Raw genomic sequence first — 144,179 nt, 5'->3', positions numbered from 1 at the left:
AATGGATACTTTAGCTCTCCCATTTTTTTTCTTAGCATTTTTTAATCTGGTGTCTCTGAACATTTGTACCCAAATACAAAAAGGAAATCCTTACGTTAAATTGTAAACGTATTCTAATGTATTCTGTACACTCAATTGTGTCTCAAAATCATCCAAGGAAAGGAAAACATTAGATTTCCATGATGAATCAGGAAACAAGAGCGTATTTAAATCTGAGAACCATGAAATTTTGATAGTTGATATGATTGTAATTTTTTCTGTAGTATTTTATGAATTGGGTGAAATTTTACTCTTTTTAGCTTAACCTATTAAAAACAGTATTCATGTAATGCTATTATATATTTCCCTTGTGCTTAGAAAATTTATCAATCCAAAATTTAAAATTTTATATTTAATCTATGGAATTCTATGATGAGTACAACAGAAAAAATCAAATGAGAGGTGTAATTTCTACATGTAGGATTTCTAAATTCTTTATTCTTCAGACTTCAATTAAGGGAGGTATATATATCTCCCATGTAAAATTGAAAGCAAAATGATTCATTATATGTATACAGAGGTTCACAGCTTAAAATACATGGCTAAATTTACTATATGACTTCCAGACTCACAGTAATCTTGTGAGGAATATAATGTAGTTATTTCTATTATCCCCCATTTTCTTGGTCGGGAAACTGAGACAGAAAAGAGCTAATTTGTTTAGGAAGCACGGTTTGGGGACCAATTTTGTATTTGACTCTCACATGTTTCACTAAGTTAAACAGCCTCCTGAAAATAAATTAAACAATAACAATTTTATTTGCACAGTATTTTAAAATTTATATAGAGCTTTCATATGTATTCCCCTTCTTGTTTTGGCAGAGTGTAGAGGAGAGAAGTAACTTCGTTCTATTGGAGCAAAACTGTTGTGTCAGTCTTTGGTCAGACACTGATTTGTCATATACAATAAGAAAGAACATGGAATAAGGTATATATCTCAGAGGAGAAATATGTTTAAGAGAATGAATGGATAGTTTTCTACAGTATTTTAATTTTCTCTTTCAAAGTAATGTTAAAATATATAGAGGAGGAGATAAACCACTGAGAATTTCTTGTGCTGCTGTTCAATGTGTTAAATATCAATTGCTGCTTCCATGTTTGGAAAATATAAAATAAAAAAAATGGAAGTATTTTTCGTTTTCACAAAGTTATCAATGGATAATTATGTTTTTGAGAGAGAGGAAGAGAAATAAGACACATGCATATAAAATTGTAAAGCACTTGGAAAACCATGAGAAAGTCTGCTTTTTGCAATATGGTTTTAAAATGTGCATAAGGAAACGTAAGAATCATAAAAACACTTCATGTGGCATATAGAAAAATCAAATTTAAAACATAGTGCTTTGTTTATTAGATTGCAATCATCTTAATAATATACTCAAAGATAAATGAAAACGTATTATTCAAGATAAGGTTTAGCAAGTTATGCACCTGACATAGTGATTATTGATAGTAATGGTAAAGTTCAAAACAGCAAAACGTTAAAATACTCTGCCGAAATACCAAAAATGGTGAGAGGAAGTGGAAAATTATGTGAAATGTTAAGGATGTTTCATTCCAGTACCTTGGCCTCATTATATTATCAGCTAAATATAAAATACATAGACCAGATAAATGTCTCATTAAGTATTTCACAGTTCTTTCTGGGAACTTGGTAGTGGTCTTGAAAATGAAAAGTAGAGAAGCATTTAATGTAAAAATGATGGTATGAGAAAGTATTTCACTGAAAGTTTTTATTAACTCACTGTGTGTAGTAAGGCATGGGGATAGTTATTTTATTAATTGCTTCTGTGTAAAGAACACAAAAGTATTTTCTTAATAGAATTTTTAAGACAAGCTATATCTATCCCAGATTTAAGTACATCTTCAACTTTCAGTTGTGGTTAAAATTAGGAGCTACCCACCTCCATTTTTAAGAAGAAAACTCTCTTCAGATAATATTGTTTTTAAGTTTAATTTGGCACTTCCTTCTACCTACATACACTGACATTAATAAACAGAATGCAGGAATGGATTTCATATTGAGATTTACTTATTTCTGTTTCTCATCAAAAAGTTTTATGTGAACACAACGCAAGAGTATTTTAGATAGAAAACACAAAATGGCTTTTCAAGAGAAAAATAAATTTTCTTTGACAATTAATACATGTAATTTTAATTACTCCCTGTGATGAGTATATACAGTCTCTTTCTATAATAAAATTGAAAAAGATTTGATGCGATGAATTGTTGCTGTATTTCTCATTCTGGCAAAGTTCCTGTTGCTTTCAGATATAGTTAAAAATGACAAGGTGAATATGATGACCACTTTTCTTTAAAAAATGTAGTCAAGCTGAAAATATGTATGTAGAAGACAAGTCACAAAGCATAGAAAACATAAAGGATGCTTGTTAACAATAGGAAAAATGAATGGAGAAGAGATAGAAGGGTGCCAGGTGAGAAATGCTCATAATACCTGCAATATATAAACACCAGGCTTCAGTTTCCAAGACAAGTGAGTCTCGAATTGACAGATGGTGGATGATCGCTTCTGGTGAAGCGAGTGATGGTTAGTTTGCAAGTAAAAGCAGATAAAGGAGCACTTGAATAACACTGAAATCTTTGGTATGTGGGTATGGCTTAAATTATAAATGGCTTAAATTATAAATGGTTCGTGATTGACTGGCCACAAGCAATTTATTAAGAATGCACATATGGAAAAGGAATGCAGTAGTGCTCTAACAGATGAATGCAGCTGATCATTAAAAAAATATATATCTATATTAAATGGAAAGGAGTACTTGGAAAACAATAAATTTTCAGGAGACCCAAAAGTAGAGGAAATGCAAATTAAGTATGCACCTGTAATTCATAAAGCAACAAAACATGTTTAAAATTTTGGCATGTTAGAGTTAAATTCTAGTTGATTCAAGGACTAGTCTTCAGTTCTAAATGCAATTGGTAAAATTCAATGACAAAATAATATGAAAGTGCTAAATTAGACTAATGAAACAACCACCTTAGGGCTTTGCCTGTGATAATAGACCAAAGTACTCTCCACAGAGAACGTGACTGTCATCCACAAAAATATCAATCTCAAAATATTAGATAAATGTCACCCAAAATATTTGTCTTCAGAATAACCTGGTCAGCTATGTCTGTAGAGATGTTTTACATATTACTTTTTTCTTCTGTCTCCTGAAGGGATTATGGGTATAGACCTTGTAACCACCTTGAATATGACCCAAAGATTGGTTCTCAACCTATTTCTTATTTTTAAACAATCTTGTGTGTGTTTCATCATCATTATTATTATTCAGGTACAATTGACAAGATTATAAGAATAGTTCGAATGATTATAAATCATAAAATACTCATTCCGAAATTGCCCTCAGAAGTCATTTGAAACTCTCCTTTCAGTTTCAAATTGAGAAAATAAGGTTCAAACTAGGTAGCTGAATTCCTTAACGCACAGCTATGACTAGAAATTAGGAATCTTGATTCCCCAGTGGTGTCAAAGGATTAATAATAACGGCTTGACCAATGGCAGTTTTCCAAAGAAAAGTTTTGTTTTCCCTTTCATTGAAGGAATGATGTCATCCTAAGAAAACTAAGATTTTTAACTGTAGGAAATTACATTCAACTTTGAATAAAAGCTTAATTTCCAGTTCTTTTCTCCTGTCTAAACATTCAATATGGATTATGAATTGGGGGAAAATCTCTGCCTTTATTTTAATTTCGAAATTCCACACAAAACCACTTTTAAATATCCAAGCTTATCATTTAATTCAAATGTTGATAGACATTACTGTATATGATTACATATTTGAATAATACTTTGAATGTGTGTGACATATTTTAACACCCAATTTAGTTTACAAATTCTCCCTTATTTTCTCTCTATGCTAGCAAAGAATGTATGGATAAGTAATCTTAATGTGATTCCTATCAAGACACAGAGAGGTTAAGTGAATGGCTTCAGGTCACACAGCAAGTCAGCAGCAATTTTTAAAATGTCTTATTTGAATATAAATGCATTTAGATAATAGAATAATTACTTAAGGTCATCAATAGTGGTAACACTTGTCATATTGAGATAAGAAAAATATATTCTAAATCTTACAGGACATTTCTGATAGAAGGAACTGGCATAGCAGAGTCTTCCCTAAACTTAATTTTTTGTTTTTGTATTATTTAACCTTGCATATGATAAAAAAGGAGATATTTAATTCTAGTTTGTAAAAATGTTGAATGCTTAATATTAGAATTTTATGACAGCATGTATACTTATTCAGATAAAATAAAATCAATTATTTTTTTTAATGTTTATAAAATAATAAAGTCAAAATACCAAAGCATTTTATTAATATTGAATTGGCATTGTTTAGGTAGTATATAAATTAGCAACGTTCCAAAACTTTCTTGTTTTGGTGATGAAAAAGAGAGGGAATATGTTAAATATTTTTGTTTGTTTTGATTATAAAATCCAAACAGCATATGGACAAAACAATTACTTACCTTAACTATTAAAATACACGTAGAGTTTCATTGCAGAAAAAAAGATCTTCAGCACTGCATTTGCTTAAAAGATTAAGGATTAGTGTTTAAGAAATAGAGCTTTATTATGAAACGTCCTCTGTAAGATATTTTTACCAGTGAAAATATGTTAAATCTTTCTAACACAGCAAGAAATATTCCTTACAAATATGTACTGTTAACTCATTCATTCATGTTATTCATTTTATTTATCAGTTGTTTCTATCACATGTAAGAGGATTCTACGTAAAATGTATTTCAAAAAGGTGGATAATTCCTTGAAAATTAAACACACTTTTCTCCTTGTTACTGATTGTGATATTAACTAAATGTGTTATTCCAATGATATTAACTCAACATCATTTTTTCTCTGTTATTTAAACACTGAATAATAATCGTGTTTACCTCACTTAGAGGGATAATCTTAGCTCATCTTCCATCAAGATGAGTTTTATGCTTTCTAATATGTCATATGAAAATCACCTATTTTGGTTCTACATAGACACGATACTTCCTAAGAAATTACAATAAAATTAAAAGATACATTTGTGGAGACAACAAAGAATATAATCAATTTTTCACTCTCATGTGGAATATAGGTCCTGAACTTCACAGAAAGAAAGGATCTATTTATTAATAAGATACCTTCTCAATTTGTTGGGAACTATTTGGATACCCATTATTCTTTCACCTTCCATACTAGAAAAAGAGAAACTTTGAGTTGAATAAAGCATTTTTAAAGCAAAATCAACCAACAAGGACACTTTGTTGAATTTGGAGAATTTTACTCTAATTATACATGGTTATTTAAATACATCCTTAAGCTATAGAATAACAGAGATGGACCATTTCACGACTATGTAAATGATGAATATAGATTAAAAACAGCTTATTTTTCCCAACATGTGAGTAAACACACACTCACACACACACACACACACACACACACACACACACAATTTAATATTATCACACAAAGAAATAGTATTTTTTAAAAAGTATTTTCCATTTGAAAGGAAATGTGTTTGTTATTTTAAATTTGGTAAATGCATAAATATAAAAGGAAAAAAATGACTTATTATCACAGCTGAAATACATTCACTGTCAACATTTTGTACCATTTACTTGCAGTTTTAAATTTGTATAGTGACAAATCATACCTAATAAGCATGGAATTTTGTTTATACTTTTCATTACTTGCTTTTAAAATCAGAAATTCTGTAACTATTATTCAATATCTGCACATTAGCTTATTTGGTTTATTATTTTATTATTTCTTATAATTTACACAATCATGTCCAGATAGCTAACCATTGTTTTCAATCTTGTTTTTCTGTGTTATAGAAAAAAATGCTGCAATAAACATATGCCAGAACATGACTGCTTTTAAGATTCTCAGTATATATTGCTAAACTGCTTTCTAAAACTTCTCATCAGTGTTTCTACTGTTGAAAGGCAATATAAAATGCTGCTTAACAGCAGAGAATCCAAAGCCAGCCTTTACTGACTCTGCCACTAACTTCCCAATTGGCACTGGGAAAATCACATAACCTCTTTGTGACTCAGTTTCTTCATCTCTAAAGTTTGAACAGTAATAGGATGTCCCATATAAAATTGCTGTAGGATTATAGGACTTAACATATGTAACTGTTTAGAAGAGTTCCCTCTCATAGCAGTATGAACATTGACTATAAGAAATGTATTCAAGTAGGTCACTTTAATAGAAATTTGCTTTTCCAAACGATTAATTATATTATATTTTCCAAGGTTGCTCCTTTTACAGGAAAGCAAAGCTTAGTAGATGAAATGTCAACGACAGCTAACTCCGATTTTCGGCCTTTGGGTAGATGTTCAATAGACCTTGTGGACAATCAGCTCTAATGTGTCTTTTGGAGCAAAAATTGATATAAGACCCGGTATTATATTATATTACATTATAGTATAGTATAGTATGGTATGGTATGGTATAGTATAATATTGTATTATATTACATTATAAAACCAAGTCTTATAGTAAAATAAGACCAGGTCTTATATTAATTTTTGCTCCAAAAACAGCATTAGAGCTGATTGTTTGGCTAGGTCTTATTTTTGGGGAAACACGATGGTATTCTTGTGAGCTATATATAGACCTTTACTTGGGAGATTTTTACTCACAGGTATTTTCAAACAATTCCTTTTTCTTTAAGGGTGGTGTAGTTTCTTATATTAGTGGATTCGTCAGGTGCCAGATGAGGATGCTATCTCAGCCCATTGGTGCATAGCCTTACCACCTGCCCCTCTTCACGACAATTGACAATTTCTGCCTTACATTCCAGTTGACATATGAACTGGCAACTAAAGTTTTTGTTTGCATGAAATATCTAAATTATTTCATCTGCATGAAATATTTAAATTATTCCTCTAAATCCCACAGAGATTACCATAAATGAAGGTTCCATATGAAAGTGTGTTTTTAATTTTTTATTAAATTTATTGGGATGACATTGGTTAGTAAAATTATATAGGTTTCAAGTGTACAGTTCTATAATACATCACCTATATATTGCATTGTGTGTTTACTACCCAAAGTCGATTCTTTGTTCATCACCATATATTTGACCTCCTTTACCCTCTCCTACCACTCTCCCTTCCCCCCATACCCTCTGGTAATGACTACACTTTATCAGCATCTATGAGTTTTTGTTTGTTTGTTGCTTTCAGTTTTGTGTCACACATAAGAGTGAAATGATATGGTTCTTGACTTTTTCTGTCTGACATTTCACTTAGCATGATAATCTCAAGATACATCCATGATGAATCTTCAAATCCAAATGGCAGTATTGGCAGTATTTCATCTTTTTTTGTGGTCAAGTAATATTCCATTGTGTACATATACCACATCTTCTTTATCCAATCATCTATTGAAGGACACTTCCATCCATTATTTCCATGTCTTGGCCACCATGAATCATGCTGCAATGAACATAGGGGTACATATATCTTTATGGATAAATGTTTTTGGATTTTTCGGTAGATATCCAGAAGAGGGATTGCTGTGTTATATGGTAGTATTATTCTTAAATATTTGAGAAAACTCCATACGGTTTTCCATAGTGGCTGTACCAATTTACATTCCCAGCAGCAGTATATGGGGTTTCCTTTTTCTCCACAACCTCTCTAACACATGTTATTCCTTGTTTTGTTGATAATAGCCATTCTAACAGATATGAGGGATATCTCATTGAGGTTGATTTTCATTTCCTTAATTGCTACTGATGAGGTGTATTTTTTCATTTATGTGTTGGCCATTTGTTTTGGGGAGAAGTGTCTGTTCAGATCCTATACCATTTTTTAGTTGGATTATTAATTTTTTGTTGTTGAGTTGTATGAGTTCTTTATATACTTTAAATATTAGCCCTTAGCGGAAGTGTTATTTGCAAATATCTCTATCTATTCAGTTGGTTGCCTCTGTTTTGTTGATGGTTTCTTTTAATTTGAAATAGGTTCATTAATTTATTTTTGCTTTTATTTCCCTTGACTTTGAGGTCAAATTCATAAAATCCTCTCTAACCCCAAGGTTCATAAGTTTACTATCTATGCTTCCTTCTATGCAATTTTTTGTTTCAGGTCTTATACTTAGGTCTTTGATCCATTCTGAGTTAATTTTGGTATATGATGGCAGATAACAGTCTAGTATCATTCTTTTGCATGTGGCTTTCCAGTTTTTCCAACACCATTTATTGAAGAGGCTTTCTTTTCTCCATTGTATGTTTTTGGCTCCTTTGTCAAAAATTGTCTGCCTATATATATGTGAATTTATTTCTAGATTCTCAATTCTGTTCCATTGGTCTGTCTGTGTTTCTGCCAACACCATGCTGTTTTGTCACTTGGTAGTATAAATTGAAGTCAGGGAGTGTGAAAACTCAGGGCTTATTCCTTTTTCTCAGGACTGCTTTGGCTATTTGAGGTCTTTTATGATTCCAAACAAATCTGATGATTCTTTTGTTCTATTTCTTTAAAAAATGTAATTGGGGTTTTAATAGGGATTGCATTAAATTTCTATATTGCTTTGGAATATATGGCCATTTTAACCTGTTCATTCTTCCAGTCCATGAACATGGAATATCTTTCTATTTCTTTGTCTCTTCTTCAATTTCTTTTAATAATGTCTTACAGTTTTCAGTGTAGAGGTCCTTCACATCCTTTGTTAAGTTTATTCCTAAGTATTTTTTTTTTGTTGCAGTTACAATTTTTGTTTTAATTTCTTTCTCTGAAATTTTATTGCTAGTATATAGGAACACAATTGATTTTTGTGCATTAATTTTGTATTCCACAACTTAACTGCATTTGTTTATTGTTTCTAATAGTTTTTTTTTTGTGTGTGTGTGTGGAGTCTTTAGGGTTTTCCATATAAAAAGTCATGTTGTCTGCAAAAGTGACAATTTGACTTTTTCATTCCTCATTTGGATGCCTTTTATTTCTTTCTCTTGCTTGACTGCTCTGGCTAGGAAAATGTGTTTTTTGAAAGACCCATTTGCCTGTACATACTACAAGGCTATTGACTATATATAGTTCAAGAACTTATCAAAGTCAGTTACTATTAGGAACTTACATAATAATTTAGACATGTTCTTATTTAGATCAGTAAGAATAAAAAGAAGCTGATTATCACTCCCATAATTATGTAGTTTGGTGGTCTTGGAAAACACTAAAGATAAAGTGGAGTAGAAAGTATAAGAATTGGAAGAGAAGAAATAAAAGTCTCATTGATAGTAGATAATGTCATTATTGTTGTAGGCAACCAAAAGAATTGATAGAAAAACTTACAGAATCAATAAATATATTTCAATAGCATTCCTCTCTAGTAGCAACATCAACTATAAATTATTAGAAATAAAATACCATGTTTCTCTAGCAATATATATTATGAAATATCTTATTAATGAATGTGTAGAAATGTTACACTGAGAAATTTTAAAATTCTATTACAGGAAATAAAAGTAGAAGTGAATAAATAAAGGTATATACCATGATTATAGACAGGAAAATATGATATACTAAAGATATATGTCTCTACAAATAAATTTATAAATTCATATAATCTCGGTCAAAGTTGTCTGTATTTACATGGATTTGTAGAAAAATAAAAACACACAGCAGCCATGTCAAGTTAGAAAATTTATCCTACCAGATATTAAGCCATACTATAAAATTTAAGTTATAAAAATAACGTGGGTACAGTTGGGAATTCAAGGAAAAAAAAGAGCTCAATAAGAAATCAAAGTATATATCTTGGCATTTAATATTGTATACTTGGTATCACAATGCAATGGGAATCACCAATTGTTTAACAAATGAACTTGAGAAAATTGATTCATTTTGGGGGAGGGGGAAAGAAATTGTTACTTCTTTACTTTGGATTAACACCTAAATGTGACAGTGAAGCTATAACATAAATGGAAAAAAACATGAGGGAGTATCTTAGTGACCAAGACTGGAGACCAAATTTTAAAATAAAAACCAAATAATTCAAACCATAAAATGAAAGGTGATACATTGACTACAATCACATTTTGGATTTGCGCTTACAGAAGACACCCAGTGTCAAAGTTAATAAAATAGATATAAATCAAGAGATGCTTTTATGTCAAAAAGCAATTTTTAAAAATGGGGCAAAGGATATAAATAACTAGTTCTTAGAATGAAAAATCTGTGTCAATTAAAACAACAACGTCAACAATAACATTATATGATTATCAAACTTACTGGTAATCATAAACTTTCAGATTAAAATAGCAATGAATATATCTGTAAACCATAAAAATGAAAAATAATAAAAATAATGACAATACAAAAATAAGTGAGGATGTACAATCTACCACTGAAGCAATGGGTACAGTTATTCTAGAACAAAATCTACTGCTTATTAATGAAATTGACGATATGTTGGTCATGCAGCCCCTGGTCCCCACCTCTGGGTATTTATCCCAGAGAGGTTCCAATGTGTGTCCATAAAGGAATATTAATGAAAACACACATCAAAGCAAAATGTGTGTTTGTGGAGATTTGAATGATTAAATCATTATCACTAAAAACCTGCATACCATATGTATAATACGAAAAACCTGCAACAATTAGATAAATGGACCAGATACATAAAGCAACATAACTAGATTCTCAAAACAGAGTGTATATGGATGAAGTTTGAAACAGAGTGAAATTTATGTAAATGTGAAAAACAAGAAAGCACTATATACTACACATGGATGGTTACATCTCTAAGGGACTTTTGTCAAAAAATTAGAGTAGATTCTTATGAGGTGGACGTAATGGGGGTAAAATTAATACATATACATACACACACATATATATACATGTATATGTATATGTATATGTATATGTATATGTATATGTATATGTATATGTATATATATGTACACATATATATGTATATGCATTAGAAGTGAGACAATAGGAATTTACCTGAGCACTATTAAAATTAACTAGTTTTCTAATTAGAACATAAAGCACCATTAAGCTATAGAGTGTTCTAAAGCAGATAATTACATAGAATGTGCAGACTATTACTTGGAAAATTCTAATGTCTACCTGGTAACTTCCATGGCTATTTATTGCATTCTTTCTAGTTTGCTTTTACTATTAAGACAGAAGAGATGTTTTTGGCTTGTTGTTTTTCATTATCACTTTTTTTTTTCCCACTTATTTGATTTTGTATGTAGTACAACTTTAAGGGTAGAACTTTTCCTTCATGAGGTAATTTTTACAGTGAGTCTTTGGATCATGAATTAATTTTCTCAGTACATGTATAACCTTATTTAGGAGGTGTGAACACTTAAAACATGTTCAAATCACTTCATCAGTGTTATAAACATTCAGTAAAGAGTCTATCAACTCTGTCTGCTTTACAACAACAGGATCTTGGGCAGAGTAGTCATGTAAAAAAATGGAATTTTATTTGATGTATTGATGTCATTTTTGTCAAGACACTGACCAATGACCATGACTAAGCATGTATTAAGGGTCATATTGTTATTTCTATTTTTTTTAAAGTATGGAAGAATTATACAAAAATATCTGTAATAATTTAATTTACATTTTAAGCTTTTCAGCCTCTTTTTTTTTTTAATTTCTCCTTCTGGACTTCTAGCAAGATTATAACCCAGTGCTATCGGTTTAATAATAGTAAAGTATGATGGCAGGACACTTAGGAAATGCCACTATATGTGAAACAGAATGTAATGTGATTTTAGATCTGGAAATTTCTGGTGGCGAGAAGAGTGTGAATAAATATCAAATGTCTTCTCTTTAGAACTAAATGTAAAATACTCCAAATCATCTTATCCAACTCTAGATGTTAATTTAAATGTAAATGCACATATTGAATGCAATAGTGAAAAAGCAAATGGAATTCATAACAGAACATGTATTGTGACTGGGGATATTGTTTTACTATATTTCTTTTTTTTTTAATTTGTTTCAGGCACACAAAACAATGTAATAGTTAAGAGATTTACCTACTACTGCAGTGTACACCCGAAGCTGAAGCTGAATATTACTATATTTCTTAATGCCAAGAAACGGCAAATAGATTTGGTCTTTAAAATTGCAAAGCATAGGTATTTAGGGTGCTAGAAAAGAAGAAGTGCACTATCCATAATCTGGTTTGCATCTATGTAAATTGCAATCTTGTAACAGAGGAAAGTAAGGTAAGAACGTTTTGTCTAGACAACTGTACTAAAACAGAATCGAACACATGAGTACCAAATGGTGAAAATATCTTCTTTAGAATGTACTTTCAAGTCTATCAGCTCACTTGCTAAGTCATCCACAATGAGAGAAGTTTACTTCCTTGATTTGGAGGCAATATTGATTAAAACCACAATGTGAATCCTGTCCTGTCTTATGAGATTCAAAATTGTGCATAATAACAATTACTATTTTATCGAAATCAAAGCCATTTGGTGAGTTTCTAGATTCACTAAAGACATACTTTCTATTAGAATTATTTAGAGACTTAAATTTTACTCACAAAATTATTTATCAGAATTTAAGGGAAAAGCACAGTAATGAGAAACTCAAGATTAAAGGCTGTGGAATACCCATTCTAAAAAAAATAAACTTATTCTCAAACAACTTATTATTTTTATTTTCTACCTGTCATTTACTGCCTTGTATTCTCCTTATTTTCTCAACTAGATTAAAGCTATTCTCAGTAGAATGTGGGGTATATCAGAATTCATCCCTGTATATCTCCTGATACAAATAAATAAATTACAGTGTATATATATATATACACTGTAATATATATATATATATATATATATACACACACATATATATATATACATAGATATATCTGACTAATAGGCATTATTAAAAAAATATGTAGATCTATAGTTCTATCTGTTCTCTAAACCTTAGCCGAGTGCACACTGTATGATTTATTCTGAGTTTTAAAAAATATGCATATCCACCCATAGATAAAATAGGACTAGAGATATTATTTTACATATATGCTCGTTTATGAATATTATTTTTCTGGAAACATGCAAAAGAAAAACTGATGATTAATAACTTTGAAAACAAAAAAAAAAATAGGAGCAGGGTACAGGAAAGAAGACATTTGCTTCTTATTTTATACCACTTTTTACTTTTTGACATTTTTTGGCCCAGGACTGTGTTTATTTTCCTTAAAATTAATCGTGGAAATTGGATAGTGAGATTGTGGGCCATTTTAATTTTCTTTTTTGTACATAAAACAAAATGTAAATTAAATTTTAGTTAAAAGAATAAATAACATAGGAGGCAGGCAGAAATAGAGGAAGGGAGGAAGAACAGAAGGAAAGAGAAAGAAAAAAGGAAATAACAAATAGAAGAGAGCTTTTAAAGCAATTCCAGATCTTTTCCCTTAGTCTGGAATACCCCAGCTGAGCAATGGACAGGAATTTGGAAGCAAATGTAGTTTGAAAAAATTTCCTAAGAAACTGATAACCTAGCCTATTATTAGAACAAAACTATTGAGTTAAATGTTTTGATCCGTTTTCACCACAATCTCATGTCAACTTGTTTCATCTTATAATGACCACTCCCTAAAATGCTAAATATCTGATGATTCCTTTTTTTTATATAAGCTACTGAAGGAAGTCTCACAATTTTTTTTTGTTTTGTTTTGTTTTTAATATAGAGCAGCAAAGATTTTGTAATTAAGTGTTTGGCATTGTTTATCTAGGAATAAACAATTTTCAATAGTGCAGATTTTTAAAGGACATTTTGCTTGTAAAAAATCACTGTTCAGTTTTCTAACCAGGTGTCCTCTGAGTGATGAACACAGAATGTGATATACAGATGATGTATTATAGAATTGTACACTTGAAACCTATGTAACCATTTTCACCCCAATAAACTTTAATTAAAAAAAAAGAATTGGTGAGTTAACCCTATTTCAATGAGGTTCAATAAATCTCTCAGTAGACACAAAAAACTGAATTTATAAATGACAAGATTTTCTTAAAAATTTTGCAAATTATTTTGAATAAGAAAACATATCAATAAGCTATGATGTGTATAATAAAACAGTCACCCTCTTCCCTAACTTCCAAATAATTTTATACTTATCTATAAATTGGGAAGATTTTCTTCAGGCAGGAAGTATAGAACACTGTATATATATGAATATGTATTTTTATCATTCCAGGCATTTATCCTAAATATATAGTTAATTATACACTTTAAAAAGAATATGAAAATTTATTGCAGTATTGCTCATAGTATTGAATATTTAGAAATGACCAATATCTAACATAATATGATTTGTTTTAGAAAGTATGCTGTGAAAAATCATGCAACCTAATTTAAGAAACATAGAGCTTATAAATATTTCCAGATGAATAAATTCATAATATATTTTACTTGAAAACAACCACAATATGAAATACATAATTTATTTTTCAGTTACAAAACATATTCCATTTTTTTGTATAAAACAAATTGATCTATGCATAAAATATCCAGAACGATATGTATTGAAATATTTCCAATTAGTAGGATTAATGAAGTTTTTTCCCCCCTTTTTTTCTTATGTGGATTATTTAGTTATTCTATAATAAGCATTTCCTATTTGGGTAATAAGCATTTACTAAATAAACTAAAAGTAAATAAACTATAAAATACCAAATGGAAATTGCATTACTGCCTATCTCTGAAATATGATTTCTTCTGCTCCACTCATTCCTTAAGTTTCGACTCAAGCATCACATCCTCTAAGAAGTTTGAATTGAATCTACTTGTCTTTATTTTTAAATATCATCCGTGAAAATGAGAACCACTATTTAGTAACAAGTCTAACTCTCCACTTATTCCTTGAAGGCTGAACCTCTGTATTTTCTTTGTCTTATTAAAATCTGTCAATTAGCATTTCTTCAGTGTGGCTTAACTTTAATCCAAAACATAAGAAAGAGAAATTTAAAAGTATCTGCACACCGGTCCATTTGTGCCAAACTTCAGACAATCTATATAGGTATTTAGACATATAATCTGTAAATAACTTCTACAAGAAAAAAATAATTTTTTAAAAGAAAGCCTTCAGTCATTGGGTACTTTCTGGGAATGTTATCATATTCAATGTGGCAGGATAAGAAGAATACATTGTTAACAGCTCTGAGCACAAGATGAAATTCATTATTGATGGAACTGAACAATAATCAGTCAATGTAACATTGAAGATATTTTTTACATATCTCTTTGCGAGTTTACAACTACTGGGCCAGCTATTTCCCTATTGGTCTCACACCTGTTCTCAAACCTTTATTTGCTCTGTTCTGTATCTCAAAGAACTACATTCATGCAGACTCTTTTGATGACTCACTTTGAGTTAGTTTTAGTCAATGAAAGGCACAGGTAGAATATTAGAGACAGGGAGGAGGAGAAAAACCAAAGTACGGACATCTCCTTTCATGCTCTGCCACTGATGCCACTGTGCCTGGGCCTCCACAGTGACTCTAGCTCCTGCCAGACAATTGCTCTCTCCATTTTCATGCCACCTACCTGGCAGTCTCTGCTATGGTTCTAGATCCTATAGAATGACCCTGGCTTCCGGATTCTAGTTACATGATTTCTACATGTTTTCCTTTGCTCTGGAAGTGGTATCTAATTTATGCTGTTTACTGTTCTTCAGGTTGTTTCACTGGTTCTTCAACTCTCATCACACATAGAATCAATTCCTTATATTGAATTCCTTACATTTGAAATACTAGGGTGTTTTCTCTTTTCTTGTCTGGATATCTTTCAATACAACACTCAAGGTTTCTTTTGTAACTCAAGTTACACTGAAAGCTGCTGCGCAAAATGCCTTTCCACCCCACTATTTAGTAAAAGGTCTAGTTTACCTGGTCTACCTGCTTGGAAGCCACATTTTTAAATATCTATATAATTGTATATACAATTGTTCAAAAACTTTTGCAAAACAACGCATGGCAAAACTAGTTTTACTCAGTGCACACTAAAAAAATTTGAGAATGATTTAGGTGATTCTATAGATCATGCTGCTTACAAAGATTATGGCCCAAAGAATGTACATTTTGTTGTATGGTGAGATATATCATACTTATTCACATAAATATCTTAAATAATGTATAAATGTAGATACAGTGAGATTGTTTATAATCCTTTCTCTTTCTCATATTGATGAAATCCTTTGTCTTAAGCAGTTAACAGAATTGTCTCTAACTTCACTTTGGCCTGAGTTTGGTTTTCATTACCTTAATACTGTGCAATTTGTTTATCCTCTTCTGGTTAGCATTGTCCCACACTTCAGGGTCTATTTAAATGTGCCAAGATTAAATTTAAAAAACAAACAAACAAAAAACCAACTGTTTGAGGTTCAAACAAGCATTTTAAAATTAGTGTATGAAACATATACTTTCATATCACTCAGAAAATATTACTTTTTTGATACTTCCTATGAACACTATTTTGTTAAGTTTTGTATTTAGGAAATGTTCCAACTGAAATAAATGCCTGGGGTTTTAATCATTTTAAGATACAAACTCTGAATGTCTAGTTGTGTTTTATGATTACTTTTTGGTAGTACTATAATGAGTTAGAAGTTATCATGTTGTACTTCTGAACTTTTTCTATAACCACATTCAGTACCAAATCTTTTCCAAGGATTACATCTTCTCTTGCAAGTTTTCTACAGCTCTGTAGTCTTGTTAAGTTATAAACTGGGCAGAGCAAAGCAAATGCCTTGGTCATCTATACGGATTCTAAGACCATATTATTCCACACCCCTGTAATGTTTGAAAGGTGAGAGAAACTTTTTGAATTCTCTGTAGTTCTCATGTTGCATGATTAGCTGTATGAGTTGCCAGTTTGACTCATCCCTTAACTGTTTCTTGAAGGGCAGTCCAAAAGGCAAATGCGGGAGGAATTTAAACCTTCACATGTTGTCAAAAGGAGTTTTAAATCCAAAAAAATACGTGTTTTAAGAACAGATTGTGATATGCAAGAAGACATTCATGCATGCAGTAATAATATTTGGTGCCACGGAAATTTGGGTCTAAATCTCAACTCTGCCACTACCTCAGTGACCTTAGACAGGCAGGTGTTCTATTCTGAGCCTGAATTTCCTTATTTGCCATTTTAGCAGAATTGACACTAGAGCCATGGCTTGACATTTAAAAGATGAGAAACCTGGAAAGTCCTTCCAGACTATCTTCAACCATCTGCTTCCATATACTTCAGTTTGAACTTTCTTCTTAAGTCCAAACAGTTACGTGATGATGATGATATTCAGCTATAACAGCTTTGACAGGCTTGGTTTTCATAATTTGCTTAAACTTAAAGGTAAATGTGGAACATGCTCACACACAGCAGTTTTAGAAATAACCTCAGCAGAACTGGAATTATTGCAGCAGGAGTTTTAGGGGGAATTAAGGCTCTATTCTGAGACATCTGACAGTAATTAAGAAATTCTGCCAACTGAAATAATCCTGCAAAATGACTGTGATCTCTTGACCCCCAGAAACCCCTTACAGACTGAGAAGTCTTGCCTGTAGTTGAGTCCTTTATAGTCTTTGTAGGATAAGGGTCAGTTTCAAGATACCAAATTTTGTCTCTAATTAATTCAAGAAAAATTTTTCTCAGGTATGAAGAAGGTACCATCATTTACTTGCATGTGGATTGAAGAACTGAGCCTATCTTCCTTCTAGTAAAATCTATTTTACAGTGGGATACATTTTGAGAATCGACATTAATTCCATGATTTTTATAGAATTATCTTTATGTATATATGTAAAGTTGAGTTTATGTGTATGTGCATATATATATATATATATATATATATATTTATATATTTATATTTAGTGCTATATCCATGTAGACAAAATTATGTGATTTGATTAAAAACAAATATATGTACACAAGTATATTCAAATATGTATTTTATATATCATATGTGTATAAATACATATTTGAATATTTATGTAAAGAATGTTTCTAGTAGACAAAGCAATGTAATTGAACATAAAAGATAAAACACACTAGTAAAATTTTCATATCAAAGGAATCTGTGAAAATTCATAAAAGAAACCTCAACTAAAATTGAAGTTAAATGAAAGCATGTAGAGGAAGCTCTCATGCCCTACCACGTTTCCTCAATTACCACCCAAAAGAAAGACACCTACCTTGTATGTCCAACAGGAAAGTATTTCTACTTTACTACCCAGAAGGAAGAAGATTTTCTTTTTGCCCAACAAGCCCAGGTAATAAAAAATGCCACCGTTTAGCCAATGAGAAACGATTATCACCCTGAACTCTTACTTTCCTACAATGAACTTTCATTTTTTCTAAAATTAAAGTTTATTGGGGTGACAATTGTTAGTGAAATTACATAGATTTCAGGTGTACAATTCTGTATTACATCATCTATAAATCCCATTGTGTGTTCACCACCCAGAGTCAGTTCTCCTTCCATCACCATATATTTGATCCCCTTTATCTTCATCTAACCTCCCCCGTTCCCCACTCTGGTAACCACTAAACTATTGTCTGTGTCTATGAGTTTTTGATTCTTAATTTGTCTTGTTCCTTTGTTGTTGTCAGTTTTATATCCCACATATCAGTGAAATCATATGGTTCTCCACTTTTTCTGTCTGATTTATTTTGCTTAGCGTTATAATCTCAAGATCCATCCGTTGTTTCATTTTGTTTTTTTCTTTTGCTAATGACTTCCTTGCCCCACCCTCCTTTTAATAAAAGCTTTCCAATTTGTGTAACTCCTCAAAGTATTTGTCTGCTTGCTAGATGAAGTGCTGCTCCAAACACGGGTAGTATAATAAAACCAGTCAAAGCTCCAAAATATTCTCAGTTGAATTTCGTTTTTTAACAAATCCAAATTAAAACCTTTCATATTTATATTTATGTGCCATACATTTAAGAATATAAATTTGATATTATTCCATTAGAAGCCCAGAATTTTCCAGAAAATGGAGATTTTTTTTTTCTTGGCAGAGTATTTTTTTCAATTGTAATAAGGAAGTCTTAACTGTATCATATTTCCTTGTTGAAAACAACTATGAGTATATTTCAACTCATATTTGTACACACCTTTTACTTAACATTCAAAAAGGATTAAATTTAATTCAATCATTTATTATTTTTTCCATAATTATTAAGTCAAAATTTGACTTTTTTTGAAATAAAAATTAATGTGCATGCTTTTTTACGTATAGTTAAATTTAGGTCACAATGTGTTCAACCCATTTAATAATTTGCAAACTATTTTTAGTTATTTCATTCACCATTTAACAGATTGTTGATGGAAATCAACAAAGAAAGAAAATTGTGTAATTAAATTTCTTAAAATAATGTCATTACTAGTGAAAGACAAGATTGATGACACAAAGAATTAATCCTAACCATGATGTATACATTTCCCAGATATAAGAAGGTTGCCAGGAAGTTAGAATTAGGAATTTCTTTTTTCTTTTTTTTTGGTATTTGAAATAAACTAGCAGTCAGAGTGAAATAATTAGAAAACTTTTAGGATCAAGCTATTTTGAAATAATTTGCTTGATTTTAGGACATAGAGATTGAATAACATAGGGAGACGTGTAAGTGATAACCTTGGATATACGAAACTCTGACAATTAAGTTCGCAAACTCATCCTAGAAAAAATGCTACATACTTCATTGCTGAATATCACTATGGTCACCTATGAAGTCTTCCCCTTGTGAAGCTATGCACCAACATCAGCAACTAGTCCACCCTTCAAAGCAATTTTGGAACTCTTTTTCTGAAATGGCCATCAGAGCTGTCATCATATTAAACTTGATGTCCTGAATGTCATAAAAATGTCTTCCTTTTAATGTCTCCTTTATCTTTGGTTAAAGAAAGAAGTCACTGGGGGCCAGGTCAGGTGAGTAGGGAGGTTGCTTCAATACATTTATTTGTTTACTGGCTAAAAACTCCCTCACAGACTGTGTGCCGTGTGAGCTGGTGCATTGTCGTGATGCAAGAGCCATGAATTGTTGGCGAAAAGTTCAGGTCGTCTAACTTTTTCATGCAGCCTTTTCAGCACTTCCAAATAGTAAACTTGGTTAACTGTTTGCCCAGTTGGTACAAATCCATAATGAATAATCCTTCTGATATCAAAAAAGGTCAGTGTCATCACTGCAACAAGTTTGCGAACTTAATTGTCAGAACTCATAAATGCCTAGCAATACAGGTAATTACATTTTTCATTTCTGTTGTTTATAGTTGTACAGTGTAAGATAAGAATACTGCCAAGAACTATAATTTAAAAGTCCAAAGAGAATTAAATTAAATATAAAATACTTTTCTCCAAACTTACCAAATTTTACATTTTGTATTTCCCCAGATGATTTTTCCATGCCAAAACATGTAACTTTGCTTTCTATCCTGCTATGATTATATTTACAACAATGTAATTTGTGACTTAACCAGTTTTACCAAATGTCCATTGTGTCTACTTATATTAAATATCAATACTTACGGATTCATTTGAAATTATATTGTCATATAAATTCTTATTAATAGTTGAATATGCTTCAGTATTTTCTAATTAATTGCTTGAGTTAGCTCATAAAACTGCTAGAATTGTTTTATTTTGCTTATGGTAGCATTGTAGTTTATGTTTCTCTGATAAGACCATCCTCCTCTAAAATTGCCTCTACTTACTAATCTATATTCTCTTAAAAAATATCCTGGTTGTATCCACAAATCAACAGATTTTAAAATCAGTTTGCAAATTTTAACAAAATGCCTAACATTTGCGTTAGAATCAACATTTTTATTGTCTAATTTATACGTGAAATGGTAGCTCTACAATATTGAGTCTTCCCATTCTAGAACAGCTGTGACTCTTCATATAGTTAGTTGTCCTTTTATCTTTCTGTAGACTTATTTTATTTTTACATTTAATATTTTTATTTTTCTCAATGTCAAGTGTTTTTTTCAAATTAAAATTTATTGAAGTGATAGTTGTTAGTAAAGTTACATAGATTTCAGGGGTACAATTCTGTAATACGTCATCAGTATATCACATTGTATTTTGTACCTTGTTTGTTCTTTAAGGTTTTCATGATTTTATTGGTAATTTTATTAATAAGTAGGTTTCTGTATTGATTTTAAGAATATCAATTTTTATATATACTTAACTGTTTATTATTGATATATAACAAAGTTACTGATTTCATATATCATTTATAAACTGGCTAATATGCTTAACTCTGGTTTGAGTTTTACGCCTTGTCAGATGATTTATTCTAGGAATACAGTTATATCAACTACAAATAATATTAATTTGTTTCCTTTTTTATGTGTTATCTCTTTGTTTACTTTTTATAAGTGGAGTTGACACCAGTTTGAAATGAAGTTTAAAAATGGTAAAAGTAGTGCCATGATGGAGCTTCTTTGATTTTTTTCTGACAATGAATATCTATTCAGAAGTTCACTGTCAAACATGAGACTGGCTATTAGTTTGAGATAAATATGTTTTATCATATTAAAAAAAGTAATACTACCTTAAATTTTTTATTAAGAATGAAGGTTGAAGTTTGCAATATGCTTTTCAGCAATTATTGAGGTGATATTACTATTTCTGTTTAATTATGAATTTTAGTAATTGCTTTCCTATTATGACATAAAAGCAATAGAGGTTTTCTCTTCTTTAACAGTAAATAATCTTAAATCTTCATTTCACATTTTCTGAGATGTTCAGTGGATTCCCTAACAGTTATATGATATATTAGGTCCTGGTGTTACCCAAAGTCAATGTTGTACTCATTTCCAGCTTTTGAAGAATTGTTTTTCGTCTCTTTACATCTCACTGTTTTATTATTTGTTTGTTTTTATATCCAATTCCATAGTGACCCAAACAGGAAACTTGTAATTTATTTTTCATAATTCAGTTCTTTCATTTGCATTTTCATTAATACCTCTTTTTGCTGCAACTTAAACTTTGCATTTAGTTTTGCTTTTCCAAGTTTTTTATCTTGATGTTTGTTGCATGACTAGAGATTCTACAACCATAAAAGCATTGTTAAAACCTTCCATCTAAATTTACCTCAGTCAGGGAACTTGGTTTTCCCTTCAAGGCACCACTGTCCTAATAATTGTCAAGGTCTGAGACAGGGCTAAAAGTGATTTTATTTTAACTTCAGTCTACACCGGAAGTTGAATTTCTGTTGAGCCCGGTACTACGTATGAGTACTCCAGTATCTCTATACTCTTTCTCTTAATAATTATTTTGTAGTCAAATTGCTCTTATTTTTATTTATACTTTGTTTTGTTCCAGGGATTTTTTATCTGTTCCTCTTCTGTCTATAATATTCTTCTACAAAATATTGGCATGGCTAACTTTTCATTATTCATGTGTCAGATCACCTCTTACCTCCTCTGAAAAGTCTTCCTTAACCACAATACCTAAAGTTTTTTTGTTTATTCTCATCACCACCTATTAATTCTTTTTAGTCTTCTATTATCTTCATAGCACTTTATCATTATTTAAATGATCTTATTTATATAATCAATTGTTTATATGTTTAGTAGTCACACACCTCAACCCCACCTGACGCTAGAATGCATGGGATAGAAGAGCAAGGACCTTGTCTCAGTTGTTCACCACCATATCCTCAGTTCCAAGAATACTGATGTCTTTTTCTAAGCAATGGAGAGTATTACTGGAATTTGTGTAATCCTGATTTTTTTTTAATTAAATTTATTGGGGTGATAATTGCTAGTAAATTTACATAGATTTCAGGTGTACAATTCTGTATTACATCGTCTATAAATCCCATTGTGTGTTCACCACCCAGAGTCAGTTCTCCTTCCATCACCATATATTTGATCCCCTTTACCCTCATCACCCACTCCCCCACCCCCTTACCCTCTGGTAACCACTAAATTATTGTCTGTGTCTATGAGTTTTTCTTTCTCATTTGTTTGTCTTGTTCTTTTTGGTTTATATACCACATATCAGTGAAATCATAGGGTTCTCTGCTTTGTCTGTCTGACTTATTTCACTTAGCATTATACTCTCAAGATCCATCCATGTTGTCACAAATGCTCCTATATCATCTTTCCTTAACGCGGAATAGTATTCCATTGTGTATATATACCACAACTTCTTTATCCATTCATCTATTGAAGGACATCTTGGTTGTTTCCATGTCTTGGCCACCATAAACAAAGCTGCAATGAACATTGGAGTACACGTGTCTCTATAGAGAAATGCTTTCAGATTTTTTGGGTAGATACCCAGGAGAGCGATTGCTGGGTTATATGGTAATTCTATTCGTAATTTCTTGAGAAACCTCCACACTGCCTTCCATAACGGCTGCACCAGTCTGCATTCCCACCAACAGTGTATGAGGGTTCCTTTTCCTCCACAGCCTCTCCAACACTTGTTACTATTTGTCTTATTGATGATAGCCATTCTGACTGGGGTGAGGTGATATCTCATTGTGGTTTTCATTTGCATTTCTCTGATGATTAGCGATGTTGAGCATTTTTTCATATGTCTATTTGCCATTTGTATATCCTCTTTGGAGAAATGTCTCTTCAGGTCCTCTGTCCATTTTTCAATTGGGTTGTTTGTTTTTTTGTTGTTGAGTTTCATGAGTTCCTTGTATATTTTGGATATTAGCCCCTTATCAGAGGCACTGTTTGCAAAAATCTTCTCCCATTCAGTTGGTTGCCTCATTATTTTGTCAATAGTTTCTTTTGCTGGGCAGATGCTTTTCAGTTTCATATAATCCCATTCGTTTATTTTAGTTTTTACTTCCATTGCCTTTGGAGTCAAATTCATAAAATGCTCTTTGAACCCAAGGTCCATAAGTTTAGTACCTATGTTTTCTTCAATGCAGTTTATTGTGTCAGGTCTTATGCTTAAGTCTTTGATCCATTTTGAATTAATTTTGGTACATGGTGACAGCTAGCAGTCCAGTTTCATTCTTTTGCACGTAGCTATCCAATTCTGCCAGCACCATTTATTGAAGAGGCTGTCTTTCCTCCATTGTATGTTTTTAGCTTCTTTGTCAAAAATTATCTGTCCATATTTATGTAGTTTTATTTCTGGGTTCTCAATTCTATTCCATTGGTCTATATGTCTGTTTTTCCGCCAATACCAAGCTGTTTTGATTATTGTAGCCCTGTAGTACAAGCAAAAATCAGGGAGTGTGATACCTCCAGTATTGTTCTTTTTTTTTTTAATATTGCTTTGGCTATTCTGGGTCTTTTGTGGTTCTAAACAAATCTGATGATTTTTTGTTCTATTTCTTTAAAAAATGCCATTGGGATTTTAATGGGGATTGCATTAAATCTGTATATGGCTTTGGGTAATATGGCCATTTTAACTATGTTGATTCTTCCAATCCATGAGCACGGAATGTCTTTCCATTTCTTTGTGTCTTCTTCAATTTCTTTCAAAAATGTCCTATAGTTTTCAGCATATAAATCCTTCACATCCTTGGTTAAGTTTATTCCTAGGTATTTTATTCTTTTTGCTGCAATTGCAAAAGGAATTGTTTTTTCTATCTCTTTTTCTGAGATTTCATTGTTGGTATATAGGAAAGCAATGGACTTTTGTACGTTGATTTTGTAGCCAGAAACTTTACTGTATTCATTGATTGTTTCTAATAGCTTTTTGGTGGAGTCTTTAGGGTTTTCTATATATAGCATCATGTCATCTGCAAAGAGTGACAATTTAACTTCTTCATTCCCAATTTGGATGCCTTTTATTTCTTTCTCTTGCCTGATAGCTCTGGCGAGGACTTCCAACACTATGTTGAAAAGCAGAGGTGATAGGGGACAACCTTGTCGTGTTCCTGAACGTAAAGCAAAGGGCTTCAGCTTTTCACCATTAATTATGAGATGAGCTGAGGGTTTGTCGTATATGGCCTTTATTATGTTGAGGTATTTTCCTTCTATTCCAATTTTAGTAAGTGTTTTAATCATAAATGGATGTTGCATCTTATCAAATGCTTTTTCTCCATCAATTGATAGAATCATGTGATTTTTGTCCTTTATTTTGTTTATGTGATGTATCACATTGATGGATTTGCGAATGTTGAACCATCCTTGTGGCCCGGGGATGAACCCCACTTGGTCGTGATGAATAATCTTTTTAATGCATTGTTGTATTCGATTTGCTAGAATTTTGTTTAGGATTTTAGTATCTGTATTCATCAGAGATATAGGTCTGTAGTTTTCTTTTTTTGTGTTGTCCTTACCAGGTTTTGGTATCAGGGTAATGTTGGCCTCATAAAATGAGTTAGGGAGTACTGACTCTTCTTCAATTTTTTGGAAGAGTTTGAGCAGGATTGGTATTAGATCCTCTTTGAAGGTTTGGTAGAATTCACTGGTGAAGCCATCTGGTCCAGGACTTTTGATTTTGGGAAGGTTTTGGATGACTGATTCAATTTCCTTACAGGTGATCGGACTGTTAAGATTTTCCAGTTCTTCATGATTCAGCCTTGGAAGGCTATATGTTTCTAAGAACTTGTCCATTTCTTCTAAGTTATTAAATTTGGTGGCATATAGTCCTTCATAGTATTCTTGGATAATCCTTTGTATTTCTGTGGTTTCCGTGATAACTCCCCTTTTTCATTTCTGATTTTGTTAATTAGTGTCTTCTCTCTTTTTATCTTAGTGAGTCTAGCCAAGGGTTTGTCAATTTTGTTAATCTTTCAAAGAACCAGGTCTGTGTCACATTAATTTTTTCTATTGTCTTTTTGTTCTCTATTTCATTTAGTTCTGCTCTGATTTTTGTTATTTCCTTTCTTCTGCTGACCTTGGGTTTCGCTTGTTCTTCTTTTCCTAGTTTTTTAAGGTGTAACATGAGGTTATTTATTTGGGATTTTTCTTGTTTCTTGAGATAGGCCTGTAATGATATAAATTTCCCTCTTAAAACTGCTTTCGCGGCATCCCAAAAATTTTGGTAGGATGTATTTTCACTGTCATTTGTTTCTATGTATCTTTTGAGCTCTCCTCTAATTTCTTCTTTGACCCAGTCGTTCTTTAAAAGTATGTTGTTTAATCTCCACGTATTTGTGTTTTTTCCTGCTTTCTTTTTGCAGTTGATATCCAATTTCAAAGCTTTGTGATCAGAGAATATGCTTGGTATGATTTCAATCTTCTTAAATTTGCTGAGGCTGATTTTGTGTCCCAATATATGGTCTATCCTTGAGAATGTTCCATGTACACTAGAAAAGAATGTATAGTCTGATGTTTTAGGATGAAGTGCTCTATATATGTCAATTATGTTTAATTCATCTAATGTGTCAATTAGGGCTGCGATTTGGTTATTTATCTTCTGTTTGGATGTCTATCCATAGCTGTCAATGATGTATTTAAGTCCCCTAGTATAATTGTGTTTTGGTCAATTTCTCCCTTTAGTTCTGCTAGTAGTTGCTTGGTATATTTCGGTGCTCCCTGATTGGGGGCATAAATATTGATGGCTGTTATGTCTTCTTGTTGTATAGTCCCCTTTACCATTATGAAATGTCCATCTTTGTCTCTTGTTATCTTTTTCACCCTGAAGTCTGTTTCATCGGAAATCATTATGGCTACACCTGATTTTCTCTGGGTACCATTTGCCTGGAGTGTCAATTTCCACCCTTTCACTTTGAGTCTATGCTTGTCCTTGTAGCTGAGATGTGTCTCTTGTAGACAGCATATGGTTGGATTTACTTTTTTGATCCAATCTGCTACTCTGTGTCTCTTTATTGGTGAGTTCAGTCCATTTACATTTAGGGTGATTATTGATATGTGAGGATTTCCTGTCATTCTGTCTTTAGTTTTCTGGTAAGGCTGTGTCTCCATTGTTTCTTTGCCTTTTTGTTGTTGTCTGTTATTTCTGTGTGGTGGTATTCTATGATGTTTCCCTCTGTTTCTTCTTTTATTACAGTATATATTTCAGATTTGGATGTTTTTTGAGTGGTTACCCTTGAGTTTATGTAAAAGAAAGTTTGATATTTAGAGTATTCCAGTTTCTTCAGTACGCTTACTTTCTCTATTCCCGTATTCCATTTCAGGCATTTACGCTCCCCCTTTTTATGTTTCGGTTGCCACAAGTTGTCCCTGTTGATGGTGGTGTAATAGCCTCCTTTAGTATTTCTTGTAGTGCAGGTCGTGTATTAGAAAATTCCCTCAGCTTCTGGATGTCTGGAGAGGTCTTTATTCCTCCTTCATATCTGAAGGAGATCTTTGCTGGATATATTATTCTTGGCTCATGATTTCTCTCTTTCAATAGTTTGAATATTTGGTTCCATTCCCTCCTAGCTTGTAGAGTTTCTGCTGAAAAATCTGATGATAATCTAATGGGCTTTCCTTTGTAAGTTACCGTCTTCTTTTCCCTGGCTGCCTTGAGGATTCTTTCTTTGTCATTGATTTTTGACAGCTTCAATACAATGTGCCTTGGTGAAGGCCTGTTGGGATTGAGGTAATTAGGTGTTCTATTTGCTTCTTGGATTCGAGGATCCAGTTCTGTCCACAAGTTTGGGAAGTTCTCATCGACGATTTGTTTAAATATATTCTCTGTTCCCTTCCCTCTTTCTTCTCCTTGTGGTATGCCCATTATTCTTATATTGCTCTTTCTGATGGAGTCAGAAAGTTCTTGTAGAGTTCTTTCATTTCTTTTAAGTCTCAAGTCTCTTTTTTCTTCCCTCTGTGTAAATTCCAGGTTCCTATCTTCGATGTCACTGATTCTTTCCTCCATCTGGTCAACTCTACTACCTAAGCTGGATATTTTATTGTTAATTTCTTCTATTGAGTTCTTAATCTCCAGAAATTCTATTTGGTTCTTTTTCAAAATTTCAATCTCTTTTGTAAAATGCTCATGATGTTCTTTGATTGTGTTTCTGAGTTCATTAAACTGCCTTTCTGTGTTTTCTTGCATCTCGTTCAGTTTTTTCAGAATTGCAATCTTGAATTCTCTGTCATTTAAATCACAAATGTCCATATCTCTAAGTTCCTTTTCTGGAGACTTTTCACTTTCTTTCTGAGCTATCTTGTTGCCTTGGTTATTCATGGCAATCACTGATTTACTATTTCTCTCCCTAGACATCTACAGGAGTGGCTTCTGCAACAGGTTGATAGGTATGCGAAGAGCTTTTGAAGTTCCAAAGCTCTTTCTGCACCAGATTCAGAGCCCGTTTGTTTCAGCAGTTCTGTTTACTCCTGCAGGGATCTGCCCAGATAGGTGGGGCCAGGGGCGGGGTGAGTTGTGAGAGGTGGCCCAGAGCAATGGTGGCAACCACCACCACAGCCAGTTCTGCTTCCACAGCTTCCTCCCCTTTGCCGGAACTAGTTGAGCTGCGAATCTGTGTCTGCGGTCCACAGTTCTCAGAGCAGAAAATATTCTGCCCTTTGATCAGACACTGCTACTTTATCACTTCTAGCACCGGACAGGTGGGGGCGGGGCGAGCTCTGGGAGGGTAGGGAGGGGGCGGCTAGTCTCCGTGCCTAAGTCTTCCGTTCTCCGCTTGGCAGTGAGGGCTTAAACCACCGATTTCAGCCCTCTTCCCTCAGTCTTTTCTGCTGGGAGCGTTGGGTTCAGCCGTGCTATATGCTGCCCCCTCAGCCCTGTGGGCCGTAAGCGGAGCCCTAGCAGTCCGAGTCCTTCCCTCTCCCGCAGCTGCGCAAGATCCGGGAGCAGCGGGCTCCCAGCACTGAGGTAGGTCTGCGTCCTGCGCCCGCGCGGCTCCGTCTCGGTCTCAGCACTTCTCCTCTCCCTCCTCCCCCGCTCCCGAGATTCACCCACCTGGAGGTGAATTCAGTAGTGGGCCTCTTCGTCTTGCCTGTCTGCTGTGCAAGGAGTCCTTTGTGGACTTATTGTTGTCTGATTCGTTGTAAATTCCAGGGGAGCGTTACAGAGGCTCACCTCACGCCGCCATTTTTTTCCCCAATCTCAATCCTGATTTGTTTTTGATATGCAAAAAGAAAAGCAATGTGGTGTTTGCATCTCATATGATCTCATGGCAAACTTTGGATACTGCAATGCAAAATATTAACTAAATATCTGGTTGTAATTTTGCTATTATATAGTCAGTGATAAATAAGAATATTCTGAAGGTTTCTGCTTTGCAAATTTATTAGGCATGTTTCCATTTCTCCTCTATGGTGTATTAGGTTGGTGCAAATGTAACTGCAGTTTAAAAGGTTAAAAATAATTGCAAAAACCGTGATGACTTTTGCACCAACCTAATACAATAAGGAAACGATAATTTAAGGATCTATAAAAGTGACTGTCAAAGAAACAGAGGGTATCTTCCCATAGTAGACATGGTCTATATGTAATACATCCGCTTGGAATATTTTTAAAATATATAGTTACTGAAATATTGTAGTAAAATTTACTATTAGTATGAAATGTTTGGACACCTTTGACATATCAAAAATTGGATTAAATTGAGAATGCATATTCATATATAGATATAAACACATTTAGCTTTCTTTAGCAAAATTGATGTTAATCTTTTAATAAAGGTATATTTAATTTGTTATATTAAGTACTTATGCGCACTAGGCTTAAAAACTACTAAAACACTTGTTTTATACCAAAACTTTTACTTTAAAATACGTGTATTATTGTTCGTTAGACTGAATTTTAAAACTGATGTGAAATTATTTGCCTTTGTAGACACAGGATTAATTTACTTGAATTATGTTCAGGAAGCAATGCCTTTGGGATAAGGCTGGAGCAAAATGCCAGCCATAGAGTGGTTGATAAGTCTAATTTATCTTCACCATTTGCCACTCCCCAACCTCCTTGGTAATCACAGTGGGAAGTATCCATAGATGCATAGGTTAAATAGAGTAGTAAAAGAGACAACCTAATAAATTTGCTGTTGGACTTTAAATAAAATAGAAGCACTTTTCAGAGAAGTAAAGTGGGTCAAATATATGGTGATGGAAGGAGAACTGATTCTGGGTAGTGAACACACAATGCAATGTATAGATGATGTATTACAGAATTATATACTTGAAACCTATGCAATTTTACTAATGATTGTTGCTCCCAATAGATTCAATTAAAATATATATAATTCTTGAAGGTTTTTGATAAATTCACAAATATTAGTGACCTTTTATCACATATTGTTATTTCTTGCCCCAATTTATTTTGTTTAATTAAAGTTTTAAATATTTCCATCAAATTTGCCAAACACTTTCAAGGTAAAATCTTAGGAGACTTTTTTTTTTATTTTCTTTTTCTACATCATGGTCAAACATAAATAGGAAAAAGGGATAAAGTCACATAATCTCCCATTAAAAACACTTCTTAATTGATACAGAAAGTTTCCCTTATAGCCTATTGGCCAGAACTTAGTCACAGGGCCACATCAAGTGGCAAAGAAAGCTAATGATGTATTCTTTATTCAGGGTAGCCATGTGCCTATTAAAAAAAATGACTTTCTGTTACTGTGGAAGAAGAAAAGACTGAATATTGGAAGAAAACTGCAAATCTTTGCCAAATGTGTTTCTCAGCTCTCAATGAGTCAATTTACTCATACAATTGGACATTGGACAGGCATGCTGGTTTTTCACATTTTATCTCTTAGAAAATTTTATATTTTCACAGAGATAATATTATATATTCATCAACCAGTTTTCTCTTTCTGGGCACACAGGATCACTACACTTCCCAGTTCTCCTTTAAGTTAGATTGTGTATATATGATTCAGGACTGGCCAATGGATACAGATAGAAGTGATGTAAGAATTTCAGGCCTGAACTTTATAAGGCATAATTCTCCAGTTTTCTCTATTGCTGATATAGCAATTTGGAAGCTATGTTTCCAGATTTCCTAGCTTCAAGTTAAAGAGGGTTACCTAATCCACATTGGACTTTATGTAAATGAGATATAAGCCTTCATTGTCTTAAGTTCACAGCTCGAGATATATTTGCTACCATAGCATAGCCTAACCTATCTGACTACTACAAAGATTATTTAAATAGAATAAGATCTTATATAAATGTCATTTATAACACCAAGAATCTCTTTATTGGGCTTCTTCAGTATACCAGGTATCTATCATAATGATGTGGATACAATGATAATGACCCAAAGTTCCTCCCCTGAAGGACTGTTCAGTCCAGAGAGAATTACATAAAATAGTAATGTGTTCCCAGTCTGCTGCAATGTACAAGCTTAGTGAGAGCACTAGCAATTTAAAAACAAACAAACAAACAAAAAAAAAACATTGTCCCTAATAAATGAGTAAATGAGGAGCTAAGTGTTAGGCAAGGCTAAGATAGTTGGAATGAGAACAATAACATACAGTGTTAAGCACACAAAGTCTAATTCAGATTGCCTCAGTTTAAACCTTCTTTACCACCTACTTTCTTTGTATCCTTGTACAAGTTACTTAACTTCTCTGTGCCTCACATTTCGCATCTATAAAATAAGGATAATACTTCATAGGGATATTAAAAAGATTAAATGGATATTATTTATAAGATTATTGGAAAAGTTTCTGATATAAATAGGTATTCTCTAAATACTTGTTGATAATATCTGATGCCTATACTTCCCTTCCCCATTTTTTTTCTTAATCAAAACTCTTCAAAGACAAAGACTAAGAGTAAAACTTAACATGTTTACCCAATTATATACTGATGTTATAATAATAGCAAGCTATTAAAATATATTTCCTGAAATTAAATAGAACAGCATTTTTCATCCTTTTTTTACTTCAAGATCTGTCAATATAAAATACAATAATGAAAAGGAAATAATAGATAAGTGGAAAACATTCTAAAATCAAATTGCTCTTACGTATTACTATACTCTGTGTTATAATGGAAGACATTAATGTAATATATCTGAGCAGCTATCACACAAGAAACCATTGTGAATAAGCTGTCAGGTTTAATTGGGCTCTACTATAAAAATGTCTTTGATAAATAGAACCATCTCATATTGAGTTAAACTCAAACAGAGGCAAATTTCATTTCATTCAAAGCACATTCCAATGAAATTAATAGGGGCATACATTTCTATTTTTATAATATTTCAGTAGGAGGGAATAGAGTGATTTACACAGTTATGTTCTCAGTAAATCTATTAATGTTTTCAATTGATGAAAAATACATAAGCACATCTAAGCTACCAGAAAACTATTGCTTTGGAAAAGGAGGTACAGAACATCACCTTCATGCAGAGGCTTCCTAGAAAAATTATTCTCAGTTTAGATGTTATGTCAATTTATAGACAAAAATAGATAACGACCCTTAAAGATACTCAGGTATATAATGTTAGGAGGTAATAAATGCTATAAAAGTAAGCAAGATAAGGAGGATGGGAAGTGTCAAGAATGTGGATGTTCTAATTTAAATAAGATGGACAGTGAGGTCCTCATTGAGAAGTGAAAAACATAGATTTAAGGGAGGCAAGGGATATAGCCATGCAGATATCTAAAAAACGAGCATTTCATAAAGAAAAAAAATCAATGCAAAGGGTCTGAATAGGGACTGTGCTTGTTGGCAAAAGAGCAAAGGTAGCCAGTGTGAAAGCAGGCAGTGAAGATTAAGTCAGAGATTATCAATAAACCGTATTATGTAGTATCTGCATGTCTTTGAAATGATTAACACTTTTATTTTGAGTAATGGGAATCTTGCTGGCTGCTTTTTGGAAAAGAGATTCTCCACTTTAGGGCGATAAGGAAAGAACATGGTTTACTATTTAGTAGACTCGTGGACTAATCCCCCCAAAAAAGAAATAGTTGGGGGCTTGGACTCAAGTGGCAGCAATAGACAGAGAGAGAAGTGGCTGGACTAAGAATATATTTTCAAGTTAGAGGCTACATAATTTTTGGTTGAATTTGATATAGGATGTTAAAATGAATCAAGGATATCTCCAAGGTATTTGGCTGGAACAACTGGACAAAAAGAGGCACAATAAACTAGGTTGGAGAAATTGTTATAGATAATTTGGTAGATGAAGAATTAGAATTCACTTTACACATATTAAGTTCACATACTCTTTGAGCATCCACATGAAGAAGTCAAATATGCAGTTCTGTAGACAGCTTTAGACTTAAAGGGTAAGGTACAGGCAGAAAGAAGTAATAATAATTTGGCTACTCTCAGACTAAATCAATGAGACTGCAGATGATCATCAGAAGGAAGAGTTTAGATAGAAAAGAGAGGTAACACAAGTATAAAACCCAGGGACATTCCAATGGTTTAACATTGGGAAAAAAGAGAGCCAAAAAATAGAAACTGATAAAAAACAGTTGATTATAGAGGAAGATGACAGTGGGAGTTTAAGGAGGTGGGAGAGTCATTAGCATGTCAAATGCTGCTGAGAGATAAAATGAAGAGTGAAAATTCAGCACTAAATTTAGCACTGTGATGTCATTGGCCATTTTGATAAGAAGGATTTTGATGAATTAATGAGCATGGAAAAGTTGTTGTAGTGTGTTTAAGAGAAAGGTAGGTAAAATGGTATCAGTGCTCCTCAACTGAGAATTTATTGCTGAGGGTGTGGGCAGAGAAATAGGGTGAAGCAAAAATAATACTGGACTGGAGTCAGTGAAGCTGTTTTATATGAAATACATTTGAATGATTTTAAATTTATAGACATGTTGCAAACACAGTACAGAATTCAGTTTCCACCACTCTTGACAGTTTACATAACCGTGACACATTTGCAAAAACAAAGCAACTAATATTTTATATCACTATTAACATTCAGACTTTATTTAGATTTTACCAGTTTTTCTATTAATGACCTCTTTCATTCCCAGATATCGGCCAAGGTATCAAATTGCGTTTAGTTGTCACATCTCCCAGTCTTTTACAGTCCATAATAGTTTCTCAATTTTTCTTGACAATTTTGTCAGGGGTACTGGACAGGAATCCCATAGAATGTCTCCCCAATATGGAATTGTCTGATGTTTCAAGAGTTTTTTTTTTTTCAATAGAAAAAATAAAATAGTATGAATGTAAGGATTTATCTGTCTTTAACATAAGAAAGAAAAGCATGTTTGAAAGCTGAGGAAAATAATCCAGTAACACCTATAGTCTTTATTGGGATCTAGGTCTTTTAGGGACTGAGAGGCAATGAGTTTGGCCCCTGGTAAGTATAGAGCAAATACCAGTAAACACAGTCATGATGATTTACCACCTTGTGTAAGGTAAAACAAAAAGAAGAGAGGGCTCCATCACATAGTAAATCTTCTAACTACAAATATGATGACATTTCTATTCAACAAAGCATAACTTTCTTATCTTTTTTATTTACTGGGGTAACAAATGTTAGGAACATTACATAGATTTCAGGTGTACAATTCTGTATTACATCATCTATAAATCCTATTGTGTGTTCACCACCCAGAGTCAGTTCTCCTTCCATCACCATATATTTGATCCCCCTTACCCTCATCTCCCGCCCTTCACCCTCCTTACCCTCTGGTAACCACTAAACTATTGTCTGTGTCTATGAGTTTTTGTTTCTCATTTGTCTTTTTCTTTTGTTGTTTTTGGTTTATATACCACATATCAGTGAAATGATATGATTCTCTGCTTTTTCTGTCTGACTTATTTCGCTTAGCATTATACTCTCAAGATCCACCCATGGTGTCACAAATGCTCCTATATCATCTTTTCTTACTGTCAAATAGTATTCCATTGTGTGTATATACCACAACTTCTTTATCCATTCATCTATCGAAGGACATTTTGGTTGTTTCCATGTCTTGGCCACCATAAACAAAGCAATGAATATTGGAGCACACATGTCTTTATGTATCAATGGTTTCAGATTTTGGGGGAAAATACCCAGGAGAGGGATTGCTGGGTCATATGGTAATTCTATTTGTAATTTTTTTGAGAGACCACCACACTGCCTTCCATAGCTGCTGCACTAATATATGTCCCCACCAACAGTGTATGAGGGTTCCTTTTTCTCCACAGCCTCTCCAACACTTGTTAATATTTGTCTTGTTGATGGTAGCCATTCTGACTGGGGTGAGGTGATTTCTCATTGTGGTTTTCATTGCATTTCTCTGATGTTTGTGATGTTGAGCATTTTTTCATATGTCTATTTGCCATTTCTATGTCCTCTTTGGAGAAATGTCTCTTCGGGTCCTCTGCCCATTTTTCAACTGGGTTGTTTGTTTTGTTGTTGTTGAGTTTCATGAGTTCCTTACATATATTGGATATCAGTCCCGTATTGGAGATATCGTTTGCAAAAATCATCTCCCATTCACTTGGTTGCCTCTATTTTGTCCAACTGTTTGTCCAGTTGGTACAAATTCATAATGGATAATCCCTCTGATATAAAAAAAGTTTAGCAACATCATTGCAACAAATTCACAAACGTAGTTGTCAGACCTTCTATATGTTTAATCTGCAATCCAGGATTTAAATTTTAGATGTTTCCTCAAGAGAAATGAAACATATTCTCACAAAGAGATACTATTATTCAAATGTTCTTCATGGCTTTATTCATTATAGCTAAAAAAGTAGAAAAATCCCAAATCTGAATTAATTATATAAACAAATTGTGGTACATCCATACAATAAAAAATTCTTAGCAATTGAAATGAATGGAATACTGATGTATGCAAAAACATGAATGGATCTTAAAAGAATTACGCTAAATGAAAGAATCTAGACACAAAATCCCACAAACTGCGAGTTCTTTGAAGGGTAACAGAACATGCTATCTCAAAATATGACTGTAAGAGTTCAGGACTTGCCACTCCAAAATATGCCACTTTGTTATATTGATTATTTTGAGCTGTAGGCACTTGAAAAAGCAAAACAAAAACAAATCAAATGCGGGAGGGGGATTTCTCTGAACTTCTCTTATCTGCCTACAGACAAATCTTTCAAAATAACTTAATTGTCAATAAATTCCCTCCCTGGGAATTTCATCAAAACACCGAATATTGACTCATGGAGAGGAAAGTCAAATTGATACCACACTTAATCAAAGTTTGTCATAAACTATCATATCTCTGATCTATTCTTCAAAAGGCCCATTCATCTATCCTTAAAATCATTTGTTCTCCCCTGAGAGGTCTATTTTGCTCTTCCCCTTTCTCAATTAAAATAGTTTTTAAGCCTGAATTCTAAAGCCACCTCTTTGATTTAATCATTTCCCCCTGAGTATCTCCCATGTCCACATGCTAATAAACTTCTAAACTTCTTTTTGTTTTTCTCTTATTAAACTTGTTTTTTTTTATTTTATTTTTTATAGGAGTCTAAGTTAAGAACTCTTAGGAATAGAGGGAAAATGTTTTCCTCTCTTATACATTTTACATGCACTTCTGGGAAACACAAAGCTGCAATGGTAGTATGCAGATCGGTGTTTTCTAAGGGCCTAGAAGTAGTGGGAGTTTAATGACTTCAATGGTCCAAGAGGAAAGTTTTGGAATTATAAAAATGTTCTGATCTTGATTATAATGTTAGTGGTTACACACTGTATGAATATATAGAATACATAACCATCAAAATGGAAAAAGAAAGAACAAAAAAGGAAGAAAGGGGAAAAGGAAAGAAGAGAGGGACAGAGAGAGGGAGAAAAGGAGGGAGAGAGAGGAAAGAAGGAAAGAAGGAAGAAAGGATTTGCAGAGCCTGATTACTTATAATTTTTCCTACTGCCTGTTTGGTGACCATGTGATACTGCGAGGTTCGTAACATCTTTTCAATAATATCTGCTTTTTGTTTTAAACTGTTAATTATTTTTATTATTGCAAAATCATGCTGTTTCAGTAAAGAGGCACCAGGGTTTGGGTGTAGGAAATAGAACTGCAGGGAAATGTGCAGTTTTAAATGTTGGTTTAAAAGATGAGATAGCTAAAAGGAATTGAGATATGGAAAATGTAAAAGTCTTTGTTATGTACTGTCAAAGAGATAATAACAGACCTTCATGATTCTTTACTTAAACCAAGTAGCCACTAGGAAAGAAATTTTAGGTGATCAGGGAGTTGCTACCATAAAATAATTTGAAGTAGATAAGAAACGCTGGCACTATGCCTTCGGAGAGTTACTTGGGATGACACTGCGTAGCTCAAAGAGAGCGAAAATAAGCTCAAATCAAAAGATCCTTATTTCAAAGCACAGAAAAAAAATGTAGAGGCTTTTTTCTGATTGTGCTAAAAGAACTTCTCTTTGAACAGTTTTAGGATTATTGCTACAAACCAAAATCAGAGATTGCTCCCACTACATACAATAATCTATGTAGTGGATATAAAAATTGGGTGAATATAAAATTCATACACAATATCAATAGGATGAGAGCAAGAAGTATGGAGGTGAAAAGAGGGAGGTGACAAGACTGTACAGCAGCTCCTCTCCCCAGTTTTCTACCTCTGAATTCTTTGTCAGCCAATCTCATGTCTGAGTACAGGCCTATCCAACAGCCAAGCATTAAGGAGAGAGAGAGTACATATGGGGGGAATTTTCTCTGAAGAAACTTAATTTCTCAATGTCCAAGAATTGATGTGAGTGAGCTTTCCCAAGAATAAAGCATTTTGTCTCAACATTCCTGGGTTTTCTCACTGCACTGAGGCAAGAATAGCTGGTTGATACTCAACTTCAATTTTAAAAACTTATTAAAAACCCTTCTTTGTTTTAATTTTCAAATGTGAACTTTCTAGGTGTAAATTTCTAAATATTAGTGAAAGCTGTTACTAGAAAAAGAAAAAATCAAATTAAAAAACAATAATAATAAAAGGCAGATACTCTAGTGTAAGAAATACTGAGGGAGTGAATATGTTCTATGTTGACTCCAACATGTCCTTAGCTTTTGTGTGTTCATATAGTGGCAGCTTTTTCCCTCTATCCTGCTTTGAACATGATCCTATCCTCTCCAACTTCTCTTCAGAAAACCAAATTGTCCAGTTAATGCTGCTAATATGAAGGAAATAACCTTTCTTCTTTCAAAGATTTGTTTTGACACCAACTATTTCTGATATTAGCTCAACTTTGGTGAAGCTCTATTGCTAAAGGTTTATAAAAATTTTGTTCTATTTCCCACTAGCAGATGTCTTCTTCAGCAACTTCTCATGACGTGGCATTCAGAATAAAGGCTTGGGTTTAACGGTGCTACAATTAATTGTATTCATAGTGGAGAACAGAGATGATTCAAGAAACAGGAGGAAAGAAAACGCTGATCTTCTTTGGATACAAACATACCTGGTTCAAGTATGGGGTTAGTCATTCATTTGGGAGTTTATAAAACTCACAAAACTTTCCTAAGTAATTTACATGCTGTTTGGGGAATCCATCATTGAATCGCAGGCAATGATGCTTCCACAGATTCCTAAAGGACAAAAATGCTTATTTGACCCTGTTCCTGATTTTCATTTCTCTAGATAATGACTCTGCCTCAATATGTGGACAATATTCCTGTTACTTCACCCTGCTTCCAGAAAGTAAATCTGCAAGCTCAACTCATAGTTTGTAGGCCTTTTAGCTCATTTCACATCTTTACATTGTGGCTTGAATAAGAAAAAATGGGACATATCCTCTGCCTTTGTCCCAAACTCAGGAGAGTGAAAAAAAAATCTCTAAATTTGAAAAGATCCTGTATCTTTCACATCCTGTAATTTGTGTAACTACTTGTTTCTCCTCACCATTCAAATATTTCATATTTCTGCCAATTTCAAAAAATTGTAATTCCAATTATTGTGAAATTTAAACTCCTGTAGACAAGATTCAATCTAGTAAGAAACTGGTTATAAGTGACTCTGGCTTGGTAAAATGCCTTTTTAAAAATTCATTATAATTAAAGACTTATAATTAATAATTGGCAAAAATATTTTATTGGGTAAAATTCCTATAAGGAAAGAAATAAGAAGGGGGGAATTGTGATGGGTTTTGTTCATATGTTAGGACTAGTGAAATACTGTGTAGTACCTAAATAATCTAATCTTCATGCCCTAAATAGCCTAATATTCAATATAACCTTTCTAAGAGTCATATTACCAGTTACTTTTCAACTAAGGAAAGCAAAATTCAGGAAAGTTTTATGAGTTTCCGTAAATTCTAAATGAGTGACAGACATACTGGAACTCAAGTATGTTTGGATCCAAATAACAAACTGCATTTTATCAGTTTTACTATTTGAATACTCCTGCCATTCCAAGCAAAATTCACCATGCATGCTCCTATACACTATCTCCACTATCTCACACATAAGATAACAACAGACTTTCACAGGATGTCACTTATTTAATCTTCAAATGAAAGGGTGTAGGATGATTACGCAGGAGACTTAGAAAAAACTGATTCAAGATCATCAATTTAATTATCAGATCTGGGAACCAAATTCAGATTTTTTGACTCCAGGTACAGTGATATTATTCCATTAAATAAATAAATAAATAAATAAATAAATAAATAAATAAATAAATAAATAAATTGACAAACATTATTGACTGAAAAGAAATCTTGCATCTGTATTTTTATTCTTGTTAATAATGAATCTTAGGGTTTTGGTTCAATGTTTGAGCTATATTCATCTACCAATTTTCATTTAATATTTTTTTATTTTGACATTGATATTTATAAGTTTTGCAGACACCAGGATTTTTAATGATATAAAGATGTCTCTAGGAAGTCTTTTAATAGTTGATTATTGTATAAATTAATATAACAATGAATAAAATACCATTTTTAATGGTTGGGTTAAAATTAAAAGATGGTTGAACCATGAAGAAAAAGCAAAACACACAACAATAATCAACCAAGTTGACTCTAACTCTATTTTGACTATATACTTTCAAAATAAGAAAAACTGAACCCATAAGGGAACATATTTTTATAAGCTAATGACACTTATTTTCAAATAATGAAATTAGAAAGTTTTTTAAAGCGTAGAGGTGTTTTAAGTATCAGACCAACTTTAAAATTTTTATCTCTGTATAGTTTGCCATCCTGAGCTTTTGTGACCCTTTATATTCATTTTCCTATCTTCCACATGGCCTACCCTGGCATTTTACTCAGTCTCACTTACATGATCAGGATTTTTTACAATAGGAATGGTTAGCATCAGAAGAAAAATCTATTCACCAAAGATAATTGAAAATCCCTCAGTGCTGCTCCATCTTGTTACTCTTTAGCTTTTCTTCTCTATATCCATTATTTGGAAAGTAAGTTCTGTCCAAAGCAGAGCTTCTTAAGTTTGATTCTCCCTTGAACAAATTATCCTCCTCTATTATGAACTACAATAGAGGTCAAATTACAGGTAAATATCCTCTACTTCACACATACAGTGTTCTCCATAAGGAGAAGTATTATTCGGATATATAGGAAATGGGGGAAGGAGTGGACGTATCCAACCCTATGTTCTGTTGCCATAGCCACAGATGTGCAGTGTGTGTATACATATAGGTACATATACTATTTATAAACTTTTATATAAACTTATAACTCACTTTGTTATTTTAGGGATCAGATGAACAATCCCTCATATTCAATAGTATATGTGATTTCACTTATAAGATAATTTGGGGGTATTATGGATTTGAATAAAAGTATTTCAAGGACACTTATTCAAAAAAAAGAGAAGAATGCATCTCCAGTTACTCTTTTTGACGTGGAAGAAAATTAGGAAATAATATTCTTCCTGGGAGTAATTATGTAAGTTACCTTTCTGGTACAAGCAGTAATAACACTAACTTGCCTTCCATATAAACAGAAGGTTTTAAAGTGGTTTTCTATATTCTTTTTTGCTGTTGTTGTTAAATTTTATTGGAGTTTCCTATATTCTTAGGATAGTTAGTGTTAGGAAAAATATGTTGGTATGATTAATGCATTAGCAAATATACATTACTTATATATGTCTTGTACTATCCTCATTCCTGGTGGATTCATAATAGGGCAACAAAAGTTTATTGTCCTTACACAGTTATGATATAGATAAGGAGCAAACATTAACTTTCAAACAATAATTACAAAACAGTTGATTGCAAATTAAATTCAGAGAAGAAAAAATAGTCATAAGTGAAGAAGTAGACAACATTTTATTGGCAATAGGAAAGAAAGAAGGAATAAGAAATGAGAGTACAGGAGGACAAGAAGGAAAAATAACAGTTGAGAAATACTCACTATGTACAGTATACTTATTCTTGGCATAATTACAGTGCTGAACTGGGCCAAGAAGCATGAAATGAAAGAGAAAGAGCATTCAAGGAAAAAGGAATAGCAACAGCCGAGATACAGGATTTGGCCTAAAGAGGATAGATAGATTCAAGGGACAAGAAGAATAGTTGCCTTCCAGAAATAAGACTATGTTGAGAAAGAATGAAATTACAAATTTAAATGTAGATAAACTGGGGGAGAGAACAAGCTACATGATTACCAAGATCCACAACAAAAGGAAATCCTGGGCTTTCATTCAAAAATTATTAAAAATTTCTAGACAGTGACAGCAGAACATTAAATGACACTTTATAAGTCCACATACACATAAAGCCAGCCCTGCTGGGGGAAATGATAAAGGGACTCCAATATTAAGGTACAACATTTTCATATCTGATAAACAATAGGGGAAAACAGGCTCTTAAGCCAAGGAATAACTTGAAACTTGTTATTTACGAAGAGTTTACAGTAGGCTAAATTGAGATGACTTTACATTAGAGACATAGAGAAAAGTTCAGAGTCTGGAATTTAGAGACTATTGCAGTAACCGTGGCCTGAGGAAAAGACTTGTAGCAGCATGCTGTTGGAAATGAAGAGGAAAGGAAAACTTGACATATATAACATGACAACAGATTTTTACAAAGAAAGAGTAACAAACATGACAGTAAGTTTTTGTTTCATTTTGGTTTTAATTGGAAGACTGAGAAAATGCTGGTAACATACAAAATGGCAGCACTGTGAAATGGTGCAAGCCGTGGATGTGAAGATGGTAAGATGAAGTAGAGAGCTGCCATCAGAGGTAACAGGTGAATACCTATCAGAATTCAGCTCAAGTTAAAGAATTTCTTAACATAGACTTGCAACAATGGAACAGGCCATTTTAGAAAATGAAAATATTCCTGTTTCTATAAATGTTGTAATTTTTTTGACCACTCTATCAGTTTCCTATTGCTGCACTAACAAATTACCCCAAACTTACTGGTATGTATTATGTATATTACATTGCCAGGAAAATGGGCAAAGTAGGAAAAAAAAGTACTTTTAGTGGAGCACTTGGAATTATCTAGTGAGTTCTCTAGGGAGTATATGATTGGTGAGTTCTCTACAGGGACTATAGAGGCGTGCACATTTGATCATGTTTCTATAAAGTAGGTTAGCTTATAACTCCATGGGACTATCTCTATAAATTAAGTTGTAGAAAACTGATAGTAATTCAAGTGATTTTTTTCCCATAAAAATTAATTTTATTCAGTAGAGATACAATTGATTTCTACTTTGTAGAAATTATGACCCCAAATATTATATTTAATAGAATCTTAAAATATTAATTAGCTTTAACTTTTGGTAAATTAATTCAAGTATGTCTAATTATATATAGTTTCTAATTGTATGTAATTTCTAATTAAAACATTTTGAAAGATTTTATATATATAAACATACATAATTAGAAATTATGTTTTGTATATATAAAATCATTCAAAATGTTTCAATTGCTTATAGCAACTTAGGAATTCCTTCATTAATTGTAGTTGCCCTTAGTTTTAAGTTTATTTGTGATAATTTTATATTCATATGAGAGTTATGGCCTTACCTTTTTGATCATTTATATTTTAAACAACTCTTGCCTAATAAAATATTCTGATGCTAGGTATGCATGAATTGTTACAATACAGATGTATAAAAATATCATTTTAGGGAATTCTGTTTTTAAAAATCTGAATTTAGCAAATACATGAGGACAAACTAGAGCTTGCATTTTTAAAGAATAATGTCTTCAACCACTGAAGGTATAAGCATCCCAAATTATAAGCTGCTGTACAAGGTACTTTATTCATCATGATAATGATTCCAGGATTCTCTCTGATAAATCACTTGGTAGGATTATTGTACATCATCCTAGTTTTCAGAAAGTCAATATTTCATAAAGATATTTCAGATTTGTGGAATCTATCTTAAAGAAGGAGAAGCACACTCTGAAAATAAATGTAGTATTTTTCCTTCCTTTCTTCCTTCCTTCCTTCCTTCCTTCCTTCCTTCCTTCCTTCCTTCCTTCCTTCATTCCTTTTTTCCTTCCTTCCTTCCTTCCTTCCTTCCTTCCTTCCTTCCTTCCTTCCTTCCTTCCTTCCTTCCTTCCTTCCTTCCTTCCTTCCTTTCTATCTTTCTATCTTTCTTTCTTATTCTTTCTTTTCACAGAGAAGTTGTTAAAATGAAACTGGGTGTCAATCATAACTCCATCTCCCCTATTGACTTTAATCAGAACATTATGTTTTGGTCAAAGTACATTCTTGGTCTGAAACTTTATTCACAGATTGTGAAATCAAAATAAATGAAAAAAGTGTAATTGTAAACATTTAAGTTTTTATCATTCTCTAATTTAGCTATATAATCAACGAAAATGTTGATCTCATCATATTTCCATGACACTTTTGTGTTGCACAATATACACATGAAATTCCTTTAGAAAAACCGTACATTCTTGCATCTCCCCTCTCAATCATGTGATTTATATAATTTTGAGAATGCAGCAGCCCTACAGCAAAATGCTCAATGAATTATTAAAAAGTGCTGAGAATTGCTTTATGGGTGTAAAGAGCTAAATAAGGTTCGTCTAATTCTACCAGTTATTAACATATAAATTCAAAAAAAGGAAAAAAGTCCACATATAAGTATTTTGTTCAAATTAATGTTTCCTACTTTTAGAAGGTCATAAGACCAAAAAGGATATAAACTTTGGATTCACTTCACTTCACACATTTATTTATTCATCAGTATTTTCATAAGTAAATTTGTTAACCTAAGTGTAAATGTTTCAAACAGGGAGAAAATTAGAATAAATCAAGGGAAAATACAGGAAATTATAAGGAATAACAAATATGTGAATACATAAAATCACATTCACTAGAACGAAAGCTCAGATAAAAACTACATACCTTAGGGCATCATTCATTATTGTGCACATGCACATAAATATATACAGTAGTGATGTATTTGGGAAAGTACATGAACAAATTGAAAAGTTCACAAGAAATATTTGATGAAAGGTTTGGAAAATGAGGAAAGGCTAAAGAACAAGGTATTTTCAGTTAAATGAACATGCTAAAGGGAAATACGTATCTACAAATACGTAAAGGAATGATAGAAAGAAGAGAGGAACAGACAATATAAAATAGAAGATATAAAAATAGAAAAGACATGCAAGAATCAGAAAAAAATCTCTAATCAATAAAGAATGTAAACCAAAAGAACATACAACTCGTATTGCAATAGTATCTGTCATTACCAAAAAGCCAAGATTGATGTTAGATGCCTGTTAAGAAAGGCTCATAAATAATTAAGTTAACCCTGCCTTACTACAAAGGAGAGTGATATAAACAAAGATCTTCCTTCCAAAGTTGAAATCCAATTTGACCTCCTCGTTCTTCTCTTATTGAGATTTGCCTGCCTTTAGCCTTCTAACTCATATTTGAAAAGTATTTTAATTCTTCATTTAAAATAGAATGAATTGCAAAAGAAAATGAAAAGAATAAAGAGCAGGATTAGTTTGTGATAGCATGATGAAAAACGAATTGTGTTTCTTCCTGCACCAGAAGCTAAAAATGAATATATATATAAATTCACACACACACACACACACACACACACACACACACACACACACATATATATATATATATATATATATATATATATATATATATATATCTCCGGGCACTGTACTAGACACTAATATAAATCCATTGTAATAGCAGATTACAATTATGGTTTTCTTTTCTTCAAGATTATGGGTGCCATATATGTATCTCAGTCTCATACAACTACTAACCATTTCTCAAATGATGTGCTGTTGGTTGCAAGAAAACAACAGGAAGCCTCTATATATAGTTGGAAAAGAATATGGTATCAGGATATATCTTCCTTCCAATCAGTAGAATAATTTTTACAGATAAAGAAAAATACATCAAAATTTAGCAAAACTGAAATTATAATGAGGGTATAAATAATAGAGAAAAGCTTTAATAATTGTGTTTCACTAATTCAGAATTCATTATTTGACCAGAGGCTGACAGGAATGTTATTTTTGCCTTCATGAATTTATTTCTTTTCATAGAGAGTAAATTAATAATGTAAATAAGATTGCAAGAGGATCCTTGAAAATACTTAGTAGAACAAACTTTCTAAGCACCCTCAAGCACTTTAGAAGGATCCATTTCCACACAATTGATATGCTAATTACAAACCATTAAATCAAGTCAAGGATGTGTATTGGATAACACTTAGTTCAATGTAAGTTAATGTAGGTACTTGAAATAATAGAAACTCTATTCATTTTTGAAATAATATATTTCAGGCTTTTTTCCTTTAATTGAAATTAAGCTTCCTCCAATTAGTACAGATTAATGGCATTTTGTAGTAGTCAATATTTAGGAAGCAAGAGGTATTGCTGAATCTTCAATAACCAACCTGGTTATGGTCAGAGAAGAGGATTAGCTTGGGAAAAGTAAACCTAGAGTTGATATTTAATATCTATCTTCCAATTGAAATAGTATTTCCACACACAACAAAATAACAGATACGATAAATTTGGATAAGACACAAATCCAAATTATTTACAATTTAAAGATTATATGTGTGTGTGTCTATCTATCATCTATCTGTCTGTCTGTGTCTGTCTGTCTGTCTGTCTGTCTTTCTATCTATCTACCGTGTTTCCCCGGAATTAAGACCTAACTGAAAACTAAGCCCTAGTGTGATTTTTCAGGGTGACATCCTCTAAACATAAGCCTAATGCGTCTTTTGGAGCAAACCTTAATACAAGACCCCGTCTTATTTTCAGGGAAACACTGTATCTATCTAGTAAAGAGGAAATAATATATTTGCCAGCCAACATTGAGAGAAAGAAACTTTTAATATATAGATTTGTTGAAGGAAAACTGAGTCTCATATATGTATATGTATGTGAAAACGCCTTCTTCCTCTCTTTCCTACAATACATTGATAGAGCAGTATTAAAATAAGATAAGAAACTCTAATTTACATTAGAGCCCATTTTTACAGGGGCTGGAGGTGGGGACCGGAGGGACAGGATAGTGTTGATTGGGTGAGAAACTCCATAGTGCTTTACATCAGCATTACTAGTTTATTGACCATCATAAAAATATGTGGCATACTAAAGGTTATGGACTTTACTACTAGAGAGATGTTTATGGGAGAGGAATAAACAATATTTCCCTTTAAAATAACCAAAGAATATGCTCCACTTCAGTATATTTGGCAGATGAATGAATACAACCTTGAACACACTATTTTAGTATGTGAAAGTTTCAAACAGCATAGTAGAGAGAAGGATAAATGAATATTCCTTTACCCATCACCAGATTCAGCTTGTATCAAGATTTTGCTGACATTATGGTCGAACCCCTTCTCTAGCTCTGGCCTTAACACTCTTGATTTTTTCTCTCTTGAGTTATATAAAGCAAATCCCAGAGATTGTCTTTCACCCTGACATCTTTCGGTATGCTTTTCTAAAAAAATTATATGGACAGTTTGTCTCAAAGGATAGTATCATTTTCCCCCCATTTCCTGTTCTAATTTGCTCCCAATGTGTCTTTGCTCTGTCACCCAAGTGGATTCTAAATTGCTCTGGGACAAGGAGCTCTTTTCCTTTATAACACTGTCAATGCTAAAATATTGGCAATGTTTATTTCTCTTTTGGAGAAATGGGTACGAGCTAAATGTTGTGTTCAAAACTATGTCATTTTCATACTACCTGATGTTTGTAAACACTATTTAAAAATTGTTAGCTACTAGACAAAGGGGGAAATAATTTAAAATAAAAAAAATGTTTACCACAATCTTGATACCATTTTTACCTCAATGGAGTGGGAACAAAATTAAAATATGGCCATATTCACAATTGTTTTAACTCAGTCAAGCTATGATAGGTTTACCATGTTTAACATGTAAAACCTTTAAGAAAAATCGTTTTTTCTCCTCTTTCATCATTTAAAATGGTTCAAGAAGGGAGGGATTTTAAAATCATATTTTCAGCTCATCACCAAATTTAATTTTGTAAATCTTCTTTATTGGCTCTTCAAATAAATAAACCTAAAATAGCAAATGTACCTTTAAATGATTTCCCCTGCAAATTGTTCTCCCTACATATTTTATTTATTTAAAAACAATATAACCACATTAATATTTATTTAGACATTTTTAGTAATCATTTTCCTTTTCATGTAATGAGAGATTACCATAGGCTAATTCAGTGAATGAAGCATTTCACATACAAATTTTTGCATTATCTGATAGGTTTTCATATGTAAATCACATACATCTGTTTATCTCCGGTGAATGATGTCAAATATTCTCAGTGCAAAATAAACCTTAAGTAACATTATCTTCCTAATGACTTTTCTTTTCCCAAGGAAAAATTGTTTTTTTGTGGCAGGTATTTAGATACTGTCATTCAAAAAGATATTTTTGTTTGTTTGTTTTACTGGACTGCATCAGTGTAAAAAGGAAAATGAAATCTTGAGGATGAATTACCATTGTATTGTACTTAGGAAAACCTTCGGTGTTTTATATTTAAGATTATGAAATCTCAGCCATAAACATTTTTAAAACGCAGACGTTTAAAATGGTTCAATTAAACAAAAATTCCACTACATCAAGGATTTTTCATTACACGTCAGGCACTTAAATCACTTTTACAAACGTGGAAACACAAATGCTCCAACAACATCTGAAATAGTCTCTCTCCACTCTCAAGTAGACCTGTCTTTGAATTCACCATGCGGGTGAAATCAAAGCACAGAACAAACGCTGTTTTGATATGGCTTTGAAGATGATAACAGCTTCTAACAGAGAAAAAGGCAGCTTTGGGTTTGCAAGAAAACGATGATTGACATGACTCCTAGCCCAGGGAAGTTTACCTTTTAATGAGCGCTTGGTGTGAAGCTCTCATCCACTGTTTTATTTTTGAGGGAAGCTCCCTAACTGGAATAGATCTCAGACGTCTAGGGCTGCTATTCAGGATGTAACACACATTCTTATAAGCAGCAACATCTTTTGATCCAAATGAGCACACACACACACGGGAGCCAGATGTACACAGGAAAGTTAGCAGTGGCATAAGGATTCCATACATTCCATGGTATGTAAGTTTTTCTAACAATTTATGCAATGTGGTCCAAGGTGAATGACTTAATCAATACTCTTAAGTAGTAAAATAATGGTCACAACAAGGGAGACATTGAACTTCTAGTTATTTTTATTTTTTATTTTTGTAAAGTTTGGAAATTTTGGTCTTGATAATGAAAGTGCTACGTAGTCAGCAGCCTCTTTTCCCTTCTTCCCCTAAAATACCTTAGTCATCAAGCATCTTCCTATATTTTATGAATCTAATTTTAGATCTTCAGATTTCTTATTGTTTTGTTTTGTTTTGTTTTTATTACATATTATTTGGTCCTGAATTCAAATTACACTATCTAGATTGAAATCAAACTTGCTTTAAATTTACACTTGTGTCTTAGGGTTAAATTAGTTTTAACCTATTAAGCTAATAAGTAAAGTACAAAAACACCAGCAATATTAAACATTTCAAATAAATATTAGTATCCCAAATTATCTTTAAAAATAATGACATTGTAGTAGAGCTAAACAGTTTGGCTACGTTAAATATTTTTGTCAGTATTTTTGGCTGGCTAGATGCTCTCTAATCCTGTGTTCTGCTCTTGGGCACATGGAGGGAGTACATTTCTCAAACTATCCTACAATCAGATTGGGGCCATGTGAGTGATTTCTGGCCAGTAGATTATCAGTGAAAGTATACTCCTTCCAGGCTTAGAAGAAAAATTTCCTAGCAATATCCTAAGTCCCACAAACAAATCTAACCTACTTTTTTGCAATTGAAGTTTTCTTAGAACACAGTTGTGCTTAGTTGTTTGCAAATATCTATGGTCGTGTATATGATACTATGATATGCAGGCTGACTATTGCAACAGATACTCTGATAGTAGGAAAGCATACAATATTTACTATACTATTCTTTACGTAAATTTGCTGACTTAAAGATTAGAAAGAGCCTCAAAGATTGATTACTGTGATTAGAAGAAAGAAGCAAGTTAGTGGTATTATGAGAGACATTTCAAAAATGTATAGCTTTGAATCGGAATGATATCCATGGTGTGGCTATACATCTGAGTTGCTAAAGCGGTACAGAATAATAATGTAGGAGCATGAGGTTGTACGGATATGTGTCTCCATGTATATAACTAGTAGATCTACCTTACTAATTTGGATTGCATATACAGTCACATCTTTTTGATTTTTCTTTTTTTCTACAATTACCTTCTACATCCCACAATGCCCTATTAGCAGTTAGTCCAGGATCTCTTTCCCTAGACGTCTTCATCACCTCAAATTGGGTAAAATCTTGTTAGCTTATTCATAGTGAGAGCAACAAGTCTTTGATGGCCAAACTGAGGGAGAAGTTGGATCTTAATTTGGTTTGTCACTGTTGTTATTTCTTGCAGTCATAGAAAGGAGCTTTTGGAGACTCATCCTGTGTGGATCAGTGAGTGGCATCTGTTAACACTGCTGTCATAATATGTTCGTGCAACCCCAAATTGTGACTCCAAGCTGAACACCGAGGTTGTAGTCTAGCTTAGCATGCATGTGATTCAGATTAAGTCCAGCCATGTTCCTCTTGGACAAGTTGTCTAGAAGACCTTCTAGCATGAGACATAAACTGGGCTAAAATCAGTTCCAATCATTAAACTCGTATGTTGTTTTTCTGTATGTTGTGTTTTTGTATTGAGAGTAAATAACCTGTCTAGATTCTTCCACTCTTCAACAAAATTTTTACTTTAGATACTCATTGCAATTTCATTCTTACTACCTTAGCCAGAATACCCCCAGAGTTATTATGCAAATAAGTTCATTCTGTAATGCTGAGCTCTGCAGAGAGGTGGATTTTGCTAAATCACATGGAAAAAAAAATCTTGTTACTGATCCCAGGACTATGAGTTTCTACTTGCCCTATTATTTGCATAACTGAAAAGGGTCACACAAATAACCCAAGGCAGGACAAAGAAGATCTGCACAAGATGACCTTCCACTTCTGCAAATTCCACGAGCAGCTGGCAGCCTCTCTGACTAATATAGAAACCATAACAATTACAACAAAGAAAAACATACCTTTTGGCATTTATATATGTATGTATGCACATGCATGTGCATATGTGTATATATGTATATCACATGTCCATATGTATTATATACATACATGCAAGTAGGTATATTTGGGTACAGATATGTATATGTTCACTGATAAAAAATAACTTGAAATATAAGTTTTAAATATTTCATCAAGTAACTCAAATAGTACTTAAAAGTTTATGTTAAAAAAAAAAGCAGTACCATGTCCTATATCTAATTCCCAACTCTGCTTGTTCAGCCCTTAATTCTAATCTTTGCTTCTATATTATTAAATAATAAGCTTATAACTCAGTTACTGATTTATCAATTTTAAAAGGAATCTACTAACTTTATCTTTTGGCAGTTCCACCATTTTATCCTATTTTACCTTCATTGTTATCCCAAGAGATTAAAACTTTAGGTTCAATGAAGTCAATGATTACATGTTTATGGCAATGTAAATGTTGTACTTCCTAAATGGAGAATTATTTTCTTTTCAAAATTACTCTTTATTTTTATTTGATGAATAATGGTATTGTTTTTCATTTTACTTAGTTTTCTATGTAATAATCTTAATAAATGTTCCAACAGATACTTCAAGTGACGAGCACTAATTTTTGAAAGCTCAAGCATATTAGCTAACCTATGAATTATATTTTTTCCTACTAACAGCTTCTCAACTACTGCCTTATCTAATCTGGCCTGGTTGATTTCTAAATCCAGATCCCAGCTGTCATCTTGACACCTCACTTTTATTTCTTCTGCATTGGTTTTTCTGTTTATTGACTTTGGTGTCTTTCTCTTTGTTTACTTCTCATTTTCTTAAAGCAGTTTCCCTGGTACTTGCCAAGAAAAAGAGCTCACCTTGCTCTGTTAAAAATGTCTTAATTCTAACCTTAAACTTGATAATATAACTAAATATAAAATTCTGAATTTAAATATTTTTCTTTTGTAATTTTAAAGTATTTCTTAATAGAAAATAAATGATAAGGTTACTTTTTAGAAGTTTGATGACAATTTTTATTCCATTTTTTATTTCCACTTCTATGCATGTGACTTCTTGTTCTCTCTCTCTCTCTCTCTCTCTCTCTCTCTCTCTCTCTCTCATTCTCTCTCTCTCTCTCAGCTTGTCTGTCTTTTTATCGCCCTTTTTTTGTCTTCCACATCGCTCACCTTTAGATACTTTAAGTATAGCTTCACATTTTTATTACAGAAACTATAAAATATATACTACAGTAGACAGAATAATGTAGTGAAACTTCACATACTTTACATATCCATCTCCCAGTTTCAAAAATTATCAACACTACACAAATTTTATTTTATCTGTCCATAAGTCCTTTATTGCTACATATTCACCATTTATACCAATTTATTTTTGAGCAAATTTTTGCCTTATGTCATTTCATTCATTAGTGTGTATCTCTAAAGTACAAAAACTCTTTCTTTCTTTTTTGTTTTTCTAGAAATAAGATAGAAAAAGAAGTCTGAGGACCCAACAATTTAGCATTTAAACCTTCAGTTAATCAAATCTGAAGGTAGATAGCCAAGGCACATTTGGTTCCTTCACAATTCATCAGGGACCCAGAACTTCGTGTCATGTTCTGTTCCTTAATCTAGCCTGGAGATTCAATTTCTGTAAAAGCCGACTGCTTCCTGTGTCTCTTTGCCTCAGTGTGTTCTCAGGGAATTTTCTCTAAAGCATGAAACTTATGCCATGGTCAAGAGTGACTGGCACATGTCCTACATTCATGCTGTGTTCCAAACAGGATGACCAAGAAAGGGGGAAGGAGAGTCTAAGACCTCCCCTTAAGGAGACATCTCAGAACTACAACAAACATTTATGTTACATTTCACTGGCTTCCCATCGTTAGCTGACCAGAACTAACTGCAGGAAAAGCTGGGGATTAAATAGGAAATAGATGATACAAAAGTAGATAGATAGATAGATAGATAGATAGATAGATAGATAGATAGATGATAGATAGATGGATACATAAGATAATTATATAAATATATATATATATATATACGCATATATAGATAGCTATACCCATATATATGTAATATTTATAGGTTTAATATGTATAAACCTCAGCAGTCAAATTTCCATTAATTAGAAGTACCATAAGTGAATTTTTTATATATTTAAAAAAATTGTATTTTCAAAATTTTTAATAAACATCTAAATGTTAAGATTGTAAACTCAAGTGATTTCCTATGTGTTCTTTTTTGTTCAAAAATGTATTATGACACCAGATATGTAATAGTGAAAGGCCTCAAGTCTGGAAATTGTCAATCAAATCAACTTCCTGCTTTGCCTACATTCTCACTCACTATTTATGCTAACTGGTGCCAACTATCTATTGAGATGACAAAGTTAGTTAAATGTTTATATTAATATTTTGAGCATACAAAATTATATACTTATTTTTTCATAAGATATTTGGGGATTGTCTTCAATAAGTAAAAATGTCAATCAGCATTGATAAACTCTCAGGGTCTTTGCTCAACTTTTATGGATCCTGACTCAAACATTTCAGAATTCTCAATTTTAAGGTACTTATTGAAGACACAAGGGAAGATGCTCAGCCCACATTTCTCTTTCTAATTTGACATTTTAGTCCCAGAGCCTCAATACACTAAAACATAACTTAAAATTATTCATGACCACTCAGGAATGCTTAGTAACAAAGGCAGTGTACAGTAATTGGAAATAGGGTAAGTTCTTTAAAGCTAACATCTGCCTTTTGAAATAAAAAAGAGAGAGAGAGCTGCATTTCAATTTCAGAAGAACACAAACAAAAATCAATGACTAGTTGTCGAAGCCCACACAAAGATAAAAATTTCCACCAAAAATTCATGTTGATTTTAAGACATTTGAAACATTTATTTTTTTCTTACGCTTTACTGGATAGACGTTACAAATAAGGCCCCGCCCAAAATGAAACAAATTCTTTGTATGTTTATTTTTTCTTTTCATTTTATCAGTGTCAAGTTTTGGGTTCTTATACTTAATGGATTATGATGCTAGAAAAAACTAATATAAACTGAAGTGATAGAAATCGTGTTAATCATGTTGCAAGTAAATACCATCAGGAGTCCAGTTTCAACTTTTTAGACTTAACAAAGCCTCATGTTTATCAGCTATAAATTGCATGGCAATTTTACATAAAGCAGCTTTCTAAATTTAATTTCTTTCATGAAAGTACTTAAAACTTAAATAAGGCAATAAATAAAATACTATACATTTACTTTTTTTCACTTTTTCTTAAAATTAACAAATGTCCCATATATCCCCTTGCCCCACACATACATAGCCTCCCTGATTATAAACATCCTCCAGGAGAGTGGTACATTCCTTACAGTTGATAAACCTACATTGATATATCATAATCATCTGAGGTCTATAGTTTACATTAAAGTTCACTTTTGGTGTTATACATTCTATGTGTTTGAACAAATGTATAATGCATGTATTCATCAATAAGAGTATCATACAGAGTGTTTTCACTGCTCTAAAAATCCTGTGCTTTCCTTAACGCCGAATAGTATTCCATTGTTTATATATACCACAACTTCTTTATCCATTCATCTATCGAAGGACATTTTGGTTGTTTCCATGTCTTGGCCACCGTAAACAAAGCTGCAATGAACATTGGAGCACACGTGTCTCTATAAAGAAATGCTTTCTGATTTTGGGGTAGATACCCAGGAGAGCGATTGCTAGGTCATATGGTAATTCTATTTGTAATTTCTTGAGGAACCTCCACACTGCCTTCCATAGCGGCTGCACCAGTCTGCATTCCCACCAACAGTGTATGAGTGTTCCTTTTTCTCCACAGCCTCTCCAATACTTGTTACTATTTGTCTTGTTGATGATAGCCAATCTGACTGGGGTGAGGTGATATCTCATTGTGGTTTTCATTTGCATTTCTCTGATGATTAGCAATGTTGAGCATGATATAGGACATTTGTGACAATATGGATGGATCTTGAAAGTATAATGCTAAGTGAAATAAGTCAGACAGAAAAAGCAGAGAACCCTATGATTTCACTGATATGTGGTATATAAACCAAAAACAACAAAGGAACAAGACAAACAAATGAGAAAGAAAAACTCATAGACACAGACAATAATTTAGTGGTTATCAGAGGGTAAGGGGGTGGGGGGTGGGTGATGAGGGTAAGGGGGATCAAATATATGGTGTTGGAAGGAGAATTGACTCTGGGTGGTGAACACACAATGGGATTTATAGATGATGTAATACAGAATTGTACACCTGAAATCTAGGTAAATTTCCTAACAATTGTCACCCCAATAAATTTAATTAAAAAAATAAAATAAAAAAAATAAAAATCCCGTGCTACTCCTATTCATTCCTTCTCCCTTCCCTCCACCAATATTCTAGAAACCACTGATCTTTTTATTGTTTCCACATGTTTGACTTTTCCAGAATATTATATAGTTTGTCATACAGTATGTAGCCTTGGAAGAATGGATTCTTTCACTTGGTAATATGCATTTGAAGTTCCCTCATGCCTTTTAATGGCTTGATAGCTTGTTGTTGTTGTTTTGTTTGTTGTTTGTTTTTAAGCACTGAATAATATTCCATCTCTGGATGTACCACAGTTTATTGATCCATTCACCTATGAAGGACATCTTGGTTGCTTCGAGTTTTGGCAATTATAAATAAAACTGCTATAAACATCTATGTGCAGATTTTTCTGTGGACATATGTTTTCAACAACTTTGTGTAAATACCAAGGAATGCAATGGCTGGATCATTGGACAAAAATATGTTTAGTTTTGTAAGAAACTGCCAACTGTCTTCCAAAGTGGCTGTACCATTTTGCATTCCCACCAGCAATGAATGAAAGTTCCTGTTTTTCCACATCTTCACCAGCATTTGGTGTCATTATTCTGCATTTGAGTGATCCTAATAGCAATATAATGGTATTTCATTGTTTTTATTAAATTTGTATTTCCTTAGTGACTTATAAAATGGAACATCTTTCATATGCTTTCTTGCCATCTATAAATTTTCTTTGGTGAGGTGTCAGATAAAGTCTTTGGCCCATTCCTTAATTGAGGTGAATGTTTTCTTACTGTTGAGTTTTAAGGGTTCTTGTATTTTGGATAACTGTCCTTTATCAGCTGTGACATTTGCAAGTATTTTCTTTAGTCCGTGGGTTATCTTCTCATTCTCTTGACACTGTCTTTCACAGAGAAGTTTTAATTGTAATGAAGTCCAACTTATCAATTAGTTCTTTCATGGATCCTACCTTTGGTGTTATATCTAAACTGTCATTGCTATATCCAAGGTCATCTAGATTTTCTCCTATGTTATATTTTAGGAGTTTGATAGTTTTGCATTTTACATCAGGTCTGTAATCCATTTTTAGTTAATTTTTTAAAAGGATGAAAGGTCTGCATCTAGATTCATTTTTTGGCATGTGAAGGTCCAGTTGTTCCAGTAACATTTGTGAAAAGACTATCTTTGCTCCATTGTGGTGCCTTTGCTCCCTTTTCAAAGATCAGTTGAATATATTCATATGGGTCTATTTCTTGGCTGTCTATTCTGCTCTATTGACCTGTTTGTCTATTCATTCACCAATACCACATTGTGTTGATTATTGTAGATTTATATCTTTAGAAAATAATAGAAATAATAATTATTGAAGCCAGGTAATGTCAGTACTCCAACTTTGTTCTTCTCCTTAAATATCTTGTTGCCCATTTTGGGTCTCTTGTATCTCCATATAAACTTTAGAATCAATTCGTCGCTATCCACAAGTAACTTTCTGGGATTTTGATTGAGATTGTATTGAATCTGTAGATCAAGTTGGGAAGAACTGACATCTTGACAATGTTGTGTCTTTCTATCCATGACCATAAAATAGCTCTCCATTTATTTAGTTCTGTGATTTCATTCATCAGACTTTTATCATTTCCTTCACATAGATCTTGTACATATTTGATTAGATGCTACTGAGAGTGATACTTTTGTATATTAATCTATGTCCTTCAAACTTGTAATAAACCTGTATTAGTTCCAGAGGGCTTTTTGTTATTATTGTTGTTGATTTATTTCAATTTATTACAGAGAAAATCATGCCATCTGTGAACAAAGACAGTTATTTCTTCCTCCCAAATTTGTATAAATTTTATTTCCTTTTTTACCTTATTTTATTAGTTGGGACTTCCAGAATAATGTTGAAATGGAGTGGTGAAAGAGGAAGTTTTTGCCATGTTCTTGACCTTAGTATAAAAGCGCCACGTTTCCCACTATGGAGTATGATACCCATTTGCTTTTAAAATCACATGATGCCATAGTTTATCGTCACATTTATTATGTTCTTTATAATTCTTGCCTTATCTTCATTATATTTATTAACTTGAGAAAGGTTAATTGCTGGAGATCTTCTTGTACTTTGAGTAGAATTAGAATGTGATATAAAGCTATTTACTAATCTTCTGAAAAGCGGTCCTAGTCGGTCTATGTTGTAGTTCCTTTTTGGCCACCACCAGTTTCACTTTAACAATTTCATAGACATTAGTACCTGCATTTTGTTTATTCTTTTGACTTTTAAAGAGAAAATATTTCCTCTTTTATGAGCTCAACAAATTAGAACCGTATCTTCAATTGGTATCACTGATAGAACATACATGAAATATCTACCATCTCACCATTGACATGTAAGTCAATGATAATTGATCTACTGTAATATTTACACTTTCTTCACTACTATACAATTGTTTTTTGTATTTACTAAGGTATTTATCATTCCAAAAGGCAGTTCCTAAAATATTTTTGCATGCCTGATGGAATGATAAAATACTTTGTAGGTCATTAGAAGTTTTTAAAAAAAGATAAATTACTTGGTAGATCAATGACAAGTGCCTTAGTAGGCTAACAAAGTAATTTTTGATGCCGCAGGACCATAGGTTTCATAGTAAAAAAAAGGTTTGAAATATTTAAAAAAAGAAAAAAAAAAGTTAGAAAAGTAATTTATCCTAAATACCAGAACGATCTAACCATTTATCATAAAGTACATTAGTATAATATAATTAAAAACTCTGAAAAATATGGCAGTATTCTTTTAATCTCCCCCACCCCCTTCACTTTTATTAACTATCTCTATGATCCCCATGCTGGGAAGGTGTAAAATGCAAAACTATAGTACAGATATTCTGGAACATACCTGACTTTTTTTTTTATAAAGTTCTGATACAAATCAATACTCTATAATGCTGTTTCAGTTTTTAATGCTATTTTTTAAACTAATAACTAATATATTGATGCCTGAACTCCTTGACAATATAAGATAACAATTCCAATAAATAATACAAATTTAAGTTGTAATTTAAGTACAATTTCATATCTTTGCTGATGGCATCTTTGTAACTTTATTTGCATTAGTCAACCCAGGGCACATGAAATTCTTTCCTCCTTGCTTTCAACAACAACGACAACAAAAGAGATCTGAGCAAACTTTAGAAATAACTTTTACAACCAAGATGAAAACAAAATGTGCTATAATCTACTTGAAATACATAGAGCATTAAGAGAAATAAAAATTGGTAAAACAGGGTTAATGGTGACTAACAGTAGCAAGACACATGCCTCTTTCTACATTAAACAACTTCAGGACATACAAGTGACTCATTTTTATTTTACAAAAATAAAAAGAGAGAGAGAGAGAGACAGAGACATACAAGGAAATAGAGAGACAGGGAGACTGACTCTAGCATTCCACATTGCTTTAAAAAGCAAGGTACTTCATTTCTGGCCAGTTATCTGTTTCTGTCAGCTGCTTAGCATAATAAAGAATTCTCTGTATTTATCCTGCTTAATAACATAAAAACCTGAAAAATCATTTATTTTCCGAAAATTCAATTAGACATTCAAAGGTTACCTGTTACCTGGGTGATAAGACTGATAACAATGTATGTCCCTATTTCTTTGAATTATACTCAAGCACCAGAGAAATAGATCTTAGAAATAGCATTAGTAGTTCTCAGGAAAAACATTATTTTAATTAAGATAGATAAAATGATTCTACTGATTTTTCTTACTTATATGACCAGTTCCTTAGCTTATATTAAGAAGCTCAGTGTTTTAAGGATATATAAATTGTATTCCCTTACTTGGTTCTATATTCTAAACTGTAACTAGATGTGCACATAGCCATATTTTCTCATTTTGATGTCCTCTACATCATGATATTGGACTATTTTAAGAAATGCACATATGAATGTTTAACAATGTGAATTATAGCCAATATTTTTCACAGTGCAGTTGTGTTTCCTTTAAACATATGTTCAAGTTAAAGTTGTTTATTGGGTGCTTATTAGTAAATCTCAAGGATTTTAGTTTTTTAAAAGTTATTAATTAAAGGGTAGATAGTCTCAATGAATTGATTTTCAGGCTAAATCTGTAACTTATATTTCTTTGCATAGTTATTATTTGATAATATCAGTATGTATAAATTTTACTCTGTTTAAAGAAAACAAAAATAAAGGTGTTTTTTTTTTTTTTTTTTTTTTTTACCATTGAATTCATGTAGCTTTACCCAATGACTTGTTTGGAAGTTTTATTTGACTTCAAGGGGCTTCCATAATCTTACTGAGTTACTGGCAAATATTTTATATTAACTAGGCAAACACATACACACATACACACACACAGGGGCAGCTTAAGAAAGAATTACTGTCAATTTGCTGGTTACAGTTGCAATAGTCACAATTTAGTTTTAGAAATACACTTATAATTAATATCATATAGAAAAAAATAATCAGTATTTTTAACATGAAAGAGAACTTAAGAATGGGTTAAGTATTTTTAGAAATATCTTGGAGGAAACAACTCTCTACAATGAAAAATCTATAAATACAACGCAAAAACAATCAAATAGCACATAATTGTCCTTCAAAGATTTGCCACTCTCTCAAGTGACATTTCAGAATAATAAACTGTGTATATGTGTAATAAAGAATTTACCTTACCCAAAGTGAGGTCTGACCTTTGCCCGTAGCTCCTGATTGGTTATCTCTTTTTGCCTGAATATCTTGAGGTAGCCAGATAACATCAATATGATTTATAGTGGAGGCTTTGGACTACATGGTCCATGGCTTTGGACCATTTGGCTTGGAGAATGAGGTCAATCATGTGAGCAATCATGCCTATGTAATGGAGCCCCAATAAAAAGCCTATACACCGAAGCTTGGGTGAGCTTCCACGGTTGACGGTACTCCATATTTACTGTAAATAACTGATGTTGGAAAAGAAATGTATTCTGACTCCATGGGGAGAAGACAATGAAAGTTCCACACTAGTATTTTTAATATCCTGCCTTATGTATCTCTCTTCCCTTGGCTGATTTTAATCTGTATTGTTTCTCTGTAATAAACCATACCTATGAGTGTAATAGGTATAGCTTTCAATGACTTCTGTGAGTCCTTCTAGCAATTTCCAAAACTGAGGGTGGTTTGGGGAACTTCTCAAATTTGTGGTTTTTGTAAGAAGGGAGTGTGATCTTCCCTCTAACTGTATGTACATTGACCCCAAATCTCACAGTTAGTGTTAGAGTGTGAAAACTTAAATCAGTAGATATTATTACTTGCAAGACTTCCCTGTAAAAATTGGTAGTAGAAGAGTTTTAAGCTAATTGCTAAAATTATGTTGGAGGTATATGTGTTTCATTTACATTTGTTTATCTATCCTCCATATCAGAAATAGTTAAAAGTTAGATGTAAGTCTTATAAAGGGTAGACAATTATTTTTGATGGAGATTTTCTAGGAAATTATTTTAGTTGGAGAGTCTGTAAAAAAATCTTATATAAAATAGATAGAGAGTGAGAGTGTGCAGTTTTGTGTGAATACTGCTCCTTTTATCCTTGTAGTTGGCCTACTAGAAAGAAATGGGTATGTGCTGTTATGAAAAATATGTTATCAACATGATTTAAGAGAACCAATCTGTTGACTAACAACAAAATAAATCTTCATCCTGTGTCTGTCTTATAATGTTTAAACTCTACTTTAGAAGTAAGTGACATACCTGAGAAAAAGTTGCATTTAAAAAAATGTAATAGTAGGACAGGCTAGATTATGTTGCATTAATAAACTTCAGTGTAAATTCCAAACAGTTTACCACATGCAATGTTACTTCTCATTCAGATTACAAGTCCAAAGAAGGTCAATGCAAAGATAAGGTTGGATGCTCAATATGACAAAGTCTCTGCCATCTTGAATGACACCATCTGGGTCTCTGGCCACTCATAATAATAGGCAATGTTAAAAAAAAAAAAATTTCCTGTCATCAACCATCAATTGTTGCTATAAGATATAACAGAAAGGAAATCACTGTTCTTTACCTCTTTTTATTACAGAAGTCTAAGATAAGTTTTTCTTAGTGTCACTACAGAAAGGCTGTTCAGTGCAAGATATGGAGACGAAGAACAATAAACCACTCCCATAGTATAATGACTTGCACATTGAAGCCAAATTTAGGTATTGCAAGAAAAACTATTTTGTGACCATCCAGGGGAAGTAAAGAATCCTGACAGTGACAAGAAAACTATTGCAAGAAAAACTATTTTGTGACCATCCAGGGGAAGTAAAGAATCCTGACAGTGACACTGATTGGGAATATCAGCAGAGGCAAAAGAGAAACTAAAAAGGAGGTTGGGTTACAAATAAGTATACAATATCAAGCACTTATATTGGTGGTTTGGGAGTTATTGATCTATTGGTTTTTCACTGTTTCTGAAATGTATGCTTATAAATCATGTTATTGTACTGCCCATTGTCTCATGTGTTATAATCAGCTACATGGCAGCAATGATGGGCTCTAGGAAAGGTGGAAAATCCCATTCTTTCTGCTCTGTGAGAAATGTAGTGCTTTGAGGGCTTTGATTATTCCTTCTGCCCTTTACATTATTCTGTAGGGCTCATGCTGGTGTGTAAAAGAGACTGTGGGATTATTTGACTAATATTTGCTTTTGCTATTGGACTGTGAGTATTGTGAGGGCAAAACAATATTTAAATTACATACTACTTTATCTCCGATGTCTGCTGTATGTTGCACAGGAAGTTAATGCTCAATAAATATTTTATGACTGACTAATTTAAAAATAAATATTTACATGAAGTTTTAGAATTTAGGAAAAGTGAGCAAATGGAACATGGTTCAAATCTTTTTGAAGTGAATTTCATATTTTTTAAAAATAGATATAGAAAAATGCTTTCAAATACATGTATATTTACTGAAAGGAGAAATATAAAACTTTTAAATAAAATAAATTACCACATTTAAGCTTGTATGTTATATACTGTGATGCCTGCAAACTATACATAAATGAAATACAAAATTTTAGATTCAATTTTTCCCAATTATGAATTTAATCAGGTGTATTTTGTGGATGTTTAATTATGTGTTTAAACAGTTTGTTGGGGAGCACATCATGTTTTTTCATATAATTTTCTGAAGTAAAACATTTGAAATATTATATTGGCTATTTTATATAAGATTTTTTTACAGACTCTCCAACTAAAATAATTTCCTAGAAATTCTCCATCAAAAATAATTGTCTACCCTTTATAAGACTTACATCTAACTTTTAACTATTTCTGATATGGAGGATAGATAAACAAATGTAAATGAAACACATATACCTCCAACATAATTTTAGCAATTAGCTTCAAACTCTTCTACTACCATTTTTTACAGGGAAGTCTTGCAAGTAATAATATCTACTGATGTAAGTTTTCACACCTTTTCCCTTTCCCTGCCAATCTCACTAATAAGCAGAGAGTAGAAATACTAACAAGGCGATAACTGTCCAAAAGGTGGAGAGCAGGAAGAAGAAGAAGGAGAGGCAAAAGCCTTGAATAATTGACAACCTGGATTAATCAGCCCTTACATAATTGCAGTCTCACTGTATTCCACATGTAATTTATAAATGAGTCCCATTATTATAGATAGAGTTGGTTTAGGTATAAAAATGAATATTGGCATGTAGCAATCACAATATATCTGTGCTTACAAGAGTAATTTTTCTATGTAATTTGAATATTATTTAGTTTTTTTTCAAGAGGTTTAATGTCCATTGCGATATTGTGTAAAAATTAAGCTAAGATAATCTGTAATGCTTTCCTTATATTTAACAAGAAGTGCATGAAAGATATTTAACAATCTTGCTATTTTGGCAGAAACTCAAAACAAACATATGTAACAGTTTTCAAGAGAAATATCAAGCAGGCAGTGCCAAATCAAGGCATTATATTTAGTTTGCTGTAAATAATATGTTGTTTGCACATACTCTATTCTGAGACTGGTCCTGTGTACTTTCTAAAATTAGTGGACTATAGAACAACACCTTTCTTCGAATCTAATCGTAACTTATTTTCTGATTGAAAATCATGACCAAGGCAAATGTAGATGACCCTATCCTCAGGATAGAGTTAACCAAAGGTAGTGATACATAAACAAAAGTACTTAAATTATTGAGTAAAATTTGTCTGTGATATAAATATGTGAAAATTACACTGCCTTAAAAATAGTCTGTTTCCATGCTTATCCAAGATACCATCTAAGGTATATTTGTTGAAAGCAGCAATTCATATATAAAATGAAAAACCCCTTTTGTTTTTCAGCAGGAGAATCAGCTACAAAAAAAAACAAAACAGAATTTTCAGAATTACTTTATTCCACCGACGAAAATCAAATATGCCCAATGTTTTAGTATTTATTTCACACATGAAAAGTGGTGAACTTTAGAGCTTGGAGGAGTCCATTTATGTGGAATTATTAAAATGATTTTGTATTTACTTTCAAGAGTTTTTCAAATTAATTCAGTGATTAAAGATTTGAAGTACACTGAGGACAAGCTAAGAGAAGACAATTAAAGAGAGGACTTAAAGTTTCATTTTCAGGAGCTATGTTACAGACTGCCTGGATGGTTAAACAACATGTTTAATTCAATTGGAGTGAAAACACAAAACTGATGGAAGAGAAGATATGGTACCAACAAAATTGAAAATTTTTTGATGATGGGAGATGTCCTCACTCTGCTAATGACCTCTCTCACTGAATTAAGGCTATTTTTAAATGTCCCTAATAATAGTGCATCACCCTCTGCCCCCACACCACACACTCTTTTTTTTTTTTTTTTTCAGTCAACCACTCATCTTATGGGAAGGCACTGAGCAAATACCTTTCAAAGTATTTTTTTTTTATTTATTGGGGTGACAATTGTTAGTGAAATTACATAGATTTCAGGTGTACAATTCTGTATTACATCATCTATAAACCCCATTGTGTGTTCACCACCCAGAGTCAGTTCTTTCATATGGCACTCTTAGTAAATTCTAGTGGCTTTCTTTTTATTTGCTGTTCTCAAAACACAACGCACATGTTGGAAAGATGGAGAGATACGAGAGACAAGATAGCCCTTATTGCACTGATGCTGTTTCAAATTTCATTGCTTTAAAACCATCTGAAAAATTGTTAAATTATCAAGGGCTGCACATCATTGTACAGTTTAAAAAATTAAAGGCAAGCCCAAATATCAAAATTTTCAGATTAAGGCACATATTGAAAACTAGGAATTGTCTGTGTCTATGAGTTACCAGACGGTAAGGGGTGTGGGGGGAGGGAGATGAAGATAAGGGGGATCAAATATATGGTGATGAAGGAGAACTGACTCTGGGTGGTGAATACACAGTGGAATTTATAGATGATGTAATACAGAATTGTACACCTGAAATCTATGTAATTTCACTACCAATTGTCACCCCAATAAATTAAAAAAAAAAAGAAAACTAGGGATTCACTATGACTGTGTTAATAAATAAATAGATAGATAAATAAATAAATACAATTTGTATATTTTGTGTATTTTAACAGTAGGGATAGATAGACATGAGTTTTGAGAAAAATAATTATAATGCTCTGTTTAGGTGAGAAAAGGCATCCTGTCTTCAGTAGGGATATCAGTACACTGAGTAGAGACTTATCAATTCCAAGAAGCGAGTCAAATCAAATGGCAAGAATATCTTAAATGAACGAAGGGGTGGCTATTTCTTGACAAAGGATCCTGAAATAATAATCTAATAAGTCCTGCAAATTTTTCTTAATCTTCCTATAAAATTATCTATGGCTTAGGTTACTGAACATGGGAAATACTCAGACTTCTGTCTTTGAGCTCCCTCTAATTTCTTGGGAGCCGGATGTTAACTGCGGGATACCAAGATTTTAGTGGTTAGGTGACAAGATTTGCTTACGGTAAACTGATTGGTACCACAAACAAATTCATGTTAATTTTTTTGAATTGAAGTTTTTTGTGGTGCCAATTGTTAGTAAATTTACACAGATTTCAGGTGTACAATTCTGTAATACATCATCTATATACCACATTGTGTGTTCACCACCCAGAGTCAGTTAGTTCTCTTTCCATCACCATATATTGGATCCCCTTTACCCTCACCTACCACCCTCCTCACCGCTTACACTCTGGTAACCACTAAACTATTGTCTGTGTCTATGAGTTTTTGTTTCTTCATTTGTTTGTCTTGTTCTTTTGTTGTTTTCAGTTTTATATCCCATATATCAGTGAAATCATATGGTTCTTGACTTTTTCTGTCTGACATATTTTGCTCAGCATAATAATTTCAAGGTTCATCCATGTTGTCACAAATGGTACTATTTCATCTTTTCTTATGGCAGAATAGTATTCCATTGTGTATATATACCACAACTTTTTTATCCAATCATCTGTGGAAGAAGGTTGTTTTCATGTCTTGGTCACCGTAAATAAAGCTGTAATGAATATTGGAACACATATATCTTTTTTTTTTTTTTTTTGACTTTTTTCTGTTGGGATTTAATAGCCCTTTATGACAGTATCTGTAGAAAAAGCATGAAGTTTTTAAATTAAGTCATATTTACCTAATTTTACTTTTTTTTAATTAATTAATTTATTTATTAGTTTCAGGTGTACAAAACAAGGTAATACTTAGACGTTCATCATTTATATCCCTCATACTGTGAACCCCCTTCCCCCCATCCACTATCCCTCCGACCTCACACTGAACCATCACATTATATATATAAAATTATAGTTGGCATTCATTAATGTTTAGCTTCTGGTGTACAATGCCATGATCAGGTATCCACAGTATCCCTGAGGTGGTCTCCCAAATAGAACGTATGTCCATCGGATACCCAACAAAATCTTTACAACATTATAGAATACCTTCCCCAAATTAATTTTCAAAAAAACCCTGAGGCCATCTTGTGGTTACCAGCTGCTTCCAAATCCCTTCACCTTTCCCCTTATCCCCAACCCCCTCCCACACACCCATCTAACCACTCTCGGTTTTTTCTCTGCGTCCCTAAAACTGTCTCTGATTAGTTCATTCACATAGTCTTTTCTTTAGATTCCATATATAAGTGAGATCATATGGTACTTGTCTTTCTCTTTCTGACTTATTTCACTTAACATAATGTTCTCTAGATCCATCCATGTTGCTGCAAATGATAAGATTTCTTTCTTCTTTATGGCTGCGTAATACTCCATTGTATAAATGTACCACAGCTTCTTAATCCAGTCATCTACCGATGGGCATTTCGGTTGTTTCCATATCTTGGCTATTGTGTAAAGTGCTGCAATAAACATAGGAGTGCATACAGATTTTTGAATTGGAGTTTTGGATTTCTCCGGGTAGATGCCTAGGAGTGGAATTACTGGATCATAGGGTAGTTCCATTTTCAGATTCCTGAGATACCTCCATACTGTTTTCCATAGTGGCTGCACTAATCTGCAGTCCCACCAACAGTGCACTAGCGTTCCCTTTTCTCCACATCCACGCCAGCATTTGTTGTTTGTTGATTTATTGATGATAGCCATTTTGACTGGAGTGAGGTGGTATCTCATTGTGGTTTTTATTTGCATTTCTCTAATGGTTAGTGAGGTTGAGCATTTCTTCATATGTCTTCTTGCCTTCTGTATGTCCTTTTTAGAGAAATGTCTCCCCAAGTCCTCTGCCCATTTTTTAATTGGGTTGTTTGTTTTTTTGGAGTTGAGTTGAGTAAGTTTTTTATAGATTTGTGATATTAATCCCTTATCAGATATATCATTGGCAAATATCTTTTCCCATTCAGTAGGATCCCTTTTTTTTTTTTTTGATGGTTTCCTTTGCTGTGAAAAAACTTTTTAGTTTGATGTAATCCCACATGTTTATTTTTTCTCTTACTTCCTCGCGCGAGGGGATATATCAGTGAAAATCTTACTCCGGGTAATGTCCATGAAGTTTCTTCCTATATTTTCTTCTAGATATTTTATGGTTTCAGATCTTACATTTAAGTCTTTAAGCCATTTTGAATTTGTTTTTGTATATGGTGTAAGGAGGTGGTCCAGCTTCATTTTCTTGCAACACATATATCTTTTTGGATAAATATTTCAGGAGTTTTTGGGTAAACACCCAGGAGAGGGATTGTCTATTCTTAATTTTTTGAGGAACCTCCACACTGCTTTCCGTAGCGGCTGCACCAGTCTGCATTCCCACCAACAGTGTATCAGGGTTCCTTTTTCTCCACAGCCTCTCCAACCCTTGTTATTATTTGTCTTCTTGACGTTAGCCATTCTAACTTGTGTGAGGTGATATCTCATTGTGGTTTTAATTTGCATTTCTCTGATGATTAGTGATGTTGGGCATTTGTTCATGTCTATGGCCATTTGTATGTCTTCTTTGGAGAAATGTCTCTTCAGGTCCTCTGCTCATTTTTAAATTGGATTGCTTGTTTTTTTGTTGTTGTTGAGTTGTATGAGTTCCTTATATATTTGGATATGAGCCCCTTATTGGAGGCGTTGTTTGCAAAAATCTTCTCCCATTCAGTTGGTTGCCTCTTTATTTTGTCGATGGTTTCTTTTGCTGTGCAGAAGCTTTTTAGTTTGATGTAGTCCCATTAATTATTTTAGCTTTTACTTCCCTTGCCTTTGGGGACAAATCCATAAAATGTTCTTTGAATCCAAGGTCCATTATTTTAGTACCTATGTTTTATTCCATGCATTTTATTTTTTCAGGTCTTATGTTTAGGTCTTTGATCCATTTTGAGTGAATTTTGGTACACGATGACAGATAGCAGTCTAGTTTCATTCTTTTGCACGTGGCTTTCCAATTCTCCCAGCACTGTTTATTGAAGAGGCTGTCTTTTCTCCATTGTATGTTTTCGGCTTCTTTTTCGAAAATTATCTGCCCATGTTTATGTGGGTTTATTTCTGGGTTCTCAATTCTATTTCGTTGGTCTGTGTGTCTGTTTTTCTTCCAATACCATGTAGTTTCGATATCGTTGCCCTGTAGTACAAGCTGAAGTCAGGGAGTGTGATACCTCCAGCATTGTTCTTTTGTCTTAGGATTGCTTTTGCTATTTGGGGTCTTTTGTGGTTCCATACAAATCTGATATTTTTTTTGGTCCAATTTCTTTAAAAAATGCCATTGGGATTTTGATGGGGATTGCATTAAATCTATATATTGCTTTGGGTCATAGGGCCATTTTAACTATGTTGATTCTTTTAATCCATAAACACGGAATGTCTTTGCATATCTGTGTCTTCTTCAATTTCTTTGAAAAATGTCTTATCGTTTTCAGTATATAAGTCTTTCACGTGCTTGGTTAAGTTTATGCCTAGGTATTTTATTCTTTTTGTTGCAATTGCAAAAGGAATTGTTTTGTTTTTTTAAATTTCTTTTTCTGAGATTTCATTGTTAGTATATATGAATGCAATGGGCTTTTGTACATTGATTTTGTAGCCTGCAACTTTATTGTATTTGCTTATTGTTTCTAATAGCTATTTGGTGGAATCCTCAGGGTTTTCTATATATAGCATCTTGCCACCTACAAAGAGTGACAGTTTAACTTCTTCATTCCCAGTGTGAATGTCTTTTATTTCTTTCTCTTGCCTGATTGCTCTGACTAGGATTTCCAATACTATGTTGAAAAGCAGAGGTGATGGGGACAGCCCTGTCATGTTCCTAAATGTAGAGCAAAGGGCTTCAGTTTTTCACCATTAATTATGATATTAACTGAGGGTTTGTCACATATGGCCTTTATTATATTGAGGTATTTCCCTTCTATACAGATTTTACTAGGTGCTTTAATTATAAATTGATGTTGTATCTTGTCAAATGCTTTTTCTGCATCTACTGATAAATCAATAGATATGATTTTTGTCCTTTATTTTGTTTATGTAGTGTATCACATTGATTGATTTATATATGTTGAACTATCCTTGTGCCCCTTGGATAGACTCTACTTGGTCGTGATGTATAATCTTTTTAATGCATCATTGCATTCAATTTGCTAGAATTTTGTTTAGGATTTTTGCGTCTGTGTTCATCAGAGATATTGGTCTGTAAATTTGTGTGTGTGTGTGTGTGTGTGTGTGTGTGTGTGTGTGTGTGTGTGTTATTCTTACTAGGTTTTGGTATCAGGGTAATGTTGGTCTCATAAGACGAGTATTGTCTCTTCTTCAATTTTGTTGGAAGAGTTTGAGTAGGACAGGTATTAGATCCTCTTTCACTGTTTGGTAGAATTCACTAGTGAAGCCATCTGGTCCCGGACTTTTGCTTTTGGAAAGGTTTTGGGTGACTGGTTGATCAGTCCACTTAGATTTTTCAGTTATTCCTGGTTCAGCCTAAGAAGGCTATATGTTTCTAAGAAATTGTCAATTTCTTCTAGATTATTGAATTTGGTGGCATATAGTCCTTCATAGTATCCTTGGATGATCCTTTGTATTTCTGTGGCATCTGATGTAACTTCCCCTCTTTCATTCCTGATTTTGCTTAATTGTGTCTTTTCTCTTTTTAATCATAGTGAGTCTAGCCAAGCGTTTGTCAATTTTATTAATCTTCTCAAAGAACCAGCTCCTTGTTGCACTATTTCTTTCTGTTGTCTCTTTGTTCTCTATTTCATTTAGTTCTGCTCTGATAATTATTATGTCCTTCCTTCTGCTGTCTTTGGGTTTCATTTGTTCTTATTTTCCTAATTCTTTAAGGTGTAACGTGAGGTTATTTATCTGGGATTTTTCTTCTTTCTTGAGACAGGCCTATAATAATGTAAATTTCCTTCTTAAGACTGCTTACACTGCATCCCAAAAATTTTGGTAGGATGTATTTTCATTGGCATTTGTTTCTATGTATCTCCTCTTATTTCTTTGACCCAGTTGTTTTTTAAAAGTATGTTGTTTAATCTCCATATATTTGCATTTTTCCCTGCTTTCTCTTTGCAGTTGATATCCAATTTCAAAGCCTTGAGATTAGAGAATATGCTTGGTATGATTTCAATCTTCTTAAATATGCTGAGGCTAGTTTTATGTCCCAATATAGGGTCTATCCTCGAGAAAGTTCCACATACCTTAGAAAAGAATGTATAGTTTGAAGTTTTTGGAATGAAGTGCTCCGTAAATGTCAATTATGGTAATTTCATCTAATGTGTCATTTAGGGCTGCTATTTCATTACTTATTTTCTGTTTGGATGATCTATCCATACGTGTCAATCATGTATTTAGGTCCCCCACTATAATTGTGTTTTGGTCAATGTCTCCCTTTAGTTCTGTTAGTGGTTACTTAGTATATTTTGGTGCTCCCTGTTTGGAGACATAAATATTGATGGCTGTAATGTCTTCTTGTTTTATAGTCCTCTTTAACATATGAAATGTCCATCTTTGTCTCTTGTCACCTTTTTTTATCCTAAAGTGTGTTTCATCTGATATCAGTATGAATATACCTGCTTTTCTCTGGATACCATTTTTTTGGAGTATCAGTGTCCACCCTTTTACTTTGAGGCTATATTTGTCCTTATAGCTGAGATGTCTCTTGGAGGCAGCATATGGTTGTGTTTAGTTTTTTGATCCAATCTGCTACTCTGTGCCTTTTTATTGGTGAGTACAGTCCATTTACATTTAGCGTGATTATTGATATGTGAGGATTTCCTATCATTCTATCTCTGGTTTTCTGGTAGGATGGTGTCTCCATTGTTTTTTGCCTTTTTGTTGCTGTCTATTGTTTCAGTGTGGTGGTTTTATATGGTTTTCTCCTTTAATTCTTCTTTTTTATGCTATATATTTCAGTTCTGGATTTTTTTTTTTTACCCTTAAGTTTATGGAAAAGAAAGTTTCATATTTAGAGCATTCCATTTTCTTCAGCATGCTTACCTTCTTCATTCCCTTGTGCCAGTTCAGACTTTTACTCTCTCCCTTTTTATGTTTTTGTTATCACAAATTATCCCTATTTATGCTGTGAGTTGGTTTCTGCACTTCAGTAGCAAGTTGACTTTTTCTGTTTTTCAAGTGTGTTTTCTTTTCTTCCTTCTTTACCCTGTAAGTTACGTTTAAGTGTATATTGTCCTGTTTGGTGTAGGGGTTCTCATTTCCTGCCTTTTTTTTTTTTTTTTTTTTTGGTTTCAAGTAGACTATCTTCCTTCATTATTTCTTGTAGTACAGGTCATTTGTTAGAAAATTCCCTCAGCTTCTGTATGTCTGGAAGTTTTTATTCCTCCTTCATATTTAAAGGATATCTTTGCTGTATATATTATTCTTGGCTCATAATTTCTCTCTTTCAATAGTTTGAATATTTGAATCCACTCCCTCCTAGCTTTAGGGATTTTGTTGAAAAATCTGATAATAATCTAATGGCTTTCTTTTGTAGGTTACCATCTATTTTTTTCTGGCTACCTTGAAGATTCTTTCTTTATCTTTAATTTTGGACAGCTTCAATATAGTGTGCTTCAGAGAAAACCTGTTGGGATTGAGGTAATTAGGTGTTCTACTAGCTTCTTATATTCGAGGATCCAGTTCTTTCCACAAGTTTGGGATGTTCTTGTCCCAAACTATTTGTTTGAATATACTCTCTTTCCCTTTGTCCCTTTCTTCTCCTTCTGGTATGCCTATTATTGTTCTTTCTGATGGAGTCAGTAGGTTCATATAGAGTACTTTCATTTCTTTTAACTCTCAGGTCTCTCTCTTCTTTGATCTGTGTCATTTCCAGATTTCTATCTTTGATATCACTGATTCTTTCCTCCATCTAGTCAACTCTATTACCTAAGCTGGCTATTTCATTCTTCATTTCTTTTATTGAGCTTTTAATCTCCAGAAATTCTGTATGGTTCTTTTTTTTTTTCAAATTTCAATCTCTTTGATAAAATGTTTATTTTGTTATTTGATTATGTTTCTGAGTTCATTAAACTGCCTGTCTGTGTTTTCTTGCATCCCATTGAGTTTTTCAAGAACTGCAATCTTGAATTCTCAGACATTTAAGTTACATATTTCCATGTCTTTATTTTCCGGAGACTTTTCATTTTCTTACTGAGCTTTCTTGTTACGTTTGTTATTCGTGGCAATTAATGAATTATTATTCCTCTTCCTAGACATCTACAGGAGTGGCTTCTACAACAGGTTGATAGGAAGAGGTCTTTTTGTTGTTTTCCAGTAGGTGTTGGTAGAATGTTTTATTTTTTCTCTGACTGCAGCCTTTTATTCTCTCTCATGCTGTAATGTTGTGTTTTGTCTGCACTGTTCCAGCTTCTCACACAATGGTTGCATTCCCTGGAAAGTGGGCTTCTGGTCTGTGAACACAAGGCACCACCTGGATCACAGGGCACCACCTCTGTGGGGGGATGTGGAGAGCTTCTGAAGTTCCAAAGCTTTTCCTGCTCCAATTTCAGAGCCTGTGTGTTTCAGTGACTCTGTTTCCACCTTCAGGGGTCTGCCAGATAGGTGGGGACAGGGGTGGGGTGGATTGTGAGAGGTGGCCCAGAGCAATGGCAGTGACCACCAGCACAGCCATTCCTGCACCCAAGACTCCCTCCCTTTCACCAGACATAGTTGGGCAATGAGTCTGTGGCTGTGGACCGCAGTTCTCAGAATTGCCAATATTCTGTTCTTTTCATCTGACACTGCTATGTTCCGCTCCTAGCACTGGGAGGGTGAGGATGGGCGAGCTCTTGGAGGGTGGGGGGGTGCAGCTAGACTCACTGGTCTGCAGTGAGGGCTTAAACCACTATTTTTAGCCTTCTTCCCTCAATCTTTGCTCTGAGGTCTCTTCCATGAGTGTTGGATTCAGTTGAGTTATATACTGATCCCACAGGTGGGACTATGAGCCATCAGGGGAGTGCTAGCAGTCCAAATTCTTCTCTCTCCCATGACTTCAGTTTCTCCAGAATGCAGGGAGCTCCAAACTCCATTTTGCTCTTGCGGCCACTTATGCCCACGTTCTCCCTGCCCTCCTCCCCTGCTTGCCCAATTTGCCCAGCTTTAGATGATTTCAATTGCGCACCTCTTAGTCTTGCCTGTCTGCTGTGCAGAGTCCTTTGTGGAATTACCGTTGTTAAATTTGTTGTAAATTCCGGGGGAGATTTCAAGAGGCTCACTTCATGCCGCCATTTTTAGGATTTCATGTTAAAATATTTTTAACTTTTTAAAAATAAGTTTAGGTGTACAAAACAATATAATAGTTAGACATTTACACCCCTCACAAAGTGATAACCCTTCTCCGAGTCTTCTATCCCTGTGATATCATATAAACCGTTTTTCCCTGAAAATAAGACCTAGCCGGACAATGAGCTCTAATACGTCTTTTGGAGCAAAAATTAATATAAGACCCAGTCTTATTTTACTATAAGACCAGTTATGATATAATATAATATAATACCAGGTCTTATCTTATTTTTTTCTCCAAAAGACGCATTAGAGCTGACTGTCCAGCTAGGTCTTAATTTTGGGGAAACATGAAACATGGTAGCTGTTACAATTCCATTGACTATATTTCCTATGATATTGTGTTTCCCCTAAAATTAGAAAACAGCTACCATGATTCCCCGGAAATAAAATACATGTGTGTGTGTGTGTGTGTGTGTGTGTGTGTATTAGGTTGGTGCAAAAGTACCTGCAGATTAAAAGGTTAAAAAATTTAAAAAAAAAAAAAAATTGCAAAAACTGCAATTACTTTTGCACCAACCTATTTCATTATAGTTGACATTCAATATTATTCAGCTTCAGCTTCAGGTGTACAGCGCAGTGGTCGGGCATATACATAGTCCATGAAATAGTCTCCCTAATAAGACGAGTGTCCATCTGACACCCTACAACATTTTTACAACATTACTGATTATATTTCCCAAACTGTCTTTCATGTCCTCATAACAAATCATGTCCCCGTGACAAATCATGATCACTAATTTGTACTTTCTAATCCCTTTTGCATCCCCCTCCCATCTAGGCAGCCATCCATTTTGTATGTTTAGCAAAAACAAAAACCAAAACAAACAAACAAAAAAGAATAAAAAAAACTACTAGAACTGGTAAATAAATTTAGTAAAGTAGCAGGATACAAAATTAATATTCAGAAATAAGTTGCATTTATATACACTAATAACAAACTATCAAAAGAGGGAATTAAGAAAACAATCTCATTTACAATTGCTTCAAAAACAATAAAATACTTAGGAATAAATTTAATCAAAGAAGTGAAAGACTTTTACCCAGAAAGTTATAAGACACTGAAGAGTGAACTTAAAGAAGACACAAATAAATGGAAACACATACCATGCTCAAGGATAAAAAGAATTAATATAGTTAAAATGCCCATACCTAAGGCAATATATAGATTCAATACAATCCCTATCAAATTACCAATGCTGTTTTTCAGAGAACTACAACATATAATTCTAATTTTTTCTGAACTATTTGTATAGTTGGAATATATTGCCTTAGCAAATATCAGAATGTTCCCTTATCTATGATATGAAGGCTCTTATAAGTCGAAGTAACAATCTGAAGTTCCCAGGCATTGGCTTCCTTACCAACAACATAAAAAAAAAAAAAAAAAAGTAGAATCACAATGAATAATAATATTATATCCTAGGAGGAATTGTAAAATTGCAGAGGTGATTGTCACCATCGAAATTCTGGAAGATTTAGGTTTAGTGAATTCTATCATATGCATATATTGATTTGCTCAGTAAAGAAGATGAATAGATCTTGGACAGTGCATAGTTGCACCTTAATTGGGTTACTGCTACTCTGCTTATGGGAGCTAAACAATGAATGCATTCCCGTCCTGATATACAGATATTAACTTGGGGAAAAATATTTGTTTGTTTGTGTGTGTGTTTGTTTGTTTGTTTGTTTGTTTGTTTGTTTTTCGTCCCATTACCTGAAGAACATGAAAAAAAGTTTATATGGCAGTAAAAGAAGTTATACCATTATCAACTTTTCTCAGTTACATGAAGTCTCAGTTTCTATGTATTTAATATAGTTCTCAGTGACCATGATCATGTCCATATTCCATAGAATATAACACTGTCCACCACATTTCTATCATCATGCTTATAGGACCTAGAGAGAAAGAAATAACAGATACCCTTAGATGTCTTAAACAATGCCAGCAAACAGGAGAGAAATTCAGTAAAAATACAGTGTTCTATGATTTGACATAACAAAAAGAAATTTGCTACAGATTGTATCTTCGTATTCTAGGAATTAGGTAGTATACTTCCTGGGGTTTTGGAGACAAAAAAATATTTAAGAAAAAGAAAAGAAACCTATGGTTGTGGTGTCTTGCCAATTATCAGGCAAGCTGAAAGCCTTACAGCTTTTAATAAGGCCCAGAGGAGGTATCTCTAGCTATTGGAGGCTGAAGTCCAAGCGGCTCTATCATTTTGTGCTCTATGTCAAATACGAATGGTAGATGGAGCTTTAGCAGAAGTCTTTATGTATTAAGTCTTTATGTATATTACTATATTAAAATCATATTTTCATTTTTAAATATATAATCTCACTTCAAAGCCAGCTCTTGATTTGACACTAGGCTTCAGGAAAAAACAAATATCTGATCATCAAATACCAGGTCAGGACACCATATGACTGGTGGAGCCCTTTACCATGCAAATGGTACTGTCTGATCCACTTATTTACAAGTTTAAGGTGCTCAGGAGCACTCCATAATACAATAGAAGTGTGATTATGGCATATGGCCTGAACAGGTCCTGAGATGTAAGTGAATTTATATATTGAGTAAGAGCGTTCTTAGAATAAATGCTTTTCTCAACATATACTAGGAAATTGAGGAGGGAAAAACAGTGAGCCTGGAATAGATATGGCCGTATGTTACCTACTGGTACCATGCAGAATTGAAATATGAAGAATATTTAATTAAATATTATTCCTGAAAAGACAAAACACAAACAAGCAAACAAACAAACAAACAAAAAACCCTTTGATGAGAATGGGCTAATTATTTGACTGGAGAATTGAGGTTTGATAAGAAGAGTTAATAATTTGTGACAATAAAAGAAGAAATAGTAATGAATCTCTGGTAATGGGGTCAAAGAATTGTTAAAACTCATCAAAGATTCCTAACAAGGGAGGAACCTCTTAGTAATCAGTTGGCCAAGATGTCCAAATTTATTGAGGTCTATAAGCATCCTTCTGCAAATACATTTGAATTTTTCAATAGTTGACAAACAACATGGTCAATGAGGTAAAGATGGTAGTAGATTAGTTGGTATTTTCCATAAGATCCACTACCTGAACTTAAAATTCAGAAGTAGCTGCCAACAGGGAATCATGGAATAACCTATAACGGTTCCAATTTCAGAGGTAAGTTAAGTCCTAATGTATAAAATATACTGTGAACCAGTGACCCATATATTGTGATAATTCTTACATTGCAAAGTTTGTGACTCAAGAAAACAAGAAGTAAAAGTAGGAGAATATCTCTCATCATTACATATAATAACCCACCACAATTTTTGTTTATGTCTGATTCTGGGTTTCTCATATTAAAACATTTGGGTATACAAAGGAGAAATGCTATCTCCATAGAGGAAATAAATTCTACCAATAGGACATTGCCAATGTTTTATGCTTGTGGGTTAATAAGAAAAATAAGCAGTTATCATAGATAAAATATATTATCTCAGCATCCAAGTTATTTCCTTTATAATCCTTACTACTATATGCAATTGTATAGGTACTGGAATGTTTAATGATTTTATTATTTGTCAACCCATTTCATGTTAAGCAACATGAGGGCAAAAACTATATCTGTATAATTGGGACTTAGCTCAGAGATTGTCAGATAGTAGGTGATCAGTTTATTTTGCATAAAAAATTAAATGTACAAAATGTTTGACAAATACCAATGAACTGTCAATGGGATTCTCACTTAATCTCTGAGCCAGTTTTGGTTTGTTTGATTTTTGTTCTTTTTGCCTATAAAGTGTGTTAAATAAAAGTCTTCTTTAGTAAGTTTTTATGAGAGTTAAATGACATAATATGGAAAATTTCATGTTATCAATTAAAATTACAATCCATCTACTCATCTTTTCATTAACTCATGCATTTCTTCATCATTCATTTGATCATTCATTCAACAAATGCTGTTGATTTCCTTCTATGTTCCTTGCACTTTTCAGGTATTGGAAATAAAGCAGATCATGGAGTTTCAATTTTAATGGTGAGAGACAGAAAATAAGCAAATAAAATATATAGTATTCCAGATGCTGCTAAGTATTATGAAGTCAAATAAAACAGGATAACAGAATAAGAAGTAGGGGTGATCACTAATTTAAGCAGTGGTCAGGAAAAGGTTCTCAGAAACGTAACATTGGATCAGAGACCTTAAAAGAATAATAGATCAAATCATAGCATATTAAAGAAAAGTTCTAGGCAGATAGAACAGTAAGGAAAATGCCCTGAGGCAAGAGTATGCTTAGCTTGCTCTAGTAATAGCAAGGAAGCCAGTTTGGAGGTGAACAATGATAGATGAAGCAGTGGCTAGTGATAAAATCAGAGATCAGCAGTGGGAAGGAAGACCAGAAGGGTAGGTCCTTTTAGACCATGACAAATACTATGTCGGGTGCTATTTTTAAAGAAATGAGAACGTTTTTGAGAATTTTATACAAGCATGTGACTTGACCTGTCACATGTATTAATGATATTACTCTGGTTGCTGTGTTAAGTATAGACTACAGGATACTAATGGTAGAATAATCTAGGAGGGAGATCATTGATAATTGATAGAAGGTTAGAAGCGGTTGGATTTTGAATATTTTGAAAACAAAGCTGATACAATTTGCTAATGATTTTGATAGTGTGACAGATAAAAAGGAAGAGTCCAGGTTGAGTACAATACTTTTCCTGTGCAATGGTAGAATGCTATTGCCATTTAATTTGGTGGAGTACTTGGGGCAGGCAGCAGGAACACATGGCCAGGGAATCAAATTTAATGTCCACTCATGGAGACTATAGTTATTTTTAAAATCGTGCTTAATCAAAACAATCTATTGCTTCACGCCCCTGTCTATGCTTTATGTGTCTCAATTATAATTATTTTGGTAGGTTAGTCAGGCTACATGATTGTATTAACAACTGTTAACTGTTTTCAATTCAACAAACCTTCATGAGCTGGCTAGTCACATACCCTTGAGGGTCTCCAGTACTGTATTTTATACAAGGTAAACTGGAAATTTTGTAAGATTTTAAAAAGACCATCTTTCTTTCCAACTTCAGTTTTGAGGTTGAGAAGTCTATTGTTATTAATTTTGGAATTTTCCCTAACGGATGTCATGTATACGCAAGTATTAGATTAATTAGCTGAACTGTCAGGGTTTTTAGGCTTAGTTGGCTTCTGGTTTGGTCTGAAGCCGTGTCAGCTCCATTGGTTTTAACAGCTGATGATACTGATGCTAAAGCTGAGTATTTCATCTCTGTGGAGGTTATTTTGCTTCATTTTATTCCAGAAGCAGCGTGGACCGAAACCCTAACCCAGCCAGCAGCCTTACACATGCCAAGAGTACTGCAAATACTTCAGTACAACTAGGAAAAACCAAAACACACATATGAAATTTTAGCTTAAACTGTATCTTTTCTTTCCAAGTATAGTACCTGTAAATGCTGTTCCTCCACTTTGCAACTCTGATCCTGGCAAGATTGAGACAGCACCAACCATACTGGGCATGAGCTCTTTCAGACACTGTGATTTCCAAGACGAAAGGTCACAGGAATGCATGGGAAATGAAAGAAGGTAGCCTACATTACTGGATTGAAAATAATGTCTGTGTAACTGACAAGAAATCCAATACAACTAGTATTCTTGTCCCCTGTAAGAAAAGTATATCTTCCACAATGCATTTTGAGGCTCAGAATAAGTCCTATATATTGAATTTTGAAGATAAAGAGTCTAAGAACATTTGACAGAAAGGTTAGTAACCTTTTCAAAAATTGGTTAGAGTCCCACCACACCTTGCGACTCATTCTCAAAAACTGGAGTTAAGGAAAGATTTTCTGGTTGTTTAGTGTGCCTGGCTCTGTTGTCAATAATTGTCTCCCAGATATGCTTCTATAAGAGCCCTGACCAATTATCTACTTAATTTTGATGCCTTTGGAAATAATAATTGATACTAATTATTGAACAGAACCACTAGAAAAACTAATCATAGAGCTACATATCCACATTGCAAAATTTTTTCAAGTATTCTGCTCTGTCCCCTCAGCTATTCCTTCCCGGCTAACAATACTTACGTTTATATTTTCACAGGGAAGGGTATTTCTGAAGTAATTTTTTTTTCTAATAAAAATTTAACCTGAATGATTTCTGTAATCTGTTGACTGGGCCTTTAAAAATTGATGTCCCAGGAGCACGTGAAACTAAATCAGAAGGAAGGAGACCTCACTGCCTTTTAGAATTCCAAAGGTCTGGCCTACAGCTCTCTGAGGTCAGGAGGTGGGATTAACCTCTCACATCCTAGTAATGGTTTTAGAAGGATTCTGAAAAATTCAGATGATGAAAAACATTCAACTGACTGGCATTGAAGAAGAAGGTGGAAAGTAAATTTCATTTATTTAGCAGCTCTATCTAATGGTGCTAGGCAAAGCAAGCTACCTCAGCCACAACTACCTCAGCCACAACCAGCTACCTGATTGGAGATCCTGTCTCCTGCTTTCTGTCATTTCTGTACATCCACAATATAGCTGTAGCGGTGTTTTTATTTTTGTTTATTTCAAACCAGAGGAGACGTTGATACTATCTTGTCTAATTCTCTCATTTTGGAGGGAGCTAACATACAAAGAGACTATGTATCCCACACTTAGAAAATATATAGAATACTACATTTACTTGTCTCAACAATGCTGAGACTTACAAGGTTGTATCAATCTTGAATTATGTGGAAAAATAAGTTTTCACATTAGGTTTTTATAAATTAATCTATGTGAGTACCCTTTTACTTTATTTGTGCATTCAGTTAAAAGGAAAACATCCAAGACTGTAAGTCTGAAAATTCTATATTGTGTGGATCATGCAAATAAAAATGTGATTATAGTATAGCTTTTCTTCCCCCATGGTGAAATTTTCTTCTAAAATTTGTAATAGGTTTATAGTATTTTTTTTTTAAAGTTATATTTTACCATCTCCAAAATTGCCTCTTTTCTTTCCAGATGATAGATCCTGGAGGCAGGGGGAAGTCAATCTAATTATAATAGTAAACATACTTATTATTAGTGTGTGACTCAGCTAAAAAAAGTTGTCTATTTAATAAATAAGCATCTTAACACATTTTAAAATGTACTATAAAATATTTTAATTAGTCACTGTTTTACACGAGCAGAGCTCTTCTCTCAGAGGGTAGATCATGCGTTTACTCATGCTGATGAGGCCATCGGTTATTCTTTCCATCAATATTATGAAAATGAGTATGAATTATGATGGGTATGGAAAGTGATAGCTACTCTCATTTTCTCATCATTCAACTTGTTTTGTTCAGTTAGTCAGGACTTAACTTCTCTACCCTGAACTGCTATGGAGACTGCCCAACGACCTTGGTTTTCAGCTGGGAGTTGAGTCAAAAGTCACTGTTTAAAAGTATGCATTTCTACTGTTTACCAGTACAAAATGTGATTTGGTAAGCCTAGAAAAGGGTCTTGAATTGTGTAGTTTTTATACATTCCCATAGTTATGGATCACTGAAGGAAATTCAAACAATGTTAAGGAATTTTAGAAACAATGACAACATGAGTTTATAGATGATTAAAAATATATTCAATATTTGTGTTATCTTTTTCTCCTCACAAACAAGATGCTATGCCGAACTCTCTGTGCAATAATTGATAGTTAAGTAGTTATTCCTACAAAGAAGTTTGTATTTTCCCAAGATTGCTATGTAGGTACCGGAACCCAGGCATCATGACTTTCCATGTAGAATCTAAACCAGCATTATGGTGATGCTTTTCGATTGATTTTATTTGAAATGGAAAAATGCTAAATCAAACAATTTTCGATGCAGGCGTTCTTTTACAATCTATGTAAAAAACACCACAGAGTGAATTAATTTGGGCAAATAGTCCTTATTACCTGGTGGTGTCATCATTGTGTCACAAATATGCCTTAGCATAAAGAGAATCCAGTCCCTTCTCAGCCTTATTGTAACAGACTCTCGGGAGGAGAGGAAGAACATATTTATTTTTAGCTAGCATCCTTGATTATTGTAATGAGGCTGGCTACTCAGGGAAATGACGAAGAATATACATTCCTCAAAAGTAAGAAAGACCAGGGTTCCAACACTATGCTACTATTTGTTTAATTGAAAAGAAATATGAAAGAATCAAAGATTGTGTGAAAGATTGGATGAATAAAAGAAGGAATGAATGATGAGCACACAATTCTATAAGTATTAAATAAATACCTCTTTATTAATTTAGTTGGTTTATTTAGCCCTTGATTTCCTGAGCTATGTTTAACATATCAAGATAAAGCAAAACAAAGCAAGACAGGTCTATGTCTGTAACTAAAAAGGGGTTCTGCTGGCAGAGAGAGCCCTCGAGCTGATCTGGGAACTGAGTGGTACATAACCTCCTACCACTAGGTAGCTTTGGCTTTTGAGTAGTAAGGTGTTTTGAGCAGTAGTCAGAGAAAAACTCAGCAAAGCTGAAAACTGTTAGATTGCATTATTTTGATCACCATTTAAAAGATCAGTTTATTAATTATAGGCCTGTTTACAATTATGTGTGTATGTGTGTCTTTGCTCATTGATTCAAAGAAAACGTATTTCTTTCTTATCAATACACATAATTTACAATATGAGTTTCCTTTTCTTTAGCTTTGCCTATATATTCTCACGTTAAATTTATAGTCTGTAAGAAATCTAAAAATTATTTTTCTTTTTTTAAATAATGATATGTTAACAACGTGGTAGAGATTTTCTCCGTTTGTGTAACAGAATACAATGAGAAAGTGCGCTAAGATTAAAAAAGAACAGGTGCACTTGTACACACAGGCACTTTCATGAGTGTCTCCATATGTATGAAGTAAGTAGTGAAGAGAGGCAGAAAAAAGATAATGAAATATATTGAGGAAGAAGGGTAGTGACTGTAGGACAGGGGGCAGGTGAGTCCCTGGATCATCAAAGTAGGGTCAAGGAGATGAGAAATGAGGAGGCTGGAACAAGCTACTGAAGCAGGCCCAACGGTCCCCTGATCTGTCCCTCTGCTTCAATTCTCAGACATCACACTGCCTCAGCTCCTGCTTTCTCTCTGATGTTATTCCATGTAAGAGATCCAGCACCTCCCATTCTGTGTCTCTTTTTTCTCACTGTCTGATGGCTCTTGAGCCTGCTATGCTGCCATGGGAACCTGCGGGAGACAGTAGGCACCCATTACATTTATTCCCTTTCATCCCTTTTTGAAAATGAATTAAGTGTGTTCTGTTTAGGTTGGCATGAAAACTGTGTCCTGACTCCAGAATCCTGAAATATGTACATGCAAGATGATTAATTTAGCATTGGAAAGCAAGAAAATACGTGGCTACTCACAGTGTCAACCTTGAAAACAACACTGGCAAATCTTCATCATTAACAAATATTTATACACGTCTGATCACTGTCAGTTGTCAATTTCTTGTGTTAATGAGAAATAACTGAGATTAAAATGTGGAGGCAGTATATGTACGCTGATGAGTCAGAAGCTCTAAAATCACATATGTAGTTTCAAATTTTAGCACCCCAATAATATGTAAGCAAGTTATTTTACTTCTTTAAGCCTTGGTTTCCGAAGCCTGTAAAGGGGATTGTCAAAATAGGATGGCCTCATTGGACAAAAGGAAGAGGTTAAATGACGAAGTTTAAGTAAAATGCTTACTACAATGTCTGGAACAGTGAATATTTAATAATATTAGATATCATTTTTATTAACAAAATGATATGCCTAGCAGAGGCTTAATGGGGATTGCACCTGTAGAAGGGAATTATGGTAAGTGGACAGTCAGTGTTTTTGTAACTGTCAAAAATAACACACACAACCTCTGTAATTTTTAAAACCATGAAACTGGAATTTAATATATTATCAGTATATAACTTCATATAGGTGATACATTTATATGATGAATCAATTTCCAAAAAAATCCTTTGTGATAAAGGACACTTTTAAAATTGTGGGACAATAACTCACAGAAGAAATGTTTCCTTTTTAAGGTTACATGTCAGAATCCAATGAAATTTAATGACTTGGCATTTTTTGTAATATAATACACATGATTTGAAGAAGAAATTAGTTTGTACACATAAATACTACCTTGATTTATTCCAAATATCACTAACCTTAATTAAAGCATTCTTTACCACAGTCTTTCTGTTTCTCATACAGAAAACAAGTCTGCTGTTAATACATGCATACAGTCTTAAAGTTTTATTTTATATTTGATGTACGGAGCAGTTACACTATAAAACAGGCTTTTGTATTATTCATAAAGAAAAGTGAACTGAGAAAAGTAGGGTTTTTTTTGCCTTTTTAATGCTATTACTATGTATTTCAGTGATGATACTTACCATATCTAATTAGTAAATTGCACAAATACAACAGGAATGTGAATAACATGTTATGAATTTTCATTTGTACACATGAGGCTTTTGGAGCTCTGCCATAGGAAGATTCTTCTGAATAGTAAACAGTAAGATTTTCTCTTTTAGCTCCAACTTTAATTTGTATCTGGCTTGAGAAACGTGATCAAATTATCTAATCAAAATCTTTGACACTGTCAATGGGCTTTTTAAAAATAAAGACAATATTAAAATGAAGCCTGTGATTTAATCTTGTGATTTGCATCAAATTGAATTGAGAACTCAAAAAGGGCTTGTGCTTGGCAAAGTTTTGTTTTCAAAGATGATGTTGACACACACATTTTTCTCTTTCATAGAGGTCCTTGGACTAACTTCAAATCTGTTATTTAAAATGAAATAAGATAAAGACTAAATATTTGATCTCAGAGCAGTAATTTTTTAGTTTTCTCAATCTCAATGAAATAGATCATTTTGTGTGAATGCATGTGTATAATATATGTCTATATATATTATATGTGTGTTATACATTGCATGTTAATATATATTTCTTCATAAAGACACATATACATTTTTATAAAGAAGTATAATGATATTAACAAATATTTCTGTAAAAACCTGTGTAAAGTAACCAGAGAGTAAAATCTAATTGCTGTCAACTTGATCTGAGATTATAAATGGTTTCCATTTTTACCAAAATGTCAAATTATTTTTGGTGTAAGAGAGAAGGTACTCCTTGTGAACTGCCAGATTGTATACCTGACTATTAAACACTGCAAAATGTTAAAAGCAGACAAAATTCAACTTCTCATATTCATGAGAAGTATTTCCCCAACAGAAAGATGTGCAGAGTGATAATACCTTAAATTTATAAAATTTACAGTTATCAAAAGACTTTTATTATTTCCATATCCAATAGAAAAGTCTGGGTATCTTTTTAGTAGTATCATTTTACCACTGAAGAAAATGGTGATCCACGATGTTAAAAGCTTATGAAGGTAACATAACTATTAAAAATGGCAGAGACAGGAGCTAGGTTACCAAATTTCAGTCACAGTATTGTTTCACTAGGATCCTGCACTCTGATATTTATGCCTACAAAGGAATCTCTTACTTCTCATCATCTAATCCTTGAGAGAGGCTTGTGTTAACCCAAAATGAACTCATTTTATAAAATCAATAACACTATTAATGCATTGTAGGATTTTTAGTGAAATGCATTTATAAGACTAATAATTAAAGACTATTTTCATCTTAACCCATTTTTTAATAGAAAAAAACACCAAAGCAATTTATACAAATAAAATTGAATAGTGCTTGTACAAGAATCCTATATTTTATAAGACAATACTTCCTTAAAAATTTACAATCACATGTATGAAAGTAAGTTTCTAAAGTCATCCACTTCTAAATTTGTTTTTATATATGCTATTTTAATTCAAGGCAATCTTAAAAGAGAGCTGTCAGCATGTAGACTACAAACAAAATTACCATTGTTTATTACTGTGATTCTAACAGAATTATTTATAGTCAAGAAAGTATTTGTCAAAGCTCTATGAGAAATTAATATTAAGTTAATTATCAGATAATTCAAGTGGCGGCTTGGGTAGTTTATTTTGGCTTCTCATTTAAAAACATTTTAAAGATTAAAAATGTGTCACTGTATCGGACAAAATAAGTTTAGCCAAGTTTGATTGACATAAATACTGAAAATTATATTACTTTCTCAGATGAAGTTCCATGCTATCTGAAAGCTCTCTATTTTCTCATAGTGTGCTGTTATAAACAGCTTTATTCACAAGATATAATATATATATGTATACACATAGATATAGATATAAATATATATATATACATGTAGATATATATATATATTTTAAGCTTCAGAGATAAATTTCAAGTTAATGCTCAAGAAATAAACAGCTAATGCTAGTCCATGAAAGAGAGAGAAGGAGAGAGGAAAAGAGATAGCTCACTAGAGAGCGAGATCAGCAGATACTCACATAAGAAATACATTGTAGAGTATATACATTATAGGACCTTAAATCATATCCATTTTAAGATATTCAAGGCAGAACAATTGGAATATCTTTCCACAGACCAGTGTTTTAACATATAGTTAAAACATAGATATAGTTTATAGTCATTTTATATAAATTATAGTCATTTTATATAAACAGTTTGTAGCCTAGATATAGTCATTTTTCTCCTACAAAGTATAAATTCCTTTTTTCTATAAACAAAATGTACAATTATCATAAATTATATTAAGAAGTGACATTTTGACTTTGGTATAGTATACTAAAAACAAAACCTTTAATTTTGTTCATGTACAATTTAAAGCAAGTTGTTCTTCAGAACACTAGCTTTCATTTTCAATATCAAAATACATTGGGCAACACTAAAGTTAAGAATCTATGCAAATAAATAATCTTGAAAATGTTTCCTCTTTCATTTATAATTTTAGTAGTTAAATATGCTCTCCCAATGAATATAAACTTGAAACAGACAAATTCTGAATCAGAAGAATTTTACTTTGTGAGTCTCAGATCCATTAAAAGGAATTTGAGGTGAATGAAAACTTAAAGGAATTTTTTTGAAACATTGGCTTGAATACAAATGTTTTGCTTTTAACATCTTAGTAAGCCTGAATAACATATGAACAGATTTGGAATAAATTAGTAACACTTTATAAGGTCAAAAGACATATTCAAATTTGAGTTTAAAAATCTTGATCCTAAGCACTTTGTTGAGAAGTTTATCTAAAATCTTGTAAATTTACATAGCATATTGCTATAAATTTCAGTACTATGATTGTTGAGAATGGTCGTAATAAGATTTATTTTTTCTTTCAGGTAACTGACATAGATCAACCCAACTTTTTGTTCCTGTTCTTTCCAGCTGATTATGACAATAGTTTAACAGAAGTTAGCATCATATTATAAACTCCTACAGAACTACTACATTTGGTACGTATTTCCAGTTAGATTGAATTTTTACGAAATCCTAGTTTTAAAATGTTTTAAAATGTTAAACATTTTAATGTTTTAAACATTAAAACATTTAAAACATTTAATGTTTTAAACATTAAAACATTTTAAAATGTTTTAAAATGGCTTTAATGTTTACGTGTACTTCTTTAATGAATAGGTTATAGTAAAAATTTAGTTGGGTGGCTTAAATGTTGCACATTCAGCTCTATGGTTTTCATGTTCTTTTAATAAGAATTGAAAGTATGTCTTCAGAAGTTTTTGTGGGAGAAATGTAAAGGGTTAATTTTCCAGATTCATGAGAAAGTACTGAGTTGAGGGAAAGAGACATCTGAAAAAGAACAAGGTAGCAATCCTAGTCTGAAGATGTGTGTTACAGCTGTATTGCAATCTGCCCAAACAACCATGCCCTATTACCTTCATAAAACAAAAATATTCTGTGATGTGGGTAGGTATTTCCAGCAACCCTCTTGTAAATAGAAACCACCGCCCACAATGCATTGTACTCACTTTTTCTGAAATATGTGAAAGCGATGTACTATAATCACACAGAGAATGTTTGGGCGGTATCACCTAAGTGTGGGCTGGGTCCAATTTACAATGCATTTTAGATTTGTATTCATTTAAAAATAGTATGGTATTGCTTTTTGATAACACTCATAATGGAATGATTTTGCTTCCCCAGTAGGTTTTCATTTAGAACAGGAAAAGTGCTAAATTATGATAACACAAGAAAATAAAGCTAAGGTCTATTCCAGAATAGAAAATGGGTTGCTAGGCTTATTGAACTGGTCTTGTTGATCTTAAGAAAATAAATAAATCAGTAAAGAAGAACCTCTTTCAATAGAAATGCCACTTAACTTGATTTATAATGTGCAGCATTAATGGAGCTGAATCATAAAAATATCATGTGTTAGCATTGCCCTGCATTTCTCCTGGCCTTCATTAGCTTACAGGAGGCTTGGTGGAAACTTGAAAATGCTAACAGAAAATGACAGAAGTCAGTTACACTGTCCTCTGATTTTGCTTTAAAATAATAATAATAATAATAATAATAATAATAATAATAACAACAACAACAACAACAATAATAATCAAAGTTTTGGTTTAGGTGATCATTTATATGACAAAAGTGAAGAGCACCCAGTTAGTCAGAACAGCCATGCTAAGACATAGCAACCAATGTTTAAGAGAAAGAACCCCGGCTGTAAATGTGCACAATATTCCACATTATATACATGTCATTTCTGAGTACTGTTGGAACCATGCAGTGTCAAATCTATATGACAGATTGAGGTGAAAGCTGGGAAGAGGGAGCTTGTGAAAAAACAACCGTGACTGAGTGGGGCATTCTATAGTACCTGTCCTACAGGCTGTAAGTAACCAGTTTCATCACATAAAAGAGGAGGAGAACAGGGATAATTGTCTACTAATTTAATGAGCTCATTTGGTCATTGTGTTATTTAAATTGTATTCAAGTGTAACAGTGCCATCTAGCGATGAGATTCTAAACAGATCTTTCCTTACCCACCTGCGTAAGGGTAGGTTAAGTGTTTGGATATTATATTGTACTTTAACTTAATATTCTATGAAATAATAGAGCACTCCCAATATCTCTTTTAAGTGTTAAATAAATTATCCATACAGAGTAACACACAGAACAAAATAATCTCCTTTTTTCTTGTCTTTTTTATACAGCTTCCTTTTTATGTAGGAAGTTTATATTCAATAGCAAAAGATCCTGTGTCTCCATCAGTCTATGCCTCGAGTTCATAGAATCTCTGACATTTTCTCATTCAATAAATCTTTACAATCATTTCTACTGAAAGCATACATTTCATTTAATTTTTAATTTTTTAAATTTTTTTTAATTTTTAATTTTTGCTTTTCAAAAATAGTCTTCATAAAATTATGGCTAGCCAAACTATCATTACATACTTTTTTCTTTAAGTCTTCTCAGGTTTTTGCTCCAGTAGAAAGCCAGAACCTCTAGAGAATGGAGGTCAGAATTCTTCAAGATCATAATTCATATTGCCCTACAGAAATTATCATTTATCATGTAGTTATCACTCATGTAGTCCTACCAAAACTGGAAACTATTTTATAATTTTATTGGAAGAAATATAAACTTACAGTAATAGGTATTTCAATTGTAATTGCTTGCCTGAAGTTTGGGCAAAAGTGTTTTGAGAAAAAGGACTAAAATCAATGGGAATGTATTCTAGTATTGTCTTTGTTACTAGTTAATTGTGCAGACTTGATTTATAAGACAACTTCTTGGGCCTCAGTTTCTTCTGGAAAAAAGGGTGGATTGGACAAAATCATCTCTAATGTCCTTTTCAACTACAAACTTCTGAGCTGAGTCTTTTAAGTAACTCATAAATAAAATTGTTTAAAAAGTGGTAGGGAAAGCAGAGATGATCTTGTTCCAATGATTAGCCTTTGTGGGTGCACTCAATGACTTTAAACTTTGTCATTTGATATTTAAGAAAAAGCTTTTTGACAGATTTTCAAGAATACCTTTAACATACATAAATAGAGAATAGAGGGAAAGAAGGTATTCAGATATCCCAATGAAGAATATAAAATCATTACATTGAAGATATTGTGCCACATACATTTCTATATCAATTATATCTTAAAATGTTTTATGTAGACATGTGACAAAAAATAACAAAAAGGTATGGTATAAAGATGTGGCATGCCCCACTTTCTCCCAACTCAATAACTACTAATCATACTGCACTCTTTTTTAAAACCTTTCATAGCGAAAACATCTTAAATTCCAATCCTTAAATTTTAGATGACATTCCAAAATTTTGTGAACTAATACATAAGATTTTTAGAATGAAAAGAAGTGTTTCCTGCTGCCATGGAAACCTACCTATACTTTTAATTTGCATGTAGAAAATTTAAAATGCTCATATTTCAGTAACAATAGTTAAACGGGTACAGACTTTTCCTCCTTTCCGATAAATAAATTGAGAAGCCAAAATTATATTTTCTTAAAAAAACAAAGGATATTCTGTATACATAATATTTGTTTTTCTCAAAATTTTAATGCATGTCATTGACCTTTTTATCAAATGTCTATACACTTTATTTAAAGTAAATGGTAATTTTTTTATCTGTTTAAATATTACAAAAGGAAACAATTTTTAGTATATTGTAATTATTTACCTACTTATTTCCAGCAGTTGCATATTCTGATTTATCATTGTTAGTAAAATAATAGATGAATGCAAGTCGAAAGTATTTGTCATATATAGAAGTCCAGGCTAGGTTGCATAAAAAAATTGAAAAACAACAAGCAAAAGAACAGAAAAAATAAACAAGACACATATAATCTCTACTGAATGCTAGTGAGAGTAGAATTTTGAAAATTACTATTTTCAATCTCAATTAAAAGACCAAGACCAATTATTATAAAAGAATGTATACAATGTGGTCCAAGAGCAGTGCTAGCGTCTACATTTTATATCTCATAACAAATCTTTTCGTTGAAAACATTCATAAACTGAATTGTACTGTTTAAGTTCTTCATTAAGTCATTCATTAAAATCAAGGCTCTTTGGATCTTTTAAATGCTGCCCCCAATGTTCTCCACTTCCTTTTTCTTCTTTCTGGTAATTTCCCCTCCTCCCCTCTCTTTTCTTTTCTTCTCTTCCCTATACTGGCTATTCTTGAATAACTCTAGGACAATAGGTATAATTTTACTAGTAAATTATCTGGTCTTATGAATTTACTGACTTTATTATTACTTTTTTCTGAGCTACAATACTAGCGTTAAATCCATACAACCTTTACATAATAAAATAATATATATGAGAAATTTTAATTTCCTTGGAAAAAGTTATTCATCAAGGCATCATTAGATATCATCATTCCGATAGACCTGTGAACTCATAAATCTTGAAATGTTTTGTACTTGATAAGAGTTTCTTTCTGCTTTGCTATATGTCAATTTATGTCTACAAATAGTTCATAAAAATGAAAAACTTGCTAATATCAGTCCACTAACATAGTTTATAAATATTTACTGTAATCAAATTTACCCTCTAAAATCTCAGTATAAATTATAATACATCTTGAGATATTTTAAAGAATCACAGACTCTCTTTTACATGTTTATTAAATAGTACCTAATCATTGTTAACTTTTACATTTTCACCGAAACTTTTCTATGGTGATAACAACATAACTTTGATTTAAGCAATTACCAAGTAGAAAAATCAATGAAACAACTAGATTTTTTTCAACACCCTATCTCAAAACATGTTTAATTTTGTATGTGTGTATGTGTTTTTTTAAACTTGACCTCAACCGTTACTTGCCTTAACTGATAATATAGCTGCATTTTTGTGAGGCAGGTAGGTGACTAAAGTGACTGGCCCAGCTTATTTATAAAGGGTGTGCTTATACATTACTAAACTACTTAACTGATCCAGCAGAATCAGTAGAGAAATAAATTATGCATCTAATATATTTGGTTTCAAGGATGGCAAAGAAATGTGTTTACTGAACAAAATTTTCATTATTTAACCAACTATTATTTACATTATATAACCAAAGGGAAAAAATTGCAAAAATACATTTCATAAATGTGAACTACTTGGTCAAACAAGTACTTTGCCATCATCATCCTGAGATTCAATCATCTGCCAAATATCTCACGAGTAGTTCCTTTGTTTACGTGAAATAAATTTAACCAAAAACAAATATAATGAAATTGAAAATGATTTTCATACCAACAACATATAATTTCTGGAATTGTAAATTCTATTATTTAAATGGAGTGGTTTGTCAATACATTCATTTTTGTGTGTGTATGATTAACGTTTTAGGTTTGCATCTTTGAGAAACAGTAAAAAAAAAATTCACAAGGAAAAGAAGGAATTTTAGTTTTATTTTTATTTATATATTAAACATGTGTGACTTTGCATCATATTTAAATAAGACTATACTTAGAACAGCAATATTACAACAGAAAACATTTGTTCAATATTTTTGATTTTGGTTTCTGTTAGTTGATCAGATAGCCAAAAAGAATTGTCTGAAATGCAGGAGGAGACTACATTGTTAATTAATCATGACATGGACAATTCAATGGCATTATATAAGAAACAGATTGTTTAAAAAAAATAAACTTGAAAACAAAATGTTGAAACTGATTATGTTAATATTTTTTCTTTATCTGTAACTTTTTATATAATAAACTACTCTGATTTTATAGCACACATCACCATTTCTTTCACTAATGTTTTTCTAACCCCCTTTTCTTTTTTTCCTACAAAAACGAAAATAACATTTTAAAATATTAAGAGTAAACTGGATTTTTTAATAATTTTCAAGCACTGGATATATAGTATTAATAGTTTAAATATATATTATAGGTTGAAAATGTCAATAATAAAGGTTCTAGAAAAAAAATCTGTTACACAAGGTTTACATGTATATAATTTTTCACAAAAGGTATGTGATGAACCATGATTCAAATCCAAATTATCCTAGTGAATAGCTTTAAAAACATTTAATTTCTTATAATTTTCCATTGCTTTATTATGCTAATAAAACTGCTTTAGCTTAAGAATCCTTAGAATGTGTAGCCTAACATGGACGTATTTTTTATACTTTGGCTCCATCTAGTAGAGACTGAAGAAATTACTTGAAGGTAGAGACTTCCATTATTAAAGGCCTTAGAGCTGCATTTCATGGTAATGAAAATTTAAAAAATAAAATTAAGAAATAGAAAGGCAATGGCAAATACAACTTATTTACTATTTTATAGTGTGTTATTATTGGATAATATGAAGTACTATGCTATTTTGCGTATGCTGTTTTCCTAGAGTTAGTTGTTTATCACCTTAACAAAATTCAGGGTTTTGGCATCTTAAATTTTAGGGAGATGAAATGGTTTTAAATTTTGTCCCAGTACTACCTCTTCCAAGGTCCTGGTTTTATAACAGAATGAAATAAATATGACTCAGGAAAGAAGGGGAAAAAGTACTTTCACTACATCTCAAAATCACATGTGAACTAGCTGACATGTACAGATGTGAGTCATGAAAGCTTGTAAAAATTCACTTTGGCGAGGAGTAAGTATAGGCTACATTTTAGTGATAAGGAAGCATAAGAAGATGACAAAGTTTATGACATTACAGTATTTAAGAACTTTGGATTTTCATATAAAATATATTTTTCTTCTCTTTTTTTTTTTCATTATTATTATTATTGTTTCCTTTTTGAAGGTCACACCTATCCCTTGACTGGTAAGACTATAATACCTGCAACAGGATGTATGTTTTCTATAATTGCTTTAAACAGGTACATACCAGTGCGCTAATCAAAATGACCATTCAATCTAAACAGAAAACTATTCCAGGAGAACATGTAGTGTTTAACAAACAAATCCTTAAGCTCGTGAAGAAGTGGATAATTTAAAGTAGCTAATAGGAATGACAATAATAGTTACACTGCTTCCGATCTAGTTGCCTATAAGAAAGCCTCTGTAGATTTACTCCCTGAAATAAACTTTCTACAGGGGCAGCTAAACTAACCTGTAACACAGCCAATACAATCATTGCTGACACTTTCAATATCAACACTGATCACTGCCACTCCAATCAGTTGTATCATGAGCAGCCATTGATTGAAAATGGCTAAATTGATTGGGTCATCATGAAATGGTCCAACTGGTCAGTGCCTATACATATGGACATACTTTGCTTACTGGTGGGAAGCTTAGTGAATTTCAGAGATGTGATTAGTGAACCGGTTTGACTATTTAAAATTGCAATGCAGTCTCCTGAGTATTGAGAAGGTCAATTCTTTTATAAAGAAAACTTTGAAAAATATAGTGGCTACATGAAGTTATGCCACTCTCCATTTGATTTTTTTGAATGGCTTTTTAAGAAAACAAACTGTTTTAATTTAGAATCTTTTGAGATTTACATAAGAATTATGAAGAAAGTAAAGTCCTGCCTAAAGACATACTCTACGCCTAATTTCTCCTGTTGCCTTAATAGTGTACTCTTGTCACAATTAATGAACCAATTTGACATATTATTATTAACTACAGTCCATTCTTGATTAGACTTCCTTAGTTTTCACTTAACGTCTTTTTTCTGTTCCAGGATCCTATTGACTCACCTTATCTTCTTAGGCTTATCCTGGCTATGCCCCTTTCACAGGCTTTCTTTGTTTTAGATAGCCTTGACAATATTCAGGAGTACTGGTGAGGTGTTTTGTAGAATGGCTCTCAATTGGGATCTGTCTGATGTTTTTCTCATGATTGAACTGGGGCTATGTATTCTTGTGAGTAACATCAGAGAGATAAAGTGCTATTTTCATCGCATCATTCCAAGAGTACACACTATCAACATGACTTATCACTATTGATGTTGACATGATCATGTTGCTGAGGAAATGTTTGTCAGCCTTCTTGACTCCAAAGTTGCCCCTTCTTTTCATACTGTCCTCTTTGGAAGGGAGTCTCAATGCACAACCCACACCTAATGAGTGTGGAGGTAAGTGCCCCCTCCTTGAGGCTAGGGTATCTATATAAATAATTTGGAATTCTTTTGTATAAGTTATTTGTCTTTTCTACCCAATTAATTTATTTATTAAAATATTTATATCAGTATCGGCTCATGGATAATTATTTTCTTCAATTTGAACTTTAAGTTGTAAAACTATAAGGGATAAACACTAATTGGTTATAAAATTGTAAACATAGTAAACACTTAGCAAGATAAGTTTTGCAGAGATGTAAAAATACGTAAGATTTTTATAATTTGGAATATTTTTCTGAATATTAAATAGAATTCACAAAACAATAACTCAGTTGATAAAATGTGTCCTACTTTAAATTGTTATTTAAAAATCTATTGAATCATCAAGTTACGTTTTATTAAAAAGTATTCTTCCATTCTTCATCAGTGGTATCTATGATATTTTTTCAGTTTTTACATTTTTTTTAGATTTTGATACCACTAAATTTTCTCTAAGATGTAATAAATGAAATAATTTATTTTGGCAGGGTAACATATAAAAGCATATAGGTCATTTAAATTTACAGTAGCCTGCCTTAAATAATTGACAGCACCTAAGTAAAAAATACCTTTGAAGTATATCAGAATGAAAGAGGAAAGACATTTTAAATAAAACATTTCCAAATAAAATATCCAGTTGTACTGTTTTAGTACTCAAAACTGATAATATTGAATAAACATTTCTTTTTGTCACTGTAAAAATAACATGCGTATATAAACAATAACCCATAACAATGCAGAATTCAATAAAACAAAATAAAAGGTCTTCCATTCTTAGTTCCTTTTTCTAATGTTAATATTTTATATCATTTCTGGTTTTAGTACTTCTATAGCTTTTCATCAAATTCTTAAAACTAATGTAAATGTACTTCTGGCTAAATCTAAGGTAGATAAGTTATATTGCTTTATATTATGAAGATTAATGAATTAAGCATATTTATACTGTCTCCTCCCTTTGGTTCATGCAGACATATAATTTCCTTATTTATTAGTTTTTCCCAATGAATAAGAAAGTTAAACATGCTTTTCTGAACTGGCAACTTTAATCTGTTTGATTTCCACTATGGTAGCCAAGGATCTGTCCCACCTGTATTTCACCTGTTGGACTCTCACCATTTGACTGTTTTCAGATATGCAATTATATTAGACTTCAAGATTTTAGCATTTTATTATTTGTCTAAAAATATAGGCAAACCTTCAATAACTTATGTTTATATATTTATTATACTAATTAAAAATGAATGAAGCACATACAATATACAATATAATGTACAATATAAAGATCATTTGATTATTATTTACAGAAATAACAAATACTGTTTTATGCTTAAAACAATGAAACATAATCTTGTCCTTAAATATATGTCATTCAAAAGAGAAAGTTTTAGGTATTATGTTCAAGTGAATTCTTAAGCCCTAATAATTGAATAAAAGCACACTATATTTTTACTTGCTTTATAATAATATGTTCTTATTGTAAAACTTTTCATTTTAGTTCAAGTTCCTTATTCTCTTTATTTTTTTGGTGTGTGACTGAGTAGGCATAGGAAAACCTTTAATTTTTGTGTGTGTTTTTTTTAAACCATCTATAGTAACCAAATCTTAAAGTATCTTCTGCATGGGCCTGTCTAAATTTTTATTCAAACTGGCACCAAATATTTTTATGTACATCAATATCTTTATACCTGTCTAGTCTTTTAGGAAAAACCCTCAGTTCATAAAGGAAATAGGTAAAAAATCACTTACACATTTTTTGATCATAAATGACTATCGCTCATAAATAACATTACTATTTTGTATATATATTTTATATATTCTGATTTCGTATGCTGAGAATGAACGATAGATATTGATATGGAAGTATCAATAGATGGGTATAAAATGACAATTAAGAAGATTCTGGGAAGATAGAGGCAGTGGTAGCACCGTCCTAGAATCTTTCTGAATTCAAACACATGTACACTCACATACACCCACACAGAGACACAAACAGACATGCAGTTACACAGATAGAGAGGGGAGAAAAGAACATATAGATACAAAACCTAAAGAATATCGACTTTTACAACACACTAGGTGTCAAGATTTCCCCAGGACTGCCCTTTCTATCACCACCAAATAAATAGGTAGGACAAATCGTAAACAGTCACAAGACCATACATCAGAAAAATTATTTGCAGTTGACTAAATAGATGGAAAGCAGAAGAGCTAGAAAGAGAAAGGCTAGTTTAGTCTCCTTTGGGAGGGATGATTGAAACAATGAGAGACAGATTAGGATAGTGACAGGGGAAATGGGTATGGGAAAGAACAAAATAAGCACTTGGTAAATGTTTAATAACTTTTAAAAAGTACAGTGTACAATTTCCATCTAATTGAACAAAAGAGGTAAGAAAGATTGAAGAAAGAACACCAATCGACCATTTCAGTTGGCCCCATTACAGAAAAGAAATATTTTGGCAGGAAATGCTTCCTCAGTAAAGCAAAGCCCATCAGATTCAGTGAAACATTTCTGTTAATAACTTGTCAAAGGGAAACGATGTGGATGTTAGTTATCCATGCCAACATGTGCCAGCTTCTCACTTCTCAGAATATTTTGCCAAGGTATAGATGTAGAATGATTTCAGACTTTCACAGGCAATGAAAAATAGACTAAAATAAGAATTTTAAAAATTTAAGCTACCACACTGTTATCTGAATATTAAATTCAGAATCATTCAGCTTATTTCATCTATAACATTTTACCAGTTGTTTTTAATTGATATGCAGTGCATTCATTCATTTAATGAACAATTATCAACTTTTTTTTAATTAGTCTATATTGTGCTTGGCAGTAGGAATCTATCCTGTGCAACTTGTGCTAATTAGAATATAGTACTTTTTAAAAAATAAAATATTTTACTGCCATCTACTGGCGTAAGGTTATAATAACTCTAGAAATCTAAAATATGAATGTGAATGTTGAATCATGGAGCTATTCCAAGCTGAACTCACACATCGGAAGCTTCAGTCCTGATAGCGATGCATGCATAAATGAAGGACTATTTATTAGTAAATGTATTTTTATATTTCCGACAACCAGAGTCATGTAACGCCACTTACAGATTTAATTCTAATCCAAGAAAGAGCTTCCTATTACCCTATTTGATTAGGTGTTTATTCATGGTGCATTCATTTATAGCCAAGGAACAAAGTCACATGGTAAGAACATGGTTGTAGGGGCCCAATCCTATTTGAAGCGTAAGTGTTGAACAAAAACAAAAGAAAAAAAATTAAGAAAAATAAAACCGTGATTTGGGGAATGGAGTCTGGAACAAATTAAGTGATGGCAAACAGAGTCCCACTATTGAGCTAGCACTCCACTAATACCTGCGGCTTATGACCAGGGGTAGTGCTAGGCATCGGCATCGAGCTGAGACCATAGAGGAGGGTCAAGTCAACATACCCTGAGGATTGTAAGGATGTTTTTTTTTTTACCCACTGACTCAGTGCTTTCAGACTTATAAAGTGCTGGACAACTTTTCTCAAATACAATTATATTTAAGAGCCCATTCAAATAGATAAGTTTCTGGGTAAAGAAGAGGTAGAATAGTATAGCAAATCCTTGTCTTTTCACTTTACTTTCCGCTGCCCACCCCATGTGGAAACTCCACTTGTCCTGAGGCACTCAGTTTGCTCCAAAATATAGCTTGGAATCTATGGCAGACCTCTTTTTTTTTTTTTTTTTCCTTTGGATTACCTTTGCTCAACCAATGTATTTATAGCTTATATTTTCTACAGAAAAGTCATGAACATTTGTTTGTAAAACAGTCTCCAAAATATGCACAAATTTTCATACAATATCTGTTTTTTCCTAGAACAGAGAATCTATGACACGACTATTTGAATTGAATGCATAGACATCAGATATGAGAGAAAAAAAGTTGAAAGATTCCAAAGAAGATTTAAAATTATAATTGAGTATGTAAATAGAAATAATCCTGCAAATTAGTATATTAACACCATATTGGTAATTTAGCACACTAATACTTCATCAGTATATTTTGATTATATTTACATTGCTGTGGAATGTAATCACTTAGGCAGAATTCTCATCTCTTCATTGAAGGAAGTAAGGAATTTATCTATTCTATAATTCCGAACTGAGGTTCCTTTTGAAAGTTTTAAAAAGTCAAAGTTATATCCCTACAGAAGCAGAAGAGGGAAATGTTGATGAGAGAAGAAAGATGAATTGTGGCTCATAGGTAAGAAATAATGTGATTATAATTCAATGTAGGAAGAAAGGAGACATAATTGAGTATGGAGTGATCTAAAAAATATCATAGAGTGGTAAAGTTAAAATGAGAAAACATCTCTTTAAGTTTGCCCAGTTCCAAACCTAGAAGAGTCTTGGTTCTGTTCGAGTATATTTAACCATATATGCAAGTCAAACATCATTCACATTTCTTTTTGTCACACTCACCATTGAAAAGGAATCACAGCTGGAGCCTCATTTTTGCCTTATATTTATTTCACACATCTGTGTATTACCAAGTCCAATTTATTGGAATTAACTTAATATAGCTATGAGGTTGATATTTCCCACATGTAAGAAAGTGAAAGTTACAGATAACAAAGATCTGTTAACTACAAGGTCACGATGGAACATGGATCCAAGTATCTCGATGGCAAAACTCTAAGTCCTTAAATAATACCAAAATCTTATTATCTGCCTTCTCTGACAGTCAGTGACGTTTAGGACGTCTCTATTATTCCATGCAGAGTGTTTGCATCTATGTGTGCATGTAAATACCTGTGTGTGTGTATATGTATATACATGTGCATACACACACACTCACAAATCTCATTTAGAGAAAAGTCTTATTTTTAAGCCTTAGAATGTCTTCCATATATTCTTGAATTGGCTGAGTACTCTAAGGAACTTCTTTGGGAGTTGTATTTCTCTTTATATAACTATTTAATTGTAACTTTTACGTTAATTTTTGAGTAGAAAAGGTTTGTTAGAGATGTACTGGAAATGAAGAAAGAAGACAAGTGACGTGGTTACTCAGGGAAGAAGGATTCCAGTGGAAGAAAATAAACATTTAAAAGAGATGTTTATGAATGTAGATGTGTGAAGTGCAATGCAACCACTCCTTCCTCATTTATTCAATAAAATATTCTTATTCTTGATATAATACATTAAAGAGTTCAATCTATGTTAAGTAGGAGACAGTAAAGGTTCTCATTTTTTCCAGGAACAAAGACTGACCAAGGGCAAAGTATCATGCTTAAGATACTATCTATCTATCTATCTATCTATCTATCTATCTATCTATCTATCTATCTATCCATCCATCCATCCATCCATCCATCCATCCATCCATCCATCCATCCATCCATCATCCACATATCCATCTATCTTTTAAATTATTTTAGGAAGCAGAAAAAGATAAATACTAAAAAGTCAAACACAATACGAGGTAAAATCATAGAGATTTTTAAACAGGAAACTAAAACTGTGAATGCTTTCTCTCAACTGGATAAAATTTATAAAAAAATCAGAATCAAAACTATGAAAAACTACCAATGAATTTTAATTATGAGCAATTTAACATTTAGACATACAATACTGTCCACAATATTTTACTATTTCTTCACTAATTTATACTTATCATAAAATAAGCCGTTCTCTCTTATTTCTGTAAGTCACAGAAACTGGTAATTTGTACCTTAGGGAATGTAAGATTTTTAAGTTAGGTTATGTCAATAACTACTAGGAAAACGAATATGCTTACAAATGTATTACAAATGTTATAATACACATGGAAAGTTTGTACACATTTCAGATGAAAGAAAATGTAAAAAAAAATAGATGCAATGTTTGAATTATTTTTGGTATTAATTCTACAAGTTATTTTCACTATTATTAAAATGCTGATATGTTAACACTTTAAGTGTCTCAAATGTGCATTTAATTTAGATTTAATCACACAAGTTTGCTTATGAAAACTAAGTCAATTATTGAAAACATTTTCCAAAGTTTAGCAATTATTTAAGAGCTGCATTTAATATAAAGTAATTAGTTCAAATGGCATGTTCATAAAAGCAGATTTAGAACAACTTCACATATTGGTATGAAAGGGAAATGTTTAATTCCAATATTGCTAAAAATATTCAGATTTATTTGTTCTAGCAGGCATTTTATTTTCAACAAAGGAACAAATACATATATTCAATTTGATTTTATTAATAACACTACCAAGATGTAAAGTCACCATATTTATTGGTAGAATTTTAGATACAATAAGAATGTCAAAATTAATAGAATGGTATAAAAATTTAACGTTCTTATTTATGTCATTAACTTTCTTACTGAAATAATATTATATATGTAAAAGAGTGTAGTTTATGCACATGTACATATTATATAATGTGAAGAAACAAAATTAAAACATCATGATTCAGTTTACAAATTAGAGCACCACAAAGTTGAATCCCCCTGTGCTCATTCACTAATCTAATCGCCCACCCTTCTTTCCAGAAGAAACTGCTATTCTGAAGTTTGGGTTATTCGTTCCCTTGTTTTAAAACAAACATATTGACACATTTAACTACCATACTATTTGGTTTTGCCTTGTTTTAAACTATGTATATAATACAATAAATATATTTATATATAAAATAAATGTTCTGCTACATACATATTCAAGTATTTATTCCTACCCTTTTAAGAAATTTTGGTTAATATCTTTTTTCTTTTATGAACAAAGCTGTTATTAAAATTCTTGTACACATTGCCTATCACATATGTGTAAGAGCCTTTACACGATTTACCTGTGAGCAAAATACTTAGTCATGGGATAGGTACATATTTGATTTTAGTAGTAAATACCCAACTGTTTTTCAAAGTGGTTGCACTAGCAAAGATTTGTAAGAATTTTCATCATTTTTTTATTGCTATCTTACTTGGTAATGGCAGACATTCTTTTTCTTTAATTTTGTAAGAATACAATCACAACTCACCGTAGTTCTGTTTTCATTTTAATGGTTACTAATAAAGTTGAGCAGTTTTTCTATTTTAAAAAACATATATATTTTCCACTTCTTTGATATGCTTCTTTATGTCTTTTCCCCATTTCAGTACTGTGCATGTCTTTTTCTTATTAATTTTAGAACCTCTTTATATATGTACTTAATATGACTTTTTTTTATATATGTAGTACAAGTCTTTTCCGTCTTTTCCTGATGTATAACTTTTCTAAGAATGTTGCTTACTTTTTTTTAGTTAGATAATGTGTTTTACAAGGTAGTACTATTTTTTAAATATATTTGTTGCTTTTTAAACATGTGTAAGTTTATTTACCTAAATATTCTAAATTAACTTGCAAGAAATGCATATTTACATTTGTTGGGAGAAATATTATATATATATATGTGTCTTTGGTCAAGTATTGTGTTTAGAAATACCTTCCATAGCCTTACAGTTGTGGTTTTTGTTTTGTTTTGTTTTACATTATTTATGAAACACACACACACACACACATATACATGTACACACACACACACATATGTATAATAGTCTCTCTCTCTCTCTCTCTCTTTTTAAAAAAAATTGAGGAACAGTGTGTTTCTCCAGGGCCTATCAGCTCCAAGTCATTGTCCTTCAATCTAGTTGTGGAGGGCACAGCTCAGCTCCACGTCCAGTTGCTGTTTTCAATCTTTAGTTGCACGGGACGCAGCCCACTATTCCATGTGGGAATTGAAATGGCAACCTTATTAAGGGCTTGCGTTCTAATGAACTGAGCCATCCGGCCACCCCAAGAGTTTGCCATTTTCTTTTTGTAATTCTGTATATATAATATTACTTATGTAACATATGCATAATAAATTATATAAATTTAATTTGTAAAATTAATTTGGTACCAAAATAATACCTGCAGCCCTATTTTTCTGAACTGGTCAAATTAACGATGAAGTTTATATTGAAAACAAAAGAAAAGCAAACAAGTATAACCAATAAAACTCTGCAATGGAAATGCAATAAAGGGGACTTGAACACCTCCCAACAACTGTAAACATAGCATAAGGGCTCAATAATTTTAAAAGCATAGTACTTTTACATTGACCAGACCCAAATTTTTAAAAATCTAGAAATAGAGTCTAACATGAATGGACGTTAAGTAAATGATGAAAGTGTCACGTCTAATCTATGGGAGAAAGTTAAGATTATAATAAAGGATATCTGAATTACTAGTTAGCCATCAGAGAAATGATAATGATAATTTTAAAATCTCATTTCACACACCAGGATTTATGAGTCAATCAAAGTTCTACATGTAAAAAGAAAATTAAAATAAAAACAAAAACAAAAGCAGAAAAACAACTGAAAATAAATCTGAATTAATTTCTTTGTATCCTTCGAATTGGACAGTTTTTGTTACTTGTGCTATAAAAGCCATAAATGAAAGGATGTATCTACCAAATTACACAAAAATTAAAAAGACACCCTTAGTCAGAAAAAAAGAGGACAATGGAAAATTGTGTGTGTGTGTGTATTTGCTCTAAGATATGTGCTAAATCTTGCTTATTGTGTTTTGTCTGACAATTTTTTACTCTGTGTTTATATTCCTTAGACTAGGTGTCCTTAATGAAGCAACTAAACGAATATTTGCTTGCCCTCCACCATAAGTAACTGTAAAATGAGACAAAATATATGAAACAACTATTTCAGACATTATGACTTAGTGTATTACGTTACTTTGCTTGTAAGAGCTTTTGGGGTCTGGCCTCAGGTAGGTAACCTTTAAAGGACTGAAGGAATCCTAATTGGTTAAAGGAAAGTTGAACTGTGAATATTTGCAAAAACGGCCTCAATTGAACCTATAACTATGGGACATTTAGAAGCTGGGATAACTTTTAATGTTTATCCAAATTTTGGTAAGAGTGCCAGTATTTTGTAGCCCTGTACTGTTGTAAGATGTCCACAGGAAGAAACATAACATTGGGTGGGGTGTCTCAAGTCAACGGCATTACCTGTAGGATACTTTAGCAGACAAAATTCCTATTAGCTGGTGGGGATGAGAGCCTCAATCATTGTTATGTGCTGAATTGTATCTTTTCCAAATTCATATTTTGAAGTCCTCACCCTGAGTACCTCAGAATGTGATTTTATTTTGAAATAGTCCCTTTAAAGAGATGATTGAGGTAAGATGACATATTTAGGGTGGGCCCTAATCCACTCTTACTAAAGTCCTTTTAAGATAAAATTTCAACACAAAAAGAGATATCAGGGGCATGTGCACACACAGAGGAAAGACTATGTGAGGATACAGTGAGAAAGTGGCCATCTGCAAGCTACGGAGAGAGGCCGCAAAAGAAATAAAACATGCTGATACTTTGATCTCGAACGTCTGGCCTTCAGAACTACGAGAAAATGCATTTCTTATGTTTAAGCCACATAATCTATGGTATTTTGTTATGACAGCTCTAGACAACTAATTAAATCATAACAGAGGATCTAGGTAGAACGCCACAGAAATTACTACAACCAACCCATTGCCCTACTTTTATCGGCTTATTTTGTGTAGAAAGTTTACCCCAACTGTAAAGAGTTTCTCCAGAGTTCTAGTTATCTCCCCACCCTGAGAAACTTAAAAGAGAAGGTTTAATGAGATGAATCACAGGCCAAGAGCTGCAGCTAATCTAGGGGCTACAACTGGTATCATTGCCTTCTCCGCTATATAACTATTTTATTTTTTATTTATTTTTGAATATTAAAAAAATAATTACAGTTGACATGCAATATTATCTTAGTTTCAGATTTACAGCATAGTATTAGACCTTTATATAACTTACAAGGTGATTACCCTAATAAATCTAGTATATGACATGATACACAGTTGTTAAAATATTGTTGATTATATCCTTTATACTATAGCCTACATCCCCATGACTATTTTGTAAATACTCATTTGTGCTTCTTAATCACTTCCCCTTTTCACCCATTCTCCCAATCACCCTCTCACCTAGCAACCATCAAAATATCCTCTGTATCTATGAGTTTAATTTTATTGTGTTTGTTTATTTTGTTCTTTAGGTTCCATATGTAAGTGAAATCATATGGCATTTGTCTTTCTCTCTCAGACTGACTCCACTCAGCATAATACCCTGTAGGTCCACCCATGTTCTTGAAGATGGCAAGATTTTATTCTTTTTTATGGCTAAGTAATCTTCCATTGTATATATGTACCACCTCTTCTTTATCCATTTATCAATTTATACACACCCAGGTTGCCGCCACAGCTTGTAAATAATGTACAATAAACATATGGATGCACATGAAACCCAAAAATAGTGTGTGTGTTTCTTTAGATAAATACTCAGAAGTAGGATTACTGGTTCCTTCTTTGTCTCTTGTTATAACTTTTGTTTTAAAGTCTATTTTGTCTGGTATAAATATTGCTACTCCAGTTTTTTTTTTCGTTTTTTTCATTTCCATATTCATGAAATAACTTTTGCCATCCTTTTGCTTTCAGTCTATGTGTGTCTTTCAATATGAAGTGAGTCTCTTTTAGACAGTATATGTAAGGTTTTTTTTTTTTTTTCTTTTATCCATTTAGTCACCCTATGTTTTTGATGGGGGCATTTAATCCACCTACATTGAAAGCAATTGTTGATAGATATGTAGTTAATGTCATTTTATTATTCACACTTTTGATCTTTTTTTTCCATCTCAAGGACATCTCTCTAACATTCCTCCTAATACTGGTTTGGTGATGATGACTTCAGCTTTTTCATGTCTGGGAAGCTCTTTATCTGTCCTTTGATTTTAAATGATAGTCTTGCTGGATAGAGTAATTTTGGTTTAATCTAGATCCTTGCTTTTCATCATGTTGAATATTTTGTGCCAATCCATTCTGGCCTGCTATCTCTCTATTGAAGTTCTCACTAAATTCCTTGAGCATTCTTATAACCATTGTTTTGAACTCTGTATCAGGTGGGTTCCGTGCCTTCATTTCGTTTAGTTCTTTGTCTGGAGTTTTCTCCTGTTCTATTTGGGATTATTTCTTTGTTTCTTCATTTTGGCTGCCTCTCTGTCTTTGTTTCCATGTATTAGATAGATCCGCTACATGTCCTAGTCTTAGCTGTGTGGCCTTTCATAGCAGGGGCCCTGTGGGGCCCTGGCACAGTGTCTGTCTCTGGTCACCTGCTCCAGGTGCTCCAAGAATGTCCCTTGTGTAGGGTGTGTGTGTCCTCCTGTTATAGTTGAGACTTGATTGCTGTTGGCACATCTGTGCATGGCATTGGCCCTCAGGCTGATTGACCACATCCACAGCTTACAGACTGCTGTGCAAGGGGCTTACCCCACTGAGTGGGATTTTCCCCGGTGGGCTCTCGTGCCTGTTGTGACCTCCTTTTGTGTGTGCCACTTGCAGGGCTAATGGGTGGTGCTCTGCTCTGGTCTGAAGCCAACCTCTAAGTTTGTTGGCTCTGAAGCCTCTTGAAAAGGCTTCTGGTGTAGGCACAAATCACTGACTACCTGTGACCATCTGGGGACTACCTCGTAAGAGTTAGAGAGCTATCCGTGGTTGTTTGCTGCCTGTGCTAAAGTTAGAGGCACACACGAGAGTCCATGCTGCAAAATGAGGACAGCTGCCACCAGTACTGGGCCTGGGGTAGTTTTGCAAAAACCAGGACACTCCAAAACCTGCTGCTGCCACCTGCCAGCTCTTTTAAGGTTCAGCCAGTAACAAAGCCTCGTGTGGTGAGTTGGGTGAGGCATGGTCTTAGGGACTCACTAGAGTTGAATGAGTTTTGGTCACCAGGTTAATGTAGATTCTGCTTTGGTGCCTGTGCTGAGCCTGGAGCTACTCAGCAAAAGTCTCAGAGCACATGGAAGCCAGTTGCCACCCATCTGGGGCCTCCAGTCCCACAAAATTTTCCAAGAAAGAGTGCAGTGTCGGCTGGGCTGGCTGGCTGCTTGTGAGAAGGTACCTCCAGCCTTGGATTGAGTTGGGTATGGTAGAGTCCCAGTGAGTCAGCAGGGCAAAGCTGCAAAGCCATGTGGCCAATCAGATTCAGATTTTGCCATAAGTGTAGGGGGTGGACTCAATGCAGGAAAGATGGCACCTGCCTGCAGGCTGCATAGCTGCATAGGAGGAAGATTTTACACAATGCTGACTGTCCTCCAGCCATTGCCCTGAAGCCACACATCTCAGCCTGCCCCCCTGTATGCCTCCAACACCCCCCTCACTCAGGTCACTGTCCCTACACCGGAGCCCAAGGTGAATGCCTGAGAGTGAGTGAGTTTGTGTGCAGGCTCTTTAAGAGAACGATTGGGTTTCCCACCCCATCTGTTCCACCCAAACTGTCAGAATCCCCACTATTTTTTCACAGCTAAATGTTGTGGGTCTCCTCTTCCTGGCACTAGTACTCTGGGCTGGGGACCCTATTTGGGGGGCTGGGGTTCCTCTCTCCTCTGGGGCAACTTCTGTGGCTGAGCTATCCCTCCTGATTCTCATCAGCCACATGCAGGTGTGGGACCTGTTCTGTGTTTCCACCCCTCATTTTTGAAGTGGATTTTTTCTGTATATCCTTAATTATAGGAATTCTGTTCCGCTAGACTTCAGGTGATTCTCAGTAATTATTGTGCAGTTTAATTGATCTTTTGATATGGTTCTGAGAGGAGGCAAGCACAGCACTTACCTACTCCACCATCTTGACTGGAAGCTGCACCGTATGCCTATTTTACATTCCCTCACTCTCAGCTTCCATCTCTGTTTATCTCTATGGCTTATTTAGTGAGGACCTGTTGAGCTATGTGCTTGCCAAATATTTTCAAGTACTTTGCTCAGATGTTTTTATCTAGAATCAAGAGTCCCATTTCTTGTGGTTGAGAGCCCACTCTCCAACAAACTGAGCCATCTGAGAGGCAGCTCAGCTCAAGGTGCCGTGTTCAATTTTAGTTGCAGGGGGCAGAGCCCACCATCCCTTTTGGGATTTGAGGAGTTGAACCGGCAACCTTGTGGTTGAGAGCCCACTGGCCCAGGTGGGAATCAAACCAGCAGCCTTCAGAGTTAGAAGCACGGAGCTCCAAACACCTGAGCCACCAGGAGCTGAGTGTGCCCTCCACAACTAAGATTGAAGGGACAACAGCTTGACTTGGAAAAAAAGTCCTGGAAGTACACACTATTCCCCAATAAAGTCCTGTCCCCCTTCCCTAATAATAATAATAAAAAAAAGTCCCATTTCTTTCCAATTAGGTCATTGATTTTAGCATACAATCTTGTTGGAATTGAACATCAGCCTTCTCTGTAGCTTTGCTATCATTATTAGTGCTGGGACTGATTATCACCTTTTTCTGCCCTCTTGCTGCAGCAAATAAGTCCCAGTATATGCAGCCAAAAAGACCCTCTGGCTTTCACACTTCACCTTAAATTGGTGATTAATTACCATCTTTCATTGTTTTTCTCCAATGCATGATTATTCCCATCCAATTTCATAATCCTTTTAATTATGATTTCCCCCAAATGTCTCAAATACTGGAGGTAGTGCACCCACAAATGCATTCATTCTGATTAGTATTCTAGCACAATTCACCACCAATGTAAGTTTTAACAATTACACTGCTGTAGTATGCCACAGCTGTCAGTATTCTACCTGTAATTAGAGTCCTCATTGATAGGAGACCAGTGAATGATCCATTTTAAATTCCATTCTGCTTTCTAGGATCAATTCTATTACTAACTCTTAGGTTAGGTTCTTTTGGAAATAGACTCTGAAGTAGAAATTTGGATACCTGGACTCTTGGGATAAGTATCTATAAGGAGTGAGAGAAGTAGAGTTGGATAGTAGAACTGCCAAACAGATGCAAAATCTTCAACTGATGCAATGGTGAGCTTTAGAGCTCAGATTGCCTTTGGGATTTGTCTTATTCAAAGCAAGGATATTGGGCCTGTCTACTTGTCACTGGATGAGGTCTGTCTCAGGGAAACAATGCAACCTTAAGAAAGACAGCAACTTTTGGCCAGGAGAATTTCAGTGGCATATATAGCATCCTTTACATGTAGGAAGTGATTACATAGATGTAATAATTGTGCCATGATTCATTTACTGTACACTTAATGCTTTTGAAATTTCATAATTCCATTTCACTTGCCTAATGTGCAATGTTTTGTTTGGTTATGTCAGTTGAATGAATGAATAACTGCATGTAGTTCTATAATTTGTTACTTTGGACTTGTTAACTCTTTGTATTTGTTCTTGAATTACCAAAAAGTATCAAAAAATAGAACTATCTGATTATATACTGCCTTCTACTGATATACATACATACACATCTATATAACTGTTAATTTTTTCGAGGATAGTATTTCTGGACATACCTTAATATTTATTACTCATTTTCTCTTTCTTCTCTTGGTGATTTATGCCTTGTTGAAAAACACTGACGAGAGAGATGCAAGGGGAAGCATCCCTCAAAAATCTGCCTTGTGCATATTAGCATACTGCCATAATTCATGTGGAGACATCCTGTTTTCTTTAAAGTATAAAATGTGAGACTTTCAAAAGTGATCTGTAAAGCTAAGTTGATCTGAATGAAAAATAACAAAAATTGGTAGTTATAAACTTGTAGAGCAAAGAGGAAAAACATTCCAGGAGAAAAAAGGAAGACCAAGAATATGGCATTAGAGAGAGCATGGGTTTATCACATTTCATAAACAATTTTCTATAGCGAAAAAGTGGACAATGAACTTTATGGGAATAATAATTAACATTTTATTTTATGATGGTCCCTTAAATGTGCAAGATTACAATTTCTATACATTATAACAAGTCAAGCAAAATATTCTGCTTACAAAAAAATGTAATCTTTTAAGAGAAATAGTGGAATCATGTGATGTAAATGACACCAGATTGGCAAAAGGTGTAACTCAGAACAGGTACTAAGAATTCTGCAGTAACAGGCATTGAACACAGACAATTTATAATAAATATAAGATTATTTGAGAGACTTCAAAACTATTTGAAAAGGGATTAAATAAATGGTGATGGAAGGAGAACTGACTCTGGGTGGTGAACATATAATGTGGTATATGGATGATGTATTACCGAATTGTATACCTGAAACCTATGTAACTTTATTAACCATTGTCACCCTAATAACATTTATTTAAAAACAAAACAAAACAAAACAAAACAAAACTATTTGAAATAAAACATGAAGCTATCAGATTAGATAATGATGTTAGATTTTTTTCTTCCAGAGAGCAATATGGATGTATGGGGTGATAATGATGATTTAACATGGTTTCCAAGAAGACATTTTTATGCTGATGTCCCCCCACCCTTTTAAAAAAATGACGCTGATTTTATATTTCTAAACCTAAAATGTTGAAGTTAAATTCTGGCTTGGGTCTAAAATCAGGTAGTATGTTTTCATTACACAACCAACATTTTTGGTTGTATAATATTAACATGGTATCTAAATATACAAAAAAAATCACTTATAACTCAACTCTTGTAATACATTGAGCTTTGTTTTATGTGTCTTTTTGTCTTATTCCATAAGCCTTTATACTTTTCTATACTTTTTTTTACATATTTTTTATCTCACTCCTTTTTTTGAATTCAAGTTTCCATTATAACATTATTTGGAGGGAGAAAAAAGGAGGAGACAATTCTTTACATCTAATTCAGACCCAAAAAAGTTTGCAATAGTCAAATTTCGAGGCTTCACTCCCACCTTTGAGAAAACTGAATATTTCATGTTAAATATTTTGAAGAAATTTTCTGGCCTACAATCTACTGTTCAGTAATAATGGGGGACCAATTGAGGTTTGTCACAGAAAAAAGGGGATATTCATAAGTTTGAGTTTAATACATTTATTTTTACAAAGTACTTTTAAAAAAAATATTGGGGTGACAATGGTTAGTAAAGTCACATAGGTTTCAGGTGTACAATTCTGTATTACATCATCTATATATCACATTGTGTGTTCACAACCCAGAGTCAGTTCTCCTTCCATCACCATATATTTGATCCCTTTTACCCTCATCTCTCACCTTCTCCACCCTTATCCTCTGATAACCACTAAACTATAGTCTGTGTCTATGAGTTTTTGTTTCTTTATTTGTTTGTCTTGGTCCTTTGTTGTTTTCAGTTTTATATCCTACATATCAGTGCTTTTGCAGGATACTGATTAAAGCATGAAAACCTTTGCAAGAGTTTTGCTACGTAGAATCTGTGAAGAAAATTATTGGAATACGGGACAAGTCCACTAAATCTGTGTTGTAAAGGCTTATTTCGTTGAAGGAAATTATTTAGTAGTTTGTAGAAGTTTGATGCACCGGGGATCTTGGGGGTAATAGAACCTTTGACAGAGATCTAGGAAGTAGCAAATATAAGCATCTGAGTAGAGTGACGCTGCCCAGGAGGGATTTGGTTTATAGAAATTAAAAGAGACTCAGAACCACAAAATTTTAGAGAAAGAAATCTTGAAGAAATTAAGTTTTCTCTGACAGAGGTTTTGTTTACATAGGTTATTGTGGGGACAGAGCCCCAGAAAGCAGTTTCCAGGCTCTCGGCCTCATGTGGAGAGGCGCTGGGTCGGGTAGTAGATGGCAGTCAGCTGTGGCTGGTTTGCCATCAGCTGTAACCGTTGAGCAACTGGCCACTGATATAACTGCTGCGGCTATGGGAGGAGAGTGGAGGAGAGTGGAGGAGAGTGGAGGAGAGTGGAGGAGAGTGGAGGAGAGTGGAGGAGAGTGGAGGAGAGTGGAGGAGAGTGGAGGAGAGTGGAGGAGAGTGGAGGAGAGTCGGTCGGTTGGCAGCAAAGCAGACAGCAAGTCGCACGTGGTGTAAACCCAGCATCCAGTGAGACCATGGCGGTATGACTTCCCTACCTATGGCTCCGTGAGTGTTCCTTTTTGGCCTAGCCATATCCTGCGTTCTTATGTGGGGAGCGGGAGCAGAGGCCCCGCAGGAGACCCTGCATGACAAATGGTGCAGCGAGCAGAGTCTCCTGCATGACAGTTAAATAGAAAACTAGAAATTAGTTTCAGCACTAGTTGATCCACACCAATTTCCTCTCTGATAAGACAGAGGACATTTAACATTAATTCCATAAGAAAAAAACCACTTTTCTATCACAAAATCTGTCGGCGGTATCTTCTTTTGTTCGTATCTCTATGAAAAATAATATTTCTGTTCTAATCTCTCCACTTGTATTTTTGACTTTTTTTCTCCCCATCTTTACAATGGGAATCATTTATTCCTTTTCTCCTAAACTCTGCTCTACTTTCCAACGATCTGTTGAACATCTTCATTAGTAACTCAGACTAGAGCCTTTCAAACAAAGGTCATTATACTTATAATGGTCTCAAATAAATTCTTCACTAGATTGGCATTACTTGAACAGCCACTTGCTTAAAAGGAATTCACATACTTAGTAGTCATATAAGCAGTACCCAGACATATTAATAACCAGTGAATTGCAAATAAAACCGTTAACGAATTTCCATTATTCATGTGTCAAAATGGCTTAAATTAAGCAGAAAGACAACAGTATATATCAGCAAGGTGTTGGAGCAATGAGAACTCTCAGATGAAACTGGTGGGAGTATAATTAATATGAGTACAGAAAACTGTTTGATAGTATAAGGTAACTGCAGCATGCACAAATGTTGGTCCAGGAATTACACTCCCATGTTTATGCCCCCCAGAAATGCATACAAGTATGTAACAAAAGGCATTACAAGAATATTTATTGCAGCATCAGTCATAGTTGCCAAGGACCAACAGTGATGGAATGGATGGATACTTGGTGATTTATTTATACCAAAGAATACCACCCACCAATGGAAACAAACTGCAACTATGTGCATAGCATAGATGAGTGTCACAAACATAATATTAAATAAAGGAAGTCAGGTATAGACTATTTTGTCCTGTGTGTTTCTGTTTCTATGTAAAGTTGTAAGTGTCAAATATCTAAAATTTAGTAGGAGTGCAATAAATGCTAATATATGGTTGGTTGAATAAATAATCTCTCCTCCACCTATATACACTTTTTCTATACTTTATCTACTTTTGTGTTACTCAAAGCCCAAATTAAAGCTTACAGCAGAATATTGTTTTTATCTTTACTCCTATACACTAATGATTCCCTATGTCATAGAATTTATGACCATGGGTATAATTAGCTTTTTACACTTTTTGAGAGTTCTTTATCTTTATATTTTTTATCTCACCTTCTCTTCCCTCCTTCCCAACCCATTTCCTAGCATATAGCCTTTGACATGGAATTCAGTAACAATAAAATTTAGTTTTGAAAAAATAGATAAGTTATTTAGTTCTGGGATTTAAAGTCTTCCATAATGTATCTTTCAAATATATTTTCTATTAAGTCTGTTTCCACTAATAAAGGACTCCATTAAATATGAAAATATACCACACTTTATTTTTATTCCCATATTTTCTTCATGATCTTTTCTCAAACATTCCATCAATGTCTTTCAAAATTCTCTTCAGTTAAAATATATTTCCTGATCTCATGAACAAAATCTGATTTCTTCCTACATGGTAACTTTTTTTTTTTTTTTTTTGTACATTCTACTTGCATTCATATAATAGTAATTTATATAATTTTCTTATTCTCCATATTGTACTGTAAGCTATGGAAAGCCTGGGGCAATTTATTAATGATTTCCTTTGCCCTTCATTGATTAGTTCAGCATATTTCACATGGCAGGAATTTAGTATTAATAGAAGTGAACTGAGGTCTATTGAATTAAATTAGATAAATATAGTCTGCATGAAGGATTGCATTGTAAAAATTAAAATGTAAGATAAGGAGACTTTACATTTTTAGGGGGCATATGAAGCAATAAGAGCCAGTAAGTTGAATTTAAAATGTATATTCATTGTGAATAAAATTAAAGTTGTTCTGCTTAGTGTTGAAAGACAGTACTTCTCAAATTATCTATTATGAAGGTCTAGGCTTTCTAATTGCCATTTCTTTGCAGAGCAATATTTTCTTAAAATACAATAAAAATATATTATTAGAAAAATGAAATTAAAAAATCAAGTCATATACAATGAAAGTCTAACATTTTGTTATTAAATGCAAGAGATAAAATTTAATTTCAATAAATATAGTTAAAACACTTATTACATACGCAAATACAAGAAAATTATAAAACTATACCTATTGCTTCCACCAAATTTTATGTATTGGTGGTTAATATACTGAATATTATAGTATAAGACTTGTTCTGTGAACATAACTACATAAAATATGAGTTCTGAGCAACTGCTCAAATTAAATGCCTATGTAAGACAATTTGAATAAATACTTCTTATAGAAATATTTAAAGTTTATGTGTATCTAATGAAATTGCTCTTTTGGTTAATTTATCTAAATTAAGTTAGATGATGACAATGTTACATGCAGTATAAATATGCATAAATGGTTTTGCAGTTTATTTAAAAAAAAGTTAGAGAAGCAAGTCTCCCACAAGTACATTGGCAGAACTGGAAGAAGAAACTAGTTCTGTCAACCTCAGAATGTTTAGTTTTAATTTTTCTCCAAAATGAAGCAAGTAAAGCAATTTCAAAATTAACCTTCAATCCTACATTCATAGACAGTTCAGTAATTTAATTTATATTATAATTTAATTTTAAATTAACTTTTGATGAAATAAATGGTTTCTGTATCCATGAATCTCATATATGGATTATCTATCTTCTTTAAAAGTCATATTTTTGTAAAATGAACCCAGACCAAAAAAATGCATACAACAAATATATATAGCTTAAACAATTATTACAAGACAAAGAACTACAGACTCATGACACAGATTATTACCCACCACCAGAAGCACTTCTAAATATCCTGTTTCATAATAAATCCCTTTTTCTTTCAATAAACAACTATTGTCCTTTTTATAGTAATTAATTGTTTAAAAATTGTTTTATTACACAAATGTGAATTTCTAAGAAAATATAGCTTAATTATGTCCATTTAAAAATTAATATTTACAAAATTATTCAATGTATTCCTCATTTCTTTCTTTCTTTGGGTTACAATTTAATTTTGAAGGACTCTCATATTGGGAGGTTTCCCACAGTCTGGATACTGCTGGCTACACATTAATAGTGTTCTTCAACATGATTCTCTCACCTCTGTATTTTCTGAAAATTTGCAGCTGGAGCTAGAGATTTAATGATACTTGGGTTCTATCCTTTTGTCATGACTAAAGGCTCTTTGGGCAAGGTTATCAGAGACATAAAATGGCCATTTCTTCATTTGTAATTCTGATGTTTAATGCTCAGATTTATTACTTCATTGTGGAAGGGGTAAAAAACTGATGATATTTTGATTCCATCATATCTTTACCAAATATTAGAATTTTTTTTATAAAGAAACACTCATTTGGCTACCTGTTAATACAATGCATAAAGGAAAGAAAAGTTAAATACTTATTTCCCATTATTTCTCAGTTTTCAAAATGATAAATAGATTTCTTATTATTTTCTGAAGGTGATTATTTTGCCTTTTCATAGAAAATACTATGGACTCATGGATTTGAACATGTATTTGCATTTTTTTAATCATTGTTGAAGTTCAAATTATTCCATTTTTAACACCTGGAGCCTCTTTAATTTAACTTCTGACATAATTTGAGATGAGGCTAGTAATCATTGATGGCTGACAGCTTCCTTGTGACCTGGTGAGAGAAGATATTCCAGAATCATCTTTTACATTTCCTGCCCTAGAGCTGGAATTAGCCATTTCTCTAAGAACCCAGTATGTTTAAGTGAGTAATGGTATTTTAAGAACTCTAGATGCTAGCACTATTTATTATTAAAATTCTACTCACTGTAGCTAAACCTTTTAAGAGGACAATTTTTTAAAATTATCTGTTTATTATCTATCTATATAAATATAATGAATTTATATTGCGGATATAATTTTTCTCAATGGATTCATGCAGTATTTATTATTTTTTTGTTTGGCTTATTTCACTCAGAATACTGGTTTTGAGACTTTTTCTATTTGTTGCACTCATCATTCGTTTTTCATTATTTGTTGAGGGATTTAATTTTATAGTTATACCTACCGCATTCTGTGGTTTATCCATTCATCTAATGATAGCCATTTAAGTTTTGAGCTATCTATTATAAACAAAGCACATAAATTAACATACGTTTAAGCCTTTATGTGGATATATGTTTCAATTTCACTAGGAGTGGAGTGGCCGGTTTTCATGGTAGATGCATGCTTAACTTGTTAAGACATTTTTTTTATCCCAAAATGTATTCTAAAATGGTTGTAATGTTTTACATTCAAACCAACAGTGAATGAGAATCAGAGTTATTTCACATCCTCACCAACACTTGCTTTTGTCAGTCTTTTAATTTTTTTTTCTTTCTATTGGTTGTTTTTCACTAATGTCTCAGCAATTGTATATGGCATTTTAAGTCTTAGAACCTCAAAATACTACTATGTAAGAAGCTCTCAAAGCACTGTTGTCTCTCACAATGAATTCTCCTGAGTTTTATCTTATTTCTTTAGGTGATGTATATATGACAAAGTGAAATGATTTCCTGGCTTCATTGGATAGAACATTACTATAAATAAACACTAGTTATTTACCACTTTATTATCAAATATGGTTACAGAACCATTTGGTATATGGAAATTATACTTCTGAGTTAAATGGTTGTGAGCATTTCTGCTCAAGATATGGAGTAGGTAACCAGCTGCTTCCTAATCCCTTCACCTTTCCCCTTATACCCACCCTCCCCCGCCCATCTAACAACTCTCGGTTTTTTCTTTGTGTCCCCAAAACTGTTTCTGATTAGTTCAGTCACATATTCTTTTCTTTAGATTCCGCATATAAGTGAGATCATATGGTACTTGTCTTTCTCTTTCTGACTTATTTCACTTAGCATAATGTAACCACAAGATGGCCTCAGGGTTTTTTGAAAATTAATTTGGGGAACGTATTCAATAATGTTGTAAATATTTTGTTGGATATCTGACGCACATGCGTCCTATTTGGGAGACCACCTCAGGGATACTGTGGATGCCTGATCATGGCATTGTACACCAGAAGCTAAACATTAATGAATGCCAACTATAATTTTATATATATAATGTGATGGCTCGGTGTGAGGTCGGAGGGATAGTGGATGGGGGGAGGGGGGTTCACAGTGTGAGGGATATAAATGATGAACATCTAAGTATTACCTTGTCTTGTACACCTGAAACTAATAAATTTTAAAAAAAGATATGGAGTAGGTAAATGCTATGGTTTCTTCCTCTCATGATCATGTCATAATTACAGCTAAACCACAGAACAATCATCATTCAGATTCATCTGAAGTCTATCTAAACAGAAGCCATATAACTAAAGATATACAGAGGAAGCTATGTAGAGACTGGTAAGAGGGGCTGAGTCGCAGAACAGGCTGGTTCCACACCCAAATGTGACAGTTAAAAATTGAGAAGGATATCTCAACTGTGGAGATCCCCTCTGAGGAGTGAGGGGTTCCAGCCCCACACCAGGCTCCCCAGCTCAGGGACTCAGTGCTGGGGAGAGAAGTCACCACACCTTCTGGCTGTGGAAACCAGCAGAGATTGTGGCTGAGTGAGAAGGAGGGCTGCTGGAGTCCCATGTTCTCCTCTTAAAGGACCTGTGCAGGAAATTGCTGATAAACTCATTCACTCTGAGCTCCAGCGCTGGGGCAGCAGCTTGAAAGGTAGGAAAGGCACAAAGGTATACCACTCATTATAACACACAAGGAAGGTTCAGACTTGAAACAAAGTAATCTATCCCATTTTTATCGTTGCAGGAGTACTTCACAGTATAGGTGGTTCATAACCTGAGGTTGGAAAAGTGGTAGGTTTCCATGTGTGTGATTTCTGCAGGTGAAAATGAAAAGGAATTTCCACCCAGATTTGTAACATATACATAGTACTTGGAAATGGCATTGTGGAGACTTCATTTTACTTAATTTTTGCCAAAATACTAATTATTTTTGTGAAAAACACAAGATTAGTAGTTTATATGTTGAAATGCACTTAAATAAATCTGTTGATCTGAATGGATAGAAAAGATGAAATAAAAATAGGAAATTTGAAAATGCTTTTATTACCTCTCTTCCCCTTTTAGGTTCTGTTTAGTGTGCGAAGGTGGTGTGAAGGGTAACAGAATACTCAAAAAATGCCTCAGTTCTGCCAGAAGTCCACTGTAGCAATCAGAATATCAAAGCAATCAGAACTAGTTTTAAGCCATGTTTGTTTACAGAATCAAGCAGGCTTCAATATGGAAGTGACATTTGATCTGAGCATGAAAATATAGGTTGGATTTCAACAGGCGTGATTTCAGCAGGCAAAGGAAATGAGAACATGCTTCAGATTGATAGTATGGAGATGGTACCAAACATGACATTGCAAAAATGAATCTTGTTTCTCACCATACAACCTGGTCCTGAGAAATACAATGAGTTTTATAGCCAAATTTTGGAAGTGGCATAAGGTCACTTTGGCATATTCTGTAATAATATAGACCAACTCTGATATAATGTGTTAGGCTGTGGAAACCAGGTGGTGGTTTTCAAATAATTCCCTTTATGAAGGGGAGGATTATTCCCAGGGGAAGAAAGGAGTGCTGTGCCAATCCCCCCACCCATACACACACACACACACACACACACACACACACACACACACACACACGTCTATCACCAAATGAAAAAAATTTCCAACCTATTTATTCTGTGTCATCATTCCATTTCTTTTTCTGCTTTACCTTCTAACTGGTGTACAGATCAAATAGTCAAAACTGTGTGACTCAAAATAAGATTTGAATATTCAAAATATAAATTCAGCATCTTTCCATATATATTTTATTGGCATTTTTATCTTGTGTGTGTTTTGAGTGGCTAACATATAAGACATTTAATTTCACATTAATTACTGAAATACGAGAAAACAAACATATGTTGTTATGAGTTATAATTTCACTTCAGCCGTCAAACATATATTTCCTATGAAAACACATGCAAGAAATATGTTATACTACTTTATTTGTCCATTAGCTTTTGTAGTCCAAATCTACTTTTTCAATGATAGTTTTATCTTTAAAACAAGATTTTTTGTTTATATATCTACAATGTAAGAAGACTGGTCATGATGTCTTAACTGGAAGAATCTGTACACTTCATACTATGTCTCCTGGTTTGAGCATTTCTTTTAGATATATAAAAAACCCTAAGTCATTGCACTTCAATATCTTTGGAGTATTGAACTATTATTTTTTCTTTTTCCCTTTTTCTTTTACTTGTATAGTTAAGATTTTGTGGGGCCATAAATTTAGGAATATATGTGTGAAATTCTAAATAAAACCACTGAGAGGAGCTCTAACCAAGATGATACAATAGGTAGGCTCTGATCCATATTCCCTTTAGTGAGGAACTTAACAAATATTTATTTTAAAACCTTAGTTTCAAGTTTCATTGTTTGGAAAGCTCAGGAATATGTTTTGTATTAAATATGCAAGAATTATCATTATTATTTTGCTCTAATGTCATAAATTTTCTGTAGCTTTGAGCATTCTAAACTAGAAATGGACATGTTTAATTATCACAGAGACATAGTAAAGACTTTCTCCTTGAGGAAAAATATTTGCAAGGATTCTGACACATATAATCTAAATAAACTAATTCTCTATATTTATCTAAAATTAATAAAATGTGTTTTATGGATATGATCTTACTCTTTTTTTGAAATGTATTATCATAAATTCAAACTTATCATGAAACAAAAACAAAAAACTAAAAACCAAAAAGGACTCCTTCCCATATACTGTTTACCCAGGTGCATCGATTGTTAACATTTTTTTAACCATTGGGAGTAAGTTGTAGATATTCTGGTAATTTACTTTTACATGCTTCCACATGTATCCTAAGAATAAAGACTTTAAAAAAATAACCTTTATTACAAAAAAATCAGGAAATCTTATATAACTGATATTGACATAATAGGGTTATTTAATCCATAATTAAATTTTGCCAGCTTTCTCAATAATATCTTTTACTGCCATTTTTTTTCTCTGTTCAGGATCTAATGCATAATCACATGTTGCTTTTAGTTGTCATGTCTCTTTAGTCTCTTTATCTGGAACATCTTTCAGTCTTTCATGACCTTGAGATTTTTAAAGAGTCCAGGCCAATTATTTTGTTGAATGTCTCTTAATTTGGGTTTGTTTAATCCTATGATTAGATTAAGGATGTGTATTTTTGAGAAGATTTCCACAGATATAATGTATCTTTTTCAGTGCACCATATTCATTTCTCTCAATTTTTGGTGATACTGTTTTTGATCATATGGTTATTGTGATAGCCTCTGAAATTAAGTCACTTGTAGGGAGATTATACTGTTCATCCTTATACCCTCTAATTTATGTGTCTTATACAGTGACATTATTAATTGATACTAAAAGGTAAAAACAACTTTTAAGTCCTTTAGTTTGTTTATTTTGTATATAAAAATTTAAGTAGAACACTGGAGAAAGAATTAAAGATTGAGTCCTGGTCCTGCCAATGAATTATTTTTGTTCTCAGACAAAATTCTTAGTTTTTCACTCTGTACTATTGCAAAATTCTCTCTAAAGCAATTTGGCTGCCAAAGCGCAATAATTCTTTTCTTTCCACACTAAGATTTGCTGTTACTTTTAAAATTTTTACCTGATATATTTTCATAGTGTAGTAGTCTTCAAGTTATAAATATTTGAAACTTAACCTCTTTTACTTTCAATAGATTTTACCAAGAATTAATTTACAATTAAATCTCTATATATGTTAATTTATGTAAACCAGAAAAACCTAGATGAAAAATATTGCAGCATGATTTTGGCCTCTTAATGGACATTTAGATATTATAATATTAATCAATATTTAAAAGTAACCTTAATTTAAAATGAAACTTGAATTTTGTGTTAAATTTTGCCGTTGGAAGGAGAACGGAGCTGAATTGTAACTTATTTAAAAATCAGAGATATCAGATTTTTACTTTTTGTTTCTAACAGTACAAATTCATAGAGACTTTTTTTCTAATTTGACAGTTGCAGAAATAGTAAATGAATAATGCATTAATTTGGGAAATTAAGCTTTTGTTTTCTAAGCCAATTTTCCAAGAGGCATAGAATATATATTGTTAATAAACCTATTGTTCATGCTCCTCATGAATCGCTATAAATTTCTATAGTTAAATCTCTGTTCTGTTTTTTTCTTTCGGGTGGGATCAGGACTGAGATTTCTCCCTTGAGAAAAAAAAAAAGTGTGTGTGAAATCACCAAAGTTTAATACAACACTATATGGATCTAATGCCATGTAAACATGAGCTTATTGGCTCAACTCTAGGGTTTTTCTAATTTGAGTTTGAAAGCTCAATATAGCCATATGAACAGCATATTCTGATTGATAGTTACTGGTCTTCATTGGAAATTCAACTAAAGAAGCTTCATAGCTGTTAGTATTTTCACATTTGTGGACACATCACGGTTATTGGTGACTGTCTCTTGAAGTGCATGGAGGAGGTCTTAGTTAGCTGACATGGCTAATTTGGTGGCATTCTGTCTTTTTGAAGTATGTATTTCACAAGTATGTAGAACCTCTCAACGACCGTTAATTGCTACCCACTCCCAGTGATTTTATTTTGGAACAAATAAGCCAAAAAAGAAATCCAGAATGTATTTTAATGTCTTAAAAATATAAAATATGAAAATGAATGACTTATTGGCAATAGCACTTAAAATTTATTTATTAATTCTTTGTTTGAAAAGAAGTAAAAGTTGGGGGCATCAGAAATTAAAATGTAGAAATCTAAATGCTATTATTCAGCATGATCCTAAGAACCAGACACTAGAAACGTACAGATATGCCTCTGAAATACAAAAACAAATAAAGAAAAAACAACAACATTATTCACCATTGTTCCTGAAAGAATAATCTCCTAAAGTGGGTATGCCATATATAATTCATGGGTACTGCCTTATATAATCCAATTTCTTCTCCCAAGTCTCTGAAATATTTGTTTTGAAAATCTCAGCCTACATATATATATATATATATATATATATATATATATATATATATATATATATATATATATATAAACACTCACAGGTAGAATGATGGAAGTATTCATGATACCTTTAAGTAGTTATATTTTAGAATAATGTAAATGTGACAGCAACTCTTGTTTACTTTTTTCTTTCTTTTTCAGTGTGTACTGTCCACATGGAGGCATTGCTTTGCTAGTCTTAATACTTCAAATTAAAGTCTGAAAAAACGCCGGCTGTGAAAGCAACGTAAAAGGTAAGGAGTTGACATTTAAAAGTTTATAACTTAGCCATTTTGATGTTATGTTTTTTTCCCGACTCTAAAAGTAAATTATTGTCATTATGCAAAATTTATTACGTACGGGAAAAAATATAATGCATATTCCATTACCCTGACACTTTCAGTTAACATTTTGGTTTAACTCTTATTTTGCGTATTTTATTTGGTTCTCATTGGCTCTGGTTCATCACTGTTTTGTCTTATAAGAAGTCTGTTCTCTATAATTTGAATGCATGCATGCTCATGGAGATATGATTTATTTTACAAAGGATTTCTGTCTATTAGATTTTTTAAAATATAAATAACATTACAATGAACACTTTTGAGCATGAAGTGAAGTCTATATCTATGGTTTTCTTAGGCTGAAATTTTTTCTCAAAGGGTTATGTGGCACCCAGCTTTACAAGAGGTTGTCTCTCTTGCCCAGCCAATGTTGAATATATTTCTGATTTTTATTAATTTGATGAGCGAAAATATTTTTTGTCTTTTGATGAAGTTGTACATTTGTTGCATTTGTTTACCATTTGTGTTTTTATTAACATTCTTTTCATGTGCTTTTCTCATTTAACAATTGAGATTTTGCTTTGCGAAGATCTTATTTATTTATCTTGTATAAGGTACTTATATAATAATTATTAACCAATCTTTTAAATCAGTTGCAAATATTCCTTCTTTATTCGTTTGCTAGTTTCAAATTTTCATATAAGCAGTTCTATCTTTTCCTAATCCCCATAGACTTCATTTTCTTCTTATAGTGCCTCCAATCCTTATTTGCCCATGCTTGAGTGCATAAATATTTGTGTTGGCAGGAGATGATGTGTAGAATACCCAAAACCCATATTTTTATTTAAGGTAGCTCTCCACAGAAAAATTTTCCTTGTACTCTTACGAGCTTTTGCAATCCTTAGGGTACTGCATATCCCAGAAGGCAGTGGTCCATGGCTTATTCCTGACAAATGTGTTTTGCTCAATTTTCCATATTAGGTACCTAACTTTGGGAGGTGGTAGTATCCCTATCATACAAATGAAGAAATTGTGTCTCATATTAAACAGATACATACCTGTTTTCTACTGTTTAAAATGTTACTTTATATACTTGAATTTTCCAATAGTGTAGATTTAGAATCATACTGAATTGTTGGCAGCTCTTTTGTAAAAGGTGGAGTGCTGGGTTAAATTGTATTAAGCTGAGAAACACCTTAATTGGTGGGGAGGGGTTATTGACTCCTTTGAGAATTTGATGAATTTGGATTCACTTTCACGGGGTTCATAGATAGTCCTGAACTGGTAATTTAAGAAATGTGTTTTGAAGTGGTTTACTTACTTGACAATAGTTAACTGATACAGATGCTATACTTTCTTTCAGAAAATATCTGTAAGTATAATAAAAGAAAGATACTATATAGATAGATAGATAGATAGATAGATAGATAGATAGATAGATAGATAGATAGATGATAGATAGATACAGATATAGATATAGATTAGATGTAGAAAAGAATAATAGTAACATATATACTGCTTTTCATATATGTATATATAGATTCGTTGTACATAGAAATAGATGAAAATATGTTAAACAATATTTCACTGAAGTAAAAATTAAAAGGAATTGGGAAAGACATGATGTAAAAATTAAAATAGAAATTACTATAGGTTTGATGAGTAGAAGATATCGATAACTAATTTTGTTTTAAACACAGTAAACTTATTCAGGTAAAATATAATGACAATTTATTATTTTTTATATTGATAAACAAACATGGACTTTATGAATACCCTGTATTGACTCAAAGAAAGCTTATTTCCTCAGAAATAAATTAGGATATCCTGTAAGCACTTACTTTGCCCTAAATTTCCACTGGTAGGAACATTTATTTGGGAATGTTTAAATTATGGAAGAATCTTGAAACAAATTAAAATGTTCTTTTGAAATTAATATTATTGGTGGCACAGAATGGTTATCCTAGTTTACATGCTCTTTGCATTTTGTAATAATAGAAAAATTCTCAAAAGAAAGAAACTCCATGAACCATAAAATTGAAAATTCTCTTAATTGAATTAAGAGAAATGGGATGGTGAAATTCTAACAAATACAATTTTACTATAAACAAAATGTATAATAAATTAATCACCAATCACTCACTCTGAACTTGGTGATAATGACATTACTCTGATCTTACACATAAAAGCATAGCAAATAGGCTAAGAATTATAATAATGGCAATTTCTAGAATAAACATTTCTAAATATATTCCCTGTTCTGGGAGGTGCTTAATTGATGTGACATGTGCTGTCTCTATTTCTCAGGGTAACAAAGAGGAGTCTGATTTGCTAAATTCTTCCAATAACATTTGGAATTAAGCCTGTGCTCTTGTATTTACCCCACTACCCCAGGATTTCCCGTGGTGTGATAGGTGATGATTTGTTTAAACAAAATTGTCAGGAGTCAGCATCTCTGAGACATCTGTGTTCCTCCTCCTATATACATCTCGACTAGAAACTATCTTTTTTCTGTGTTAGAATTATGGAATGATAAACCTAGAAAGTATCTTACAGATCCTCTAATTCCCAATCTTCAGGTCAAACAAACATTTTCTGTAATATAGAGTCTGTTTTTTGTTTGTTTGTTTGTTATCATCTGGTCACTTAAAAATGTGATTTTTAGAGTTATTTCAACTTTTATTCTTACTGATCGTTTTTAAGGAAAACAGCATACATTTATACAATCTACATTTCCAATGTTATTTACCATTATTATTCACAATAAATTTCTATTGGGCATTAAATGTATTCATTGAGGCAGTGACAGATGGAGAAGATGCATTGCCTGGGTATTTACTAAGGCTGGCCAGGTTTAGCACCTAGCAAAGGGAACAAAGGGAAAGCAGTAGATAGCTGTCACAGTGAAAACATACAGATGTACACCTTACACATCTGGAACATCCGTAGAGGGGATGGAAAGCATTTATATAACACACTATGGGTGTCAACTGGTCTATAACAAATACTGAGGTACTTCTCTCCTCTGAGTGGTACTCTAGCATGACACAGCATAGAAAATTGATAGATGATTTCTATTCGCCTTCCTATATTTTTAACCTATACATTAGATTTGGCTCCTCCATGGTCAAGTCAAATCTCCAGTGATAGTCATTGTTAGCACATGGGTTCATCTGATTAATTTAAGCTATCTGTAAAACATAAGGTTTCCCAGAATTTTTTTCCAAACATTTTTGAAATTAAAAATGTTGCAGAAATTTTACAATGTATTGCATAAAGTTAGTCTATAATAGAAAGAGAAACAATAGCTTATTTGGTGTTTCAGAAATTATAATCTGTTATGTTTCTGATCAATTCTCACGTGGAAATTTGAATTTTGAAATCAAAAATTATAATTCAGATTGTCAATAACCTTTTCTAAAACACAAGTGTCAGAGGAAAATAATCCCACATTCTTAAAAGCCTCCATTTCTGAGTAGTGTAATTTATTTTTATAAAATTATGTATGTGTATTTTTAGTTTTGATGTTATAGAACAAGACGTCAAATATTAATTTCCCTAAAACAGTTTATTATTTTGAATGTAAAGGTAAGATTTCAGATGGTGAGAAACTAATCTCTAGCAATATTTTAATTTTCATAATAAGAGTCTTACTTTTCTTTGGAAGATAAGTAAAGATGCTTTTGAGAGTATATATAGACATCTCCATCCATCTGCAGCAGAAAAAGTTTACCCAGAATGATAATTCTGAAAACATTTGGATAACTTTTCTGAAATTCATCAAAATTTATATTATAAACAAACAAGTGGGATGTAAGGGTGGTAGTAAACAAATCTTTTAAAAATTAGTTAGGTTAGACAACTTTCTAATATAAACATATTATATATTATGCTGAACAATTAATGTATTAATTGACTGTCATAATTTTAAATTTATTCAGATACAATGATTTTTTTTCTAAAAATGAAAAATAAATGTATTGTGAACTGAAATTATTTAGGAATGTTAACACCATTATCTCACTACTCATCTATTCTCACCCCAAAATTAAATTTACCATATACAGTACACACTCATTTGTGAATGCCTTTTGTTCTATAACACTTATGTGATTTCATTAAATGAAATAGACTCTCAAAGAGCCTTATTTGATTTGTACCACCATTTTTGTACCCTTGAGAAAGGGGAAAGCATTGCCTGACGTCCAGGGTCTCTTATAATCACCTGGGCCTTGGTGATGATGAGCTGGCTGGGTACTTATAGTTAGGCCGTGGTGTATTATTAACTTTAATAACAGCACCATTAGACAAGGCCATTCTGTGATCTGGTGGATCAAGATAAAAACACTCCATAATCATATATGGACAGAGACAACACGTGAACATTGTCTGAGCCACAAAAGCCAGCTATCCCTTTCTGCCAGTTAATGTGAATAACTGTCACTTTACAATTACAATTTTAGTCTGTCTAATCTTTTGACCTCCTAGATAAGATTAAGATATTCAATTACAGTATTATATTGGCTTTCCAACAGCATCTCCTCTAGAGTAAAATTTGCTTCTTTAAATCCTTCCCAAAATTACCAAACACAAAGTAAAATCCTATTATATGTCCTTTCCAACACCCTCTTGTTGAGATGTCCAACAAGAGGACATCCATGGTGTGCATGTCCAACAAGAGGTTTTCCATGGTGTGCATTCTCCCTTGCTACATTGAGTAATAAACACACTGTTTATTACTTGTTCAAATACAGGTGTGTTCCAGATGGTCTTAGAATGGAGGGCACTGACACCCCAATGATATAATTGAGATATCTGCATTCAGTCTTATTGAATACTATAACTCATTCCAAATCACAACAGTTTAATTCATGCACTATTTATTTTGTATAATTAAAAAATAAATGATGATAAAATATCATTTTACAATTATCTGATTGTTCTTTCCATATGATCTGTGGATCACTGACAACGCAGTTGTTACTCCACACAGTGGTTTCCCCAAATCACTCCATTTAGTCTTTAAGAGACCCTGTCAGTCCCTGCACATATTTGTTCAGTCCACTTGGAGGTTATCACAGACAGTTCTTAAACACACCAGTAGTTCCTGCATTTCCGTACCTAAGGGTATTCTTCTTTCATTAAAGTCTGCCCAGCTAGTGCCAGGAGCTGTCTGGAGAGGTTGAGAGGAGGACTATTAATGTGAAACAAACAAACAAACAAAAAAAAACAGTTAGAGATGGGAGTTGTTATATGAATATCCCAGCTTTATCTCCAGTCATTGGAACAATTCTGAGCTGTGTTCTATTCAGTTGCTCAGTGGGCTCCTATCAGGATTGAGCTGCAATATTCACCTGTTCATAATCAATGTGTCCTTTATTGACCTTCTTCTATTTTCTGCCTTATTACCTCACTCGCTCACCTCACATGCTTTTGTGACCACCTCCTGAATAAATTAAATGCACTTAAATGCTTTTGAAAGAACTTAGTGAGTACTGTGGTTGGAAATCTGGAAATGGACCACTGTGTATTCAGATGGTGACAAGGACCTTGTTGGTTAAATACTAGATTGGTGAAGCATCATGATTATTCAAGCTTTCTTTACTTGCAGAGTATTGGAATAAGATATATACCTTAAAAAATTGTTCTAGTATTGAAAGATATAAGGGCAATAATAATTGCAGCAATTAGGGATTGGGTTGGATTTTGAAACCACCAAAGACACACTAAGGAAAGAGAAAGAGAGGTTAAATGGGTCAACTATCAACTCAAGGCATGCTTTGAACACAGAAAGCCGCTATGGGAGTATATATAGACACTGCATTTCCTTTCAATAGAAGGAAGATACTGCTGGTAGTAAAACCCAAGACTTAATCATTTAATAATACAAAGAAATTTGTATTCACTACCCTGGTAAGAACCACCTGGCTGCCTGGATTGAATCTAGCAATGACATTTAATTTAAATAAAGTTATATTGAAACACATTTTTATTCATTTAGCTGTTTTTTAAATTATTCACCTTACTTTTATTTCTTTTTTTTTTAATTTATTGGGGTGACAATTGTTAGTAAAATTACATAGATTTCAGGTGTACAATTCTGTATTACATCATCTATAAATCCTATTGTGTGTTCACCACCCAGAGTCAGCTCTCCTTCCATCACCAGATATTTGATCCCCTTTACCCTTATCTCCCACCCCCAATGCCACTTACGCTCTGGTAACCACTAAACTATTGTCTGTGTCTATGAGTTTTTGTTTCTCATTTGTTTGTCTCGTTCTTTTGTTGTTTTTGGTTTATATACCACATATCAGTGAAATCATATGGTTCTCTGCTTTTTCAGTCAGACTTACTTCGCTTAGCATCATACTCTCAAGATCCATTCCATGTTGTAGAAATGTTCCTATATCATCTTTTCTTACCACCGAACACTATTCCATTGTGTATATATACCACGACTTCTTTATCCATTCATCTATTGAAGGACATTTTGGTTGTTTCCATGTCTTGGCCACCGTAAACAAAGCTGCGATGAACATTGGAGCACACATGCCTTTATGGATAAATGTTTTCAGATTTTTTGGGGGGATACCCAAGAGAGGGATTGCTGTGTCATTTGGTAATTCTATTTGTAATTTTTTGAGGAACCTCCACACTGCCTTCCATAGCAGCTGCACCAGTCTGCATTCCCACCAACAGTGTATGAGGGTTCCTTTTTCTCCACAGCCTCTCCAACACTTGTTACTATTTGTCTTGTTGATGATAGCCATTCTGACTGGGGTGAGGTGATATCTCATTGTGGTTTTCGTTTGCATTTTTCTGATGATTAGTGATGTTGAGCATTTTTTTCATATGTCTATTTGCCATTTGTATATCCTCTTTAGAGAAATGTCTCTTCAGGTCCTCTGCCCATTTTTCAATTGGATTATTTGTTTTTTCGTTGTTGAGTTTCATGAGGTCCTTGTATATTTTGGATAATAGCCCCTTATCGGAGGCACTGTTTGCAAAAATCTTACCCCATTGAGTTGGTTGCCTCTTTATTTTGTCGATGGTTTCTTTTGCTGTGCAGAAGCTTTTAAGTTTCATATAGTCCCATTCGCTTATTTTAGCTTTTAGTTTCCTTGCCTTTGGAGTCAAGTTCATAAAATGCTCTTTGAACTCAAGGTCCATAAGTTTAGTATCTATGTTTTCTTCTATGCAGTTTATTGTGTCAGGTCTTATGCTTAAGTCTTTGATCCATTTTGAATTAATTTTGGTACATGTTGACAGATAGCAGTCCAGTTTCATTCTTTTGCACATGGCTATCCAATTCTCCCAGCACCATTTATTGAAGAGGCTGTCTTTTCTCCATTGCATGTTTTTAGCTTTGTCAAAAATTATCTGTCCATATTTATGTGGTTTTATTTCTGGGTTCTCATTTCTATTCCATTGGTCTATGTGTCTGTTTTTCTGCCAATACCATGCTGTTTGATTATTGTAGCCCTGTAGTACAAGCTAAAGTCAGGGAGCGTGATACCTCCAGTGTTGTTCTTTTTTTTAAATATTGCTTTGGCTATTCAGGGTCTTTTGTGGTTCCAAACAAATCTGATGATTTTTTGTTCTATTTCTTTAAAAAATGCCATTGGGATTTTGATGGGGATTGCATTAAATCTGTATATTGCTTTGGGTAATGTGGCCATTTTAACTATGTTGATTCTTCCAATCCATGAGCACGGCATGTCTTTCCATTTCTTTTTGTCTTCTTCAATTTCTTTCAAAAATGTCTTATAGTTTTCAGCATATAAATCCTTCACATCCTTGGTTAAGTTTATTCCTAGGTATTTTATTCTTTTTGCTGCAATTGCAAAAGGAATTGTTTTTTCTATCTCTTTTTCTGAGATTTCATTGTTAGTATATAGAAATGCAATGGACTTTTGTCCGTTGATTTTGTAGCCAACAACTTTACTGTATTCATTGATTGTTTCTAATAGCTTTTTGGGGAAATCTTTAGGGTTTTCTATATATAACATCATGTCATCTGCAAAGAGTGACAATTTAACTTCTTCGTTCCCAATTTGGGTGCCTTTTATTTCTTTCTCTTGCCTGATTGCTCTGGCAAGGACTTCCAACACTATGTTGAAAATCAGAGGTGATAGGGGACAGCCCTGTCGTATTCATGAACGTAGAGCAAAGAGCTTCAGTTTTTCTATATTAATTATGAGATTAGCTGAGGGTTTGTCATATATCGCCTTTATTATGTTAAGGTATTTTCCTTCTATACCTATTTTAACAAGTGTTTTAATCATAAATGGATGTTGTATCTTGTCAAATACTTTTTCTGCATCAATTGATATAATCATATGATTCTTGTCCTTTATTCTGTTTATGTGATGTATCACATTGATTGATTTGCAGATGGTGAACCATCTATGTGCCCCGGGGATGAACCCCACTTCGTCGTGATGGATAATCTTTTTAATGCATTGTTGTATTCTATATGCTAGAATTTTGTTTAGGATTTTTGCATCTGTATTCATCAGAGATATTGGTCTGTAGTTTTCCATTTTTGTGTTGTCCTTACCAGGTTTTGGTATCAGGGTAATGTTGGTCTCATAAAATGAGTTAGGGAGTACTGTCTCTTCTTCAATTTTTTTGGAAGAGTTTGAACAGGATTGGTATTAGATCCTCTTTGAAGGTTTGGTAGAATTCGCTATTAAAGCAATTTGGTCCAGGACTTTAGCTTTTGGGAAGGTTTTGGATGACTGATTCAATTTTGTTACTGGTGATTGGTCTGTTTAGATTTTCCAGTTCTTCATGGTTCAGCCTAGGAAGGCCATATGTTTCTAAGAACTTGTCCATTTCTTCTAGGTTATTGAATTTGGTGGCATATAGTCCTTCATAGTGTTCTTCGATGATCCTTTGTATTTTTGTGGTGTCCGTGATAATTTCCCCTTTTTCATTTCTGATTTTGTTAATTAGTGTCTTCTCTCTTTTTATCTTAGTAAGTCTAGCCAAGGGTTTGTCAATTTTGTTAATCGTTTCAAAGAACAAGCTCTGTGTCACATCAATTTTTTTCTATTGTCTTTTTGTTCTCTATTTCATTTAGTTCTGCTCTGATTTTTGTTATTTCCTTTCTTCTGCTGACCTTGGTTTTCATTTGTTCTTCTTTTTCTAGTTCTTTAAGGTGTAACATGAGGTTATTTATTTGGAATTTTTCTTGTTTCTTGAGATAGGCCTGTAATGATATAAATTTCCTTCTTAAAACTGCTTTCGCGGCATCCCAAAAATTTTAGTACGGTGTATTTTCATTGTCATTTGTTTCTCTGTATCTTTTGATCTCTCCTCTAATTTCTTTTTTTGACCCGGTTGGTCTTTAAATGTATGTTGTTTAATCTCCACATATTTGTGTTTTTTTCCTGCTTTCTTTTTGCAGTTGATATCCAATTTCAAAGCCTTGTCATCGGAGAATATGCTTCAGTATGATTTCATTCTTCTTAAATTTGCTGAGGCTGATTTTATGTCCCAATATATGGTCTATCCTTGAGAATGTTCCATGTACACTAGAAAAAAAAAAGTATAGTCTTTTTTAGGATGAAGTGCTCTATATATGTAAATTAGGATGGAGTGCTCTATATATGTCAATTATGTCCATTTCACCTAATGTGTCATTTAGGGTTGCTATTTCGTTATTTATTTTCTGTTTGGATGATCTATCCATAGCTGTCAATGATGTTTTTAAGTCTCCTTGTATAATTGTGTTTTGGTCAATTTCTCCCTTTAGTTCTGTTAGTACTTGCTGGGTATATTTTGTTGCTCCCTGATTGGGGGCATAAATATTGATGACTGTTATGTCTTCTTGTTGTATAGTCCCCTTTACCATTATGAGATGTCCGTCTTTGTCTCTTGTTACCTTTTTCACCCGGAAGTCTGTTTCATCTGATATCAGTATGGCTGCACCTGATTTTCTCTGGATACCATTTGCTTGGAATGTCAATTTCACTTTGAGTCTATGCTTTTCCTTGTAGCTGAGATATGTCTCTTGGAGACAGCATATGGTTGGGTTTAGTTTTTTTATCCAATCTGCAACTCTGTGCCTTTTTATTGGTGAGTTCAGTCTATTTACATTTAGCGTGATTATTGATATGTGAGGATTTCCTGTCATTTTAACTTTAGTTTTCTGGTAAGGCTGTGTCTCCATTGTTTCTTTGCCTTTTTGTTTTTGTCTATTATTTATGTGTGATGGTATTCCATGATGTTTCCCTCTGTGTTTTCTTTTGTTACAGTATATATTTCAGTTCTGGATTTCTGGATTTTTTAGGCCTTTACTCTCCCCCCTTTTTATGTTTTGGTTGCACAAATTGTCCCTGTTGATGGTGGTCAAATAGCCTCCTTTAGTATTTCTTATAGTGCAGGTCATGTATTAGAAAATTCCCTCAGCTTCTGTATGTCTGGAAAGGTCTTTATTCCTCCTTCATATCTAAAGGTTATCTTTGCTGGATATATTATTCTTGGCTCCTAATTTCTCTCTTTCAACAATTTGAATATTTGGTTCCACTCCCTCCTGGCTTGTAGAGTTTTTGCTGAAAAATCTAATGATAGTCTAATAGGCTTTCTTTTGTAAAGCCGTCTTGTTTTTTCTGTCTTCTTTTCCCTTGGCTGCCTTGAGGATTCTATCTTTGTTGTTGATTTTAGAGAGCTTCAATGCAGTGTGCCTTGGAGAAGGCCTGTTTGGATTGAGGTAATTAGGTGTTCTATTTGCTTCTTCGATTCGAGTTCTGTCCAGAAGTTTGGGAAGTTCTCATCGACAATTTGTTTTAATATATTCTCTGTTCCCCTCTCTGTTTCTTCTCCTTCTGGTATGCCCATTGTTCTTATATTGCTTTTTCTGATGGAGTCAGAAAGTTCTTGTAGAGTTTTTTTTCATTTCTTTTAAGTCTTGTGGGGAGCCATGATTTCTTGTTTCTCAGAAACCTTGTGAGCTGGCTAATATATAGTTAACTTGTCTCAGCTTCTAAGGTAAAGGACCTTGAGAATGTTTACAAGTTGCTAAGGAATGAGATGGAACTGGCCAGTTTCCCAGACACAGATAACTGGTGGCTATCATGACATTTTGGTAGTCTCTTTTCTATAATAATTATGACTAGAAAACTTTGTGATGATTCTGTAGTTTCTGTGTAAAAGTTAAAAATTTATTTTGCTTGAGGTAATGCACCCATGTTATTGTTAAACTACACGTACCCATAGGGTATATATATTGGTGAAGGTGATTAAATCATTGCTCCAGCATCACTGGAGACCTCCAGCATCACTGGAGACCTCCAGCATCACTGGAGACCTGCAGCATCATCATATGTGTGTGTGTCTCTTTTTTCATTCCCGCTCCCCCTTCCAGGGACTGTTCGTCTAGTCGGCAGGCTCCGACAAGTGGCGCCCGAACAGGGACCTGGACACGGGGGTAACAGCGAGGAACACCGTGTGGCTAGGGCCCGGCTCGCAAAGAGGAGCTTATTTCATTGGATGCACGGTGAGTGAGACATAGTTCCCCTTGGTCGAATGAGTGTGTGAGTGATTGTTTTCATTGTGTGAAAGAAGGGCCGAGGTTAGGGAAAAGAGATGGGTCACGCTAGCAGCAAGGACCTTTATGTTAGAGGACTTAAGAAATTACTCGCCGCCCGTGGCAGCAGGGTGAGCAGAGAACAGTTAGATAAATTTTTAGAATTTGTAAAAAAAGTTTGCCCTTGGTTTCCAGATGAAGGTACCGTCAGCCTGGAAACTTGGGAAAAGGTTGGAGAAAGAGTGCAGGAATATTATACTGCCCATGGACCTCAACGGGTCCCAGTAGAGACATTTGGGCTATGGACTTTTATTAGAGACTGCTTAGATCTTAGACATGAGGGCTGTAGGCTAGAAAAGGTAAAACAGGCAGGGAATGTGGAGCTTCCCGTTTCTGCCTCTGCTCCGGAGGAAAGAGAGGAGGGGGAGGGAGCTCCGATATACAATAATGAACCTGCTTATCAGGAAGTGCCGGATGAGCTATGGGAAGAATTAGATCTGCAAGATCAGGAAGGTTTGGAAGAGGCTGCAGCTAAGGTTGATAGGGAAAAATGTCCCCCAGTAGTGGCTGCAGCTCAAGAAAGCAGACAGCCTTCAGATCCAATTTATACACTTTCTCAGCAAATAAAAATTCTTCAGGGACAGCTTGTGAGGCTTAAGGTCAACAAAGAGGGAGAGAGTCGTCTCGGACCTCCCCAGGTGCCTTATACTGGGAAAAGCGTTATCAGACCTCCCCTGATTGCTTACACCGGTCCATGGAATCCCGGGGGTAGGGATCCCCCTGTGAATAATTTCACTGCACCGCCTCTTGAGGAATCTCGCATATGGGATCCCCCATTCACCTACAGTGGTGGTAATTCAACAAACTGACTTGGTAGAGTGGCTGTTTCTACCTAATAATTTTATCAAATCACTCCCAACTTATTTGGAATTAATTTCAGAGCTTGTTTTATGAGCTCACACTTAAGTTCTTTATTTAAACGGAATCTAAGCTGATAAAATAGTAGTCCTGTTTAAAAAACAACAAATTATACACTTAAATACCCATTCTAAAATCTGGCAAGTTGCTATTTATGGATATTTTAAAATTATTGATAATCACTATCCAAAAAATAAATTGTTTCCATTCCTTCTAAAGACCAGTTGGATTCACCCTAAGAGATTAAGTCCAGCTCCAATTTCAAAAGCTGTAACAGTTTTTACTGATGGGTCTAGTAACGACAGGGCAGCGATAATAAGTAAAATAAATCAACAAGTCATTCAAACTAATTGCACCTCTGCACAGAGAGCAGTTACTTGCTGTATTAACTGCCTTATAGGATTATACTAAACCTTTAAATATTGTCTCTGATTCAGCTTATGTAGTTCACACAGTAAAAAACATTGAGATGGCATTACTGTCTAATAACTCAAGCCCGTCTCTCCAGTTTCTTTTTAATCAGCTTCAACAGGTGATCAAAAACCGACAACATCCATTCTTCATTACTCATATACGTGCCCACACCTCCCTACCGGGACAACTGATGCGTGGCAATGCTGTTGCTGATTCATTGATTGCTAATGTTCTAATTACTGAGGCAACTGAGTTTCATTCTTTAACCCATACAAATGCTGCTGGCCTTCAAGCTCGTTTTCCTATTATTTACAAACAGGCCAGACATATAGTTCAAACTTGCCCAACCTGCCAAATTGTTAATGCTTCTCAAGAGTGCAACAGATCGCTTTTGGCATCCTTCTGCCAGCTCAGACCTTGGTTAAATGGAAGGACCCACTTACGGGTTCGTGACAAGACCCAGACCCGGTCCTCATATGGGGCCGAGGATATGTTTGTGTTTTTCCACAGGATGCAGACAGCCCTCGGTGGCTGCCAAAAAGATTGGTGCGACATGTGGACCCTCTACCTACTGATGATGCTGATGACCCTCAACAATGCAACAGCTGATGGACACATGAAAATAAGAGACTGAGATTGAACACAGAGACTGTTCCATGGAAAGACTGTCCAGGCAATGCTTCCTTTCGTTATGACATTCCTGGAACGGACAGATATATTATTGACTGGTCAAAGAACAATCAGCCAGGATGGGCTCGGGACTTGATTGCTGGACTCTGGATTTCTGATGCACAATATCAGCAAAATTCTTTATAGAAACTGATGGGAGTAATGGATGAGGTTGTTCAAATGGTTGAGTTTTGTAAATCAGGTACTCCTTGTACTCCTGCAACTGTTTTAAAAGATAGAACTAGAGATTGGTCTAATATTACTAAAACTGTTAATGTATCTGCTTGTGTTCCTTCTCCTTATGCATTATTAATTGGACATGTTAATGTAAATTTTATGGAAAATCAGTTTCATGTATCTTGCAATAATTGTTCTCTTGCAAATTGTATTTCTTGGGTACCTCAGGGAACTCAAGTTATGGTTCTTAAACAACCTTCATTTGTTATGCTTCCTGTTAATATTTCTGGACCTTGGTATGCAGAAAGAAGTTTGCAAGTTTTTAAAGAAATTGAGTATGCCTTAAGTAGACAAAAACGGTTTGTTGGACTTTTGATTGCAGGAATTACGGCTTTGGTTACTATTATTGCAACTGCTGCTTCAGCAGCTGTAGCTCTTTCTCAAACTATTCAAAATGCTCATTATGTTAATACTCTTACAAAAAATGTTACTTTGGCTTTAGGGATTCAAGAAAATGTTGATGTAAAAATAGAACAAAAGGTAAATGCCCTTTATGATACAGTTCAATATATGGGAGATGTGATCCAGAGTTTAAAAGTTAGATCTCATTTGGAGTGTCATTCAGAATATCATTGGATATGTGTCACTTCTAAAAAGTATAATCAAAGTCAATATAATTGGAATCGGGTTCGTTTACATCTCCAAGGAATTTGGCATGATGCTAATGTGTCTCTAGATATGCTTCAGCTTCATAATGAAATTAAAATTATAAAAGAAGCTGAGCCATTGAAATTTGATGCTGCCCAGGCTGCTTCAAAATTTATTGATGTTCTTAAGAATGCTATGCCTTCTATGCCAAATCTCACTTATTCTATTTTGATTTTTCTAACATTAAGCATCTGTGTCTGTGTGATTCTGTGCCTACTTCCCATCCTCATTAAGCATTTCATTAATCAAATACTGGAGTTGCGAGCTGACATTTATCAACTAAAACTTAAAACAAGACCTTGATTCCCTCTTCCCCCTGTGCCTAATGGGACGGGTTAGCCAAAGACGGGTAAGTCTTAAGGAGCCTTTCAACACCTAAGACAGGGCTTGTATTGCACAGTACGAGCACCGATGACGGGCAAGTTGATAAGGTTATCCTGAGACGCCCAAGCCAGGCGCCGTCACCCTGCTTTTTTGCTGTATGAAAATTTTTGCAGCTTTAAAATAAAAAAAAAAGGGGGATATGTGGGGAGCCATGATTTCTTGTTTCTCAGAAACCTTGTGAGCTGGCTAATATATAGTTAACTTGTCTCAGCTTCTAAGGTAAAGGACCTTGAGAATGTTTACAAGTTGCTAAGGAATGAGATGGAACTGGCCAGTTTCCCAGACACAGATAACTGGTGGCTATCATGACATTTTGGTAGTCTCTTTTCTATAATAATTATGACTAGAAAACTTTGTGATGATTCTGTAGTTTCTGTGTAAAAGTTAAAAATTTATTTTGCTTGAGGTAATGCACCCATGTTATTGTTAAACTACACGTACCCATAGGGTATATATATTGGTGAAGGTGATTAAATCATTGCTCCAGCATCACTGGAGACCTCCAGCATCACTGGAGACCTCCAGCATCACTGGAGACCTGCAGCATCATCATATGTGTGTGTGTCTCTTTTTTCATTCCCGCTCCCCCTTCCAGGGACTGTTCGTCTAGTCGGCAGGCTCCGACAAAGTCTCAAGTCTCTTTCTTCTTCCATCCGTGTCATTTCCAGGTTTCTATCTTCAACATTACTGATTCTTTCCTCCATCTGGTCAACTCTATTACCTAAGCTGGCTGTTTCATTGTTCATTTCTTCTATGGAGTTCTTAATCTCCAGAAATTCTATTTGGTTCTTTTTAAAAATTTCTATCTCTTTCATTGTTCTTTGATTGTGTTTCTGAGTTCATTAAACTGCCTTTCTGTGTTTTCTTTCATTTTGTTGAGTTTTTTTAGAACTGCAATCTTGAATTCCCTGTCATTTAAGTCACACATTTCCATATGTTTAGGTTCCTTTTCTGGAGACTTTTCACTTTCTTTCTGAGCTGTCTTGTTGCCTTGGTTATTCATGGCAGTTACGGATTTATTATTTCTCTTCCTAGACATCTACAGGAGTGGCTTCTGCAACAGGTTGAATGGAAGAGGTTTTTCTTTTGTTTTCCAGTACTTGTTGGTTGAATGTTTTTTCTCTCCGACTGCAGCCTTTTTTTCTCTCTCACATGGTAGTGCTATGTTTTCTCTGCCCTATTCCAGCTTCTTACACAATGGGAGGATTCCCTGGGAGACGAGCTTCTCCTGTGTTAATAGTTCACCTGGATCACAAGGCGCAGGGTCCGTGTGGGTATGCGTAGAGCTTTCGAAATTCCAAAGCTCTTTTTGCACTAGATTCAGAGCCTGTATGTTTCAGATTGAGAAGAATACTAGATAGTCAGTAAGACCATGGAACTTCTGAGGTTCTCTGGTCTACGGGGTAAGAGTTATTATGATACCTGATAGGAACGCCAAGTGCAAACCTCTGAAACTTTCCTTCTGCCAGCCAAGATAGCAATACAAAGCAATATCTTATTCTGGGGATGGGATTTGGAGTTCAGTGACACTGTTAAGAAGTATAGGAGAAAGGTACAGTGGTCATTATCATATCTCTGATTAATTCTCTAGCTTGACCCTTGAAAAAGCAGTGGAACTTTCTTGTAGAAGTCTGGTAGAGCCTACTGCAGGCTTAATCAAAGTAGGAGACTCAATCCCAGTAGCTCTGCCAGTTGTGGTGTCATTTCTAGAGGAGATTAAGAAGGCCTCAGGTACTTGGTATGTGACCACTGAGTTGGTAAATGAGTTCTTTTCCATTCTATTTATAGAAAAAGGGATTACATGAATACGGAATAGAAACAATTATTCATCTACAGGTTTTCCTCATGGTTATTTTAACTTTCCTATCCTCTGTTACAATACTGTTTGAAGAGGTCTAGACCACCTTGCCTTCTCAGAGACCTATTGTGTTGGTGATATTATGCTGATAAGACAAAATGAAAAATTGGTGACTAGTATACTGTGGACTGTGTTAAAACACATACGTTTTGCAGGGAGGAAGATTGACTTTATGAAGATTCAGACACTTGCCACCTCAGTAGATTTCAGGGGTCCAGTGATCAGGAACAGTCTAGTGCATCACCTGCAAAGTCAAAGACAGACAGTTGTATCTTGCAACCCTCACCATGATGAAGGAAACATTTGTGTCCTGGAGATAACACATCCCACATCTAGATGAAATAAGTTGCAAGCTTCCAGTTGATCTTGAAGCAAGAAAGTACTTGGTAGCAGACCCAGGCCACAGTGCAATTAGTCATGTCAATGAAGCCAGACATTCCAGAAAAAGTATCTTGTATTAGAAGTGTTGGTGAAGATAATAGATGCTTTGGAGATGTATGGAGCTTATGGGAAGGTCCAGCTGAATAATCACTTTGGGCAATTTGGGGATTCTAGGGCAAAGACATGCCAGTCTGAGCAAAAGATTATGTGTCCCTAGAGAAATATTTCTTAGTGCAAAAGATTATGTGTCCCTAGAGAAATATTTCTTAGTGCATTAATGGTAGAGACTGAACTCTTAACTTTGGGTCACCAAGTAACTATGTATTCAGAAATTATAATTATGAGCTGGGTTCTATCAGACCCAACCCATCCCAAGTTGGGATATACCAAGAAGCAGTCCATCTTATATTTGAACTGTAACATCCAGGGTTGAGTTCAGACAGGACGAGGCTCTACAAGTAAGCTGCATGATCACACAGATTAAACTCACATGCTACCATATTTGTATTGGTGCTCTTTCCCCAGTTCGTAACTCTGGTCAAGTAAGTAAGGTCCATGTCTCACCAAGTGAGAAAGGAAAAAGCCCAGTTTTGTTTTACAGATGTGTCTGCTGGGATGTGGATGCAAACAAATAATGGATGGGCAGATATGTGAGTGCTGCCCTGCTCACCTGCTTAGGGTGGAGGCGAAATGGCCTGAGGTGAGAATGTACAGAGATGCCTGAACAGTGACCAGTGGCTTGGCCACCTTCTCAGGAAAAAGGGCTAGGAGATCTGAGATAAAGACTTTTGAAGTGGAAGGCTGTGGATAATCACATGGGAATGGAAATGAAATGTGAAAATTTTGTAGTATCATCCACTAGCAAATATCTGTTATGAAAGAAGCAATAGGTAACCAAGTAGACAAAATAACTTGGCCAGTTGAAGTTAACCAGGTTTAATCATTGGCCATGTCAGGACTATTGCATGTATATCATGTGATATCATGGCCATGGTAGCAGAGATGGGGACTACACATGTGCCCAAAAACATGGGCTCGTCTTACCAAGACCAGTCAAGCTACCATGGCCACTAGATTTTCTATTTTTCAACAACAACAACCAACATTATATTACTATTGTTTGTTGATAGATCATTTTGGCTGTATCAATGAAAATTTAAATATGCATATTTTCTGAAGTAGCAATTTTACTGTAAGGAACATATACTAGGAAAGTACTCATGTATTGAAACAAAGATTTTTTTATGGAGTGTATGATTTGATATGTTGCAGATGCAAATCAAATTATCTCAAAGTAGTTTTATTATATTTACAGTTTTTTTGTTTTTTTTTTGATTTAAGGTTCTTTCTCCACTCTCCCCACCCCATTCCCTCTCACCTCTGTTGTTCTTTTTTATTGATAAAGGAAAAACAGAAAACAAAAGCTTTGGAAAGCGTAAGGGTTATTACCATGTTTCTCTGAAAATAAGACCTAGCCAGACAATTAGCTCTAATGTGTCTTTTGGAGAAAAAATTAATATACGACTTAGTCTTTATTATATTATATTAGATAAGACCGGCTCTTATCTTATAGTAAAATAAGACCAGATCTAATATTAATTTTTGCTCCAAAAGATGCATTAGAGCTGATTGTCTGGCTAGGTCTTATTTTCGGGGAAACATGGTAGGTTACCTTTAGGAAAGCTTAAATAAATAGAATATTTATGCTGCTGAAAACATATGTGTCAAGAGTGATGAATACTTGGAAGACTTTATTTCCTGAGGTGGTAGTGACACTTTCTGGGGATAGAGTATTGCAGGAAAACATATTTTCATGATACTGTGGGCATTGATGACACTTGGGATTATGAAAAATGCAAAATGAATGATTTAAACTTAGTGCCTTTGAAAACAGTTGGGAAATTCTGGAGAAAGTCAATGTGATTGTATGTTCAGAATTGCTTGAGAAAAATTTTCCTAATTGGAACCAACTGCATCACAAAAATCATTTCAATAAGAATTTTAAATCAGGAAGTTACCTAGAAGATTACTGGATCTCAATTGTTTTTAATTTTGTGAATGATAAAACTGTAATCTACTTGCTTAAGTCAGACCGCAATTGTCAGCTGGTCTTGTGCTCTTCAACAGGCTATGGTCTCCTTTACTTTCTTATTTTAATACAGTTTCTATACAATGCAATATTGGTAAATTTTCTTCCCCTATTTCTGATGATTTCTCTTTATATTTAAAAAAAAATTCTATGAACTTTATTCTATCAAAAAATACAATTAGTGTTTAAATATTTTTGACTGAGAATGAACTTTTAGGCCCAGAGCCTAAAATATAGAAATTTTGTTCCCCTCTGTTTCTTGAGAAATAGAACAAAATTAGATCCAGAGGGAAAAAAATAAAAAGAATGAGCAAACTAATTAGTTTGTGATTTATTATATCACTATTCTCCAACTCGGAAAGAAAAAAAGAGGATCCTACTTATTTTTTAGCAATACTCAGATGCGGTAACCTAAGATTGTCCTTGAAATAGTAGCCAAATCTGGACAGCAACAAAATATTTGATTATGAACTGTATAATTATGTTGTTTGTGGATTACCCATTAGATGGCAACGTTATCATATGTATCTATAGTTGAACATCTATTTCTAAGCAAAACTAAAAAAGAATAATATTGCTTTTTGTTATTTCCACATTTGGATTTATAATAGAATGCTGCTGTACAGTTTACCAGTGATTGTGGGCAAGAGAATGCACCTGTGTGGGTGTTCCTGAGGTGTTTGAAAGTCATCTTATGACAAGTTCGCACTTCTACCCAGGTCTCAAATGCTTCTTTTTAAATGAAAATTAAAATGGTGAATTCTACCTTGATAACTTATCATAAAATCTGACCAGCTCATGAAGAGATACACAATAGAAGTGGGAATTTCATTGTATGGCATTTTACTCCACTCAGTGGAGGTGAAAAAACTTCTTTTATTATAATTATTTAAAAACACAGAATTCCAGAATAGTGTGGTGATAAAGAATGTAATTTGACTGGAAATAGTCCTTGTCTTGGGAATGCTGTGACCTTTAGGAAACATTTAGTTTCTTAGTATGTGGAAAGTAGGACTCAAAAATGTGGCCTATTGACCCACCCCCGGTGACCTGCATCAGCAGCACCAGCGGCACCTGGAAACTTATTAGAAATGCAAATTCTGAAGCAAAGCCCAGAACTTCTGAATGAGACTTTCTGTGTGTGGAACCCAGAAATCTATGAATTCAATTATCTAGATTATTCTTATGTTCATTAAAGTTTGCCTTAGATTTCTTACTGGAAATGAAGAGTTAGACTACATTACTGATCAAAGTAACTTATAGCAGTTAAGTTAAATGGCTTCTTAATAACAAGTCAATAATTGATTAATTATGATGAATGAATAAAATAAATTTAATTTTGTCACCTAACTTACTAATTGAGTTATATTTCAATACTTCAGAGATGTAAAGAGATACAATGATTCTTTCAATAAGATGTTCTAATATCATATGCATATGTTTTAATTGTTAGATCTAATTTAATTAGCCTCATTAAGCATATGTTTTACTTTCTAATAAAACTGTTTTTTCTTTTTTATATAATTGTAGATTCATGTGTAGTTGTAAGAAATAATACCAAGAGATCCCATGTACCTTTTTTCCCGTTTCCCCCAGTGGTAACATCTCTCAAACCATAGTACATTTATCACACCAGCATATTGACACTGGTAAAGATACAGAACACTTACTTCCATCACCACACAGTTCCCTTCTGTTGATCTTTAAGAGTCACACTCACTTCCCTCCTATCCATGCTTTCTTTAACTCCTGGCAACCATCTGTTCCTATAATTTTGTTGTTTAAAGACTGCTATGTATATGAATCATACAGTATGTAACCTTTGGAGATTGGCTTTCTTCACTTAACAAAACTCTCTGGGAATTCATTCAGTTTGTCGTGTGTATCAATAGTGTATTGCTTTTCATTGCTAAGTAATATTACACGATAAAGAACTACTACAGTGTGTTTGTTTATCCATGGTTAAGTGTTTTTTTCAATTATTCACCAGGTGAAGGTTATCTGAGTTGTTTCCAAGTTTTGGTTATTATGAATAAAGCTGCTAAATGCTCATGTACATCTAAGTCTTTTATTTCTCAGGGATAAATGGCCAGGAGTGCAATTGCTGGCTCATATAATAATTCTTTATAAGAAACTACCTTTTCCAAAGTGGTTATACCATTTCACATTTCCCCAAGCAATGTATGAGTGATGAAGTTTTTCTGCAGTCCTTCCAGCATTTGGTCTTGTCATTACTATTTTTAATTTTAGCCATTCTCATAATTGTACGAGCAGTTCTATTTTATAGTTGTATGATGAAATTATGCTATCTATATATTCTTGTGACTTGTATTTTACAATCATGATTAAGTTTTTAAAGTCTGTTTGTGGTGTTGTGTGCAGCTCTAATGTATTCATTTTCAATGCCGTCTCCTACTGTAGCCTATTAATGGATATGGGGGAGGTTTTAATTTATTCTTTTTTTAATGGATGTTGATGTTCTTCCCAGATGTCTGCTAATATAAGGCCATCAACATTTTTAAACAGGTCTCCTGGAGCTTATAAGTAACAAAAACTCTTCTAGGTTATATTCTTGGGAGTAGAATTTCTAGTGTTTTGTACATCTTCCAATTTATTAGATAATTCTAAAATGTTTTCTAGGCTTGTTATACCACATTACATTATAACAGGCAGTTCATTAGCCTCTGGCTCTTCTACTTCTTTTATACAACTTGACTTTTTTTTGTTAAAATTCTTGCCTATCTATGTATGACGGCATCTTATCATGATTTTATTTTGCATTCCTCTGATTTCTAGTGAGAGATGACTATGTAGTCATATATAGTATCACTTGTTCCTACCCATGTAATGTGTCTGCAAGACTTTTGCCTATTTTTTAAAATTTGGTTGCTTATCCTTTTTCTTGTTGATTAATAGAAGTTTTTTTTTAAAATATATAATAGATGATATATGATACATGCATTTTGTGAGTTTCTACCAAAAGTATAATTGTCTTTTTAATTGCATTGTATCTATGCATTAATTAGAAAGAACTATTATATTGAACTGTTTGGTTTTTTAATTCATGAACACAGTAAATGAATTTGAGCCTTCTTTATTTTGGCCTTACTTTAAAATATTTTCAAAAATGTTTTGGACATCATTTGTTAGATTTCATCCTAGATATTTTGTATGTGCAGTTTTACTGCAAATAGCTTAAATTTCTAAAAATTCTATTTTTTGTTGGTTTTTAGAAATAGACTCTTTAACCAAACTTTTTACTGAGCTACAATACTCTTACATAAAAGTACAATAATAAGTATGTAGAAGCTTAATAAAATTTTAGCAATTGAATTATATACATTGAATTCTTAAATCTAGTAACTTTGTTATCTTTTCAATTTTAATTATTTATATCTACTGCATATTCTTTTGAGTTTTCTACATAGATATTTTCTGATAGTAATGACAATTTCTTTATCTTTTAACCTTTTTCTCTCAGATTTTTCTCTTCAAAATTAAGTCAATATTAATCATTTAAAGGCTAAGTATTTTTTCCAAATTTTTAGTTATTTACATAACCATCTTTAATCTTCTTTATGTCTCAGCTATGTAGTTATATCAGCTTTTCCAATCCTATTATTATTGTGTGCGTGTGTGTGTGTCTGCTTTCCTTGTTGCCTAGGGAATGTCACTTTCATTTTTTAAAGTATCCAATATTTCTTTTTTAATATATTTTAAACATTTATAGATGTAAAATTATAAGAACTGTATTTTTAAAATTATCTTAAGTCCCAAGTTAATTGGTAGGAATCATTTTGAAATAAATACTGCAATACCTTAAAATATTGCAGTATTACATTACTCGCA

The sequence above is a fragment of the Rhinolophus hipposideros genome (genome assembly GCF_964194185.1).
Source record: "Rhinolophus hipposideros genome assembly, chromosome: 6".
Lineage (NCBI taxonomy): Eukaryota > Metazoa > Chordata > Mammalia > Chiroptera > Rhinolophidae > Rhinolophus > Rhinolophus hipposideros.
The sequence above is the reverse complement of the archived record's forward strand: the minus strand, read 5'-3'. Positions refer to the sequence as shown.